Source organism: Pyrgilauda ruficollis, unplaced genomic scaffold (assembly GCF_017590135.1).
Source record: "Pyrgilauda ruficollis isolate IOZ18807 unplaced genomic scaffold, ASM1759013v1 scaffold123, whole genome shotgun sequence".
Classification (NCBI taxonomy): domain Eukaryota; kingdom Metazoa; phylum Chordata; class Aves; order Passeriformes; family Passeridae; genus Pyrgilauda; species Pyrgilauda ruficollis.
The window spans coordinates 487099-599280 of NW_024510655.1; the positions used below are offsets into that span (position 1 = coordinate 487099).

Sequence of the window (112182 nt, forward strand, 5' to 3'; positions counted from 1 at the left end):
AAAGAGGAGGAGAGAGCCTAAAGAACCAAAAGAACCTAAAAAGGTGAAGGAGTCTAAGAAGCCGAAGGAGCCCAAGCAGAGGGAGGTGGCTAAGAAGCCCCGGAAACCTCGGGAACCCAAAGCCCCGAAGGAGCCTAAAGACAAGAAGAGTGGCTCTGAGCCAGCCTCCAGATCAAGATCCAAGAAGAGCAGGTGGGTGGTCGTGTGGCTCTTTCCCTGGGCCTGCTGTGGAAAGGGCTGTGGGCTTGCATGAGCTGCATCTGGGAGAGAGCAGCACTGGCTGTGCAGGGCACTGGTCTGAAGGCTGAATGTGCTGGTTGGGATGCCAGGATAAGCTCTCTGGCCGTGCAGAGATGGGACAGGCAGGTGCTTTTTTGGGGTTATGGCCCCGTGAGTCTTGAGATCCATAAGAGGACCGGAGAGTCTTGGCCTCTCCCTGGTCTGGCCTTTGTGCCAAGCATCCTAGGGCAAAAGGGACTTTAGGGAGATGTCCCACCAGGACGGTGAGGTGCTGTGTGGCAAAGGGCCTGTCATATATGATTTGAGGCCTGGGCAGAGGGTATGTGAATGAGAAAAACCTGGCCCTGGACTGTGTGCGAATGAGGGTCTGTGCACACCCAGGGCCAGCAGCCTACCTCCCCTTGGCTCGGGTTTGAGAGGATGGTGGAGCAGACCCCGTCCCCTCTCCCTCAGCTGGAAGACTTTTCCTTTCTGGCAGCTGTGGAGCTGTGCTGCCAATCAAAGCCAGCAGTGGGGGAAGGCCTGAGGACTCCCTTGTACTGCACAGGCACACAGAGGCCAATGCCTCTGGTAATTCCTCAGCCTTTTAATTAACAGGCTGGTTGGCCAGAAGCTCTGGTGTCTTTTTAATGAAGAGTGTGTGCAGGGAGCAGAGCAGGTCTCAAGAGCACTGAAGCCACAGCAGAGCACCGATTTAGTTTGGTCTTCCACAGCCCTCCTCTTCTGAGCTCACTGACAGCCAGATCCTGGAGAGGCCGTGGCTGTGGAGCTGCCTTTGGGGTGGCCTTTCGTGCCATTGATATGGGTTGGTTGTGGACAAGAGGAGGTGTGGGTTGCTCAGCAGGAGAGCTGGGTGCCATGTCCCCAGCAGATCCCTGAGCCATGCAGTGCTGTCACTTGTGTTCTTCCTTGAGCCCAGGCTGGTGCTCTGCGGATATTCTTCATGAGCTGGTGAGCCAGAGCAGATGGGGATGGGTGGATCAAGCGGACAGTGCTGGGAGGATGAGGGAGGGGCTCCTCCAGGCCCCAAGGAAGGCTGCAACAGAGGGATAGAGGTGGAGAGGGAAGGAGAGGGACTGCAGGCAAGGCAGGGAAGGATGAAGCCCATGTGAATTCAGCACTGCCCCCCAAGAAGGGTCCTGGGATGAGGGATGCAGCTATCCTGTTTTCCTAATGACACTTCTGCTCCACCAGTAAGGACCTGCCATGCAGGCAGTTCACAGAGATCTGCCTCTGCAGCAGGACCTGTGGGACCAGGCCAAAGCAGGGGAACCCAGGGGAAGAGCAAGCCATGGAGGTTTGCGAAGGCATTCATGGCTCTTGTAGGTCCTTTGGCTGCCAGCAGTGGCTTTGCAGGGTGCTGACCATCACATACAGGGCAACCCATGACTGTGCAACCTGTTGTGAGTAGCTGGTGGACACATCACCCTGTCAGAGATGAGGCTCATGGCAGGGTAACCACAGCTGCAGATTTGGAAACCCTGGCTCTCCTACTTCAGCACAGCAGTTTCTGAGCATACCACAGGGGGCTGAAAGGCAGCCAACTTGCTGTGCTGGGTACCAGCAGAGCCTTGCTGTGCTGGGTACCAGTGGAGAGGCCACTTCATGAAAACCACACAGTGTAATATATATAACTCTGTAACACATCATGCAACCAGAAGAAACAGTGTGTGCGAGTCTGGGAGTTTCACAAAGCTCTGTGCATTCCTTGTGCTCTATCCCAGTATAGCCTGAGTCTGTGGTGCTTCCTCCCAATCATCTGCACACCTTCCAGGAGGACCTAGTTCCAGCTCTGCTGCTTGGAAAGTCCAGCCCCTGGGTCCTCCTTACAACTTCCCTACCTCTGTAGCCCCTCTTTGAGCCATTTTTCAGACTTGCTTTGGGCTCAGCCACCAGCAAACCCTGCTGTGTGAGGGGTGGCAGTGGGTGTCAGGGTGGAAGCTCTGCAGAGAGCAGGGTTGTGTATCCCCCTGTGCCCCTTGGCCATGTGGAGCTGGGGAGGTGCCTGGGGGGCCCTGACAGCACAGGGAGGGGAGAGGTGAGCAGCAGGCTTTGGTTAGTTTGTACTCTGTGCAGATGGAATGCTTGCTGTGAGTCCTCTAAGTGGCTGATAATGGTGGCATAATTTCTTCTAAATTATTTCTAATCACAGTCAATGACTGACTCATGAATGAAGCAGTTGTTAATTGTGACTTACAAATCAATATCTTGGGAGTTACTGCTTGCTGGAAGCACTGCTCACAGAGCATTTTCAGGGTCTCTAATTTAGGCATATATGCATGGCCAGGGCAATTTTGGCCTGAACAACATATTTTTACCTTTATTTTTTGCTAGTTACACGCAAGCAGAGATTTTTGTTATTAAATGGAGCTAAAATCTTGACATTGCTTTGAAACTAATGGTTCCTCTGCCACTGTGCAGATCTGGGATGTGGAGGGGACGAATGGTGGGGCTGGAAGTGAGAAAGGAGGCATTGCTCAGCCCTGGGACAAGCACCAGCTCTTTGGACCCATTGCCTTAACAGTGTTCCTTGCAGAGGGAAAGGACAGACTGGCATGCAGTTGTTTGGAGCAGTTGTTTTTTTACCGTGGTGCTCCCTGGTCTTGTTTCCTTGTGCAGGCAGGGGTGCAGGTGGCCCTTACCCTGAGAACATGCCGTGGGACTGGGCTTGTCTTTCCGTGTTTTTCAGGAAGGTGGTGAGATTCATGGGCGCAGAGCCCAAATCCCCTCTGTGACCTGAGCATGGAGAACAGTTGTTGCCTGCTGGGACAGAGCTTCCCAGCGGGCCCTTGGAGTGGGCAGTGACTGCTGTCATGGGCCATTGCATCTCTGGGAGTTGGATCTGCATCCTCCTGTGCTCGTGGTGATGACTGGGCTTAACTCCCTCCAGCTGGAGGCTCACGCCAGTCTGCTCAGCTGCCTCGGGAGGGGCTCAGTGCTGTGACTCAGGAGTACAAACCGTGAACTGGAGCAGCTTGGGCTTGCTGTAAAGATTTACTGGGGTCTGGCAGGGCTCTGTGGCACAGGCAGGAGGTGGCCAGCAGTGTGGCCAGTGCTCCTAAGACTGGACTTGAAGGTTTGTTTCCGGGGTGCCAGGACATGGGTTGCCTCTGAAGCTGCTGAACTTTATTTCTGACTTTGGTTAGCACAGGATGTGTTTGGGAGCACTGTGATCGGAGCAGGCACCTTGGTGTACTGAGTCTGGTGGTGGAGAGATCCTCTTTGTGCCTGTGCTAGACCCTGTGAGCTGAGCCCCAGCTCCTACATCCCCTGTGGGGTTGTTCCCTTGGCTGGTGAGAGCACCCAGCCTCCACACCAGGCAGGGCAGGTGGACCCTTTCATCCCAGTGTTCTGGAGCTGGATGGAGAAACACTTGGTGTGCTTCGTGAGCATCAGCGCCTGGGAATCCCCAGTGCTGGGGGCAGCCCCAGGAGCCTTGAGCTGCCTCTCGGTGATCCAGTGGCAGCAGTGCTCTGTGTGGTGCTTGCTGCCTCTCTCCTGGGATCCCCAGGACATGATCTAACTGTCAGTCTGCCTCGGCAGCAAAGACACCCCTGTGGAGAAGAAGAAGAAAGGGAAGAGGAAAAATGAGATACCAGTGAACAGTTTGGATTTGGATCAGGATCTCCTGAGCCCATCTGTACAGAGCCCAGAGGAGTCTGCAGAGTCAGCTGACAGCCAGGTATGTCCAAAGCCCTCAGCGGGCTGCTGGTGGGTGAAATCTTGGCTGCCTCTCAGTGGGATCACAACGCGGGCCTCTGGGCACAGGAGTCAGAGAGCATGCTCTGCACTCTGGTCAGCTTCTGTCAGCCTGATGTCAGCTGTTGGCCCAGGGCTGCATGCACACTGCTGCCCTGGGCCCTGTGGTATCAGCCTTGGGTGTCCCTCTCCAGCACAGCTCTGGGCAGCTCCCTTTCCTGGCACAGCACAGGGGGACACATTGGCCCTGCAGCCTGGGGGGGCTGCATGCCCTGCATTCTACAGGGCTCCTCTGCCTCACGTCCTGGGGACTGGTGGGGCTCTGTGGGTCAGGGTGGAGATCTCAGCACCGCAAGGAGTGCCTGTTCTTCCTGCCACCCCCATCCAGCTGGGGCCTGGAAGGAATTCTGGCAGCCCTGGGGCTTTCTCTCTGCCACTCAAGCAAGGAGGCGGTACTTGGTCTGTCCGTGCCTCCCAGGACTGCCTTTTTTCATCCCGTATACAGAAACGACGCTCAGGACGGCAGGTGAAGAGGAGGAAGTACAACGAGGACCTGGATTTCAAGGTTGTAGATGATGATGGCGAGACAATTGCTGTGCTGGGAGCTGGACGAACCTCTGCGCTCTCCGCCTCTACTCTGGCATGGCAGGCAGAGGTAGTGCTGGGTGTGGGACTGGGGGTGTGGGGGATCTGCCTCATGCAGGCTATTCCGAAATGTCAGTGCTGAGGCTTGATGAAGTGGTGGGTCCCAGCTTAAGGATGGGGTGAGAGAATGCCTGTCTGGGAGTGTTCAGGCTGGCTTTTCAGGAGCTGTGAGATGGACAAGAGGCATGCTGGTTCAACTGTCCCCCGCTCCTGCTTGGAGACTAAAGTCTCTGGAATGTCACGCAGCTGGACATGTTCTACCCACTGCCCGTGCCCACCTTTGGCTTTGGTCTGTGTAGCTCCTGTCCATGATTACTCTATTATTTTATTCCTGCCGGCTGAGGGTTTTGTAGGTGCCATATCATCATTTTCTGCCCGCGTTGCTACTCTCCATCAGTGCTTCAGAGCCTGGTGATGCCAGCCTGACCTTTGCCAGCTGAGCTGATCTGCTGGGCAGCATGGCAGGGATCTGGGCAGCATGGCAGGGACCACCCAGTGCCACTGCAGTTTGGGCCTTGCTGTCCTTCTGCCTCTGCCCACTGGTTCAGTGCTGGCTGCTCCTTCCTGCCTGTCTGTGACTATATGTTGGATCCTGCAACTCTTTCCATCTCTCTGGTCACTGACAAAGCAAGATATTAATAATGGTTACTGGTTGTTTTCATGGTGTTTGTTACCCTCTCTAGTCCCCTCTTCCCAAGGTTTTGGTGGGTATTCGCTCTGTTAGTAAGCCCTGACCTGATGATCCATGCCTTGCCTGGGGCTGCCACACACCCACAGGACATGCTCCAGTGCTGTTCAGCTCTGCCTGAAGCTGTGTCCCGGCTGGGCTCCTGGCAGTCATCACTCCAAGTGACGTTTTCAAAGCAGCAGGTGTGAGCTGCCTTTGACATGTGTCCATGCTCCCACCTGTTCTCCTCTCAGTCCTAAACTTCCACCTCAGTTTGTCTTGCTCCGGATGGGTCATTGAGGCTGCTGTTCAGAGCAGCCAGGCTGGGTGGTTGCTCTGAGGCCTGGCCAGCCTGCCCAGCTGAGCCTGCCGTGGCTGCTCCCAGGATCTGAACTGACAGGCAGGGCAGAGTGTGAGTGCTGTGACCTCAGGGCTGCTCTCTCCATGGCCTGGACTTGCAGCTTTCCCCCTGCATCCTGGCCACGGTCCTTAAACAGCTCTTTGGGCAGTGCAGGGCTCCTCCAGCAGCCTTCAGACAGCCAGCAGTGAGCCACAGACCACTGGAAGCCTGTGTAAGGGCTGTGGATCAGCGTGGGAGCTCCCAGCGCCAGGACACTGGGCTGCTGTGATGGCCATGTTCACACAAACCCTCTGTGGGAGCGTCAAGAAGGGCCCAGTAGTGCCAGGGTAGATACCTGGGCATAGGGAAGCAGACACTGCACCGTGACTGTGGCAGACTGGAGCACTTCTGCATGCTCCCTTCAGCTGTCTTAACCCAGTTTAGGGCAGAATTCCCCAAATATGGCAGAGATCCTGCTCTGGGCCTCAAGATGGCAGCCAAGGAGCCCAGGCAGACCTGCTGTTCCCTGCTCATTGTATTGTGGTGCTGGGTTCAACATCCTGCCCTGCACTCAAGGACAGTGCCGAGGCAGCAATCACCTCTGGGTGGGGATGGAAGGGTTGCTGTGGCCCTGGGCATGGTCTTGGCTTTCCCAGACACTTTCAGATGAGTGGTGTGGGATGCCCTGTCTGTCTGTCCTTCCCTAGCCTGCCCCATGCCATTCTTTGAGAGACTTTCTAGTCTGCAAAATGACACCTTAGGGCTGCTTTGCCTTGGCCCATACTCTGCATCTGTCAGAAGGGAATGAACGGAGTCTTTCTGCTTTCTGCTCTGCACTTTGCTCCTCCTTCTGCTGTACTATCTTCTAGCCAAAGCAGAACTGATATTTCTAATGCTCAAGCAGGCTCCATGTTTTTGGTGTCCGTCATCTCCCCTGCATCTTCCTCTGTGGGTCTCCTCTGTAGCACAGACAGGCACAAGCCTGGCTCTCTTTGGTGGGGCTGATCCTGGCACAGCTGCAGCCAGGAAAGCCTCCACCTCCCCAGAGCTGGCAGCAGGACAGCATTAGGGCCACCTGCAGCAAAGTCTGTGCTCAGTGAGAGGAGCTGTGCTGGAGCCCCTGGGTGCCAGCAGAGGGTATCTGTGGGTAGAAGCCTGCAGAGGGAAGGAGGCAGCACTTCAAGCCTGCCAGGAAGAGCTGCATGGAGAGTGGTGGGGTGAGATGCTGTTGCCTATGTCCTGTGGCCATGGGCAGATGACAGCGTGTGGGTGACATGTGCAGGGCCTGACAGACATGCTGCCTACACTCCTGAGGCCCTTGCCACCATACAACACTATGGGGATGTATAACTGCCAAGGCATGACCAGAATGTGGCATGGAGAGTGCCTTGGAGCAGGAATGTGCATAATTTTGGCATAATTCCTTCCTTGAGTCCATGGGCAGAAGTGCCCAAGCTCCCTCCTCTTTTCTGGGAGTCTTTCCACTCTCTCTGGCTGCCCTGGTGTAGCTGGAAGGACCCACACAGCAAGCCTGACACTGCTGTGGCCTGGCTGACCTGAAGAGGACAGGCAGAGGGTGACTGTAGCTGGGCTGGCAGCACCTACACCCTCACACCCAGCAGAGGCTGCCCAAGCACAGCTCTCCCAGCTCCCAGTGCCAACTCTGTCTGCCTGGCTGGGGGACTGGGAGAGTAGCAAGCAGCCATTCTGTGCTGGGAGAGTGCCAGGGGAGTGTGATGAGCCAGAAAAACAGAGCTCTCTTTTCCTGTCCCCAGGAGCCTCCTGAGGATGATGCCAATATCATTGAGAAGATCCTTGCCTCCAGGATGGTGCAGAAGGAGGTGAGTGGCAAAGATGTCAGTGGGGCTAGAAGTCCCTGAGCAGAAGACGGATGGGACCTGGCTGCCCTGTACAGCAGGGCCATGAGCCGTAGCAGCAGTTGGTGCTCTTGCTTCTGTGGTGGGGTGCTGGGGTATGCCCAGACTGGCACCTTTCTGAGCTGTGGATAAATGTGGTGCCTCTCCTATCCTGGACACCAGAAAGCTCTGGAGAGGAGTCAGGCCTGGGCTGGTGCCCAGAAGGTGTTGTAGTCCCCCGTGCTCAAGGGTGCTCTCACGTCATGTTCCCCAGGGCTACTGTGTCTCTGGAGCAGCAGCACAATGAGTGCCTGGCTGTCCTCACCATCCCTGGGGCTCGGTCCCTGGAGCCGGTGGCCAGGCAGGGGATGGCTGAACATGCCCCCCCAGCTTCTGCACAGGCTCTGACTATCACTGACTCTGCTTCTCTTGCTTTCAGGCTCATCCTGGAGGCCTAGCATTTGAGACAGAGGAGTTCTACGTCAAATACAGGAACTTGTACGTGCAGTGTTGTACTTGTGCTTTTTTCTGTGGGCCCTGTGCATGCAGGTGTAAGGACTGTGCACTTCTACCTCCATCCCATCCCTAGCTGCAACCCCAGCATCCCTGTTTTCCTGCCCCTGTTGATGCCTTGAGAGGCTACCTAGAACAGAGGGTGGACAGTGTTAAAGGAATAAAGTAGGGATTTATTGCAAGGCCGTCGAAGGATACACCTTGAGCAGTACAAGAGCCTGCCTGAGGCTACAAGATGGACGACGGGTCATGAGTTTTCACACTTTTATAAGTTTTGGTCCATTTATATATTTGGGTTAATTGTCCAATTACAGCTTCAGATTATGAAGTCCCATCCTCCCAGATTGCTCTCCTCAATTTGCTGTTTGCACTTTTTGGGCCTGAAGCTACAATGGTGTCATTAGTTCTCAGGCTGGAAAAGGATTGTTTTGTCTAACTAAACTGTAAAGAGAACTTGCTAACAATTTCTGTGAAGTTCAGAGTTATATACTAATGCAGTACAGAATCTGCAATAAAAAAAAATAAAATAAAATATTGGAAAATATTAAAGCTTGTCCTCCTGAGCCAGCTGTGGTGGGAAGCAGGGAAGCTGCTGCAGCTTCAGGGCTTGGTCTTGGCCTGGTCCTGAGGCATGGCTTTCCCCAGTTTGGGTTGGCATTGGCATAGGCGTAGGCATAGGCATGGGCTGGGCGTTCTCTGGATCACTGGGAGATCCATGCTGCTCTGTGTGGTGGATGGTTTGGGACCAAAGGCCTCTTGGTCACATGTTGTTGATTTTTTTCCCCGCTGCAGCTCCTACCTTCATTGTAAATGGGCAACGCTGGAGGAGCTGGAGAAGGACCCCAGGATCTCACAGAAGATAAAGCGCTTCCGGAACAAGCAGGCTCAGATGAAACACATTTTTACAGAGGTGAGAGTGGAGCACAGTGAGCAGTGGTGCCTGACTCTGAGCCCAGTGCCATGGCTGAGCAGGACAGGTGCCCCTGACACCTTGCTGCCTAGACCAGTCTGTCTCCAGGGCGAAAGGCACAGGGCTGGAGCTGAGGGTCCATGACTGTGCCCTGGACACCTCTAGTGTCACTGGTGGAATTATGAGCAGGGTGACAAGTGTTGCTTGCCGGGCAATGCCAGCTCTGGATGAGTTGCTTTGTGGGAGGGAGGGCAGCATATAGGGCTGGAGGTGCTTCTGTGGTGGAGCAGAGATGCCGTGGGGGAGAGAGAGCTATAAATATCAGAGCTTAGGGCAGCTCCTGGCTGCTCTGCTCTATAAGCAGATTAATCTTGCTTAGTATGAGAGGTGTTCTATAATTTATCTTGCTGCTCCAGAGATAGTTGTTGGATCTCCTCAAACTGCCCCTTACAAGTGTAAATCAGGCCAGTAGGCTATGAAAATTTCTTCTTTGTAGCTGGAAAGCTGGGGGTGTGTGTCAAATTTCTCACTCACGAGTCTGTTTTGGGTCTTTCTCAGGGTGCAAAAAAAACTCATGTGTTGGAACACTCTGTACCACCAACAGTTCAGCAAGGAGCACATGCTCTTTTCCTGTAACTAAGTGGGGTTTGGGGAGTTGTGAGTGTAGAAGCCTGATTTTTCTCCTTCCCAAGCCCTAGGCCGTGTTTCTCCAAGGACTATGCCAGGTGGGGCAAGAGGGAGGCAGAGACAGAGACAAAGGTGTCACCCCTTGCAGCCTTGGGGTTCACTGGGTGCTGTGCACTGTGGCAGTCACAGCTCTGGATGCTGCACATCAGCTGGAGTAGCCAGCTTAGGACTTGTACCTTCGGGCCAGATAGGCTGGAGACGACATTCCTGCCTCCCAGCAAGGGCAGCACGGAGCACGTGACTGCTCTAAAGAAAGAGCTTTGCCTTCTGCCAGGTTCCTGCATCCTCCCTGCCCAGAGAGAGATATCTGTACCTGTGTCCAGGGCACTTGGTGTGTTGCACACAGCAACATCCTGGGGACAGATGCTCCGCAGCTGTTTATTTGTGCCCATCTGTTTAACCCTGGAATCACCTTGAACTTACCTCCTGTTTTACTGTTTGCCATCACAGCCTGATGAGGATTTGTTCAACCCTGACTACGTGGAGGTAGATCGAATTCTGGAGGTGGCTCACACAAAGGACCCTGACACTGGGGAGGTGAGAGGCTGCATCTCTTGCTTGCCCCATGGAGGGAAGGAGGGAGACTTGGCAGGAGGCCCAGCTCCACGGTGTACATTGTGGGTCATCTCTGAGCACCCTGAGCCTTCCCAGCTTTCCCTTGCACAGGTTTCCCTGTCTCCAAGGGCCCTTGGCACAGGGTGGGTGGAGGGCTGCTGACCCTCCCTGTCTCTGAGCCTGTTTGTGCTGCAGGAGGTGACTCACTACTTGGTGAAGTGGTGCTCACTGCCCTATGAGGAGAGCACCTGGGAGCTGGAGGAGGATGTTGACCCAGGGAAGATTAAAGAGTTTGAAGCCCTCCAAATCCCTCCAGAAATCAAGCACATGGTAACGTACCCTGAGGTAACGTACCCGGCTGGCAGCTCTCTGCCCTGGGCGCAGGGACTGCCTGTGTCTTGCCACAGTCCAGCAGTGTTGACTTTGTCCCTGGCGCTGCAGTGCAAGCCCTGTATCCTCCCCTGTGGAGGTCGGAGGCTGGGTTCCAGAGGCCAAGCCCTTGCTATGACTCAGCTGTCAGTGACTGCTTTGAAATGTTGTCCCTGATGTGCAGCCCCAGCAGTGGGATTTGGCCTCACTGGGCATTAGCATCTCCCATGGACCTTGCTCCTGCTGTCACCTCCTAGGAGCGCCCAGCGTCCGAGTCCTGGCAGAAGCTGGAGAAGTCCCGGGAGTACAAGAACAGCAACCAGCTGCGGGAGTATCAGCTGGAGGGGATGAACTGGCTGCTCTTTAACTGGTATAACAGGTGAGGAGGGACAGGAATCCTAGTGCTGCCATGAGCAGCCCTACTGGCAGCAAGCCCTGTGTGTGCTGTCATGGGAACAGCGAAGCTGGGGAACAGAGCGGACAAACAGGGGCCTGACAGAGCAGCCACTGAGTCCTTCAAGTGCTGGAGCTGGCAGGCAGCTGCCAGAAACAGTGTATTTGCTTTAGCTTGGCAACTGAATCTTTAGGAATGTTTCTCCCTGGTACATGCTGATGAGTCTTGAAGCTAATAGGGTTTAGCTGTGGTTCTAAGATACACCTGATTTTTTGGTATTGGCCAGGCTGTTGGTGACTCACTGTGTGGCAGGCAGGTGGGAATATACATGTTCTCGGCTGCAGCAGGCCATCAGATGCATCTTTCCCTGGCTCATGTGTACCTGAAAAACAGCATCTTTCATGCTGATTTTGAATCCATGATGTTACAAGAAGTTAGCTGGCTTACCCAGACATATTTGGGCCACTATACCAAAGTCCCCCCACGCTCCATGCTGCAGGGTCAGAGAAGTGTGGGCAGAGGTGGTGGGCCTGACAGCCCATCCAAGAGCTGGTGACAGAGTGGTTTCTGCCCCCAAGAGCCACGCTGACCTGACCCTGTCCATCTCTGCAGGAAGAACTGCATCCTGGCTGATGAGATGGGGTTGGGGAAGACAATCCAGTCAATCACTTTCCTCTCAGAGATATTCCTGATGGGCATCCATGGCCCCTTCCTCATCATCGCACCTCTCTCCACCATCACAAACTGGGAGAGGGAGTTCCGCACCTGGACGGAGATGAACGCCATCGTGTACCACGGCAGCCAGATCAGCCGGCAGATGATCCAGCAGTACGAGATGGTGTACAGGGACACACAGGTGACTGACTGATGCATACAGCCTTCCTAGCATGCATCCCCCAGCCCTGGCTTCCTTTACTTGGAAAGCACTGAGCTGCTTGTGGAGCAGCTTGTTCATTTGGAGAAGGAAAGGTGATCTTTGCAGCCCCACTTGCTGGCATGGGCTCAGGTTGCACTGTGTGTGAGTGAACAGGCACAGCTCATGCAGAACGGGTAGGATGCAGCATAGCCCTGGTTACTATCCAGGCTTATGTGCCTGCCCTGGGGTACTGTCTGGTTTGGAGATAACACAGCCTGTGGCCATCAAGGAGGCTTACGGAAACCTGCCCAATGCTTGACAGAGGTTTTTCTGGGGAAATTCCAGCTCAGAGTCAGATGCTCCCACTCATACTGTCAGACAGGAGGTCTGATAGTGTGCTGCCATCCTGCAGGACTCAAACTCTGGTTTTTGTTTCCCTAGGGTAACCCTCTCCCTGGGATCTTCAAGTTCCAGGTGGTTATCACCACCTTTGAGATGATCCTTGCTGACTGCCCGGAGCTGAAGAAGATCCAGTGGCGCTGTGTGGTTATTGATGAGGCACATCGCCTGAAGAACAGGAACTGCAAACTCCTGGAGGGGCTGAAGCTCATGGCCCTGGTGAGCATTTCCTGCCTGGGTTCACCTGGGTGCAGGGTGGGCTGGAGAAGGTCAGGCTGAGCAATCAGATGCCACTGTCAGCACCTTAGGCCCTGTGCCAGGCTGGAAGAAAACCATCCAGGGGGCCCCTTGATGGATGTGGCACTGGTGCCCTGCAGCTCTCACAAACTTCTTTTTGCCAAAGTGGAATATTACACTTGTACAAAGGTCCCCCTGTGCCTTCCCACCTGGGGGTGCTCCCTGCCAGAGCCCTGCCCATCCTTGCAGCACAGTGTAAGCTGCTGCAGCACATGGGGACAGTTGCTGGCCAGCCCTGCACAATACCCCTGGCCATGGTGTGCCTCATGCTCTACACTGGGCAGGGCTGTGGTGTTCGAGCTGGTTTCTTACTGCTGTGCAAACATGTTACTCCATGCCAGGGGTGGGTAACAAAGGGATCAGTGAGCTGCTCTGAGAAATTATTTGATGTCCAGCTCTTTTCCAGCCCTGGGAAAAGTAGCGTTGCTGTTAGCTGGACCAATGGCTAACAAGCCTTTTGGATCTTCCAGCTGTACTCAGCCTTCGTCACACTCTCTTGTAGCTGGGCCAGGCCTCTGAAAATAATTTGTCTTGTTACTCCCACAAGTTCCAAAAGACCCTGTTGTTTCCCTGACTTTGTGTCTTGTGTAGGGCCCTGCTGCGTTGTAAGCTTGGGTCCAAGCTACCGGTCTCCCTTCTAAGCCATCACCTTCCTTTGTACAAGTCCTGTGGGAGTCTCCCATCTTACAATTGCCCTTCCTTCCTACCAGGCCACTCATGAGGACGTTTCCTGCACTAGACTGGGCAGGAGGATTAGCCTGAGTAGTGAGCCCAAGGCTCTGACAGTGCTGGGATAGAGGAGCTGGTGCACCTGGTGGTGCCTAAAGCCCAAGCCCATGTTGTCAGGCATTCTCTTTGAGGGATCATCTGATCCTCACACCCCCAGGTCTTGGGGTTTGTTTGGACCTCATCTCCTTTTACTGCACATGTACACCTACATGGTGAACCTCTAAGAAAAGCTCCCCTTTGTTCCCAGTGCGCAGTCATACCTGCCCCTGCTAATTTTGGAGCACTCTGCTGAGACTGTCCCTAGCAGCAGGCCACTGCTGCCCCTCGGTGTCCCATGGCTCTGTGTGGTTCCCTCTTGCTCTGTCTGAGCACTGAAGACAAACATCCTGCCCCCAGCTGCACAGAAGCTTGGGCTCTGTCAGCATCCCTGTCCAGTGCCAGCACAGCCCTGCGCGACGCTCTTGTGCCAGGGCAGGGCTGAAGCCTGGGAGCAGTGTGAGGTCGTGAGTTTGGCTGTCGTTGCACAGAGCTGGACTGGAACATGTGCATGGGAGCGTTCTGGGAGCCACAAGACAGTGTTGTGTGGCAGTGGGTCCGTCAGGGTTGTCACCACGGCTGGGGAAGCCTCTCGGTGTGTATGTGGTTCCAGGCCACCTAAGAGTGCTTCTTAGGCTGGAAGACATGAAGCATTATGTTCTTGGGACACCTTCAACCCCAGCTAATGGGGTTGAGCCCTCAACCTGTTTTCTGTGTGTTCCCAGGAGCACAAGGTGCTGCTAACAGGGACCCCTCTGCAGAACTCAGTAGAGGAGCTCTTCAGCCTCCTAAATTTTCTGGAGCCACAGCAGTTCCCCTCAGAGACAGCCTTCCTGGAAGAGTTTGGAGACCTGAAGACAGAGGAGCAGGTACCTGGAGGAATGATACCAGTGACTTAGCACAGGCCACGGGGACACCTGGTGACCAAACCAGTCATGCTTTCAGACACGTGCTTCTTGGAAGTGGATAGGACTCCTCATACCAGGAGAAGCAAAGTTGTGACAGAGCCCCAGTGCTGCTCTGGGGAGAGGAGACCTCCCCCTACCAAGGCAGTGGTCTGCTCCCAACTGACTCCCTGCTGCCCTTGCATGCCTGGGTAGAACAGTTTACCTGTCTCTCCCACCTGGTCTGTCCCTGAGACCAGCAAGAGTGGAAGGGGAATGGGGAGCTCGGTAAGTCCATGTGTCAATCACCCTTGTCAGGTTCCCCTGGAGAGCCTTCCTCCAAAGCTCTCCTTGAGTGTGGGTCATGGGAAGCTGCTTAGTTGCCCGGGCTGTCCCACTGCCTTTTGAATGTGGAAATTGTACAAAGATTGTCGTTCTGTGGGAGCAGGCACAGCCACATGAAGCAACCACCATCTCAGATACCATCCAAACTCTCAGCTCTCCTCCTGCATCAGACACGTAAGGCTGCTGGCAGCAGAGGCATGTGGAGTTCATAACCTGGGACTGGTTATACCTGCCCCAAGGATCTCAGGCCCTGAAGTTGTCCTGGCTGTCTGCTGAGCAGCTGCTCTAGTCACCTGTAGTGGGTTTGCAGCATGGGGAGGCTCCAGTCTAGCATACCCCTCTGCTGGCCCATGTGCTTCCGTGCAGGGAGGGCAGTGAGTGTCTGTGCTTGCTCTGCAGGTTAAGAAGCTGCAGTCCATCCTGAAGCCCATGATGCTGCGACGGCTGAAGGATGATGTAGAGAAGAATCTGGCACCCAAGCAGGAGACCATCATTGAGGTGGAGCTGACCAATATCCAGAAGAAATACTACCGGGCTATCCTGGAGAAAAATTTCTCCTTCCTCTCTAAGGGTGCCAACCAGCACAATATGCCCAACCTCATCAATACCATGATGGAGCTGCGCAAGTGCTGCAATCACCCATACCTCATCAATGGTGAGGGCTGTGTACAGGAGTTGTGGCGGGGGGGACACACAGGTATCGCTGCAACATTTACTCTTCACTCCCAACGGAACTTGCCCGGCTGGGGAGCCAGCTCAGGCCTTGTGCCATCTGTTGATGGTGTGGCAGTGCTCTGTCCTGTTGCCTTCCCAGGCAGCCCAGCTCCCTCCAAGGGCTACTTGCTGATGGGCACCTTAGGGTCTCCTGAGGCTCACTGTATTTGGGGGTGTTCCAACACAGGACCAGTGTCCCAACCTGACTTGTTCTGCCACGAGCTAATGTGAGCTCTACAGAAGTTTAGTCCCAGGAGTGGAGGATCTGAAGGAGGTCTCTAGCCAGCCTCCCTAGCTCTGACTGCAGGGTTCTGTTACTCATGCAGTCCTTTGCTGCTGCCTTGGGCAGCTGCACTGCCAGCCTTGCCAAGAGCTCACATCCCTTTTCACCTGGCAGGGGCAGAGGAGAAGATCCTGGAAGACTTCCGCAAAACACACTGCCCAGAGGCACCAGACTTCCAGCTGCAGGCAATGATCCAGGCAGCTGGGAAGCTGGTGCTCATTGATAAGCTGCTTCCCAAGCTGATTGCTGGTGGGCACAAGGTGCTCATCTTCTCGCAGATGGTGCGCTGCCTTGACATCCTGGAGGACTATCTCATCCAGAGACGGTTAGTACAGGCTCCAGCATTCACCACAGCTCCACAGTACCTCCATGCACTGCACATACAGTGGCAACAGCACACAGTGGGGATTTGGCCATTCCATGCCCACAATACTGATGGATCTGTTTTACCAGGTACTACTGGTGGGTGCAGAGACCCCAGAGCTAAGCACCTCAGACCTTTCATTCTGTGTAGTCTAGGACTAGTCCTCAGAGTGACCAGGTAGAAGTAGATCCTTCCCTTGGTCCTGGTTCCCATGAGCCCCATATCCATGCAGCATGCATGGGGTTGTGATGATTTTGTTACCATAAGAGACACAACTTTTGGGAACAGCCATGGTGCACACAGGCTGATGGGGCCTGGGCCTCTACCTGGGCACAGGTCCTGCCAGTAAGTCCTGGCTGGTGTGCCCACAGCCTGGGGGAAGGAGCAGAAAGGGATTTGAAGGCCACAGCCTCTTCAGGCCCTGCTGTGATTCTGCTCTAACCTCTCCCCCTCTTGAGCAGGTACACCTACGAGCGCATCGACGGGCGGGTGCGCGGCAACCTGCGCCAGGCTGCCATCGACCGCTTCTGCAAGCCCGACTCGGATCGCTTTGTATTTCTGCTGTGCACGCGGGCAGGCGGGCTGGGCATCAACCTGACCGCTGCTGACACCTGTATCATCTTTGATTCCGACTGGAACCCACAGAATGACCTGCAGGTAATGGGCTGGGCAGGGCCAGGCTGTCAGGAGGTCCTGAGGCACAGCTTCACTTGTGCCAGGCAGGGAGAACAGGGCAGCAGCACCAGCTGTACTGGGCACGAGGTGCCGTGTCAGGACAGCTGGCAGGAATGTGGGCAGGGGGAACAGGACATGGGGGAGATCACAGTGTGGTTCTGAAAACACAGATGTGCAACAGAGCAGGCAACACTGTGTCCATACCTGTTTTTGGAGTGGGTGCAGTGTTGTGTGCCACATTTGCAGAGAGCCAAGGCTCCAGCCTGAGCCCTGTGTCCTTGCCTGAGAGTGCTGGGATCTCTTATTCCTGTTCCACAGCTGTGCAGGCTGTGCCAGAGCCCTGACAGGTCAGCCACAGGCGGGGAATGAGGGTAATGTGGTGGATGGGAGGTGACTGTGAGTTAGGTGGGTGACTGTAGATGCTGATGCAAAGTACCACAAACCACATGGCCCTCATCCAGCTGGGCTCCCTGCGCTGACACTGTGCCCTCTACACTGACAGGCTCAAGCTCGCTGCCACCGCATCGGGCAAAGCAAGGCCGTGAAGGTCTATCGCCTCATCACCAGGAACTCCTATGAGCGGGAGATGTTCGACAAGGCCAGCCTGAAGCTGGGCCTGGATAAAGCTGTGCTGCAGGACATCAACCGCAAGGGCAGCACCAATGGGGTAGGTTGGCTGCTGGAGCAGGGACAGGTGGGAACCTCTGCAGGAGATCTCTCCTCCTCCCCCTGCAAGTCACTGCCAGGTCAGAGGAGGGACTCGGCAGGCTTTGGAGAGGGAGAGCCCAGTCCCACATACTTGCACTGCTGCTCTTTGGCCTGCCAGGCTGTTCCTGCACTGCCATGGGGATAGGGGACATGTGATGCTGTGTCCGGGGTGGCATGGACTAAATTTCCTGACAGTCCCTCAGTAAGAGTTTTGAAATGATCTCTTTGCTTTAACAGCAGCAAGTCTGGTTGGCTTAGGGCCCTTTCTTCTGAAGCAGAGGGAGGAGCCTTCTCCTGTAGTGCAGTGGTCATGGTTGCTGGCCAGGTTGGTGATGCCCCTGTGCTTTGGGCAGGTTCAGCAGCTCTCCAAGATGGAGGTGGAGGACCTCCTGCGGAAGGGTGCCTACGGCGCACTCATGGATGAGGAGGATGAAGGGTCAAAGTTCTGTGAGGAAGACATTGATCAGATCCTCCAGCGCAGGACACAGACCATCACAATCCAGTCTGAAGGAAAGGGCTCCACATTTGCAAAGGTATGCTGTGCTCCAGTGGGAGGGAAGGGGGATTTCCTTTGGGGTTGGAGGAAGGGGAGCATGCAGGGCAGTAGTGGTCAGCCAGCCTCCTACATGTGTGTGGAGACCTGTCTAACCTCCTACTTGTGTATGGAGATATGCCCATGTGGAGACCAAGCTCTGCTGTCTCAGTGTGCCAGTGAGACCTTGGCTGAGCTGGGGCTGGTGTGGTCTCCTGTCTCTCTGGTGGTCAGCAGAGCGTTGTGGAGGGGCCACCAGCCTGGCAGGTGGTAGAGGGCTGCCTAGGAGGGTTCAGCCATGAGGTCTGGCTCTGCATAGGGACCCCAGGATGATGGCAGGACCCAGCTGCTGGGCTGCCTGGTGCCCAAAGCCAGGTGCTGCTGTGCCATGGAAGCTGAGTGCTGTGGGGCCTGACACAGCCCCCAGATAGAGCTCTGTGCTATGCTCTGGCTGGTGCCTGCTGGGGCCATTGAGGGTCCTGCTCCTCTTGCACAACCCAGCCTCCATTCACAGTGGCTCAGGCATGGCTGCAGAACAGAGGGGCAAACAAAGAACACTCTAGCACCACAGCAGCAAAACTGTGCACTCAGACTGGCATGTGGGAGATCTCTGTATGAGAGAAAGCACACCTGGATGGTGGGTTGCACCCTGTTCACTCCTCTTCTTTCTCTCCTAGGCCAGCTTTGTAGCATCAGGAAACAGAACTGACATTTCCTTAGATGACCCCAACTTCTGGCAGAAGTGGGCCAAGATAGCAGAGCTCGATACAGATGCCAAGAACGAAAAGGTAGGATGCAGTTTGTGGCCCCTGTGCCCTACAACTGATCTGACTCCATCTGGCCTGGTGTCCAGGTGGGAGCTGCATGCTTCCTCTAGGCGCCTGAAGAGCTTTGTGTTAGGCATCAAGAATTACTGCAAGGGAAGACTGACCCATAAATGCTGGCTAAAGCCCTGATTTATTTAGCCACATGTTGGTCTCTGTCTCTCTGATCTTTCAGGATACTCAGTCTGTACTCCTAGCTACTCCCAATGATCTCACCCTCTGCTTGAGCGCATTGTCCAAGTGCCCCTTGAGCTCTGGCAGCCTTGGGGCTGTGCCCATTCCTTGGGGAGCCTGTTCAGTGCCTGACCACCCTCGGGGGGAAGAACCTTTTCCTGATGCAGCTCCAGTCATTCACGTGGATCCCGTCCCTGGTCACAGAGGTTGGAGCTGCCCTTCTGCTCTCTCTCCTGACGGCAGACTGGTGCCTCTGCCTGTCAGGAGGTAGGAGGGGACAGATGGGGTCCCAATGCTCTGCTGGCCCTACTGCGGTGATGGGCTCAGCTGCAGCCCAGGTCTCTCTTCCCAGCTCCTCCACCAGGCACAGGGTGTTGCTGGCTCCAGTGCAGCCCCAAGGCTGCCATAATTCCAACTAAGGCAGCAGTGCTGTAAGAGATGGTTTTAGACAGCAGCAGGAGGGAGGTTCTGCAACTCTGTAGAGCTCACTGCTCAAGCTGGAGCAATGGGAGAGACTGTGCGTGCGTGCGTGTGTGTGTGTGTGTGTGTGTGTGTGTGTGTGTGTGTCCTATGTGCCTGAAATCCAGGCAGATTTAATTACGTTAATTTGTTCAGCAGGGCGGGGTAAGGAGAGGGGGCAGGTACATGCTATTTAATTTCATACTGCTCCCTCCTGCACCTTCTTGGAAGCTGCCTTTCCTGTTCCAGCCCACCTGTCCCCCTGACACAGAGATTACTGCCTTCAGCGCAGCACTTGGCACAGGCACTCCAGATCGGGCCAGCAGTGACTCAGAGCTGAGTCAGCTGCTGGCAGTCAGCAGTTTGGACACAGAGGGGCTGATTTTCAGCCTGCCATCAGTCAGGATGAATTTTGTGCTGGTCAGGAGTTGTCACTTGTGCAGGCAGAGCTGCACACAGGTAACTTGAAGCAGGTATCCTAGTGGGAAGGTGATGGTCAGCCACAGGACTGGCAAGCCAGGAGCCATAGCCTGAACAGAGCCCAGGTGACAGGGGCCAGAAGAGCACATAGCAGTGTTTCTGCCTGTACCTGACAGTGCTCTCTGCTCTGTCCGTCACAGGAGAGCCTGGTCATCGACAGACCCCGGGTGCGGAAGCAAACCAAACACTACAACTCCTTCGAAGAGGACGAGCTGATGGAGTTCTCTGAGCTGGACAGTGACTCGGATGAGCGACCCACACGCTCGCGGCGCTTTAACGAGAAGACGCGGCGGTACCTGCGGGCTGAGTGCTTCCGTGTGGAGAAGAACCTGCTCATATTTGGGTGAGAGCACAGCCACAGCCTCCAGCTGCTCCAGTGCTCACGTGCACCCACTGGCTACACCAGCCACTTCCTGTGTGTCCTGCTTGCTGTGTTGCCTCCTTTCAGCAGTGACCTCGCTGGTGGGACCTGGGCTCTGGGCGAATGTTTGGGATGGAAGAAAAGTTAGCAGGACAAAGCTGGCAGTTGGCACTTCCAGAGTCTGCTCCTGCCTCTTCCCTGTTCAGTCCTGCAAACCTCTCTCCCTCTCTGCTCCTGTAATGTGTGGGCAAAACATCCCTATCTAGGGATCTGGCAGGGCTATGCCCCCACAGGAGCTCCTGGAGAGAGATGCCAGCAAGGTCTCTAGTTGCACAGGAGTGTTTACTCTGTGTTTCTGCTGTTTCAGCTGGGGACGCTGGAAAGATATCCTGACCCATGGGCGGTTCAAGTGGCACCTGAATGAGAAGGACATGGAGATGATTTGTCGGGCCTTGCTGGTGTATTGCGTCAAACACTACAAGGGGGATGAGAAGATTAAGAGTTTTATCTGGGATCTCATCACACCGACGAAGGACGGCCAGAATCAGGCTCTGCAGAATCACTCAGGTATTGCGTGTTCTCTCTGCCATTGCATCTGTACCCGTTGCCCTGTGCCAGCCTGTGAGACTGAGGCTGCAGAATTCAAAACAGGAAACAGTCTGCAAGTGTTTGTGCTTCAGCACTGCAATTCTCTCTGCACAGAGAAAGGGGCTTCCATGAAGCTGACCTCCACACTGACCCTCAGAGTCAGCAGCAGGGGCTGGCTGAGTGAGGGAAGCTGTTTTCTGGCTTTCAGTGCAGAGAGAGCCTTGTGGTGGGAGCAGAGGTGCTGCTAAGTCTTCTCTTGCTGTGAATACTGTCGTGGTTCCCCTGCACAGGGAGATACTGGGCAGTGAGCTCATGAGCACCAGTGACCGTATGAACATGCTGGATGTGATAGGGATGAGGATGCTGATTCCACTCAGGGCATGGACACACCTCAGGCTGCTCCTCAGGACCTCAGAGAGCACAGCATGGACATGGTGCAGGACCCTGCCTGTGCCTCTGGGCAGCATGGGCAGCTGCACCAGGGAAAGCTGGGGGTGCAGCTGAGCATCCATCTCACAGCAAGGCTGTGGGTTTGATCCCCGTATAGGCAATTCACTTAAGAGTTGGACACAATGATCCTTATGGGTCCCTTTCAACTCAGAATATTCTGTAATTTTGTGATTTCCCTTTTTTCCCCCCTTTTGTTTCCCCTTGTCATGGTGTTTGTCCCAGACCTACTGGTCTGCAGTGCCTGCCCTGATGGGTGGAGGTGCAGTGTTGGTTTGTCCTGAGACTTATGCAATGCATAAGTACTCCCCAGGTGATATTGCCTTCTCTCACTCTGTGTAGCAGGACCCTTGTCCTAGGCCTGGCTGTGCTCTCTCTACTCAGAGGCAGTATGTCTGAGGCTCATGTGTCACATGTCAGATCTGTAATTGCACCTGTTGGCTAGAGGTGTCTGTATTCTGTTGTGTAGAAGCTCCCCAGTGTAGCCTCAGCTTCAGACAGGTCACCCAGAGGCTTCCCAGCCCTGCTCTCCCTCTGGCTCTAGCTCTGCCTCAGTGACGGACATTGCAGATGGCCTCCCCACCTGCAGCACAGTGGCTGCTTTCTGTAGGCTTCCCTGGAGCTGGGGCAGCCATAGAGCCCACCCTGTGCATGAGGCTGCCACGGGGCCTTTGTCTTCATCTGTGAGCACAGAGTGGCTGCTGGCTCCCTGCATCTGGGCTTGTTGCCTGGGACATGTGGTCACTGCCTGCTGTGCCAGAGGGCTCTGGCTGACCTTGCAGCAGAATGCCTGCATCCTGTGGCTCTCAGGACGGTGACTGGGGCTGGGGGAGGCCACAGTGTCTCTCAGGGAGTCAGAGCCCAGCAGCCATGTGCTGCTTCTTCTGTACTTGTGATCTGTGGCACAAGGTGAGTAGTGAGGGGGCTGGAACTCTCCAGACTGCTTTTGACGTCAGGGAGCTGGGCTGAAACCTGAGACTTCTGTTCCCAGATGGTAGAGCACAGGGAAGGCTGTTCTGGAGTGGTGATGCAGCTGCGCACCAAGCGCATCATAGTTGCTGCTTAAAACCTAACATCATCATTTTCTTCTGCTTGGAAGTGTCCAACTTTTGCAGTGTGACATCCAAGGATGTGGCTTTTAGTGTCTGCCCTAAGTTATTCCAGTCACCTCCTGCAATGGGAGCTGTTTTGACAGTGCTGCTTCCTGCTCTTGCCACACAGCCCTGCCCTGAGAGCAGCGGGGAGCGGGCGTGAGAGTCCTGCTTGTGAGGAGCAGAACAAGAGTCAGAAGCAAATAAACTGCTATGAGTGGACTTGATTTAGATAATGCCAAGTAACGAACAAGCCATGGTTTCAGCAGATGGTCAGGATTGCTTTAGTGTAAGAGCATTGACTGTTGACCAGCAAAGTGACCAGGAGCTTCTCCATCAACTCTTTAGAATGGCTTTTCCCATCTGTTTAACTTCCACGTTGTCTGGGCCAGAGGAGCAACAGCATCTCAGCCTGACGTCAGGAGCTGGAGAAGAGCAGAAGAAGCAGAACACTGAGAGCAGAGCAGTGCTCCTTCCTCAGTCAGGAAGGCCTTCAGCAGTAACTGCTGTGGCTCCCCAGGCAGCCTCAGATACCACTCATGTCTGCAGAGAGCTGACCAGGCAAGTCATGCCCCATCCCTGACGTGCAGAAAGGAACAACAGCCTTAAGCCCTTGCTAGGGCATCCTGGAGCTCTTCTCAGTCCCACATCCGTGTGATCGCAAGGAGTGAGCACAGCACCCAGACAGTCCAACTCAGAGCTCTGCTCTGATCTAGCACCATCCTGCCTTTCATCCTGGAACAGGCCAAGCTGCTGAAGTTGCCCAGAGTTCATCAGGCCAGTTTGGTGCTGGGGACAGGAGGCCTGGTGCCTATGCAGGCCTCCAGCAGGCAGCTGGGCCACAGCCCTTGTCCTGGAGCTGCAGACTTTATGCAGGAGTTGACAACATAGTGACTCTTTCTCTTCTTCACTGGTGTCACAAGACCAGACAGATGGGATGGGACTGCCCAGGCATCCTTTCCTCTTCATGTTTGCAGCTCCAACCTCAACAGCAGCTGCCTAGGAAGGCAGCTTACCCCTCTTTGGAGATTCCAGACAACAGTGACCCCACCAGGAGTTGTTTCCATGTTCTGCTGTGAACTCACACCTTATTTCAAGGTTGAACTGTGTTTAATTTTCATCTCTAGCCACTGGATCTCATTTTATCTTTGTCAGGCAGATGGGACTGCATTCCATTTCCAGTTGGTACCTTAGCACCCCTGCAGCAATGCAGTTCCCCCCAGCCCTGCTCCAGATGCACGGTACAAGAAACAGCCCTTACAGATCAGATCACCAGGTCTGCTGCTCTTTGATCATTTGGGAGCTTCTTGTTTGAACTCTTGTCCCAAATAACTGTTCCCACAGAGTGATCTTTAGAAGTGCCTGTAGTGTCTAAGTAAGTCTCCAAGGGCTATGCACAGGACCAAGGTCTCTTCCCTGCTTCATCCCTTCTGTGTGATATTTTTACACAGCAAGGGGCCATTACACATTTGGGCTCAGCATCGTACTGAGAACACACAGCAGTTAAGTTTCTGTGGTGATCCCCAAGTTTTTCACAGAGATGGACTCTCCCATACTCTGCATTTGCCCCGTGCACTTCCTCTCCTTGGCTCTCCAGGCTGCAGCTGGGAGCTCTGCCTTGGCTCCTCCAGATCCTGGCTCTGCTGCCCCACCCGGCCTCCAGTGCCAGAGGTGCCTGGCAGCAGTGCCTGGCTGTGCCCCTGGTGCCTGTGGTGCTCACTGGCTGCCACTCGCTGTTACAGGCTTGTCAGCACCGGTGCCCAGAGGCAGGAAGGGGAAGAAGACAAAGAACCAGATGCTGCTTCCTGAGATAAAGAACGCAGACTGGCTTGCCACCTGCAACCCCGAGGTGGTGCTGCATGATGACAGCTACAAGAAGCACCTCAAACAACACTGCAACAAGTGAGTCATAGAATCATGGAGTGGTTTGGGTTGGAAGGAGCCTTAAGGAACATCTTACTACATTACCCTGGCCAAGGACAGGGATACCTTACCTTATCCCAGGTTGCTCCAATCACTGTCCAACCTGTCCTTGAACAAGGATGGGGCAGCCACGGCTTCTCTGGCAACCTGTGTCAGGGCCTCGCCACCCTCAGAGAGAAGAATATCTTCCTCACATCTAATCGAAATCTCTCCTCTTTTAGTTTAAAACCATTCCCCCTTGCAGGAGCCCATACTGGCTCATGGAGACAATGGGCTGAGGGCCTTTAGTGTTGGGAGGGTGGGAGGGAGCTGTGAAAGGCTCACAGCCCACCAAGGATCACCGTGCTCCCACTGCTGGACCGCTCTCATTCCCCTCCAGCTCATGGAAGCCGTGTCCTGAGCAGTGACCCTCCGGCCAGTGGGTCACAGGGCTGGGCAGTGTGGCCTGACACTGCATGGTCACTGCATGGCCCAGCCTGCTTTATGGAAGTGGGTCCTTCCACATGGGAAAACACGGTGTTGAGCGGTTTCACTGGCTTTGCTGACCTCTCTGCCCCCCGAAACAGGGTTCTGCTGCGGGTGCGAATGCTCTACTACCTAAAGGCTGAAGTACTGGGGGAGGCTGCGGATAAAGCCTTTGAGGGGACCCCTGCCAGGTAGGGACCTAATGGTGGACCCCTGCAAGGCTTCTTGGGCTTGAGAGCTGCCACAGGTGTCTGACCCAGCCACATCTGGGCTCTCTGCAGCTCCAGATGAATCAGACCCCAGGTCTTCCTCAGGCAAAACTTCACCCTCAGGCAGCCACCCTGCCTGTGCAGAGACTGCAGCCATAGCAGAGCTGCTGAGGCAACTCTGAGACTGCAGCACCAGCCTGGGGGTGTTGGGGACTTAGAAGGACACCCTGCAGGAAAATGGTTCTGTGTGCTGCTTGACAAATGGGCCCTTATCCAAAGTGGGAGTACACAGAGACTGCTCCCAGTCTCAGGGCCAGGACTCAGAGCAGAGCATGCCCCATCACTGTGGCCTGCAGTCCCTCCCAGCACTGGGAACAGTGGGACCCACAGGCTCTATAATGGCACTGAGCTTCCAGCCTGCCACCTGTTGACCTTTCTGCAAAGACTCATGATATGCTGAGCTTAACAGGTTAATTTCCCCAGGTTGGGGCTGCTGCCTTCCCCAACACATTCCATCAGTACCAATGTATGTGGGGAGACACTGTTCTTTTGGGGTTGGTATGTGTGAATAGTTTTACCCCTAGAGATGCTGTTCGGGTCAGATGGGATCTTCAGTCCTCTGGAGACAACTTGGGTGGGGAGGGTGGAGAGAGGCTGGGGGCACCCACTGCCCTGGAGAAAGAGGAGCAGGAGGGCAGCAGGTTGTGGTGGAACCAAGGCTCCAGTTCTTTGACCCCAGGGAGATGTGTCATGGTGGGGCCCCAGGCCAGGGTTCATTAGCTGTCCCCAAGCCAGCAAGTGGTGGCTCCTGCCTCTCGCTGTCCCTTCTGAGCAGTGCTCAGTGCCCTTCAGTGTCTGCTGAGGCTGGGAGAGGGGTGTTCATACCATGTCTGGCCACAGGGAGCTGGATGTGCTGCTGCCAGACATTGACTACGTGGAGATCCCAGTGGACTGGTGGAATGCTGAAGCCGATAAATCCCTGCTCATCGGCGTCTTCAAGCACGGTGTGTACCCAGCTGTCTGGTGGGTGCTGGTGTGTGGGGGAATGAGGACCCCTGGTGCTGGAGGGGATGTCGTGTCAGTGCAAGGGACAGAGCTGTAGCCATGCTCCACAGCCACACAGGGCCAGTACAGCTCTCCCCAGGTGCCAGCAGCATGTTTGAGTGGGGAACAGCCACCCCATGGTGCCCAGGGTGGCAGTGCCAGATCTCGTGGTAGACCCTGGTTTGCCAGGGGCAGTGTGCAGTTGCTGTGTGAGGGCAAGGAGAAAGGCACAGATCTTGTCTTGGCCTCATCATGGAGTCCCGGTGCAGTTTCCAGGAGACACAGGGCTGTTTGCCCCAGCTGCACCCTGTGTGGTGGCTGTGCTGCTGCTGGGTGGGATAGGAAGGCTGACCTTACCCTTTGCCTGTTGCCTAGGGGCTGCAGAGCCATTAACAGCTTTTGGGAAAGTGCTGTGAGTTTCTGGGGGTGAGAATTACTCTCATGGTAGCACAGAGGGAGTGAGAGCCAGGTGGGGAGCTGTGTCCCAGGAGCAGGAGGTTTTTGTGCACCAGGCTGAGGCCTTGCTCTGTGCTGTCTGTCTGTCCAGGTTACGAGCGGTACAACGCCATGCGGGCGGACCCGGCGCTGTGTTTCCTGGAGAAGGTGGGCATGCCAGATGAGAAGCTGCTCTCTGCCGAGCAGGGCGTCAGCGATGGGGCACAGGATGCTGCCGAAAGGTGGGCAGGGGATGGAGTCAAGCTCTCACAGCAACCTGGCTCACTCCTGGGACAGTGCAGTGGAGGGAGGGAGCAGGCTGTGCTTCTGAGCATGGAGGGGAGGACAAAAGGGAGCTGGTCCCCAGTATGAGGTGGAGAGATGGCATGAGCACCAATTCTCCGCTTCTTGGTGCTGAAAACTGGCACAGCCACAGAGGCTGTGCTGCCACTACCAGGGACTGTTAACTCTCTCACCTAGGGGCAGCGTGGAAAAAGAAGAGAGCAGTGGAGAAAAGCTGGAGGGGCTGTCAAAACAGGAGGTGAGTGGGATTCATAGCATCAAATACACAACTGATGCTGCCCAGCCTGCCCTGTGGTGCGGGCTTGGCTCCATCAGCTCTGCTGTGTGGCAGTAAGGAGCTAGCATGGCTGGTCTGCCTTGTCTGTGTCCCATCCTGTGTGCATTGCTTCTGCTCTCTGGAGCACAATTTCTGCTGTGCTTCTCTGTGTTACCTGTGGACATGGGCAGCATCTTCTTCATGAGGAGCTGAGGGGTATTGAGGGCTGGAGATGCCCAGGAATGCTGTTTCTCAGTCTTGGTTGGCTTCAGGAGCCACATGGGGCCCTGGCAGAGGAGTCAGGGATGTCCCAAAAGAAATGACCTTGGGGTAGAGGAAGATCAGGGAATGAGGCAGCACAGGAGAGTGCAGGGGTTGTTTGAACAGTGGAGGCAGTCACACTGCAACTGTCCTGAGCAGTGGCACTACAGCCTCTGTCACTGTGGTGATCTTTCCCTCCAGGCCCAAAATAGCCTCTCTGAGCTGTCACCTCTGCTCCTGTGTGCTGAGCACAGGCAGCATCTGCAGCCCAAGGACACTGGACACACTACCCTGCCCTTCCCACCACCCTGCACCCTGCCAAGGATGGGTAGGCTGTGGGTGCCGGGGGTACTGTGTGGGTTGAGCCCTCTCTGATCATTTCCTTTTGCAGGACATCGTGGCTGCTGGGGTGGGTGAAGCCAGTGAGAAGCGGGACGAGCCAGCGGCAGGTGAGGCCATGTCTCCTGTAGTGTGGTCCATGGCTTCCCAGGGTTTGGTGTGGCACAGCCAAGCCTGAGTGCTACCCCAGGCACTGCTTGGTGGGAGGAACACATTGCTGGGCTGGAGGGACATGCTGCTATGTGCTAGTGGATAAGGCAGCTCAACCTGGACAGGGGCCCTCATGCACAGACTCACAGGTGACCCATGGATAGGCCCTGTGGCAGGGCAGACAGGGTTCCGAGTGATTCCAGCCAAAGCCACCCAGGGTGATTGGAAGCCATTAGTCTGCTCTTCTCCATGCAGTTGCCTGCATGAGATGAGCTTGTGAGGTCTCTGCAGTGGGCAGTGTTGGCACATGCCATGGGCTGGCTGGCCCCACTGCTGAGCAGGGAGCTGCAGTCTTCTCCCATGCATGGCCTGGCCTGGAGCCATCATTCATACCCTGATCTCAGCCTCTGGACTCTCTCTGAAGGCAGCTAAGACATGGTGAGGCTGTGAGGCAGCAGGCCCGGGGATGGTCACATGGCCCCCTACTCGTGACTGTGACCACTCATGCTCCCCATGGACGGCAGAAGTGGGGAGGAAGCTCTTAGAGCTTGCCAGAGGATGTGGGAACCTGTGGCTTTGCTTGTGTGCTAAATACTAATGTCCTTGCTGATGTTTGAAGCCCAGGATGGCTCCGACTCAGACAGATCCTGCTGGCCTGTCTCCTCTGCTCTCACGGCCAGACTGCGGCGACTCGTCACCGTCTACCAGCGCTGCAACCGCAAGGAGCTGCCTCCCCGCACCGAGATGCTGGTGCCTGGTAACCATGGCTACTGGCTGCAGGATGAGATGTTCCGGAGAGCCTCTGAGGTGGACTCGGTTAACAAAGAAATGCAGAAAAGGTAATGCAGCAGAGGAGCCTTTACAAAGCTGTTTTAGCCCACTTGAATTCCTTGATCCCCAGAGCTGACCCAGGTAAATGTCACCAGAGCTGACTGTGCTGCCAGCTGCTTAGGACATGGAGTCCACATGGGTCCTTGCTGGGCAGGGAATGTGCTTTGAGCCATGGGAGCCTTGCTGCTCCAGCAGCCAGCCCTGCCAGGGAGCAGCCTCCACTGCAAACTGGAGTTTGTGGGTGACAGGTGGTGACACTGAAAGGACATGAGAGGACAGCTTTTCAGGGTCAAGTCAGCCTCAGCAGAGGAGAGCTGTGTCCCTGGAACACACTGTGGATGAAGGTGACAAATGAGCACTGTCACAGCCCATGAGCAGTGCCCTTCCAACCCTTGTGGCTCTCACACCACTGGCTTTGCCTCCTGCTCATGGCCTCTGGAGCCCAGTGGTGACATACCCTGGTTGTGCTGTGCTCCCATTTCATTTGTGCCCCAGTAAGTGGGAAGGGATTGGGACTGTCCCAGCACCCTGAGTGGCTCTCTGCAGCCATTGGGAGGGTGTGCACAGGGTGATGCTGCTGCTGTTGCTGCCAGTATCCCATGCCACCCTGGGATTGGGACTCTCTGTGGTCACCAGCCCTCAAAGGCTTTGCCTTCTGTGAACCTGTCCCTGCTGCAGGACCCTACATAACCACATGGCATGTGTGCTGCCTTGTGCTCTGTTCTTGGCCTCCTTGTGTAGAAGCTGCTCCAGCCACCTTCCCATTCCTCTTTTTCTGGACTTCTTCTAGTCGTACCATCCCCTCTTCGAGGTGGGGGTTGGTATCTCCTGCTCCTTAATTCTCTGGGCTTTTTGTAGAAGAGATTGTCTTACAGGAGTTTTCCACTGGCCTTTAATTTTGACAAATTCACCATTGAGCTTCTTTATTTGGATCATTAATATATTTATTAATTAACTTTCTTCTTGTTCTCATTTTTGAAATGAAACATGACTGCAGCCCCTGGGAACAGGGGTGGCAATGCTGGCCCAGGTGTATTTTGGGCAGTTGGAGAGTGCTGTGGATGTTGTCACCCTGTCTACTTTCCTTTGACATGTCTCAGCTGCTTGCTGGTGCTGGCTCAGAGCTGCAATTCAGAGGCTGAGATTTGACTGGAAGCTTTCTTCAGGCCTCAGTGCTCCCCTTTTTCTGCCCTTGCCATGTTGTGTGCACCCAGGTCTGTTCTCTGTGGCTGTTCCTCTGGGCTCTGCCTGGGCCAGTGTTTACCCAGGACACTTCACTGTCTGTGTCCTTTGAGTGGTCCCTAGAAGGTGAAAGCTCATAGAGTCCAAACCAGCATGAAAATTGTGTTCTAAGAGTGCTGCAACTGAGCTCCTCCCTCACCATTGCTGCTCTCCTCTGCTGGGGAGGGGGTGACACTCAGGAGTCTACAGGAGTCAGTAAGGTAGGTGGTGTTTGTTACTGGGACCCTTACAGCAGCAAGCCCCAATCTCAGTTTCCCTCTGGAAGAGGCTGGATGAGAACTGTGTCTGCATATCTTTCCTTTGTAATTCCTGGTACAGAAACTGACCTTTCTATGGAACTCAAATAGCTTGATGTAGCAGGAAGGGAATAGATGGGATAGGTTTGTGCCTCCCTGTTGGCAGCACAGCCCAGAGCTGCACTCAGGGATTTATTGAAGCAGCCAAGAGGTTTTTTTCAGGAATTAGTTGAGAGCCAGAGGGCCTGTGGCCTCTGCTCCTCCTCCCTGTGCACCACAGGGCAGAGCATCTAGTGGTGTGGTGGTCTCCCCAGTGTGCTCCTCCTGACAGCTCCGTCAAAACTGTTGGTCAGTAACTAGACAGTGCTCTCTGAGCCTCTCTGCCTGGTGCTTTGCCTGTTCTGGGCCCAGAATGTGTCAGTGGTGTTCCCATCTCCTCCCTGCTCTACAGGTGGACCAGGAGGGAGCAGGCAGATTTCTACCGCACTGTCTCCTCCTTTGGGGTTATCTATGACCAAGAGAAAAAAATCTTTGACTGGGCCCAGTTCCGAGCCATCTCTCGACTGGAGAAGAAGACGGATGAGAGCCTGGAGAAGTACTTCTACAGCTTTGTGGCCATGTGCAAGAATGTCTGTGGTCTCCCTTTGTGGAAAGAGGATGGTGAGTGGAAATTGCATGGCCTATAGAGGGGTACTGGGAGGTCATGTAGAAGGGATCCCACTGTTCTCAAGGAGCAAGAGAATAAGGGAGGAGCTTCAGAGATAGCTGGAAGCAGTGAGATGCCAGGCAGGCCATGGGCCTGCAGCAGTCATGCATTTCTGGCTGCCTTGTCCCCACCATGTAGTGCCTCCCTGGCACAGTGGGAGGGTAGAACAGCCCTGTGGACTCCTGCCCCTGCTCTCACAAATCTCTTTGAGTTCTCACAGGAAATCACAACCAGTTTTATCCAAGACAGCAACCTCTATATGTGAGAGACAAGTTGAGAAGTAGCACACACAAAGCAAAGCTCCATGCTGGAGCTGGGGGTTGTTTGGGTGAGCTGTATTGCTGCTCTCCAAGCATCCCTCTGCTGCCGTTGGACAGAGTCCTCTCCATCTACACCTGTACTGACTGTGGAGCTCTGCTGTACAGTAAATGGAGCCTGATCCACTGCAGGAGGCTCAGGAAGCCTGGCCAATACACAGGGCATTTGTTTTCATTGAGTGCTCTGCAGAGGTCCTGCGTTGCCACCAGACAGGACCTGACAGATGAAAAGCTCCTTGGAGGCTACTTAGGCACAAAGTGATTTGTTTCCAACAACAGCAGAAAATATTTTGCCTCACATCTGTCATGGAGCCTGGTCTTAGGCACAGTTCCTTGTGTGTGTGCATGTGTTGTGCCTTAGGTAGGTGTTCCTCACCAGAAGAGCTGCACAAGCTGCCCTTCCCTGACAATGGGCTGAAGGGCTACCAGAGGCTCAGAGTGCTGGGAGCCCCTTCGCCTGCAGTCCAGGCAGCTCCAGCACTGCTGGTGATGATGGAGCAGAGCTCAGAGAAGGCTCTGAAATCCTCTGCAGCTGGTGCTGCTCTTGATCCAGCTGCTCAAGTCAGGGGGTTTTACTCCCTGGGATATGACTGGAAAAACAGGCCTCAACAGTGGCCACAAGCACTGACCCCACATCACCTGCAGTATGAGCAAGGTTAAAACTCAGCTTGCTTGTCACTGTCTCTGAGGAATTCCTGCCAGCCCAAATAATGTGTCCTTGGCTTTGCTGTCCCTGCTGCAGGTCCTCCAGACCCTGACATCTACGTGGAGCCCATCACAGAGGAGCGTGCTGCCAGGACCCTGTACCGCATTGAGCTGCTGCGGAAGGTGCGCGAACAGGTGCTCAAGTGCCCCCAGCTCCACGAGCGCCTCAAGCTGTGCCAGCCCAGCCTCTACCTGCCCGTGTGGTGGGAGTGTGGCAAACACGACCGGGACCTGCTGATCGGCACCGCCAAGCACGGCCTGAACCGCACTGACTACTACATCATGAATGACCCCCAGCTGTCTTTTTTAGATGCATACAGAAACTATGCCCAGCATAAAAGAACAGGGCTCCCAGGCCCAGAAACCCTGTGCTGCCTTTACCAGTCTAACTCCAAACTCTACAGTTCCCCCGTGTACAGCCAGATGGACCAGTCCTGTGAAACCCTGGAGAACGAAGCCGAGAGTCACATCAAGCTAGAAACCATGGACAGCACCATGTCCCAGGCTGGGGGCAGCCCACTGGATGCAAACTGTGAAACATTCATGTCCGAAGTCCGGGACATAATTTCCAGTAATTACGACGAGAGCTCGCTGCCGGACTCGCTGGTGTGCATGATGTACGATGAGAAGGCCTGTCCCAGCGAGCAGAGCTCCCTCGCCAGAGACAGCCCAAGCCGCACGGATGTCGGAAACAGCGTTGCCAAACTCTCTGAGGGCAAGCCGGAGGGGGATGAGGATCCATCCAGCTGCGATGCAGATGCCATGAGAGAGGCTCCCTTCCTAGAGGGTTTGCAGGTGGGCTCTGACCGAATGGACAGTCAGAATGAGGAAGCTGAGCCTTCACCTTCTACCCCCGAGAGCAATCCTTCACAGAGTGCCCCAGCCAAACTCAGCAAAGGCTTGGAACAGAAAGGAGCACTTGCCAGCCCGGTGGCAGGGCTGCCCGAGCATGGCACTATGGAAAGGGTCCTAAGTGTGGGGCTCTACAGTCCCAGTCTCCATAACTATGAACTAAAGGTTCCCCCTGAGCAGAGGTTCATCAGTCTGCTGCAGGAGAAAGGATTGGAGGCAAAGGCGGGGCCAAGTCAGAGCCACAGCGAGGAAGATGAGGAGGAAGAAGAGGACGATGATAACTCTGAGGCAGCAGCAGATGCTGTGGAAGGCTTGAATGGTCCCAGGACCAGGGCTGTTTTTGACCCCGAGGCTCATGAACTGGGGGGTGAAGAGCAGAGTTCTGGTCTCCCCACACCTGAGGACACTTGCCCAGAAGATGTAAATGGCGAGAGGGAGTCCCTGGGTCTGGGAGAGCCCGGGGCAGAAGTCAGGGAGGACTGTGGCTTGACTGAGGAGAGCACCCAGCAGCACTCACCAGGCCAGGCTCAGAGCCAGCCCTTCAACCTGCCCACACCTCTGCCTCAGGGGGGGCCTCGGGGGGCAGAGGCCCCCTGTGTCACGGGGGAGCCCTTGGGCCGAGATGCTGAGGGGCAGACAAGCTGCACAGAGACGCTGCACCCTGAGCCTCAGGGCATAAAGCAAGAAGTGTGTGAGAACAGAGATGATGGAGAGAAAGCCAGCAGCAACCAGAGCCAAGGTAATGTCCTGAGAGCACCCTCAGGTTGACAGTCACCTCTGGCTATGGTGGGAGGGACCCCAAACCTTGGGGCTGGCCAGCCCGTGGAGTGGCCTCCCATCTGTAGGATCTGAGGTCCCTTTAGCTGCTGCAAGTGGGAGCAAAAGGTGTTGTGGGCTACATTTGTCTCTACCCTGGGCCCCAGTAGCCCTTCTGCTAAGAGCATGCCATGGAATGCAGGATGCCTTTCCCTTTCTGGCACAGGGCACTGCCTGTTAAGCAGCTCCCTTTGGAAAAGCATATGCCCTCCTTCTCGCCCGCCTGGGAAAGGCCACACATGGGGGCTACTGCAATTCAAGCCCCCCAAACTCAGCTCAGGGGAATAATGGTCCTTCCTGAGCAGCTTGGGCTGCCTGCCCTGGTCCAAGTCTGCTGCCTTCTCTTGGAGACTTGGGGACTGTTTGGGACCTTTGTGGAGCTAGCTGGGAATTGGGGTGGGAAGTGTGAGGAGATACACCCCATCTCTAGACCGGAAGAGAGGCAGAGTGATGATGGGTTTTATTCTCCCTTGCTTTTTCAGATGGTCCAGAGAAGTACTTGGATGAAGAGAGCAAGAATTCTGCTTCTGCCCTGCCTGGGGAGATTGATGATCTTCAGGATGCCCGGGCACCGACCATTGCCCAGCTGCTGCAGGAGAAAACGCTTTACTCCTTCTCTGAGTGGCCTAAGGTGAGGTTAAAATGAACACAGTTTGTATCAAAGTGTTCCTGGGTAGCCCTGGCCAGCACTGACTCATACAGCTCCAGCTCTGCCTCCTGCTCCTCTGCACACCCCATTGGCTCTGGCCAAGGTGCTCTTCTCAAGCACCTGTGCCATGGAGATGCTTGCCCCCAGAGCAGTTCCTTGCTGGGCTGAGATCACTTGGGCTGGGCTTGACTTCAATTCTGAGCTGTCATACACTGGTCACTCATTCCAGTTTTAGCTTGCCACCATCCAATTCTGTTTGCAGGACCGTGTGATTATCAACCGCATTGACAACATCTGCCACGCCATCCTGAAGGGCAAGTGGCCTTCCTCCAGCCAGCAGTTTGAGGCACAGAGCCTGCTGACAGCCCCAGCCATGGCCAGCAGCACCGGCAGCAGGAGCAGCTTTACCGAGTCAGAAGCTCCCGATCCCACCTTCAATAATGGGGTCTTAATGTCACGGGTACAAAAGGTGAGGGGGGCCCTCAGGCAGTGAAAGGCTCAGGACTCTGCGGTGAGACATTGCCCAGAAGTACTCAGGAGTTTCCCAGGTGGGACCCCTTGGTGCCAGTTGCGGTGTATAACACATGGCTTAAGGCACCTGGTCCCCTGGTGATAGCTCCTGGAGAGTGCCCCGTGCTCTCAGCCCTGCTGCCCTCCTTGGAAGGCAACTGCTGTTGGCAGCTCCACAGCTTCTGTGGCTGTAAAGGTGCTTCCAGAGCCAGCGCTGGAGCGCCTGACATGGTCAAAGGGAACATCCCACTGGTATCCCAAAGCAAGGGGTGCAAGGAGCACTGCCCTGTCAAGTCCCCAGCTCCCAACTTCCGGTGCCCCAGTCCCCAACAGTCACACTGGACAGAAAGGAGCTGGTGGCCTGGGGCCCCAGGAGCTGGCAGAGCAGCCATGGTTATAACACCTTGGGATATCTGAGTGTGTGCGAGGGTGCTCCTGCACCACCCCCACACAGGGAAAGAGATGTGATATGCCCAGGGAAAGGATGTCTGTCAGGGCTCCTTGGAGAGGCAGGGATGACCATTAGCTCAGTGGTGGTGTGAGGAGCTGTGGTCCCTGGGCAGGGCAGGAACAGCTGTAACCCTCTGTGGCTTTGGTACACATAGGAAGGTTTCCTGAGCCCTGCCTTTGCAAAAGATGAACGGAAGCACAGGAGACCCTATGACTTCGAGATGGAAAGAGATGCCAAGCAGAGGAGCCTGGAGCAGCTGGCAGCAGCCCATGTCCATCCACCCATTGTGCTGAACGGCTGGCGCGAGGCAGCGGTGGACTTGTCCAGAGGCTCTGATGGGTCCCCAGGGAATTCCTCTCCTTTCCCCCTGAACACAAGCATGCCCAAACTGGGGACCATGAATGCCCTTCAGAGCTCCCTGGGCATGGACTTGTCTGGCATCCTACAGGCAGGGTTAATCCATCCTGTCACTGGACAGATTGTAAATGGCAGCCTCCGAAGAGATGATGCTGCCATGAGGAGGAGACGGGGCAGGAGGAAAAATATTGAAGGGATGGACCTCATCTTCTTGAAGGAGAGGCCTCTTCCAAACAGGCTGCAGGTGGGTTGATGCTCCCTCCTTTCACATGAACCCAGTGGAGTCAGCACAGTTTGTTTCATGGCCCAGCTCCCCCCTCCAAGCTCTGCTGCCCATGACACTGCACAGCTTCCTCCAGGACAGCTTGGTTTGTGCAGCACCAGGCAGGAGTAGATACTACAGGGAGGAAGGGAAGTTATCCCTCTGGTTTACAGCACTCTGGAGTATTTGAATCCTTTTAAACATTATCAAAAGCAGCTGTCGCATCTTAGGGAATGTTTAGGTTCAGGGAAGATGAGGAAGATCTACACCCTTTCTCCTTCTGTCCTGGGATCCACTCAAAGAATGGAGCAAGACCAGTGCCCCTAGACCACTTTTAGGAGTGGTCTGAGGGGAAGTTGGTCTTCCTGGTGATTGGAGTGTTTCCTTGTGAGTTCAGAAACATCTCTCAGCTCTCTCTGCCCTTCCTGCCACCAGTGCTGGGAATGGAGTGGAAATGTGGTGGTGGGTGGTGATTTAAGGAAGAGGTACTGGGAGTATCGGGATTAGTCTGTGTGATGGGAGCAGATGGCCTGTGATGGGAGCTGTGCTTCTCGGGGTGCACATGCATCACTGCATCTGCTGATGGGCTGTCCCTGCTCCTCCTTCCATGGCAGGATGTTCAGGAAGACCAGCCGCAGCCCCCTCAGAACAGTCCCCTTCCTGATGGGCCGGTTGCTGCTACCTCAACTCCACAGCCAGCCCCAGCTGCAGGCAGCCAAGAGAAGGCTGTCCCGAATAAGAGTCTCCTTGACTGGCTCCAGCAGCAGTCTGACTACACACTCGATGTCCCCAGCTTTGGCACAGTAAGGGTGGCCTTCAGTGGCGTGTGTGTGTGTGTGTGTGTGCGCCTGCTTTGTTTGTTGCCCTTTGTGTTACGTTTTTTCTTGTAACATGATTTGTGGTGTTCATTGGGGCTGTTCAGGGATTCATGACATGTTTAAGAGGTGAGCACTGTTCTCCTGTACAGCAACAAAAAGCACTTGCTGCTGGAGAACTCCTCTCCTTTCCCCCAGAACACAAACAAGCCCAGGCGGGGGACTGTCAGTACCCTCAGGGTTCCCTGGGCATGGAGCTGTCTGGCATCCTCCAGGATCCGAGCCCTGTTACCCAAGGTCAGTTCTCCAGCTGCAGTGCATCTGTCTGCCCAATGCACAATGTGTTCCAGAAGGGCCAGGGTTGGATGGGGACAGAAATGAGAAAACGGATTTGAGGTGCTCAAAGTCTGTCTATGTTGTTCTTTTTCACTGGGGTCATTATAGGCAGTGCTGTTGTACTAAACAAGGTTCCCAGGCAAGAGAAAACCTGCTCTCTTTAAGAGCCAGACCAAAGAGGCTGTGTTGGAGGCTGTGGCCATGGATGCTCTCAGAAAGCAGTGGCTCAGAGTGAGGTGCACAGTCTCTCTGATTCTTCCTGCTCTCTCATAAACCTCCACCTCTTGGTTTCACAGGTTGGTTTGCTACAGGTTTCAGCTTATTTAGGCTGTTAGACCATGTGGTAGGCAGAGCACAGGCCGTGAAACAGAGCAGGAAGAAATGTGATGGTGAAACAGAGCAGGAAGAAATGTGATGGTAAAACAGAAAAGACTCTGCATCTTGGTCCTGAAGGATCATGTTCCTGAGGCAGGGATTTCCTGGAGCTTGAAGTACAGGCAAGACATTAGCATTTTAAAGCTTGTTAGAGATGAGAGGTGAGGAGCGCAACATCTGCTCAGCAGGACGGCATTTGCTTTTCAAAGTCCAGAGACATTTCCAGCTGTGTGCCCAGGGCCAGACTCGCTGGAGCAGGTGTGGAGGTGCCTTGCCACTCCTTCCCAACACCCTTGCCTTCTGGGGAGGTACTGGAACCTGCCCAGTCTGACCATACCTCTGGTGAAACTCTTGCTCCCAGAAAGCCCCCAGTGCCTCAGGCCAGCCCTGCAGGATTTCCTCTCTCCCGTGTAGGATAGATTGAGAGAGGCTTTGGGGTACTGCAGTAGCTCAGTTCAAAGGATGAACTGCACTCAGGGTTTTTTCCTGACTCTCAGGAATCCGTGCTGTCCAAGTTGTTCATTATAATGCTCCATCCCTGCAGGCACATCAATAGTGGCTGTGCAATGACTTGGCTGTAACTCGGTAGGTTGCGGTTCCAGAGCGCTCTGATCCCAAAGAAACAGGGTGCAGCATCTCTGTGGTGAAAATAGCTGGTGAGAAGCAGGTGGCTGCATGAGAGTGACACAAGTGGCACACACAGACCTGTTCTCTCTTTACTGGCTGGATGCAGTGTCCTGCTTACAGATGCATGTATAAGAACCTGCAGTGTCAGGAGTGGAGGAAAGTTAGAAAGGGCTAGGGTGCTCTAAATGGGGTACACTGGAGACCCCTTTATATCTACAAAAATCAGTTTTGCTCACTTGAGAGCTGGTTGTGTGGCAGGGACCAGTTTGTGCTGCTGGTGCTGCTCCTGCCCCAGCTTGCAGGGATTCCCTGTCCCTTGGGAGCCCATCCATGCTGCTCTCCTGCAGGGCTTGTAGCCAGCCAGGCTCATTAAGCCATCTAGTCTCATTAACATTGTCTTGTTTGCACTCCAGAATTTTTCAGACAAGCCCAAGCAGAGGAGGCAGCGCTGCAAGGACCCCAACAAACTGGACATTAGCTCTCTGACGGGAGAGGAGCGGGTGCCGGTGGTACATAAGGGTACCGGACGGCGGGTAAGCAAAGGCCTGTTCTCTGCTCTGCCCTCAGTGTCCCAAAATGCTTAGCAGACTTTGAGCTCACCAGTGGGGGAGATTTAATCCACAGAAGCCTGTGGATGAGACAAAAGTCTGGAAGAGGTCTCTAATCTACATTATGCTGTGACACATGTGTGCCCGGGGACATGCAGACCTGTGCAATAAGTGACTGTCTGTGTGAAGTAAGGGATGTGGGAGTGTTGTCCCTTGCCCAGGGGCACAGACCCCTCAGTGGCAATGGGATACAGCCTTTGGCTTTAAAGCCACCTTCAGCACAGCCCTGTCTTGTGCTTTCCATCCTGGATTTGATTGTTCCCCTTAAGTTCATTGCAATATGCCACAAATTGTAACATTGCCATGCAAATACCTTTGGTTTGTTCCTCTTTATGAGGTGCAGGCCAGAGCACACCAATAGCCATCCCACTGCTGGGCTTGTAGAAAGTCGAGGGTTGGAAGGGCTTTTCCTTGCTTTCTGAGCAAGGAGCTTGGATTTACTTGTCTGCAGTTTAATCTCCAGGGCACTGAGGTTCACCTCTCTGAACAAGAAGGGGTGTTCAGGAGTACTTTGCACCAAAATTAGTTCTTAAACACACCCAGGACTGTACAAGGTCAGAAGGTGATATGACATTAATCACATCTAAAAGCAAAACTAAAGAGTGAGGCAGAAAGGTTGTTTCAGCCACATCTGTGTTCCCCTTTGTTGCTCCCATGCTGGCCTTTCCTGGCTGAGCGTGGGGCTTTGCCAGTTCTAACTATGGCTTTTACAGAAGCTCTGTCCCTATCACTGGTCCCTGGGAGGGCAGTGGGCTGGGCCACAGAGGCTGAACCTGCCTTTTCTCCCTGAGCTGTGTGTCTGGAGGCAGAAGGCAGACACCAAATCCTGCAGAAAGGCAAGTGTAGCAAGGCAAGAGTCTCCACCCCAGCCAAATTGCAGCCTGAAGCAAGAAGCTAGGGGAAGTGTAATCTTTTTTTTTTTTTTTTTGTATTATTTTACATAACTCTCTCTGCAATAGAGGTCATCCTTCTGCTGTGTTTTATAGTTAGGGGGAGCCACGGCACCAGCATTGAAGGAATTGCCAAGGTGGCTTGATGCAAACTTGGAGTATGCTGTTGCAGCTGACTGGGCTGACATTGTTAAGCTTTCAGTAAGTTAGAGCTTTTGGAGAAATCTGTATCATGTCATCTTTTTTTTTCCCCTCCCCATCCCCACAACCTTTCTCCAGTGAGGATCTGGGAGCACGAGGCAGGCCCTGGGCTGGGCGTGTGGGAGGGGATGGCTGCAGAGCGGGAGGTTTCCAGGCCACAGAGAGAGGGGGCCAGCGCCCCGGGAGCGGGGCTCAGCATGCCTGGCTGCAGAGCCTTGGGATGCTCAGGGTAGCAGGGGCAAGAGGAACGCCCTAGGAGCTGGACGGAAGGGTGTGGACAAAACATTCTCATGGGTCAAATTTTCAAAACCACCTCTAGTTGATGCTTTTCATCTGTTCCCGTGAGCTCTGCCTGCGCAGCCGCGGGCCCACCGGAGGCCCCACAGGTCACCAGGCCTGAAGGGTCAGGCACAGCAGGGAGAGGGGCAGGATGGAGTCTCCTGTGCCACATTCATCCGCCCTGTCCATCCACCAGTCCCTGCCCCGGTGTGTGGCAGAGCCTGTGGAGAAGGAGTGCTCTCCCCTCTGGCATGCCAGATCATCCTGCTCTGCCCCACAGGCTGGCCTGATCCAGACTTCTCCCTGCAGTTCCTCTCACCTGCTGCCTGGTTTTGGGCTGCAGTGGTTTGTGTGATAACCTTGCAGAGGGCTGGATGGTGAATCCGTTGGTGAATCTTAGAGGTTGGTACTGCTCTCAAATTGGTTTTTCTTTGGCGCTGGAGATTTGGCATGGTCTGTCCCACTGCCCAGGAAGTGGCTTCATGTCCAGGCTGGCATCAGGGCCCCATCTGGGCAGCCAGTCCCAGGTGAGCTGACAGCTCTTCCTTCCCCTGACTTGAGGGGACCGTCCCTTTGCCACAGAAACCACTGTGTGCCTGGCACTGCCTGGGCACCTCTCCTGTGCCCTGCTCCAGTGGCTACATCCCATGATCATTCCCACCCCATGGACACTGAGCTTTTGGAGAATGCATGCCCATCCTGGTAGGAGAGGGATGCAGAAAGATGGCTGGCAGCTCTGGGTGCTCAGGCCAGCAGGAGCTGGGGCTGCTGCCCCACAGAGCCCGGGGACATTCATGGCCTGTGTAGCTTCTCCCACATGCCAGTGGGAGATGCTCCCCGAAGGTTCTCCCTACCTGGGCAGGTGCTGTGCTGAGCAGACTGCCAGGCACATCTAATTCACATTTCTGCACTACAGGTGTCAACAGGAAATACTTTTCCTACCTAAATTTATTATTCAAAATGGTTCAAAGAGTGGTGATATTGATACCCAAGGGAACCACGAAGGGAAATGTTTAAATGTCTGTGTTGAGGATGCTGAAAAAGGAGTGTTAAGCTGTGCCGTGGATCCCCCTGCACTGCTCTGTGTAACCAAATCGTCTCACCCACTTCTGGCTGCTGGGTTTTGGTCCCATGTCTCTTCTGTCAGAAGACCTTTCTGAATGTTCCCTGGCATCTCCGTGAAGCTCTGACCAGGAGCTCCTCAGACAGCATGCTCACTCTCTGTGTCATCCCATGAGCTTTGCTGTCCTGCAGAGCATTGAAAATTTGGCCCTTCCCATGTCAGAGGATTTTTTCACCTGTTGCTGAAGGCACAGTTAGAGCTGGGCAGGGAGCTGAGTGGGCAGTTGACACCACGCTGCCCTGGTGCTTCTTGTGCTGTGAGCAGCTGGTGCTGAGGGCTGGGGTGAAAAACAGGGTAAAAACATGCTTCCTCCTCCCCTCCCTGAGCATTAGAGAGTGCAGGATCCTGCCAGGGCAGAGCAAGGGTGTTTTGCATTTGGCAGCATCTCTTGGGGAAAAGTTGTGTGTACCTCTCAAATTCCATATCATGTAGGCAAATATTTCTGTGCCGACACCATCTGGGACACAGATGTGGGCACGGAGAAGCCAGATTCCCTTTGCTGCAGTAGTAACTGTCAGGTGTTCTCTGTTATGTCTCATTTTCAGGGTTACTTACCCGAAAACAAATTCAATCGCATCCTCACCGAGCCTGTGCTCCGGGACACCGGGCCGCGCCGGAGAGGGAGGAGGCCCCGGAATGAGCTCCTTAAAGGCCCTGGTGTCGTAGCAGATTCTTCTTCTGGAATGGGACCACTGTTCATGAACGGACTAATTGCAGGGATGGATCTAGTGGGACTTCAGAACATGAGAAATATGCAAGGGATCCCTCTGACCGGGCTGGTGGGGTTTCCTGCTGGCTTTGCGGCAGTGCCCTCGGGTGAGGATGTGAAGAGCACCCTGAGCATGTTGCCCATGATGCTCCCGGGCATGGCGACCGTTCCCCAGATGTTTGGCGTGGGAGGACTCCTCAACTCCCCGATGACGACAACTTGCACCGCGACTGCTCCGACTTCGTTAACAAGCACAACGAAAGGTGGCACAGCCAGCACCGAGAAAGCCAGTGAGGAGAAACAGGGCAGCCAGGATGGGAAAAAGGAACCTCTCGCTGAAAATAAGCCTGGTCCTAGTTCATTTTCTAATCAGTCAGAATCTGCAATAACTACCAGTAGTCCTGTAGCTTTTAACCCATTTCTTATCCCAGGGATGTCTCCTGGACTGATCTATCCCTCCATGTTCCTTTCCCCTGGCATTGGCATGGCGCTGCCTGGCATCCAGCAAACCAGGCACTCAGAGGCGGCGAACCTGGAGAGCCAGAAGCGGAAGAGGAAGAAAGCGAAAGGGGAATTGGCAAATCCAGAGCCAGAAACTGTCTCACTGCCGGAAAAAGAAGCTGCAAACAGTCAAAACTGTGTGCAGCAGAGCCTGCCAGCCGTGGCAGAGAAGGAGCAGGACGGACCAGCAGAGGAGGAGCGCCAAGCAGCTCACGATCCCGATTAGACCTTTTGTTTCATTGAAAGAAAAACACAAAAAGATTGTGGCTTGTGAGTTTCTTATCCCATAAACTCTTTGTTACTTCCCCTCCCACCCTGCTCCACCTTCATAAACCTGTGTTTCCATGAGTAATATTATCTACCTAATTCCCTGTCAGAAAAAACTGGTGACATACTACATGTTAATAGTTGCAGGGTCTTGCCACTTTATTAGATAAACAGTGTTGTCTAGCTAGTATGGGAGGCACCGAATTCTCATTCTGTTTTTCCAGTCAATCATCCCAGCTGACAATAGCAAATCCAGTACTTGGTCACCCCCCGCAAATTGCTCACTCCTTTGAGAAGAAAAAGCAGCAAAAAAACAAAAGCAAAAGAAAAGTGTTTGTCTCTTGGTCTAACACACAGACAAGGGTATTTCTGTCTACAGCGACACTGAACGAAAAAGCCTATATTTGGGCTAAAAGCACAGCTATAGTAAGTGCTAATGTGTATTTTTGATTTAAAGTATTTCCCTATTTTATCATGGTTACTAGAATAGTAGTATAGACAGAAGTATATAACTAATAATTGAAAATGCATATATTCATTTCTTTGAAAGGAAAAGCATAACTGGTAGTGATATAATTTCTTGATCACCCCCACCTCAAAGGTTTGGAGACAAACTGCAGAGAGTGAAAAAACGATGTAGACTTTTTTTGTGTTTTTTAAAACCAACGTTTGGTTTTATGTTATGTGGAAATTAGTTGTCCTTTCCTTGGTAGTTACAAGAATTTTCCAGCTTGAGCTGGAAAGGTTTTGCACACTTGCATGACTTTTCTGGGGTTACTGTATCTGTAGCAGCCAGTTCCTTCATCATTCTGCTTGTCTTCAGTTCTCCTCTCTGGCATTAGTTCTCAGCTATGGCATTACAGGTGCTCTAAAGGTATTTTTTTCCAGCCATGAACAGACCACACCGATTTTAATTCTCCTATATGAACACTTAGGCTTTCTGAGTTTTTATATTTCCCATTCCTTACCCCAGAAGTGGTGTTCTTTCAGCAAACATGGAGAAGGCTGTAGGCCAGCTTCCCTCCCTGGGGAGTCCTCTGAAAAGGACCCTTGAGACTTTCAGAGCCTGAGTTTCTTACTTTGTAGTGGTGGACTGTGAAGAGATGACTTTGGCTTCTTCCCATTCCATTTGCTGTTGAACAGTATTTCCAGTCCTCCAAATGATTTCAGCATCTGCATTTCAAATGGACAGGTTTTTATGCTCCAGCTCTGGGTACTGACTGAGACTCCTCCACAGGCAACTCTTCTGATTTCTCCTTCCCCTCACTCCTTTAATTATTCTTTCTCTTGGGGTTGTTCTTACTTGCAGCTCATGGTCTGAGAATTGAATAAAGCCACAGTGGTGCAGCAGTAAGTGAAGGGCAGGCGGGGAGGGAGTTGGAGTGTGCTACTCATCAGTTTCACACTTGGTTGTCACAATTTACTGTATTTTTTACTTTTTTTTTTTTCTGTTGCAGTTTTGCTAATTTATCAGATGGTCCAAATGTTTTGACATAACTATTTCAGTTTGCATTATTTATTTATGATGCTTTTTGTCATTGTCTTTTATACATTTGGGATTATAAATTATGTACATGTTAAAATTAGCATCTCAAAGAAGTCTGTTACCCGTGGTCAAAAAACCAGTTGGTTTATATTTTCGCAGAATTTATTCCCAGTTTACTGGATTGGATGGTTTTTTTAAAGGATTTAGCCAATCATAATGCAATCCTTCTCTCCCCCAGTAATTGTGTTCTATTTAATAACATTCTTGTAGCATAGATACTGTATCACTATCGACAGATTTCTTAGAAATGCTGCTATCTCTATTTAACTAACATTTTGTTCAGTTTTTGCCTCCAGTGGAAGCAGAAAGGGTTTTTTCAGCTGTTAAATCCAAAATCAATATAATTTATTTATGTAAAAAAAAAAGTCACGATTGATATATTTTTGAACCTTTTAAGTACTAACTTTGTTTTTATTCAGTGGAAGAACATGTACTTGCCCTAAATCCTTAAAATACAAATGCTATAAAACTTCATATATCTTCAAAGCCTTACTGTGAATGGATACAGAAATCTCTTCCGAGTCCATTTCTTGTTATGGGATGATTTTTCCAGGGTTACACGCATAAGGAACAGGGTCTAAAGTGAAATTTATTTAATTAGCCAGCATGCTCTATGCCTTGTTCTTCCTTAGCAGACATGTATGCTACGTCTCTGGGTGTTTAGGCTTCTCTTTGCTACTTTGTGACCTTTTTGCAACCCGATATACTCTGTGGATTATTTAGACTGTAAGGCGTTAAGTGGCTGCTTCTTCTTTTCCATCATATCCCAAACAAACACCAAATTTTCACTGGTTTTCATGGCTATTCACACACATACATCCTTCACAAAATGTGCTAACAAAATAAACTGTCTGTGCTCTTGAACATGGATAAAAAGAAAAATATTTAAAAGTCAGATTTTTATTTTTTTAATTTAGTGACTAGATGATGCTTATCTTTCAGACTTGGGAGAGACTTGCTACAGATGTATATAATTTTTTTCAGCAAATATATGTGAATGTTTAATTCACCTGACTCAGTGATAAACGTGACTTGCCTTTTTCTCAGCATGATCCCATTGAGAAGCTGTTGAAAACAGTGGTCTGGTCAGTGCTCTGGGCTGCTCCTGGCGCCCCGTGTGTTACTCTGCTGCTTGCTGTGAGAGCTCCCAGAACGCCCTGAACGACCTCGCCAGCCTGAGGGAACTCACGTTCCACATGGTTTGCAAGATGCCAGGAGCAGCCCAAGCTGCAGGGACAGTTTAAGCACAGAGGATGCACAAGGGCTCTCTGCTGACCTGCTTTTTCCACAAGAGTGGGTGGAAGCCCAGAGACCTCTGCAGTCATCACACACACCCTCCAAGCAGTTACAGCCCCTGGCATGTGCACAGCCCCTCCCAGCACATGGAGTACTGGGCTGCTGGGCTCCTCTCCCTGCGCTTCCGGCACCTCCAGGTTTTGTGCAATGCTTGTCCTAAATCTCTGTGTAAGAATCTCAGGCTTTAGCAAAGCAGGCATTCATCATTGTTTCATCAGAATGATGTGCAGGACCAGCTCCATTCTTTCAAGATCAAGGAAAAAAGACGTGGAGTAAAACCAATGCTTTTATTGCTCCACCTGCTCTGTGTAAGCATCTTGTCCTGGTATTTTGTTGCTCCTTTGGGGAAGAAAAAGAGAAAAGTGCCCCACAGAAAAGACTGGCAAATTGGTAGCATGAACTATGAATTTCCAGAGTTCTAGAGTCTCTCTTTAAAATCTGGCTCCACACACTGCAGCCTTGAACCTCAGCATCCATAATGCAGGATATTTCCTGGCAGAAGCTGCAGCAGGAGGGCCATGGAGGAGCATGTGCTGGCTTTGTGCTGTCACAGCAGTGGTGGCTGTAGTGCCTCTGTCTCTTCAGACAAGGTGTGCTGTCTGCTGGTGGTAGTGAGTGGATGTGGTGGAGGATGGGCACTGTGGGCACAGCTTGCTCCCTGTTGTGTTTTACAGGATACAAGTGCCCCTTCCTGGAGAGAGTGAGTAAAACAGGCACAGCTGCACATCCCTGCTGTCCTTGCCTGATTTTTATCTGACAGGACACAGAGAAGTCTCATCACACATTTAGACAGGATCTCTAATTCCCTTTATGGTCACAAAAAGAGGGGAAGAATTTTCCTCAGCACTGAGCCATGGTTAGGGGAGCTTTACCTAACCTAGGTGCAGATGTCTCCACTCTGGGCTCTTGAGAGTTACAAGAAAGTATTTGCAGTTGGAAATCTTGGCCAGCAGTGAGCAGAAGGCAATTTCTCTGATGTCATCTGGTTTGCATTGAAACTTGAGCTTTTCAGTGCAGTTTTGCTCCTCACCTCTTCAGGAGCCACTTCAGCCCCAGGGATTTGGAGCATGGGCTGAGTCACGAGATCAAATGTGAGGAATCTCCTCACATTTTCCAACCTCAAAGCAGTTTCTGGGCACTACACTACAGGTAAAGTCCCCAAATGCTTCACACCCCATGCAGCAGTGCCCAGCTGCCCACGGCACCCATGCTCGGCCATGGGCACCAGACAGGCAGGCAGTGCTGCCAGGAGAGAGTGCTGCCAGTGCCACAGAGCAGCAGCTCTGGAAAAGTGGAGGGAAGAAAATCCAGCTTCTCTCTCAATCCCCTTCCCACCAATCTGCATCAAGTGTGCCCTGTACATTTGGACAGCAGGCCTAGGAACATCATCCTCACCCTCCCATGTGGCTTTTAGGGATGCTGGTTGTTTCATGGTGCTCCCAGGGGTAGCTGGAGACCACAGGTGCAGTGCCATAAGTGGCACTAATTCCTGAAGAATCAAGATTTCACCTCAAGAGATATAAAACAATGCAAGATCTTCAACCCTGCAGAAAATCAGTCCGACTCCCCATGTGGCCTTGTTCTTCTTCCAGGGATTTTAATTCATTAACAACTCCATACAGCACCACTACCTGGCTCCATTTGCCAGTGGTCTGGATGGGATGTGACATTACTGGTTTAACTTGGAACTCAGTCCCAGCCTGCCTGAAGACATCAGCTGAGGCAAGCCCAGCATGAGCCTTCAGAGGGTTTCAAGGAGTAGCAGTGTCATGGAGCTGTTGCAGGAGCAGCTGAGGGAAGTGAAAGCCATGGCAGATGCTCCAGCCTCTCCTCTCTGGGCTCCTGCCAAGCATTGGTTGTCAAGTTTCTCAGCTGGCTGTGCTATAGCACAGATAGACATTTTACAGGAATTGCTTGTACTCTTTGGACAAACAAAATTTAAAGGAAAACCTCACAGTGACATTTTTTTTCCTCCAGAAAAGGACAGAGATTTTTGATAGAGGAATAGATGCACAAAGAACAAAGCTTGGCTCACCTTGAGGAAGACACATGTCTGGTCCAGAAGGAATAAATACATCTGTGGGACCCAAAGCCTCAATACCCCAAATGAAACACATTTCTTTCCTGCTTATGACAGGCAGTTTTCCATGCTCTTATGGCCAAGTTTTCCCCAAATAGATTTAGATGTTGGATTAAGGCTGTTTTTTATAGAAAGTAATGTTTTGGAAAGCACGGAGCTGATCTGATTCTCGGTAAGGGACCGGCCCCACCAGCCTGCAGATTCCTCAAACTGATCCCTGCACTTTGCAGAAGGGCATTTTCAAGAAAACCAACCCCACGATCTGTGAGCGGGGTCGGAGGGCAGGGCAGGGCAGGGGCTGCCAAGTGAGCGGGTGCGACGGGGCCGGGTCCTGAACGCGCCTCGGAGCACCCTCGCATCGCCGCAGGCACCGGGAGGAGGAGCCGCCGCACCGGGCGTGCTCCGTGTGCTCTCCGTCCCACGCCCTCCCAGCGAGAAGGAGGTGGTTCAGCTATCCTCCAGTGACAGGCGCGGTCAGAGCCCTGTTCCCTATCCCCGAACCAGACTGCGGACGCTGCGTGACTCGAGCCCCTTCCAGAGGTGCGGGAGCCGCTCCCCTGCCCACGGGGCCGGGCGGTGACCCCACGGCCACGGCTCTGACGGATACGAGTGCTCCCACGGGGGCTCCGTCCATCAGCGCCCGTTCCTGGAAACGGCTCTGAGCGCCCGCCGCTCGGGATCGAGGCGGGGCCGCGCCACGAGTGACGGGGAGCGCAGCCGCGGCCCGGGAGTGGGGCGGCTCCCCGGCCCGGCAGCGGGGATGTGCGGGGCCCGGAGGCCGCCGAGAAGATACTGCACCGACGCGTGTCCCAGGGCGCTGGGGGCCGAGGAAAAGCCGCTGCTGCCGTGGTCTCCCGGAGCCGTGCGCGGGACTGGGCCGCGAGCACCGGGCGGCCCCGGGTGACCCCGGCCGGCCGCGCCCGCCGCCCCCCGCGCGCGTCCCCATCCCCGTCCCCGCCCCCGCGGCGGAAGCGGCCCCGCCCTTCCGGCGGTTTTGGCGCGCGCTCCGCCGCCATGGCCCGCCCGGGGGCCCCCGATCCTGGCGCCGCCGTGGAGCGGCTCTGCCGGGAGCTCAACCTGGACGTGGCGAGCGCGGCCGAGGCGCTGCGCGACTTCACGGCGCTGCGGGGCACCTACAGCCTGGAGGTGAGCGTGAGGAGCAGGGCTGCCGTGGGGCCCGTGGGGCGCGGCGCTGCCCCGGTGACCGCGGCGCCCGTGCCCGCAGGGCGAAGCGCTGCACTGGTTGGCCTGCGCGCTGTACGTCGCCTGCCGCCGGAGCCGCGTGCCCACCGTGGGGAGCAGCCCGATGGAGGGGAACGGCGTCTCCCTGACCCGCATCCTGCGCTCCGCACGCCTCAGGTGAGCGCCCCGCCCCACGGGCCGGGCCCTGCGGGGGCCGAGTGCCGCGCCCCGCCCTGCCAGAGCCGCTAGGCCAGGCCGCTCCTTCCCTCGCAGCGCTGCCAGCCACGGCGGGGTTAGAGCAGTAAATCCGCTGCTATTACAGATGGAAATTAGATGTAAATACATAATTTCCAACTTCAAGCCTTTAGGAAACCACCTGTGTTGGACCAGCAGCTGTTCTACACGCGCCAGTTGTTTCTCTCCGTAGTTAACTTTACCACAAACATCTCGGCGCGTGCCGTCCCGGTACAACGAGTGTCTGACTCAGGATTCAGGCCAAATCCCGACGGAGTGTGGCAGCCGCTGGTTTTTCTGGGAGCACAGCACTGGTGATCACAGAGCTCACCTTCTGCACGGCCCCGGCAGCAGGTGCCCTGTCGCTGTGGCTCTGACCTGGGGACACGGAGCCGGGAATGTTGCTCTTGCTCGTTCCATTTAAAGACGCCGCTCCCCGCTGAGCTGCTGGAGGTGTTGTCAGTTTTTACATCCCCATCTGACAGGTGTTGTGCAGGTAACTTTGACAGGCATCGACTCTTTGTTTTGTTGCCTGTCTTACCTCCCCCTCAGCACACACAGAGCTGTGCCTGCACTTTGCTGTCCACCACTGCCCTGCTCTGCACAGCTGTGTGGCAGCCTTCACATCAGGTTAATGTTCCTGTGCCTTAAAGAGGGTCAAGGAGAAACCCCAGAGTGCTAAAAGGCAAAAAGCTGGTAACATACAGTTTGGGAATCTTATCAAAATAAATTGTAAACTCACATAGTAATAATGTCCACCTTTAAAGGAGCGAATATGTTGCATTTTGGCTTTTAGATATTTTAGGAAGTTAGTTAAAGCTCAAAACAGACTTTTCTTTTTTTCTTTTAAGTTTAATTCAGTTTTTTAGCAAAATGAAGAAGTGGATGGACATGTCAAACCTTCCCCAGGAATTCCGAGAGCGAGTTGAGAGGCTGGAGAGAAATTTTGAAGTGTCAACCGTGATTTTCAAAAAGTTTGAACCAATATTTTTTGATATATTTCAAAATCCTTATGAAGAAAGCTCCAAACCCCATCGAAGCAGGAAGCAGAGGTATTTTTTAGATTTGATGTGACTTTTCCGTGGAAAGAGTTATACCCAGTATAAGTTTATGACAATCAGTTTCCAGAGTGGTGGGGTCTGTTTGACTCTGAAGTGCAGGCAGCGCACCGGCGGCTGCGGTCAGGTCAGCTGGGCTTCACACGCAGCTGCTGCAGCACAGGAACTCCCACAGTGAGAATGTCAGGGTGTGGTGGGGAGAGGTACCACGAGTGTGAGTCAGCTCCAAGGTACGGTGAGATCAACACTTCAAATGTTCAGCAGAAGTAGCTGCAGTAGCACAGGAGTGTTTTGTCTCGGCACAGTGCTGGCAGGGGGTTGGTGTCGCACTGAGATCCTTCTGCTCGGGGGCTGTCACATCCCTGTGACGCTGCTGGCTGTCTGCCATGGTTGCCAGATGAGTGGAAACACCAAATGGGAAGAAGTTACAGCTGATGTGCTTATTTTTATGACAAATTTGGGAACGTGTGGTGTCATCTTCAAGACACACATGGAATGTCTGCCTTATTGAAAGGAGTTCGTCCATACTCCCTGCAAGAATATGTGGCTGAGACAGCTTTGTAGTGAGATTGTAACCTTGGGGGTGAGGGAGCCAAGCTGTGGGTCTGCAAGGTGTTTTTGTCAGTTCATGTGGGTTCTCTGGATTTGAGGGGGGATAGTTGTTCTGGTGCAGTGCTCCAGTGTAGCTGCACATCCATAGGTAGTGTGCAGGGGAGGCACTCTGTCGGGTGCTCTGTTGGTGTTCCTTTCTCAGAGCAGTGTTGGTTGGTGCCACTGCAGCTTTGGGTGCTCTGTGGGTTGAGTCATGTCTTCCTTGGTCTTCCAGCTCCATGGCCTTGGATAGTTCTGCTCCAAACAGGAGTCAGCAGCTGAGCTGTAGTACAAGCTATAATTGCCTGTTCTAAAGGGATGGCTGATGCTTTAGTAAAATATTTTGGAAAAGCCATCACTGGAATATGTATAGCCTTTGTCACCTCCCCACCTGTGGCTGTAGGATGGTTCTGTGGGAGGTGTGACACCAGCAGAATAGTGTAGCAGGCTCAGAGGCCAGAGGCAGCCTTTTGTTTGGGAAGAGGTTTGGGAAGTTGTGGATGTGTGCAGGACACTCTGGAGCCAGGTCAGGCATCTTCTGTCAGGCAGTGAGAGCTGAACTCAGGACATGTAGTTTAGACTGTGCCTTAGTATGGAATTAAGACAGCAGCTCCAGCTGTTGTTTTGAGCAGGGAAATGGAATGAAATTTGAACTGTAGAACAAGATTTGGCTTCCTGGAACTGAAGAGTAACTTCTCCCCCTATTTTTCTTGTTGACAGGCGGGTGCCGTGCAGTGTCAAAGATCTCTTCAACTTCTGCTGGACTCTCTTTGTGTACACTAAGGGTAGGCTGCTTGCTTTGCCTGCATGGTTTGTATACATTCCCAGCTGTGAACTTCTGTTGTGTTGCTTGACGTGATGTGCTGTCTCTTAAAGGTAATTTCCGTATGATTGGAGATGATTTAGTAAATTCCTATCATTTACTTCTGTGCTGCTTGGACCTGATTTTTGCCAATGCCCTTCTGTGTCCAAACAGAAGAGATTTGCTAAATCCATCATTTAAAGGTATGGTGGGGATAGATTATTTACAATCAACTGTGCTTTGTTCTCTTGGCTCATTTGAAATAAAGTTGAAGGTTGGTTGTCTTCCCCCCTCCTTCTGGTTCCCAGGCTTACCAGTGGAGTTCCACACTCTGGAGATCGAAGCCGCCGAGGATCCTCCCTGCATCATTGCCATGCTCTGTGAGCTGCACGACGGGCTCCTTGTGGAAGCAAAAGGCATAAAGGAGCACTACTTCAAACCATACATTGCAAAGCTGTTTGATAGAAAGGTACGTCTTGTGAGTTTTATGAGCACTTGGTGGTGCTCTGTGGTGGTCTCTAGAGCATTAAGTCCTGCAGGTTCCACAAGGGAGAGCAAAGGAACTCGTTAATGAGCAAAGGAACTCAGGCTGGCTCAGGTTTTCTTTGTATTTTAGCAGGAGCAGAATTCCCTCACACTTTTAATGCTGTGTGCTGTAAGTCTCTATTTCAGCTTTTTATGTCAGTGAAGAATCTTTCCTTTCTTGACAGTGTGAAACTGAATCATGAAGGATGATGTTTTCTGCAGGCAAAAAAAAGTGATCTCCTTGTGAAATAATTGTATGGGATGTCTGTCAGTGGAGTGTGGGTCCTGCTGCTTTTCTTGAAGTTGAGCAGAATGCTTTGAAAGGAGAGGTTGAGGTTGCAGATGTACAAATTGTCCTGTTTAGTTCTGATCCTGGAAATGTTTTCCAAGCTCTGTGGAAGCCTCTTTGTAGTTGCTCATCGAGCCAGTCCCTAAGCCAGCAGTGAGCAGATGTGGCATTGCAGGGCTGGCTCTGAGCAGTGAATTTGTCTGGAGCTTGGATCCCTTGGGCTTTGTGCTCTGTCTTGGTAAGGGCACTGTAGCCCTTTGGTCTAGGCCAAAAAAAAGAAAAAGAGTCCAGTTCTGCACCTAAATCTCATTTTCTTTTTGACTAAGACCATCGTGCTGTCACACTTGAGACAGTTTTGATTTTATTATCTAAGAGACTTCTGCTTTATATTCTTAGATCTTAAAAGGAGATTGTCTGTTGGATCTTTGCAACTTTACAGAAAATAGGTAAGTTACAGCTTTTGTTCTCAATCATAGGGCTTGGTTCGTGTCTAAAGCACAGGCCTTTGTGTACTGAATCTCAGTTTTCCTGTTCCTTTGTCTTTCAATATCTAAGGGTTTTGATTATTTGACCACCAAAGCTGCTCTCTGGCTGAAGCACTTTCTGGATCAGAGGTGTGGCCAATGTCAGAGGTTCAAACTGCAGTTTTTTTCTTGATACCAGGTTTTTTGGTGCTTGCTCTGATTTTCTGGCAACTGTAATCTTTGAATAATGTAATGCAAGCTAAAACCTTGGCTCTGAATGTTACAGATGTGTTTCTATACACCTATTATTCCCAAGTAGGGAAATCCCTAAATTTATTTCTCTGAGTGTATAAATCTGTGGATACTGCAGATGGACTCGAAAGAAAAGGAACCAACAATTGCAAAACCACAAAAAAGAGGTGAACAGTTTCTGTGGCAGGGAAATGTAGTTGTTTCAGAAACTCTGAATTCACTCCACAGTGAATGCAAACTATAAAAAATCTTTGTCAATTTTTTTTGCCTTTTGCAAAAATGCCTATTAATTTGTTTCTGTCTTTTGTTTGTGAGCTTTTAACTTGTTGGTTTGCTTTGGGAATTTTGAGCAAAGACTCAATTGTTTTAACAATGTAGATAACACCTCAATTTAGATATAAACTCATTGATCATTGGACATTGAATTTCTCCTAGTATTTCTACTTTAAGAGTAATAGTGTTCCTGGTACTTCCTGTCCCTCAATAACACTGTCACATGCAGTGATACAGTAGTCCCTGTTCTTTTGCAAGTAGTCTGACATCTCAAAGACTCTTGTAAGCATCTCTGGGTTGTTTTTTTTTTTTTTTTTTGGTCCAGATTTCCACAGACCTTTACATTTTCCTAAAAGACATGGGGCAGACCTGTGATACAGTCAGGTTTCCTGTGGGAACACAGAGTTGCTTGTGTCATGAATACATTGTTATATTCCATTATTATACATGCTGGAACTGCATTCCTGGCCCAGCTGCAGGCAGGATTATTGGTGCAAACCATTTCTGATTTTCATCCAGAAGTTCCATTTTGCTTCCAAGTATATCTTTAAAGCCTTGCAACCTCGGTGGGATTAAGCATGCCTTTTTTCCAATTAGGTTTGCTGGAATAAAGAAAATGAAGGATTTGTTTGGTATCACATGTCAGTGGTGGTTTTAGCAATAAAACCCAGGCAGGTAACTCCTCACACTTCCCCTCTGCACCATTAGGAAGATTATGGGCCACAGAGTGGCAAGCCCAGAAATGCAGTGGAGCAAGCTGGGTGAAGTTCTCCCTGGTGCATACATTAACCTCTGACCAGCTGAGCACTCCAGATTGCTTTATTCACAACTGGCATGAAAGCAAAGTTGGTTTTTCCCTCTTCTTACTGAGATCCAAATGCTGGTGGAAGAGTGATTCCTGCAGTGATGCTGGAGAGGTTTTGGGTCCACAAGCAGGCAGTGGTGACCAGAGGCAGGTTGCTCAGGGAGGTGTGAGCAGCACTGCTGTCCAGAGCATGAAACTCTGACCCTGTTGGTTTGGGGCTGTACCTGAGCTCCTGGGGCACCTTCTTTGATTCTTCAGCAGTTAAACCTCTGGTATAAAACCTGGGCTTCTCTTTCAGCAAAGCACTGAATAAAGAGTATGAAGAGTATGTTCTGACTGTGGGTGACTTTGATGAGAGAATTTTCCTGGGAGCTGATGCTGAAGAAGAAATTGGTACTCGAAAATTCTCTGCAGATGTACCAGGAGAGAAAACGACAGCAAGAGCTCACATGGAGTGTCATCTGCAGCAGCATTTTGAAAAGGTGATTCATTTAACATGGCAAGCTCACTTGGAGATCTCCTTCAAGTTTTCTCACCCTTGTACACTCTTTGAATCATTGAGGTGACTTGAAATTTCTTCTTTCTGAGAGGAAGATGGTGAACACAGCCTTCAATGCTGTTTTGCTATAAGGAGAAAAGATGGTGTCTTTTTTCCTGTGGAATTTTTAAAGTAACTATTCCTTAAACAGAACGGGTGCACTTTCATGTGTATAGTTTGGTTTTGTCCAAGGAAAATAAGTAAGTGATTAATACCCAAATATGTAGGTCTTAGTTTTGATCAAGCTTCATTTATACCCCATAATCACCACAAAACCTTGACACTGAATTAGTTTTCCCACTGTTTCATTTCTTAGGCAAGGAAAAGTCAACTTTCCTACTCTTCTGTGGAAAATAAGATTCACACATAAGCCTCAACAAAGTCTCTCTTCATTACAAAAAGTAGCCTATAAACAGAGTTAATGTTTTACTGTATTTAAAAATGTAAAATGTATTTAATGAAGTTGACATGCAGGAAAACAGTTGCTTGATGACTTTTTAATCTTGGATAAGGGGGAAAATAGTATTGGCTGTGTGAAAGATCCATATGCTGTTTGACTTACTTGTCAGTTAAAAAATAAGAATTCTTATTCTAAGATGGTGGTGCAAGTACAAATGAATCATATGTCATAGCTTTTTCTCCCAAATATAAGTGTATTCTATGATCAGGAACATTAAAGATGGGAGTTGGAAAGGGCTTTATTAATTCTGAGCTTCAGTTTCTGTAGTATAACATTACCGTTTATGCATAATGACTGCAGGCTTCACCTTTTCTCACTATTTGCCTTGTATCTTCAGAATGTTGTCAGTTCAGATAATTAAATCCAAAAACTTTGTGTCACTTTCAGAGAGCAGGATAGAAATAGGTAAGTGCTGTCCACACTGCTCCATCTGCTCAGTGCCACTTCATCCTTTGGATGTTGGCTGAAGGGAGGCCCATTTCCCAAGGAATGTTGTCCTGTGAACCTCTTCTGGGCAGCTCTGCCACCCATTCTTTGTGTCACCCAGCTAATGCAGTCAGGGACTGAGAATGGAAGCATGTGCTTCCTCTTCCTTGCCCTGTATTTTCAATGTTCAAATGGGCCTAAAAATTTACAGGTTTAAAGATTTTAGGTCTTGTTTTACCGTGTTTTAGTTGTAAAATCCCTTTGAGTTAATTTTTGTCTGCTTGAAGATTTGTTATATTTTCTATTTATGGAGTCCTGAGAAAACTTTGGCTCATTTTTAATCACTTCTGAGCTCACAGGTGAAGCCTTCACGTGGTTCTGCTAGTGGTGTAATTTTAATCTTTGAAGGAATTTTGCAGGAGATGCTCATTTGGAAGGTAATTGAAACTGTTTTGTTGGCTGATTTCTATTTATTATTTTTCTCTATCTGACAGAAAAGGTCATTTGCACCTTCAACTCCACTGACTGGCAGAAGATACCTGCGAGAAAAGGAAACTGCCATCACTCCTGTGGCTTCAGCCACACAGAGTGTGAGCCGTTTGCAGAGCATGGTGGCTGGGTTGAAAAATGCACCCAGTGAACAACTTACAGCTATTTTTGAGTGAGTATGTCCACTTCAGCTGCTTTCATTGGCACAGAAACTCATCTTCTGGCTTTTTTTTTTTTTTTTTTTTTTTTTTGGGGGGGTAGATTATTTTGGTCTGTGTTTCTGTATTATTTCTTGTTGAAGGATCTTCTGTTTTCTCGATGATCTCATCTGGAGAAGGATGGCTGCACACACACACCCTCCCATCTGACTTGTCACCACCATTGTGTTAATGGAGCTTCAGCTTTTGCTGATGGTGATTTGTCTGTCTGCTTGAAAGCCAAATGCCTTTTTTGTTTGTTTACAAATTCAACAAGTACAATCAGTTAAAAGATGTGGTAACCATATTGGCAGAGGTTTTGGAGAAGGGTTTGTTCAGGTGAACAAGCTGCAGTCTTCGCCCTCAGCTGGGAAGATAAAACTTAGAGCACCCACAGGCTGCCCATTTTTCCTTCACACTGCTGCAGGGGGTGTTGGTCTTAGCCCATGGCACAAGGGTGAGCCTTGCAGTGAGCCTGGTGTGTCAGTGCTGACCTGGAATAGCAGCAGCCATGTTTCCCACTTGGGATGTTCAGGTGGCTATTCCCTGAGCACAGTTCAGATTACTGCCTTCCTTCCTGAGCACAGCTCATAAAAAGCAGTAATTGAATAGTAAATACCTGTAAAGATGCTTAGTGTTTGCCTAATATCTTTCCAAGTTAAGGTCCTGCTGTGTTACAGTGTAAGGTTTCCAGATGTATTTTTACAAATCAGAATGGACATTTAGTATTAGCACTGATTTTTGACTATTTCAATCCTTTTATCACCTATCTGTATGCCTCCAGTTTTTGCTGGATGCCTAGCAGCTTACTGGGGTTAGTTCTGAATAAATCAAAGTTCTTTTTAAAGTAACCATCATAAGTAGGTGAAAAATATTACTTACTGTTCTCATCTTTGGAGTTACGTATATTTGAAAGTTTTGCTAGCCCTAGTTCCTAAAAGTTTACAGCTGTGCTCTGTGGGATGCATTTGGTTTGAATGTTTCTTTGATTGTTTTTATAAGGACTGATACTATTTATACTCTACAATTAAGACATTAATGTGTCTGTAATCTCTAATAAAACATGTGTTTGTTCCAAATGATAAACCAGACTGTCAAGAAAGAGGTAAATACTAAAATGGGAACAAGAACTGAATAAGCCTTTGGCAAGAGCTGTGATGAGTACTTTGCTCATCCTGGATGTGAGTTCAGCAAGCACTCGGGTATACATACTGTGTCCCTGGAAGATGTGGAGAAACTATAGTTTGCACTGTGTAATGTTCTATGCTTTTCAGTATTTTCTTTTTCAAATTAAAATTCCTTGGGAAAGCTTTGAAGTTAATTAGAAGGCTTTGTTCAAAGAGAAACCTTAGCTGATTTTAGTTCTAGCTTTTCTGAGTAATTCAGTGTCTTAATTTGACACCAGCCATGGGCCACTGTCCTCTAAAACAGAGTTGCTGGAAAATTCAGAAGCATTCAGAAAGAGCATCTCCAGCCAGAGATACTATGGCCCTTTTTTATGGCAGTGACAATGTGGAGTTCATCAGTTCTCCCAGTCTTGGCAGGAAATGGGAAGATGCTGCTGCCTCTTGCCTCCAAGCTTTTCAGTGCTGCCTCAAACAGCCTGGCCTCTGTGGTGTCATGGTGCCTTTGGTTGGTTGGCTGTTGTATCCTCACTCCTGGCAGGTTCATCTTTCTCCTCACTGCTGCTGTGGTTCTTGCTTTCTCCTGTGTTTGTTCAAGATCTGCATATCCTCCCTGGCCCTTTTAGAAAGAGAGGACACAATACTTGTGTATGTTTTATGTTTTCCTCTGTCTGTGTAATACAGGTTCTTGCTGATGAGGAATGCTTGGTGTAATTGGCTTAACTTTTTATTTTGGTTTTATGGTTGTTGTTTCTTGACATTTATTTTTTTTAATGGATATTAATTTATATAAACAAGGCTTTCTTTGCCTTTGGCTTCAGGTCTTGTGCCCGCAGCCCCTTGGAAAGCATCATGAGCAGAGTGAAGGAGATTGGTGAGACATTCTGTTGCCACTACACTCAGTCAACAGATGAGCAGCCAGGATCTCACATAGGTATGGACTGAAAGGCATGGGGTGTTTAAAAATACTAAACCAGGGCAAACAGGATGCATACCTGTACTGTTTTCTGTATTTAATATAGTGGAGCTGGTTTTATCCCAGGGTACACCCAAGCAGAAAACTGCTGCTGTCAAACAGTACACTATAAAGAATAAAAATTTCTGGCAGAGTGAATCCAAGGCTGCAGTTCGAACTGGGATAACCAAGAAATCATGGAAAAGCAACTCTTAACAAGTGTAAACTTGCATTCTTGTTAGCTTTATAATTTAAAGGAAACTGAAAGCAAATGGGAAAATTGTTATTGCAAAATTATATCACAAGAAATATTACAATAAATAATCCTTTAAAATGTTTATGGAATTTCATGCTATACCTGGAACTAGTGGATTTCTGAACTTTTCTATTTGTTTGCAAAGTATGTGTGTACTCACATGAACTATTGTTTTGGGTGACAACAGGTGCTGGTCAGTTTAGTCTTAACCCTGTTTGTGCCAGTGGTATTTGGCTTAATCTCTGCTGATTTTTAATTTCAGATTTTGCTGTAAACAGATTAAAACTGGCAGAGATCTTGTACTATAAAATCTTGGAGACTATAATGGTGCAAGAAACACGGAGACTGCATGGGAAGGATCTGACTGTAAGTAAAGAGCCAGTGAAAAATTAGAACGCTTTTTGTAGCTGTTTCTTGGAGTTTGTCTTCAGACAGTTCCAGAACAAAGCACTGTAAAGCACTCTGTGTATGTTGTTAATACTAAAAAGGGGAAATACATGGGAGCTGCCAAAATGTATTTTTCTTCTACTATTTAAACCAGTATAACTATCAAACTAAACATTTGAATTTGTGTTGCCTTCTAGAATTACCACTTTATGGACAGATAACTCTTTTTTATTTTCTTTACCCAATGAACAGTACCAATACTTCATGTTAGACAGCACTGCATTTGCTTTGCTTTATGATGCACAGCAAGGAGGCCAGTTCATTTGTCCATAGCATGCAAAATGTGATAGTTTTGGTGTTGTTACTCTACTTCTGGTCTCCTCAACTTCCCTGTAAAACGAGGTTGTGGATGGGAGAAGAAGCCAGCTTTTTTCCAACAATAAGCTGTGTAGTGTTAGTGCCACAAAATTCCAACTTCTGTTTCCCGAATCTGAGGCCAGTGCCATTTTGTGTGCTCTCTCCAGGCTCTCCTGGAACAGGATCTCTTTCACCGCTCCCTCCTGGCGTGCTGCTTGGAGATTGTGCTCTTCGCTTACAGCTCCCCTCGCACCTTCCCCTGGATCATTGAAGTTCTTGACCTCAGGCCATTCTATTTCTATAAGGTAAATAAACCCTGGCTTAGGACAGGATCTGTATTAAAAATGGCATGTTACTGGATGGAGAGTTATAGAGGATGGTGCTTTTCCTCCCTAGGGAGTCAGGTAAGACAAGGACTGATGCTGAGTGTGCATTAGCCTATTCTAAACGCTGCCTGTCCTGAAATGTATTACTTGGAAGGTGTAATGCCAGAGCTGAAGCTGAAATATAAAGAAAAAACCCATTTTGTAAATTGTACTGACCTGTATCATACTGCCAATCAACTTTTACTAGACTAAAGCCTTCAAGCATATATTTTGTTGATATTTATATTTATTGACTACAGTGTAGTTCTAAAATAGCAGATACAGATCTGAAATGTTGCCTTTGGCTGATGTTACTTATCACAGGCTTGCTTTGCTAAGTTTGGGGGCTTTTCCTTTGTGTAACAGAACATAGATTATCTTTTCCAGGGCTTTCTCTGGTTTTGGTCTTCATTTAACTACATTTTCCCCACTTCCAATGTAACTTGAGTTTTAACTACTGCAATCCTTTTATCACCTATCCATATGCTTCCAGTTTTTGCTGGATGCCTAGCAGCTTACTGGGGTTAGTTCTGAATAAATCAAGTAGTTCTCTTTAGATGACAGCGACCAAAAAATTGAGGCCTTTGAGAAAGCTGGTTCATTATCTGTCCTTCCTTTTTCCTTTACTACTCATCTGTAGGGCAGTACTGGAGCTGTAACAAATCAGTCAATATTGCTGTGGCTGTTGGTAGCCTCCATCAAAACTGGTACACATCCAACTTTATGGAACAGATTCATGTTTGATTTGAATTTTCTCCGCTATTTAGTATATATTCTTGCAGCACTTTTATTTGGACAAAAATTGCCCTTGCAGAGTTCTCACACTAGAAAGACTTGTGACATTTGTAACTTTGTTCTCTGGGTATAGCTTCTGTAGCAGGAATAACCAAACATATCCATAGGTCTTCCAGGGAACTTTTGTGGCATTTCCATCTTTGGAGCTTTAGCAAAATAGGCTGAAAGCTCCTCTGATAGGGGTAACACAGGGTGGGCCTTGGGTTGGAGTAAGATACTGCAGTCAGCTCTGTTCAGCCCCCATTTGTCCTTGTTAAGGGTTCTGAGTGCTTCTTGAGTGAAACTTTAAAGCAGTGGTTTTCATCTGCTCACGTTATGGGCTGCTTGTTTGCAAGAGCTGAAATGCTGGGCTGTCACATCCCCTTCTGAGCAGCTGTACCTGATCACCTCTGCCAGGTCAGTGCTGCCTGTGCCCAGGGCTTTCACTTGTGCACGGTTAGCAGTGGTGAGAGGCCCTAAAATCCCCTGGAGTGGGTTGTTCTGCACTAATGGCATGTCTGCTGTCCTCTTCCAGCCCCCAGGTTGCTTTGGGAAAGGGGCTTTAACAAAGAGGGTTGGGGAAGATGAAGATGTGAGGAAGAGGCTGGAGCACTCTGTGTTGATGTTTTGAACAGGAGCCTGAAAAAAATAACAGTTAGATGGTGTTAAACATGAGCAGTGTGACATCACTCTGTGTGTGTGTCATTGCCATCAGGTTATTGAAGTGCTGATTCGCTCTGAGGAAGGACTTTCCAGAGACATGGTGAAGCACCTCAATAGCATTGAGGAACAGATCCTGGAGAGTCTGGCCTGGACACGGAACTCAGCACTGTGGAATGCCCTCGAGGCCTCAGAAAACAAAGTCCCAACCTGTGAAGAAGTATGTGATCTCATTCCTTTTACTATGAAATTCATGGTTTTTTCTCACTTGTTTTTTATTCAGAAAACTGTTCAAATGAGATTATTATCGCAGAAGAGCTTCTATTAATAGTTTGTCACAAAGAAGGGAAATTAATTTATTATTTTGTACTGACATTTCTTTTTCCTCAGGTAATATTTCCCAGTAATTTTGAGGCCAGCAATGGAGGAAGTGGGTTTGGGCACTTGCCCATGATGCCATTATCTCCCATAATTCATCCTCGAGTGAAAGAGGTTCGGACAGATCTTGGTGGGAGTTTAAGACGAGGTAAGTTTAAGGCTTCTGATATTATTTGAATGTGTGAATTTGGGGAGAGGGTTACAGTTCTTTGTAATTGGAAAAAGCATCCTTGAATCTGAATTGAGAGTTTGGAATTGTGAAGTTTATTTGATCAAGAGTAGGTCTAGATGCACTCAGTCAAACCAGTGCTGTGACTAACTGGCAGCAGACAGTGCTCAGAGAGCGCTTCCATTCTGGACTGGAGCAGATTTTGCTGCTGGCTTGATGCCAGGGTGACCTTACTCTGAGATGGGTTGTCATCAATCACTTATTGTCCATTGATGTTCAAATTTTTCCAGGTTTGTTTTTTTTTTGGTTTTTTTTTTTTTTTTTTTTTTTTTTTTTTTTTTTTTTTTTTTTTTTTTTTTTTTTTTTTTTTTTTTACAGAGATGCATTCAATTATCCCTATTTTGATATTTTTTTTTTTCCTTTTTTTTTTTTTTTTTTTTTTTTTTTTTTTTTTTTTTTTTTTTTTTTTGCTTTCTCTTAGTTTATGGTCAGTGAGTTTGACTGGATTTTAGGTGACTTTTTTTTTTTTTTTAAGATATAATGACAGAGCTACACTTACTCCTGCTTCCTACAGAACTGTTTCTGTGCCAGGGTGGACGATGCTTTGCCTACAGTGTTCTGTCCTCTGAAGCTGCTCTTTGCAGATTCCTGCATCTCACACAGAGCTGTCTCCTGACAGTGAGGGTGCAGAAGCAGCGCCAGCACTGCTGTTTCCTTTGCATGCTTCTCTAGTTAGGAATTGCTGCTTTTATTGTATCCCAGGCATGGTGCATATGTTCTTGCACGTGCTCCATGAACTGGTGGGTTGTGTAATGTTGTCTCTCCTTCGGTGTTTGTCTGGCAGCAAACAAGGCTGTTTGGTGTTTTTATTAAATACTCCTTAGGGAAGGAGATGTGGAAGCAGTTTCTGTGTTAGGGTTCGCTGATTGGAGAGGGTGTCTTACGTATGAGGAAGGCTGTGTGAGACACAGCTTTGTATGTGAGAATCTGGTGCTGGAGGCTTCTCCTAAATTCTCTTGGGAGGATGGTGGGGATAGGAAATGTCTATTTGTCTTTGGTACCAAGAGAACCATCCTGGCAGAGTTAGAAGTAAGGTCTCCTGTGGAAGGTCAGACAGCTGCAGACGCTGAGCTGGGTGGCACTGCCGACCTCCTGGCCCTGGTGCAGGGGAAGCCGTGGGAGAGGTAAACTGAAGGCAAAATCGAAAGTGAAGACATCACCTCTGGTCACTCTGAGTGCTCTAAGGAGAGAAGATGTAACAAGGACATTGCTGGTGCAAAGGAATATAACAGGGACCTGATTGGTGAAAAGATTGTGTTGCTGCAGGGGCAGAGGGGTCTGAGTGTAAAATGTTGTACAGAATGTAGAGAGCTATAAGTACTGGTGACTAGTGTAATAAATGGGCTTTGCTTGCACAGCATGGTCCGTGTCTCTCGATCCCTGCAGCCTCCAATCAGTCGTACCTGGCCAGTTATTCAGACAATTTCTGATTGGTGGGAAATAGGAAATTCTTGTCACCGTTATTGTCACAGACTGCAGCAGAAATGCAAAAAGCCTGTGAACAGAAGCCTGGTACATTAGTGCTGTGTACTTCAGGCTTATGACTGGAACAAATGTTTGAAAGCAACAGAAAAGCCTGAGAGGAACTGGGGTTATGTGACGGTGGAGTCAGCTTACTGGGGGCAGTTTAGAGAGTTTGAAAGCCAGAACATAGGGAAGAGATCATGTCCAAGGAGTGTGGTCAGGGTTCCTGTAGAGGAGTGTGTTCACAGGAGTAGCACTTACAAATATTCCTGACTGCTAGACTGACTGGAGTAAGTAGCTGTGATCCCGTGTGTTCCTCAGTCTGTGGATCAGAGTGGCTGCTCAGCTTCCATGTGACACCTCATGGCAGAACTGCGCTGTCTGGGGTGACTGCAAAACTAAAAAAGTCAGACTGCAGATCTTGTTCTTATCACCTCAGAACAGTGAGCTCTGCTATAAGTGATCTCTGCTGGTGTAGGTGGAAGGTATCCTTTCACCTTCTCTGCAAAAGTACTTGCATTAAGCTGCTGCTGTTAAGGTTTTGTTGGGTTTCTTTTTTCTTCCTTGACATGCCAGACATGCAACCATTGTCTCCAATCTCCGTTCATGAGCGCTACAGTTCTCCCACAGCTGGAAGTGCTAAGAGAAGGCTCTTTGGAGATGACAGCCCCAAAGAAATGCAGATGGAAAAAATCTTAACAAAAGGAACCAAGCTGACAATTGCTCCAGCATCAAGCACTGGTGCTGAAAACGTGTCATCATCTCCTGCCCAGACAATGCTGACTATGACAACCACTACAGTACCAGGAAAAGCGGGACAGAAGGTCACTATCCCACTGCATGGTAGGAATTCCTGCTGTTTTTCTCCTTTATTAGGATGTTTTCTTTAGTCTTATGTTATGCTTAGACCAACCATGCATCTTGAAAGTGTATTGCTTTTTCTTTCTGAAAAAACAGTTACTTTGTCAACAACAGCTGTGCTGGTTTGAAGGACAGGTGTCTGCCAAGGAAGGCAGGCACCTCCCTTGGAAAGGAGAATATGACCCCCTTCCCTCTGAATTATTACAACTTTGAAATTCCAGGGCTTTCAGACAAAGGTATGAGAGGAGGAATAGCGGTTCCTCAGCAGCGTGTGTGTGTATAACACGGCAAACAAACGGCAGCCCCGGCACAGCGAGGAGCAGCCGCAGAGCCCCAGGGCCGCCTTGTCCCGCTGCAGGCGCCTTCCCCTGCCGTGCAGTTCCGGGCGCAGCCAGCAGGGGCGCTGCTGGCTCCCGCCGGGCGGGGCGGGCGATGATTCCCCCGCGGCTGCAGGGGGCGCTGTGGCGCGAGCTCGGCCCCCTCTGCACACGGCACTGGCGGGCGGCCGGCGGGAGGGATGGAGAAGGGGCTTCCTTTGGAGCCCTCAGGGACAGCCGGTCCCGCTGCGCCTCCGCACGGTGACATGGACTGCAGCAGCAACCTTGGAAGCAGCTGGAACGGCAGAGGCGAGCTCATCCCGGAGTAATAAATGAGATGTAGCAGAAACTGCAGACTTGCAGCCCCTGCGGGGCGTCCCGGCAGGCAGGGGTACGGGGCTGCAGCATAGCGCAAACTCAGAGCAGCGGCAGAGGAACGGCGGGGGCGGGCAGGGGTCTCCTCTGCAGCAGCAGCCTCGCACAGCCGGGGAGATGTGCCCTCCAGGAGCGGCCGGGGGTCGGGGTCCCGGTCTGTTCCCCTGAGGCACCCGAACGGATGGCAGGGGTCCTTTCCAGTGAGGCCGGGCGGCAGCGAGGTCCCGGTTCGGTGGCTGCTCTCATGAGCAAACGCTCACTTGCGGCACAAGCAGGGCAGGGCTGGGCTCCGGCAGCGCAGCGAGCTCCTGCCGTAAGCAGCAGCTCCTCCGAACCCAGCCTCTCACTACCCGGCGAAAATGTCGAGGTATCTTTTACCTTCCAAAGAGAAAACCCCCCAGGTAAAGAGAGTAGCCAGCCGAACCCTTCCCCATCCTTACCCTGAGCCGTGGCAACTTCTTTTGTCTCTTTAGTTTTTGTTTCTTAGAAATGTATGGGAGAAAATTCCCTTAGAGAAAACAAAAGGAGCAATCCTAAGCTCCAACAGCCACTAAAAAGGTTAAGTTTATGTTAACAGCACATCCCTAGAGACATCTGATCCCTGGCAAGCACACTGAGGATTTCTCCTCTTGAAAAGATCACGTTTGTGCTCCTTCCAGCTACACCTCATACACTAAGCAGTATTTCGGTTTTCAGCTCCGTTAATGATTTACTGCAGTTTGTCTTAATCTGGTCTGTTAAAATCTCAAAAGGCTCTGGAACTTGTCGATAAGAGTTACGTGCTAACATTAGCAAAATACTGTGAGACTTCTGTTTTGTGGAAGTTGGGTAATAATTGGATATTTCTGGAAATGACACATGAGCAATGAGTTTATAGCCATTTCTTAATTTAAAAATTGGGTCTATAATTAAAGATTAAAATAAAAATTCTGCACTACTCATGTTTAAGGACATTTTCAGCAAAATAATTTGATCACTGAGGAAACTAAGGATGACTGTGTAGGATATGCTGCCAGTTTTGCAGAATAAGAATTAAAAAAAAAAAAAAAAAAGAATGCCCACCTTCCCCAAATAGAGTGGAAAACCAAGTTCAGAAATTGTGATTGCTTGTAAACTTTTTAGTTTAAGACTACCTTTAGAAAAGATCATTCACATTCTCCTTTTAAACTTTACCAGAAATGTGATTTTTACATTCTGAAATGTAATTTTTATTTCTGAAGACTCTGAGGGACAGAGTGTTTTTAGACTGTAGTACAGAGGATGAGATGTCTTCAGTACCAAATGTTCATAAATGAGTTTGATTTGCTGTTTGACTCTGCAGCATGAAGAGAGCAACCAGTTTATTTCTGGGTGTGTGTATCCTCTCCAGGTATTGCAAATGACATGGGTGGAATCACCTTGATCCCCATTTCACTTAATTTAGGCCAGCCATGTAAAGTGGATGCTCAGGCTCCCTGTCACCCTCCTGGGAACCAAGCCCAAGAAGTGCAGCTGCCAGCGGCCAGACCGAAGCGAACGGGCTCCTTGGCGCTGTTCTACAGGAAGGTGAGTGCCCTGCTCAGCAGGGCTGCTGTTCTTGTCTCATGGTCCTGCTGGAGCCTGCCTCCCTGTGCAGCTCCTGGTACCTTCAGTCTTCATGTGCCTTAAGCTTGGCACGTGCAGTTCTTATGTGCCTTGAAGAAGAAGGAAGAAGATGTTGAGTGTTGCAGAGAGTCCAGTTTTCTCCTTTCCACCCATGAGATTTTTTTTTTCTTTTTCATTAGGAGCTTCTATAAATAAATATCAAAGGCATACTTGACTTCAGATTTTACTTCTCTTGGCTATTTTGATTGCCCCCACATTTGCAAGGGTTAGATCTGACATGAGAGGATTTTCCTGTGTCTCGCTCATTCAAAGCTGCACTGCTGTGGATCCAGCATCTGGAGATGCTCCTTTGCCACTTTTAAGTCTGCCCAGCAGTGCTGATCTGGCTGGGCTAGGGACTCAGAAAGCAGTGATGAATAACACAGTAGCTTAAGGTTTCTAGAAAGAATGAGTTTGAAATCATGCAGGATTTAAAGATTAAGTTAAGAACTGGGTGTCCTTCAGAGAAACTTCAGATTATTTACTTACAGTTGCTTTCATTTTCAGTGTGAATTTTATGAAGGGTCTTTGGAGGAAGCATGGTAACTTGGTCTAGGTGACTACAAAGAATATATGCCTAAATTAGTCTCTCTCAAAAATATTAGAATATTTTTTTTTGCTGTTATTTTCTTACTAGGTAAGTTATTTTCAGAGGTTTTCCCCTTTGAGGGTATCTGTATAGATACAATAGAACTTAAGTTCTACCATCAGCAATCTTTAAGATACATCTTAATACAAAAAATAATTTCTGGAAACACTTGTAAGTCACATCCTTTGTCTGAACTATTGGTTCTTTAATTTTGCCAGTGACAGGCGGTTTCTCTGAGGAAGGATTAAGAATTGATCAGCCACCTGCCAGTTGGGAATGTTGCATTTTGGAAGTTTTACTCTCAGCTGGGGAGAACTTCGGGTGTAGCTGTGTCTTTGACTAACCATGTCATAGGCAACATAATTCCTCTTAGTTATGAAGAAGTAAAACCTTGACTTATATTTATTTTCACATTTTGACCTTCCGTTTACATAGATCATTGTACTCACAATGATAATTTTCCTCTCCTTTCCTTTCTTGCTCCTGTTCAGTAGAGCAAGTGAAAATAACACTACCCCTTCCTGCTTTCCAGCATAAAGAAAGTGCCTAATTAGTTAGTGAGGGATATGCTATAGAAGCTATAGACATAATTGTTTTTAGGTGCATTTTCTGCAAGTGTTAGAGATTCAACAGTTGAAGAGTGGATAGCTTAGTTTTTGAATCCCAAAATTCCAGAATGATTTTGGTTGGAAAGGACCTAAAATCATTCCACCCCCTGCCATGGGCAGGGACACTTTGAGCTAGACCACACCCCATCCAGTCTGGCCTTGAACCCTCCAGGAATGGAGCAACAGCAGCTTCTCTGGGCACCCTGTGCCAGGGCTGCACCACCCTCACAGGAAGAGTTGCCTTCCAATATCCCATCTAACTCTGCCCTCTGACAGTGGGAAGCCATTGGCACTCCAAGCCCTTGTTCCAAGTCCCTCTCCAGCTCTCCCAGAGCCCCCTTAGGCAGCGGAAGAGGCTCTAAGGCCTCTCTGGAGCCTTTTCTTCTCCAGGCTGAACAGCTCCCACCCTCCCGGATCTCTCATGGGAGAGGTGTTCCTCCCCTCTAATCATCTTTGTGGCCCTTACAGAATATCTCTGCTTTGATGTCTTTTATTTCTGCAGGCCAGGACAAGCTTGTTTGGCTTCACTCTATACTGTGTGTCTTTTCCTTCCAGGTGTATCATCTGGCAAGCGTGCGCTTGCGTGATCTGTGCTTAAAACTGGATGTTTCCAATGACTTGCGCAGGAAGATATGGACATGTTTTGAATTCACATTGGTTCATTGTGCTGATCTTATGAAAGACAGGCATTTGGACCAGCTCCTTCTCTGTGCTTTTTACATAATGGCAAAGGTAACATGTAGTTTTAAGAAATTCATGGAATTTTATGTTCAATTTTATGTTCAAAATATCAGGTGTGTTCAGCATTTACAGTTTGACTGATTCATACGTGTCATACTACTGGAGGGAGGGGGAAGGTCCTTTCAAGAAGTGGATGCAGTCTCAGTATGTTTTTTTCCTTGTTTTGCATATCTTAGCTCACTGGCTTGTTGATGGAAATTTTTGACAGAGTTTTTCTTCTCTTCTTGAGTGCGTTCACAGTAGCACTGCTTGACACAGACAAAGCACTGTGTGGTCTTATTGCCCTGTATTTGTTTTCTGCCCCATTTGTCATCTTGACAGTCTGTCGATCTGAACTAAACATTCCATTACAATTACAGAATTAGGCAGGTGCATAAATTTGCAGGAACAAATTTATGTAAGGTGGTTTCTATTCCCAAAAAATCCTTTTAGCTTTTGATGATGCAGGCTGAGGAATTGAGGTGGTTCCTATTGTACTTCATTTCTTATTTCATTTGCCAGCTTTAATTTAAGGTGGTGTTAAATTGGATTTTGAAACTGGACTATTGGTTTGACTAAAACTTGAGCTGATGGTTACAGTGTCCATCAAGCCTAATTCAGACACAAAATTCAGGAGGCTAGATTATCTTTTCTTGAGGGCAAATGAAGAGGAGCACTGTGTGGAGGGAAACTGATGTGTAAATTGTGACTACCTGTGCTCTTAACTGCAGCATGGGTTATGCTCACCTGATGTCAACACTGATAGCAAAGCCATTTAATAGTCAGTGCTCTGTATTTTATCATGTAATTTGTCCATTGTTTTGGGGTTTTTTATAATACAGGCTTTTGAATGCTGTCTCCCGTGCAGTGTGAGACCTGGCAGCTTAGCCAGAGACCTTGATACATTGTCTCTTGGCTCCTACTGCAAAAACTGTTGCTTTGTCTGCTCTTAAAATGACAGATGTATGGCTGAAAAACAAAGCGCTTTAAGAAATGAGCTATTTTGAAATAAAAAAGCAAAGTGAAATTGCATGTGTGTACCTGCCTAATGTCTTGTTCAGGATTTCCCCACTTTCTGTTTAGAAAAGTTAGGGATCCAGTTTCCAAATTCACAAAACACATTTTTGACTTAATATTTCCTTTCTTTAATTTTAAGTGTCACTGGAAGAAAAGTCTGGAAAGGAGTAATGCCTAAGCATCATAAGCTTCAGTGGCTAAGAAACAAGGAATTCCTGAACAAGAAAAATCTTTGTTGTTTCATGCTCTCATCACTAGAGATATTTTTTTTTTTATTATGTATTCGTAGTAATGCTCCTCAAAAAGTTACATACTGGACCTAAGCAGCCCGGCCTTCATGCTTGCACTTGGTGTTCAACAGCCTTTTCTTTTCCAGGTAACCAAAGAGGAAAGAACTTTTCAGGACATCATGAAGAGTTACAGAAATCAGCCACAGGCAAACAGCCACGTAAGTCCATAGCATTGGCTTTACTTTCTGTGAAGCTCAGAAGTGGCTTTTGAAGTTTTTATGCTTATAAGAGAAGTCAAATCCTCTGCAGTGTAATACTTGTTCCTGTTCAGTTGGATTTCATCTGGTCTCCTGACTTCCTTGCTTTCCTTGACAAGAGTGTTTTTCCCTGCTGTCTTGTAGGTTTATAGGAGTGTCTTGTTGAGAAGTACTTCTGATGAGGGTCCATTGGACAAAAATGCAAACCCAGATATGGAAATGACAGAAGGTGAGTACAGCAAAGGAATCTGCTCTTTTCAGTAACATACTTGGGGCTTTTGAAGAACTGGACTGTCAAGTAATAAGAAGTGGAACAAGTTTTACAGTTTTAAGTGTATTAAAGAAAAATAAATATATTGTTGAAAAAGAAACCATCTTGTAAGTAGTTCTCCTGTGTATTAGGTATGGAAAATACACTTCCTAGTTGGAAAGAATGTTTAATTTCATTTACTTAAATTTAGTTGCTCAGGGTGGAAGTACTTTATTAGTGTCAGTGATATTGTAGTTCTTCCTGGATGGCAACACTGATAACAAAGAAGAATGAAGATAAACAGTACCTGCAATATTATGGTGGGGTTTTTTTAATATTGTCTATTCTGAAGACTGCAGTAGGAAGAACTTGTTTCAGAAAATAAAAATGCTAACTCTCCAGAACCACCATTTTCTTACATTCAGGTTTCTTTTAAATAGGTAATGCTTTCTTTGCTCTGCTTTAGAGAAGAAAAGGGCTAAGAGTAGTATTTGAGAAAAGCATGGAACTGTGCCATGCCTGTTTTGAGTGACATGTCAGGAAAGTGAGAGATCACAAGCCCATGTATGACCCCATGAGCAGAGCAGATCATATAGGAACCCGTGAGCTGATCTGTAGCCAGGACACACGTGGAATTTAGTTTGTTCTTTGTGGCAAATTCCCTCTGGGTGGGATTAATTTGCCTTAATGAATATTAGAGCCATTTTTAAAGGCCTGTTGAGGATTCTATCAGGGTCATGGAAGCTACTGATCTCCTCTAAATCATGTCTGACACCTCCACAGTTATTGGATGACTTGGAGTATCTGAAGGGACACTGGGCTCTGGTATTTTGTCAGACAAATATAAGTGGTTACAAAGTTCTTCAGTGGCTTTTCCTACCAGACTTTAATCAGTTTATGGACTCGTGTCTCCTTTACAGTATTAACTCCAGGTCTTTTGACGGCAGTTCACAGGAGCTGTGCTTGTGCTGTGAGAGAAGGAAGGCAGATGGACAAAGGAGCCACTTGTGGGTGTCAGCTGGAGCTTTGGATGTTTGTCTCAATGCACGGATTGCCAGAGACTTTGTGTGCTGCTCTGTTTTACTTGGCAGACAGCAGAATGCAGGAGATATGGAAGGTTGTATTCAGTAGCACTTCAGCTTAATTAGGGGAGAGCAGACATCAACAGAAATGCACTTGCTGTGTGACTGCAGCTTTTCCCACTTAACAGAGCATGCCTGAAGAAATGCTGTCACAACTTCCTTGGTGCAGATCTAAGTTGAGCACCAAGTTTTTCTTTGCTAGCTGGTCACAAGAGACTTTCAGAGAAGCCAGAAGTTGGGAGCTGTCAGACTGCTTAAAACTTAGTTTTAAGACCAACTAATGGTTTTGTACCACTCCCCACACTCCCCAAAATAAACATGGAAGAAGGGGTCAGTTGTGCTACATTTTCTTGCTACAGCTATTTCCAAGTTTGGAATAAAGGTTGATACTGGCCTTTTTGACATAACCCACAAGCCTGCTGACAGCAAATGGTAGCTCCTCCTGATGTTCATAACCACCTGCAGCACATCCTTCTCCTGGTTCAAGCACATTTCTTGAATTCCTGTCATTGATTGGTCAATTTATGGACTAGTTCTTGCCAGCTGGACAACATAAGTTCAGCCCTGAAGTGCCTGGTTTGCCAATGCTGTAGTTTTGAAATATGAAGCTCTTTTATTGTTAGACTCATCTGTGAAAGCTGGCAGCTCCTTGGGACAATCCGCAGCAGAGAATTCAAGTGGGTCACAAACAGAGGAGAGAGGAGATCTTATTAAATTTTACAACGCAGTCTACGTAGGAAGAGTAAAGTCATTTGCACTGAAGTATGATATCACAAACCAGGATCATGTGGTAAGTAAAGTATTTTGGAATTAATACTCACAGAGCCATTTTTCCAGGCAGTTAAATGTATGTCAATAACGTTGTCTTGTCACCTGGTGTGGATCAAGTCAGATAATTGGAGGTAATGGTATGAGCACTTGCTTTAACAACCTTTCAAGAGGACAAATGTAGATGCTGCTCAGTTTGCAAACCCATTTCCAACTTCTTTACAGGAATGCAATTCCTGTTTGCTCAAATGCCTGTGGACTGTCTGTGTAAGGCATCTGGTAGCTTAATTCTGTTGCTTGGTCGTTACTTGATCTGTTGTTTCACTGTCACAAGACAAAACATTCTAAAGAAGACGTGGAAGTGCAATAATCTTCTCTTGTTCCTGCTCTCAGGATGCTCTGATTGAGCTGCTGTGCAGATGTGTCCTCTCTTGCAGATGGAGGCGCCGGCGCTGTCGCCGTTCCCCAGCATCCGGCAGCAGCCGGCGTCTCCGCGGCGCATCTCGCAGCAGCACTCGGTGTACGTGTCGCCTCACAAGAACGGCGCCTGCCTCACGCCTCGAACCGCTCTGCTCTACAAGTTCAACGGCAGCCCTTCCAAGGTAGAGACAAAACAAGGCTGAAGGTGGTTGAGAAAGGGTTAACTTCTAAATACGATGTGGTCTAGTGCAGTTCTGATGTGTTACAACGAATAGTCTCTTACTTTGCACTGAAAGGTAGAATTCTGTGTGTGGACTCCATTGCTCAGAGGTGCAGGATAACCTGTTTTTCTCTGATATTTCAGACATAGAGTAAGTTTGAAATGGAGTCAGAGTAACTCATTATTTTTGTCTTGATCGCAGAGTTTGAAGGACATCAACAATATGATAAAACAAGGTGAACATAGGAGTAAGAAGCGAGCAATAACAATTGACAGTGACACCGAATCCCCCTCAAAGCGACTCTGCCAGGAAAATGATGATGTTCTACTAAAACGTCTGCAGGATGTTGTCAGTGAAAGAGCAAATCACTAAAAAACTTCTGCTTTCTGTGGGATCTCTAAGTTACAGAGCTGGATACAGCTGCTGTGCTATTTATTTCTTGGTTTTGTATATAGAAAACTGTCAAGTTCCTTCAACACTGAACTTTCACCTTACTTCCACAGGACGCAAAAAGAGTTTTGTAGGTAATGCCAGTCATCTTCATGCCCAAAGACTAGACTGTGCTATAACTTACTCTGAGCTGTTTTAGCAAAAGAGTGTTCTGTGAAAGCCATATTGGATGTTCTCAAGCCTCATTTGCAGCAGCATGAATTCTGAGTGTAACTCAGCTTGTAATACCAGTTTTATTATTAGCATAAGAGTGATAAAGAAATTAGTGAAATTTCCTCAGGCTTTTGGCATTTAGAGAAGAAATTTGCAAAGTGCCTTATTTGAAAAGAATACGGAATTTTATGCATTATTTTACTGTGAAGTAACTGGAGGGAGAAGAAATTAATTATTTAGCCTCAGGAAGAGCTGAGTAGTTTTGAACAGTCCGAGCTTCTGTTAAAGTGTCGGTTGTGAAATGTATCTGACAGCTTTTGCAGTAACAAAGGCAACAATCGAAAAGTACAAATAGTGGTGACTTAGGTTGGACTCTGGTAAAGCACTGAGATACAGTTCTGTGAGCCTGAATTCCCTTTCTCTTGAGCCAGTGGTGCTCCATGTTGGAAGCCACAGAGCAGCCTGCCCTAGATGCTGTTTGTACGGATGGCAGCTCACCCATGAGGAAATACAGCTGAAATCAGCAGCTGGGGTTTGGCCATCTCAAAGCTATTCTAATGCACAAATTCATTTAACAAATTGAATGTCTTGTTTTTTCCTGAAGACCTTTAGCCTCTTGTGTAGTATCTACACTGAATGTAAGCCCATCACATAAGGGGGTGTGTATGTGTGAGGTTTTTTAGCTGTTGAAGGCTTGGGTTCACTGGAAAAGTAGAAATTCCAGCATCCAATTCTTGTGACTGACTTTTTAATGCTGAGGATTTGGTAGGGTCTGTTTTACCAAAATGGAGAAAAGTCAGAGTTTACTCATTACTGTAAATCAGTAGTTTGATCTTATTTTATAATTGTATTTAAGGTTAGAGCCATAGAGAAACTTCTCAGCACTGTAATTTTCAGTTTCTGTGTAACTGAACTGAAAAAAAAAAAAAAAGAACAATTACATGGGACTTACTTGAGGGGCTCTGTTCCCTTCATTGGCTGGGTGGGTTAGTATGTGCTGTGAGATCCACAGCTCTAGGGGAGAACACTGCCATGATTTTGAGCAGTCTCAGCTAATGAATCTAGCCAGCAGTGATGAAGGAGAAATTGATTACTAAGTGTAGGTGTGCAGGGACACTACTCAGTAAGGAGTAGAAAGTTTACAAACGTGGTTTTGAGTCATTAACTACTTGAATATTTGATTTTTTTTTTTTTTTACATTCAAAAAAAGGTGCTTGCCCATGGAGAGCTGCAGTATGAGGAAGTGGCCATGCAGTGGGATAGGTTTCGTGTAGATGTTTAATTTTATTCAAGTTTTAATGTTTGTCTTCAGATTTTGAGCTAAAAAGTGAAGGATTGCAGCCTTTCTGCAAGAGGATAGGAAATTTATGGTTAGGCATGACAGCATCAGTCTTTCCATGGTATTGTATGATGAGAGTTCAGTTGACATGGTTTTAATTCAATATCATGTGCAAATCTCCTGGTGTCTCTGCTCCCCACACTGTCACTGCCTTCTCTGACAGTAGACAACTGATGGAGCCAAAATCCTTATTAACTGTTGTTATGTGTAGTGTTTCTTCATTAGGAAAATTAATGTACTACAACTGGATGCAGTTCAGAATTCTTCACCTTTTTAGGTGACCTAAAAATTATTTTGGGCTTGTTGAACAGCTAAAACAATAGCTTACATGGAATTTTTGTAACGGTTTCAAAGTGCCTTCACATGTAAATCTGTATTTTATAATAAACAACTAAAAAGCATTTTAACCTGTATTTCCTGTTGTTTTGGTGTGCCAATTCATTAAACAATGCCTTCAATCTGCATTTTCTGTAATATCAAAGACCTTCATCATTTTTATGCTCCTTCAGATTTCTTTTATGCTCCTTCAGATTTTTTTTCTGTTAGAATTCGTGACATTTCATGTGTTTCATCTGAAGTTTCCTCCAGAGGTTTCTTTACTGTGTTTGTGCTTCAGTCAGATTTGGATTTTGGGAGAAGGTAATATATTGCATGAAGTGACCAAAAAGCACTGGAAGGGAGAGAGCCCTGCAGTGCCAGGTGATGTGCCCACAGAGGCAGGTGTGAGCAGCAGAGCTGAGCTGTGGGCTCCTGGTTACTCTGAGCACTGCAGGCATGAGGTCCAGGTGCTGGTCCTGGCTGCCTTCCTCCCAGATGTGTTTAAGAACCAGCCTTGGACAGGTTCAGGTCTGTACCAGCTGGTGTCATGCTGGTTTTGTCACTCCAGGTAAGCATAAAGCTGGCATGAACTCAGCTTTTCAAATAACTTTCATTCATCTGCTCTACGAGGAAACAAAGGCCAATTTGTGCAGATTCTGCTGTAATGACTTCTTTGTTTCCAGAGCTTTTGCTTTAAAAGACTAATCTGTAGTTCACAGAATGGTGGAATATTCTAAGTTGGAAGGGACCCATAAGGATCATCAAAGTCCAACTCCTTGCCCTGCACAGGACACCCCAAAAATCAGCATCATAGAATGGCTTAGTTTGGAGAGGACCTTCAAGATCTTCTCATTCCCCACCGTGTGCCTGGGACTGTTGTCCAAGTGCTCCTGGAGCTCTGGCAGCCTTGAAGCCGTGTCCATTCTCTGGGGAGCCTGTTCAATGCCCAACCACCCTCGGGGGAAGAACCTTTCCCTGACAGCCAGCGTGACCCTCCCTGGCACAGCTCCGTTTCCTCGGGTCCTGTCTCTGGTCACGGGGAGCAGAGATTGGAGCTGCAGATCTGATGAGGGCTGACCTCAGTCTCCTCCTGGCTGAACAAACCAAGGGACCTCATGGCCCCTCTGTGCCATTCACCATCTTTGTAGCCCTCTGTATGTGCTCTTTAATAGCTTTATATCCACACCTGGAGGCACCCCAAACTGCCCCCAGGACTCGAGGTGAGGCCTCTCCAGTGCAGAGCAGAGCAGAGCAGGACAGTCACCCCCTTGCTCGGTTGGCAATGCTGGGCCTGATGTCCCCCAGGACAGGCTGGTCCTTGGGGCTGCCAGGGCACTGCTGCCTCCTGTTCCACTTGCCCTCAGCTCAAACTTGCAGGTCTCTTTCTGTGGTGCTGCTCTCCAGCCTCTTGTTCCCCAGTCTGTCTGGACTCCCACGTGGTAATCACATATCCTCTGAACAGAGAGAGACAGCATTTTCCTGGGAAGTTGTGAGAAGCTGTGAGAAAGCTCAGAGAAAAGAATGAGAAACAATTCTTATCCACTTGCTGCACCTGTTGTTGTGCACATGTGGAATGTGTTATGCAGATTGTTTACCAAAGGGTGATTTCTTAATTGGACACTGCATGGTGTTTTGATTGATTGACCATTTAGGTCAAAGCTGTATTGGACTGTAAGGGTTACAAGCTTCTTAATAATATAGTATAGTATGGTAGAATAAAGCAATGGACCAGCCTTCTGCAATCATGGTGTCAGTGCAAATTATTCCCCAGCGGGGACCGCTGCTGAGACACTCCCAGGGATCTCCAGTCCCAGGTGCAGAAGCTGGCGCTGTTCTTTGTTTAACTTCATGTGGTTGATGATTGCCTAGCTCTCTCTGTTCCTCCCTGATGTGCTTAGGTCTGAGCAGCAGGCCTCAGCCAGAGCTGACTTACCAGATGAATTCTGGGCACTATGTGACTAACACCATCAGTATTATTTAGCTAAAAATAGATGGCTGAGATGCTTATGCCAGCTGTTTAACACCAATCTGGCTGCTTTAGAAACTTTCACATAATCTTGTGTAGTTATCTGCAAGAAATGTATCACTTTAAGAAACTTTGCCAGCTGACATGAATAGAGGCTTGTTTGTAGAATATTTTAGGGGAAAACCCTCCCTGCTGAGGCCTGGGCCTGGCCAAGCCCTGGCCCACCTGGTCAGGGAGTGTGCTGTCAGATCCAGGAGTTTCTGCACTAAAAATATCAAGTCACTTTGACTTGCTGGTTTGGGCCTATAAAAGCTGGATCCACTTTGGGGGCAAATTTGGAGTGCTCAGCCATGGTGGATGCATCACGTGGGATTTTCCCAGTTGCTGGGAAGGGTTCTCCAAGTCCTTGCTGTCCAGCGACTGTGGACTCTCGATGATGGTGGAGTATTTAGGCAATTGGTGATGTGTCTTTCTCAATCACTATCCTTTCTCCCATATAGCAGTTATTAGGTGCATTACCTTGCTTATTTTTGCTGGTTGCTAAAGCCGTGTAGTTTTATTGAATGTATCATTTTAATTTTTGTTACCTTCATATTCATAGTAAAATAAGACCATTCTTTCCATTGGCGTTGGTGTCCTTTAAATTGTCCCTGCCCATTGGCAGAACACTCCCATGTCACCAAGCTTGCTCACACTGACCATGCTTTTTTTTGCCTCAGCTCCAGAGGAAGATCCCTGCTTGGCCAAGCTGGCCTTCTGCCTCGCCTCTTGACTTCCAGAAAGTGGGAATTGCCTGTTCCCATACCCTTAGTGCATGGTGCTTAAGAAATTACCAGCACTGAGGGACCCCAGCACCTTCAAAAGCATTTCCCTTGGGAACCTTACTGACTTAATTCCCTGAGTGGCCTGAACTCTGCTCTCCTCTTGGCCAGGGTGGAAGTTTTGCTGACACTTTTCCTCCTGTCATCAGAGATTTTAAACTTGATTGCTTTGTGGTCACTGTGGCCAAGATGGCCACCAATCACCACTCCCCTTACAGAACCCTCTCTGGTAGCAACAGATCCTAGAGGGCACCTTTCCTGGCCAGCTCCCTTAGTACCTGTACCATGAAGTTGTTATCCAAGTGTTTTAGGAATTTTCTGGACTAGTTTGTACAATCTGTGTGGTGTTCCCAGTTAACATCTGACACGTTGAAGTCAGACAAGGACAAGGGTGATGGATTAACACATGTTCCTCAGTGTCATGGTCCTGGCTGGGTGGCCCATTGTAGTCGCCAGCTTTGTTTGTTTGTCCTTAATCTTACCCAAGGATTAGTTACCAGGCAAGGGAATGACGAGGGTTGTAGCTGTGAAAACCTGACTGGCTTTTGGTTTTTATCTTTGTGAACTTCCTTCTGCAGGTAAGCCTGCCAGCTTGGGGACAGCATCATGTGCAGCCTGAACTCAGAAATTAGGCTCTTGTATTCCAGACTTGCAAACCATCCTGTCTGCTGGGGGGTAAGGGATTTCACCAGTTCTTCAAATGAAAATATCACCTTAATGCTCCTTGAAGCAGATTCAGAGCTTCCCTGTTTACTACAGCTCAGCTTTCTAGAGAGTCAAAAGGTTGTCAACATCCCTACAGAGAACACCAAAAAGCTGCTAGCTCTTTGCATATAAGCACTATGTTAATAATAGGTTGCCACATCCCAAATGTACTAAGGTGTGGCCTCAAGAAAAATCTGTGGTTAGACTGCAATTAACTCAGGGAATCGAAACTGATTTTCTCTTTATTTTCCCGTTAGGAATTACCCTTCTTGTGTTGCTGTTTTGTGACTCATGAGGGGCTTTTGTTGATGTCTGAGGAGTGGTAGGAATTGAAACTGGGGACACAATACAAAACCATGAAGAAACTGTAAATGTGTAAGCAGTGCTGGGATCTCAGATGAAAGAAGCGGAATGTGTCTTAAGGCCAAAAGACGCCAAGTAAACAGATTACTCAGTTTGATTGCTTTGGTTACAGTAACCAAAGTTTGCAATAAGCACATAACTCATCTCCCAAGTAGCAGTTCTTAAAAAACTGGTGTCAGATGAACACAATGCCAAATTCCTAACACTTTTAAACTTCGAGTGACCAGAAGAGCACTGGAAGAAGGTGCATCAGAGGCAGGTCACGCTTGTGGTTCCCAGCCTGCCTGCAGCCTGGGCTCATGCTGCCCTGGCTCCGTCTGAGCCACAAGGCTGGATAGAGCTGGTGGGCTCAGCACTCACGTGCTGCCTCTTCCTGAAGGTTTGTACACCGGAGCAATGTGGAACATTTGGTTTAAGGGAGCCCACTTTCCCCTGCACGTGCTCCTGTGACCCAATTCTGCCTTGGGCTTTACTGCAAGCACCTTCTCTATCTTCACTTACATGTCATCCCTCATGGTTCCCCGCCACAGAAAAACAGCTCTGCAAGGGTTTAGTCACACACATCTCGGCTAGTTAATGTGTAAATATGGGGCTCAAGCAGCTGAGCCTGTGGACCAAACTGGTGCAAGGTCACAGGTGGCTTTGCTGTGAACTTTTCAGTTCCTTGGTGGCAAGTTTGTAGCTCTGCTTCACAGAGTCTACCAACAGGGAGTCAATCCAGTGGTGGATGCCCCAACCCTGGAAGTGTTTGAGACCAGGCTGGAAGGGACTTTGAGCAACCTGGTCTAGAGGAGAGCTCTCCTGCCAGAGAAGGGTCCCACGGAGAGTCGGCCGAGTAATGACACTCACAACCACTGTGGCTACATGTCGTCCCACTTTGTTCAGCAACTTGGGCATATTTATCCTTCCCTACACACTGTCTCATGCCACTAGTGCTTAATGCTCATTGGGTAAGTAGCTATATTCACACATACACGTTAATTACTGATTGGTTGTCACACTATAAGCATCTTTAGCTAAGGTGTGCCAAATTAGCAGTTCCCACGATGTGCTTGGCACTTGGCTTCATCTTGGCACAATGCTCATTCTTCCTTGTTGTATCTATTCGAGGCCAGTACATGGTCTCCAGAGTAACTCTGTAATCTGCAGGCCAGGGCTGTCCAATTCCCACAGGAGAATATCATGGCCTTTTTCAGCCAAGAATCCTTCTACACCTGCTCATGGCAGGGGCAGGTGGAACGAGATAAGGTTTTAAGTCCCTCCAATCTCAGCCATGAACACCAGGATAAGTGCTACAGGAAACATGTAAAGTGAAAAAATAAAGAGCTCTTACACAGGAATAATTCCTTTTCAGCTTGAATTTGACCATGTGCTTTGAGTTTTGTTTGCCATTACAGGGGGCTTCTGGGCATAATTTTGGATTTACGTGCCTCGTTGCTCGAGCAGAGATGACCGGGTTTCCTGGGTGTGCAGCAGCAGGCGGGGATGGGGAGGCACTCAGGTCACCTCTATTGCACACAAACAAGTTCAAAAATAACTTTTTCCTCCTTTCCCCTTTTTCATGTGTTTTGTTTCATTATGAAGGAATTTGTGCTATTCAGAACAACACCCTAGTGCAGTATTTTTTTTCTTTTTCTTCCTGCTACCCAGGAGTGAAACTAGTAATCCCTGTCCCCTTGCTGTGTCATGTGTTCATCTCATGTTGCAGAATCAGCAGTTTTTTGATCCAAGACAGATGTCCTGTTATTTCAGGATAATCCTCCCTTGCTGTTTATTAGGCCACAAATGCAGTGAGCTCCCTCTTAATGTTTTTTCTTTTTTTTAGTAAGCTCTCCAGATGTATTGGGCCTGTGGACAGGATGTGTGTCCTTCAACTCGTTCCCCTCCGCAAAAAGCTTCTTTAGGTAAAGCTATATATAGGGCAGTTTTTGACTCTGCTTAGAAGTAAAGAATGGACTGGTGATCAATTATTCCTTAAAAGGCCAAGCACCAGTGACATTTGTGTGTCACTTGTGTAGGACAGAGGAAATGGAGAAGGTGGGACATAATTTTGTATGGTTGCATTCCTTAATGGGTCTGGCCTGATTTTGCCTCCTCATATTGCTTCCAAGAATAAAGTTTCCTCTAGAAGGGTGGGACTCAGCCAGTTTCATTTCAGTGCTGATGGATCAGCCATGAGGGGAAAAAGACTCTCAGCCAAATGAAAATCAGACAGGAAACATTACATGTACTTTGCTAACCAAAGCCAAGAAGTGAGAAAGCAGGATGCTTGTTTACAAGAGGAAATTACTGTAGCATGAGAGCAGAACATGCGAGCTTTGCCCCTCAGAAACTGAGACCTCAAGAAAAAAATAAAGCACTTTTTATTACTAAGATGATGGGAGGTTTTTGCAGTTATTTTTTTCTCCCCTCTACACATCTGAAAGGGAGCAGGAAGTGGGGAGGAGGACGCAGCAACTCCGGATATGCATTGCATTGGCTTGTGGCTGGCTGCCAGGTCACTCAGCCACGCTCTCACCTTCCCTCCGCAGGAGAGTGGGGAGAAAATACCACAAAACAGCTTTGAGATAGAGACAGGGAGCTCACTCACCAGCCACCATCATGGGCAAAAGACAGGAACTGAGGAAGATAAATTGATTTCCAGTTAAAAATAGAGTAGGATAATGAGACACAAACCAAAACTAAAACCACCTTCTCCCCACTCAGCCCTTTTGCCTAAGCTCAAGTTCATGCTTGACTACCCTATCTCCTCTCTCTGCAAGTGTTGCAGGGGCATGGGGAAGGAGGATGGGGTCAGTCTGTAACACCCTGTCCCTGCTGCAGCACAGGCTCTCCCCACAGCTGAAGTTCCTGCTGGGATCCTGCTCCTGTGTGGGCTCTCCATGGGCTGCAGCTTCCCCCAGGGCATATCCAATTGCTCCAGCGTGGGGCTCTCCATGGGCTGCAGGCTGGATCTGCCTCATCAAGCCTGCACCACGGGCTGCAGGGGAATGTCAGCTCCCATGCCCAGAGCACCTCCTCCCCCTCCTTCCCTGGCCTTGGCGCTTGCAGGGCTGTGGCTCTCACATCTTGCAGCTCCTCCCTCCCAGCTACAGCTGTGCCACAGTGGATTTGTCTTGGAGGCCTCTTGAGCCAGCTCTGCCCAACATAGGAACAGCTTCTGGTGTCAATGTACAGAGGCCACCACTGCCCTCCTTGTTCCCAAACGTGGCCAGGCACACCCAGCTCACGTATGCATACTGCTCAGGGATAATGCGTAACCTTCCCCACGGGAGCCCATGCAGCGAGCACAGCACGTGCCAGGCATCACAGAACTGCTGCCTCACAGGGAGCCTGAAGGTGTCCAGGGGTCTGGGATGCCCCCGCCGGTGCTGGTGATGGCAGTGGAGCTGTTGGAACCCAGGACATTCCTCTGAATGCCCTGCAGGACTCGAGACCCTGGCAAGGGGATCAGAGACCTTGGCACAGAGTCAAAGACATCTGTGCCTTCGATTTTAGCCCATGGAAAAAACTACCAACTTTTTGAAGATTTACAAGCCACAAGAGTTTGAGTAGAATGATAGTTAATTTGTCACAGGGTGAAAAAGCAGAATTTTGGGGGTTTTAGAATGGGGGTTCAAGAGACAAGATGGAGGAATCTGGGCGTGTCCTGTCCTTCTTCTTCTTCTTCTTCTTCTTCTTCCCCTCCATCTTCTGCTGTGATGGTGACACTTCTTGATTGGTTTAGAGTAGAGACAGACTGTCTAACATAGGCAATAGGTATTGGAAAATTATTGTAAATAAAGTACACGTAGTTTTTAGTATAAAAAGTTAACACCGCCCCAAGGGCAGTCAGTGTGCCATGAACAGATCTGCCAGACAGACCTCAGCAGGTCAGAGAAAGAATGTTATAGATAAGGGAAAACAAACAACCTTGAAAAGCAGAACCGACGAATCTCGACGACTTCTTCTTCTGTCGTGGGGCTGGGAGAAAAAAGACTTTCTACTACCTCGGGGTCATCTCAACCTCAGAATCCCGGCATGGAGCGACAGGCTTTTCCAAAGGAGGACTGCCTGGCACACCCTTAGTCCCTGGGGCTGCTGGGAGCAGTGAGTGGGCTCCCCCAGAAGCTGTGCTGGTGAGAGTATCTCGTCCATCGGGCACCATGTGCAGCTGCACGTGTGGCAGACAGCTCTGACAAGGCTGCGGGCTGGATCAAGGCAGCAGATATTCTGCCAGCCTTGCTCTGTGGGGTCTGTAATGGGGAGCCAAAGTTTTAGGCCCCTTCTGCGGCCTTCGTGGCACTCAGAGGCCTTGGGGAGCTGAGCTGTTTTCATGGATATTGGAAAATTACATGAGAACAGAATATGTAAAACCAGCCCATGTGTCTCTGCCTGGGATGGCTGTGGTGTCCATTACCGCGGCTGGGAGCAACGGGGCACCTGGCAGCTGCGGTGGGGCTGTTTCCACGGCCCATGATGTCTTGGGAATCAGACCTTGAACGAGTTCGGATTCAGCAGTGTTGTATGAAGGCAGCGGCGCTGAAGCATCACTTCTTTTGGGAGCACCACGTGGCAGCGAGCACCACTGGTGTTTGCGATGATGCCTGGGATTTGGGATGATGACCGGGCAGTGCCAGTGCAGGGTTCCAGGTAGTCCACGTGAATCCCCCAGAGCAGGGTCGCCGCGGCGCACACGCACCGGCGGGCCCCAGAGGGGACCCTGCCGCCCTGTGGGGTGCGGCCCCTCAGAGCCCCCGGCCGGGCCGGCCGCCATGACCAGGCGCGGCTGAGGGGCCGCGACGTCATTGCGCGCCGGACCCCCGGGCGGGTGGCGCCTGCGCGGTGGCGGTGCGGGATGGGGAGCCCGGCGGGCGCTCCCGCCAAGCGCGCGCGGTGCGAGGGGCCCCGCGGCCCCGGCATCGACCGCAGCGACCCGCGGCTGTGGGACACGGAGCGGCTCTGCCAGCACCTCGCCCGCTGCGGCGTGGGCGATCCCAGCCTGCTGCGCCGCTTCCGAGGTACGGCGGGCCGGGGCCGGAGCCGGAGCCGGGGCCGTGGTCGTGTGCCCGGGCGCTGGTGCTGACGCTTCTCTTGCTCCCGCAGAGAGCGGAGTCACCGGGAGGATGCTGCTGGACCTGCCGGCCTGCGCCCCCGAGCTCGTCCGCGTCTGGTGAGCGCCGCCCGCGGGGAAAGGGGCCCAGGCCCGGGAGCTGCGGCTGCACGCGCGGCCCGGCTCGGCGCCGCTCTAGGCCGCGGCCGCCCCAAACGCCTCGAGCGGAGCTGTGCGGGGGGAGCGCCAGGGAACGGGCTCCACGGGGCTGATCCCGGACCTCGGAGCAGTTCCCGTTTCCTGCTGATCCCAGCACAACCATGGCGCGGACGCTTGCTGCTCAAATAACCATGACAAGCAAAAAACCTCGATCCTTTAGAAAGGTTTAGTGAAAATCCCCTGGGTAGCGCTGTGAGCTTTGGAACACAAGAGTGAGCTGGGAGATGCTGGGAACACAAGAGTGAGCTCCACGGGTTCTGATAGGAACTTACTTTTGTGCCTGAAGTTGCTGCTGCTCCACCTCCAGGAAGGACAGCGGCCCCGATGTTTGACAGAGCAGGAGATGCTGCTCGGGAGAGGCTGACTGTCACCCTTGGAGAAATCCAAGGGCAGCCGTGCAGCAGCTGCCGGCACTTGGCTCTCTGTTGTGCCGACAGGAGCATGGACTGCTGTGGAAAAAGAAGTGTTATAGTGTGTTCTGGCAGAATAGGGGCCTGCGGGTGAATGGCCGAGTCCTTGGTGCCCTGAGTGTCCAGAGCAGGCAGTCTGGCTGGTAGTGGTCACCTGCCACAAACACAGGGACACTGGATGCTGTTCAGGTGTGTAAAGGATTGTTCCCAGCAGTGAGGGATGACTGGGCCCAAAACCCTTTTATCTTTCTGGTGGTGAATATATTTTCTTGCTTTTCTGGAACAACAGAGAGTATGAATCTGTCCTGCTATTCTGTGTGTTGGAAAGGCCCCTTTGCCCCTTCTCTGCCCCACTGGGGATCCTCTTTTGCTCCCCTCTGGTGAGATGTGAGCCTGCTTGCTCCACCACATACTTCCTGGTGGTTTTTAATCTTGTAATGTCTTTTCTTTACTCCTTTGTTAACCTTGTTTATACTGTTTCCTTCCAATTTGTCTCAAAACCCACGTGCTGGCTCCAGCTGTTTGCTGGTGTTGTGGCTGGTGGCCCTGAGGTAGGCTGGGGTGTGTAATCTGGCAGGTGCACACAAGTGCAGAGCTGTGCTTTCTGCTGAGGGTTAGAGCAATTTGGTGCTGGCTCCTTGGCTGAAGGCTCGTCTGAGCTCACGCTGTGCTGAGGGTGAAGGGCTCTTCTGCTTTTTTTTTGAGAGATCTGTGTACAAAGTGGGAGTGGGAAAGGGCGGGTGCGTGGGCATGAGTATTAGAAGACAATAAAAAGCTGTGTGATGCAGCGGGACCAGGCAGAAGTGCTGTGCTTTGGACAAGGTAAGACGTGCTGGAGTCATTAAGGTATTTTTGATTTCTCTTTTTGTGGAAGAGGGGTTTAACTGCTGCGGTTTGAAGTGTGCAGATAGAAATGCTGTGATGTCGTGAAGGCAGCTGAAGGCTTTGTTTATTGCTGAAATACCAGGTAATTGCCTGACTGAAATGACAAGCTGGTGTCTGGTTTTATTTAGGATTTGCCAGGAGGCTGGTTGCTTCTAGCAGGGAAGGAGCATCGGGTGTCCAGGACACATTGGACATGTGCAGGCAGTCTGGGGAGTCAGAGACTGTCTGTCAGTGCTGAACATGGGCAGCAGGATGGGGTAGCCAGGAGTCCCTCAGCATGGGATACAGGTGATGGGGGCACAGGGCTGTAGAGAGCTCCCAGGTGATGTGGAGAGCAAATGGGGATGGGTTTACAGGTGGCTTGTGGGTTTTCTTTGTATAAGATATTAACTTTGTATAAGTTTCCTTCTATGAGATCTGACATCTTGTTTCTCTTAAGCTGAAACTGTTGAGAGTTGGAGGAGAAATTGCTCAAGCATTCTATTTTTTGTAAACATCTCTAAACAATTCTTTTGCTGCCCACTGCACACTGTCCTGCAGTAAGTTTGATCATTTCTCTGTGACAGGCCACTAATGAATGCATGTCTTTAGTTCCCTAGGTTCCTAGATGTTCAGAGGGGAGACCTTGGGCCACTGGTGCCTGGAGGCAGCTCTCTGAGTTTCCCAGGTGTTCTCATGTTGCTGGCAGTGGATGTTTTGTGTGGTGTGCTGTGTGCTGAACACAAATGATGAGTGGGGCTGTCTGGCTGACCTCTTCAGGCACAGGAAAGGGATATTCTCATCCTTGTGACCTGTGGCATGAAGGAGGGTGCGGACAAAGCAGGGAGGGGAGTGGATGAGGAAGTGCCAGTTGTCACCATTTCCAAGCAGCCATCAGTAATGCTGATTTGACTGTTGGGGGAAATCTGCCTGCAGATCCCTGGAAAACTACAATTTCTTATGTTAGCAGGATTTGTCTTGCTTGGGGGGGTCTGGCCATGTAGACTTCAGGTGAAAAATGCCCTGCAGCTGTCTTCTATCTGAAGGAGGATGAAGAGCAGGGAAGGTGGGGCATCCAGGCAATTGGTCACACCAGTATCCAGCATGCAGGATCTAACCTTTCCCCAATTCTCCTCCCCATCCCACCAGAGTAGCGAGTGGCTGTGTGGGACTGAGTTCCTGTCTGGGGTTAATCCACTACAATCCTTCTTGGAGCTCAGTGTGGGGCACAAAGAGTTGCCAGATGACAGATCTGAACAGAGCATATTAAAATACAAATAGTGTGGCCAGCAGAACTAAGGAAGTGATTCTTCCTCTGTGCTGGTTGGGCCACACCTTGAGTGTTGTGTCCAGTTCTGGGCCCCCTGATTTAGGAGGGATGTTGAGATGCTGGAGCATGTCCAGAGAAGGGCAACAAGGCTGGTGAAGGGTCTGGAACTCAAGCCTTATTAGGAGTGGCTGAGGGAGCTGGGGTTGTTTAGCCTGGAGAAGAAGAGGCTCAGGGGAGACCTTACTACTGTCTACAGCTCCCTAAGAGGAGGTACCTTCTCCCAGGCAGGACAAGAGGACACAATCTTAAGCTGCACCAGTGTGAGTTTTAGCTAGAGATTAGGAAAAAATCCTTAACAGAAGGGGTGATTGGGCATTGGGATGGGCTGCCCAGGAGGGAGGTGGAGGAGTCATGATCCATGGAGATATTTAAAAAAAGACTGGGTGTGTCAGTTAGTGCCATGGTTTGGTTGATAAGGTGATGTTAGGTCATAGGTTGGATTTGATGATATCAAAGGTCTTTTCCAACCTGGTTAATTCTGTGATTCTGTGTGAAAAATAAGTTGTTAAAAGCATTCATTATGTTAGTTTAATAGCTGCTGGTTGCAATGTTGGTTTCTTTGCCCTCAGACTTGTATCATGGAACACATGCTGAACAGCCCCAGCTCTCTCAGCCTGTCTGCTTAGGAGAGGTGCTCCAGCACTGCCTTGTTGCAGTCTGAGCAGCAGCCACAGCCCAAGAGCTCCCTGTCAGGGAAAGCAATACCAAAGTGGTTGAGAGGAGCAGTACTCACCAGCAGCTCAAACATCACATGCCTTTAATATTTTAGGGATTGTGAATTATTAAATGATTTGGATGAGAATACGTAGTGCATCAAGCAGTACTTTTTCCTAATAGTTGACACTTTATAGTCTTATTTTCTGTTAAATTTTATGTTGAAAAGCTGATATCAAACCAATCTTTTCTTTGGAGAAAAAGTACTTTTTCATGGTATCATAGTGAGACTGAAGCCATTTAGCTCAAGGGCAAGGCTTGCAGAGTTAGTAAAAGTAGGTGTGATAGGGCATATTATCTCTCTCTCTCCAGACTTGTCCCACCTGTGTTCTTAGACTGCTGTGGCTACAGCAGCATACCTGCACTGGAAGTTTGGGTGTGTGTTGTGAAGGGGACCTTTAATAATTTATTAAAAATGACAGCAAAATGTCTTTGCAAAATAGAAGAATCAGTCTCAACAAAACTAGAACATGTTTTAAACTGCAGTGGTTTTGCTGCTGGAGTTGAAATTAATTTATGTAAAATTCAAGTTAATTTGACAGCATTAAACTTTTAATAGACAGTTGACTAATTACAAGAAATTTTTATAAAAATAACTTGTTGGAACTCTGACATTTTAGTTTAAGGAAGTTTTGCATCCTTAAAAAATGTCAATTATGGGAAAGCAGCCTGCAACATCTGAATAAGTTTAAAGGACTCCAGGTGTGGCTTACACAGTTTTTTTTATCAGTTTCTTGGTGGTTTTATTTCTCAGTTCTGTGTAAGTGGGAGAAGCTCTTACACAGCTCTACAGACTTGTTCTGTAGCTGTTTGCTTCCTTCCTTCTAAACTTGATTTTAGAAGGATAAATGCTTTCAGTATTTTTCTGAAAAAGTTGCAGTTGCAGTCTTCTTCCATCAAGGAACATCAAAGTAATGTGAACTTCCATAAGTAATTGCATATGTACTGCAAATTGTAAAGGGACATGCATTGCAGACTTTGCTCTCAGTGTCTTTTTCCTTCCTAGCTGCCCAGCTGAGCGACTGGAAGTGCTGGCGTGCCTGACACAGATGCAGCAGCAGCACATGGAGGTGATGAAGGTAACCCATGCTATGGGGACTCATGGCCAGGTCCTGCCCCAAGCCCTGCATGGGGCTCTGCTCCCCCTCTCTGCCTCCCCACTCTTGGCTTGGTGCTGCCAGCTGCTGCCTTTCCTTTGCCCAGCAAACTCTGGGCCCTTGGTAGTGGTGGTGTGTGAAAAACCACATTAACAAGAAGAAATTCTGGAATCCTCATGTGGAAGCTTTTAGTGGGCACCTGCAGGCTGTAAGGGATTAAATGAGCAGAAGAGCTGTTTGACATGTGTTGGAGAAGCTCCCTTTCACATCCCTCTGTGTAGAGCCTCCCCTTGGTTTATTTTATTAGTTTTTCCCCAGGCCTGAGTTAACAGACTCCTCCTTGCTTTCACTGTTTCCTGTGTCCAGCTGTTTCTCCCAGTGGTGTGTGTTGCTTTAACCGGGGCCAGGGCTGTGCACGTTCTGTAGTAGTCTGCATATCTGCTAGAGCCCTCCCAGCTCAGTGACCAAGGGCAGAGAGCACAGGAAAACCTTATTTGCCTCAGTATTTTACCAAGATATGTGTGTGATGGAATGGTTTTACCTGCAGTTTAACAGCAAAGATCAAAGATTAAATGTTTACCTTTTCTACCTGAGTCCCTGTAGTTACTGAGATGTCTCTAAAAATATGTGCTTATCAGGAAGTGATTATTTCATATTTTGGTCATCTTGGGGGTTTATATTTTGTTTTAAGAAAAAAGTAACAATCATAATTTCCACCCAGCAATATTGCATTTGATTTTGAAAGCATGAACAGTATCAGGCCAAACACTTTTATTGGATATCTCAGACGTGCATTGCAGTATGCTCCTTTAATTGGAACAGGAGATTAATAAAGACAGCAGTTTTCACACATGTTAAGTTTTGGAAATGCGCAGTTGGAGATAACATTTTTAGGCATTTTGACTTCCCTTGCTGTGTGAAATAGGCAGTTTTATCTTTTCGGTGTCAAGTTTTAGTAGTTCTCCAAGATAAATTTGGTTGTACAGAGAGGTTGAGGGTGCCCCGTGCCTGGAAGTGTTCAGGGTCAGATTGGACAGGGCTTGGAGCAATCTAGTGAAAGCTGTCCCTGCCCCTGGTAGTATGTTGGAATAAGGTGATCTTTAAGGTCCCTTCCAACCTCAACCATGCTGTGATTCTGTGATAGATCTTGATATAGGGTTGGCAGGATATGTCTGTTTTACAGAAGATGAACAGTCTCTCCCACCAAATACCTGACCCACCAAATACCTTGGTACCTGTTTCTTTTGGAAGTCAAATTTTAATTTTTCTTTTTCTTGCTTCTGTAGGTTTTTAATGATCCTATTCACGGGCACATTGAGTTGCATCCCCTGCTTGTTCGTATCATCGACACCCCTCAGTTCCAGCGCCTGCGGTATATCAAGCAGCTGGGTGGCACGTACTTTGTTTTTCCGGGAGCCTCTCACAACCGCTTTGAACACTCCCTGGGGTAAGCTGGTGGTTCTGATGGATCTCTGGCATCTAGATATCCCTAAGTTTGGTTCTGCTGCTGTGGAGTGCCAGCCAGGGGGCACTGATGTCTGAGCATTGGTGAAAACTGCTGGGAGGGCGTTTCTGGTCTCAGATGTTCCTGGATATCCCATATGACTGTGGGCTGTTCCCTTGAATTTCTTTTAGTAAAGACAGATAAACAGACCAAGATGGATCAATGTTAGATTTCCTTCCCCACCCTTTATTATTCTAAGAATAATGTTAGCTGAAAACTGTACATGCTTTATGTTCCCCAGTCAAAATACAGTTTTGAAGAATAAACTTAGTAAGTGTACCAGGGCTACTCTTATGATCTGCCAGACAGCTGTAATCCCCACACATCATCCAGCACAGCCAAAATTAATTTGATCTGTAACGTTTGCCTTTGTAGGTGAATGTGCTTCATGCAATCCATGGCAGGTTGTCAGGCTGTCATTCCATTAAGCAGAAATGTGATGGACTCAAGGATTCGTAGAGTGTTTCTAGGTCATTCACACTCCTCAGGAAAGCTGATGAATGACAAATTTGAGCTTGTTTTAAGGGTATATCTCAAGGGGCACTGAAATTAAGCTTGTAAGCAGTTTTTATTCAGGTGATCTGGTCAGCCTAAAGTTGCTTTTGCTGGGGCTGAAATATTGTGGAGTAAATCTTACTTATGATGAGATTCAAATGGCTCTTGGCAAAAGGGTGAGATGAATGAGGCAGCCTGGATTGATTGTATCGGGTAAACCAAAAAGACAGAAATGTGGTTGAATATAAACAAAGTTTTCACAACAGAAGTCTGAAAACTTCAGTTCTGTCAGCAATTTTTCTTTTGAACACTTACATTGATCTATCGAGTTAAATTTAGGACATTTGTTCTCCACTTGTATATAATCTCAAAGATTTCTGCAGTGTTACAAATAGAAGAACTGAGCTTTGTGTGCTTATTGGTCTAGTAAAAAGCCATCAAACAATGAAATTTGGACTAATGAAACATATTACCTCGTCATAGAAAGCCTTGTCTTGCTTTAAGCTGTTCTGAAAGGGGAACTGTTGAGGCAAGTAGAAAAAGAGGTTTGTGCAGAGGTTGTAACAAACAGTTTATGGGACTATATGCTATATATTTTCTCCTGCTGGTTTTGTGCCCGTTCGATTAAATCAAATCTCAAATCTAAAATGAATGAGAAGAAGAGAAATAATTGTCGTGAGCTATTAATAAAGCAGCAGTTTGTACCATATGCTTTGGTGACTGTTGTCACCTTTGCAGTTTGCCCTGACTGGATTCAGTGTAAGCTGAGGCACTTTAAGATTCTCACTGTCAGTAGTGCACTGCTGTTCCTTTACACAGCTTCTGCGGGGTTGTGTGTTATGAAATACTGCAGAGTGCTGTAGAGTCTCTCTGTTTTGGGCATGGTATCCATTTGGGCATGGTATCCCATGCTTTTTTGCTTTCAGAGGACTAAAACTCTACTACAGGAAGCAGTTTGTGATTCTCTCCCACATCAGGGTTTGGGTATTCTTTGCATGCTGCCCCTCAGATAAGGACTGTGACTTAATGGAGCAAAACAGAGTAGGGGAGCTTCTCTTTTTCTGTTCATCCTAAACCAATGCTGTATTTCTTTCTTTTCCTCCTGCAACAGGGTTGGCTACCTTGCAGGATGTCTGGTTCGTACACTGAAGGAGAGACAACCAGAACTGGGTATAACCCAGCGAGACATCCTTTGTGTAGAAATTGCTGGCCTTTGTCATGATTTGGGTAAGGAACAACTGAGATGGGTTGTTGCTCTTGGAAAGCTAACCAGGATGAAAGGCTGGCTGTGAGGTCAGAATATGTGAGCTGTTTTGGGTTGCTCAGTGCATGGCCATATTCCAGAACGGTTTTATCTGTTCTGTTTGGTCTGGAGTACATCTGTGGAGACAGTTCCACCTGAATCTGTAGCCACTCTTAGCTAGTGTTTTGTCCTGTGCCCAAGTGGTGCTTAGAGTTCTGCCCTCAGTGGCTGAAGTGTCCACTTCCTTCTGTGATTTCTCCAGGGCTCTTTAAACATTTCAGAACGAAAATTAGTGTTCCTCTCCAAAATTGTAAGATTTATTTCATAACTACGTCTTTTCGTCAGAGCTGACACAGAGTAATTTAATATTCTCGGTGTTGCTGCACTACTTGTCTGTGGTGTAGGTGCTGGAACTGGCTGTTAAGTGCAGTAGTACTTGAAGTATCTTAGGAAGGTGTACTCGTTACACCTGAGTCTTCCTCACAGATGATGGGGAAGGAATTACCTGGATGGTTGCACTCGGAGCGGTGTTTCAGGCTCGATGTCCAGGTGGAGCCCTGTGTGGGGGCTGGCCCTGTTGGATATCTGTCAGTGATGGGGACAGTGGGATCAATGCACCCTTGGGCAGTTTGTGAACAGCACCGAGTTGTGTGATGGGGTCACATGCTGGAGGGAAGGGATGGGGCATCCAGAGGGACCAGGACAGGCTGGAGGGGCAGGGAGTGGATTGAGAGCAGCACCCTGGGGGTGTTGGTGGGTAAGACAGGACCAGAGGCAGCCCAGAACCCCCCATGTGCTGGGCTGATCCCCAGCATGGGCAGAGGTGGAGGGGGATTCTGCCCCTCTGCCTTGCTCAGGTGACACCCCACCTGCAGAGCTGCCACCAGCCCTGCACTCCGCCATAAGAATGGGGTGCTACTTATGCACCCCATAATTGCCCCAAGGCCTTGGAGATACACCAAGGGCTGGAGCCCCTCTGCTCTGGAGCCAGGCTGGGAGGGCTGGAGTGCTCAGCCTGGAGGAAGAAGGCTGCAGGGCAGCCTTAGACCACATAAAAGGGATTCTAGCAGAGCTCAGAGGGACTTTGGACAAGGGCTTGGAGTGACAGGACAAGAAGGAATGGCTTTCCACTGGCAGAGGGCAGGGTTAGATGAGATATTGGGAAGGAATTCTTCCCTGTGAGAGTGGGGAAGCCCTGGCACAGGTTGCCCAGAGAAGTGTGGCCACCCTATTCCTGGAAGTGTCCAAGGCCAGGTTGGACAGGGCTTGGAGCAGCCTGGAATAGTGGAAGGTGTCCCTGCCCATGGCAGAGGTCTGAATGAGATGATCTTTAATGTTCCAACCCAAACCAGTGTAAGACTCTATGATATGTCAAGAAAATTCAAATACAGGAGAATTTACATCCTAAGCTCGTTCAAGAAATTTTTGCTGACAACTGTGTCTCAGACTAAACCTATGTAATCTTTATGCTTAAGGTCATGGGCCATTTTCACACATGTTTGATGGAAGATTTATTCCACTCACTCGTCCAGATTTGAATTGGAAGGTAGGCTTTTCAGTATTAAAGTAAAAAGACAAACCTGAGATTTTTAGAGGCAGAATAATTAATCTTTAAAGAGTTCCATTGCTTGTGAGGCTGTAGTGGTCATCTGGCCTTACCTTATTGCATCGTTCTGATGGCTTAATTGAAAACCAGAATGTTGTTTTCTAATCTTGTGATGATATCCTTGTTAGGTCTGCACTGATCATTTTGGTCAGCATTGTGCCTTAAAATGCGTATTGAGAGCTTTCTGCAGAATACGTTTTACATTTCAAAAATACCAACTGGCAGCTTCCTTTCCAGTATGTTTAGTCCAAAGGCAGGATATTCAGTAGTGTTTAGAATTCAGACTTTCCAAAATTTTGAACAGAGTTTAAACAGTTGTTTGCTGTGAATGAAGTGCAACACAGTCATTTCAGGCCTCTCTCTGCTTGTAATTTAGTGCTCAGCCTGGAGGAAGAAGGCTGCAGGGCAGCCTTAGACCACATAAAAGGGATTCTAGCAGAGCTCAGAGGGACTTTGGACAAGGGCTTGGAGTGACAGGACAAGAAGGAATGGCTTTCCACTGGCAGAGGGCAGGGTTAGATGAGATATTGGGAAGGAATTCTTCCCTGTGAGAGTGGGGAAGCCCTGGCACAGGTTGCCCAGAGAAGTGTGGCCACCCTATTCCTGGAAGTGTCCAAGGCCAGGTTGGACAGGGCTTGGAGCAGCCTGGAATAGTGGAAGGTGTCCCTGCCCATGGCAGAGGTCTGAATGAGATGATCTTTAATGTTCCAACCCAAACCAGTGTAAGACTCTATGATATGTCAAGAAAATTCAAATACAGGAGAATTTACATCCTAAGCTCGTTCAAGAAATTTTTGCTGACAACTGTGTCTCAGACTAAACCTATGTAATCTTTATGCTTAAGGTCATGGGCCATTTTCACACATGTTTGATGGAAGATTTATTCCACTCACTCGTCCAGATTTGAATTGGAAGGTAGGCTTTTCAGTATTAAAGTAAAAAGACAAACCTGAGATTTTTAGAGGCAGAATAATTAATCTTTAAAGAGTTCCATTGCTTGTGAGGCTGTAGTGGTCATCTGGCCTTACCTTATTGCATCGTTCTGATGGCTTAATTGAAAACCAGAATGTTGTTTTCTAATCTTGTGATGATATCCTTGTTAGGTCTGCACTGATCATTTTGGTCAGCATTGTGCCTTAAAATGCGTATTGAGAGCTTTCTGCAGAATACGTTTTACATTTCAAAAATACCAACTGGCAGCTTCCTTTCCAGTATGTTTAGTCCAAAGGCAGGATATTCAGTAGTGTTTAGAATTCAGACTTTCCAAAATTTTGAACAGAGTTTAAACAGTTGTTTGCTGTGAATGAAGTGCAACACAGTCATTTCAGGCCTCTCTCTGCTTGTAATTTCTTAGCAAAATCAGATGAGTAATCTTTTACACAGCAAAATTGATATTTTGTCTCTTAGCATTGTAACTGCCTTGCTGCTGTTTGTCAACACACAGAATTAACAGCTCTCTGCTGAAGAGTGTGTTTCTGGACTCTGTAGACCAGGTGATTTCCTCTTCTGTTTAATTGAAAATTACTAGGAAAGCACCCAGCTGCTGTACTTCACACCAGCCTGCCCGTGTGCCCTGCTAGGCAGTGCTGATGGCTTGGAGTAAAGCTGTTACTCTGCAGGAAAGATGCTTAAACTATGTAATAAAATATTTGGATGGGGTTTTTTCACAGCATGAAACTTCTTCTGTTCAAATGTTTGAGCACTTGATCACTTCCAATAAACTAGAAGGAGTCATGAAGTCCAATGGTCTTGTCCTGGAAGAAGATATGTTGTTCATCAAGGAGCAAATAGGAGGGCCTGTAGATGAAGCTGCCTGTGTGAAGTCGGTGAGTCAGTGTGTTGCTCCTGTGGGAATCCCAAGAAGCGTCTTTATTTCGCTGAAAGAACAGATAATTTTGGCTTCTGCTATATGTTACTTCTACTTCTGTGGAGTTCTGGAAATCTTGTCACAACTGATGCTGGAGGAGTATTGTGTTTATTTCTTACAGTGATGGTGATGTGTTAATGTGCTTACAGTTCCCTGAGAATCCTTACCCAAAAGCTTCCAGATCGGAGGAAAGCTGTAGAAAGTTACTTGTATTTAGGGAACCTAACTGGTGACTAGGATCCACTCAAGGGTACTGAAGGAGTTGGAAGAAGTGCTCACCAAGGTATTTTTCATCATTTACCTGCAGTCCTGGGTGGTCCCAGTTGACTGGAAATCAGCAAATGTGACTCCATGAACAAGGGTCAGAAGGATGATCCAGGGAGCTACAGGGCTGTCAGCCTGACCTTGGTGCTAGGGAAGGTCATGAAGCAGATCATCCTGAATGCCATCATGTAGCACGTAGAGGACAAGCAGGGAACCAGGCCCAGCCAGCCTGGGTTTAGGAAATGCAGGTCATGTTCAGCTGGGAGGCAGGAAGGCTCTACAGAGGGATCTGGACAAGTTGGATCAATGTGCCCCATTGTGTGAGGTTCCACAATGTCAGGTGTTGAGTCCTGCTGCAGGCTGGAGTCAGGGCAGCTGGGAAGTGGCTGGGCAGAAAAGAGGTGCTGTTTGGTTGACAGTGACTGAAAATGAGCCAGATGAGCAAGAGGACAAGGGCACCTGGCCTGTACCAGCCATAGCAAGGCCAGCAGGACCAGGACAGTGACAGTGCCCCTGTGCTGGGTGCTGCTGAGGCCACAACTCAAATTCTGCATTCAGTTTTGGGCCCCTCACTTGAAGAAAGACACTGAAGTGCAATAGAGAGGGGCAGTAGAACTGGGAAAGGGTCTGAACGCGAGTGTGATGAGGAGCAGCTGAGGGACCTAAGGGGGCTTGGCCTGGAGTAAAGGAGGCCTCCCCCAGTCTTGATAACAAAACTGGGCTCTGGCAGTGATGAGGCAGTGAGCAACTCAAGCCTGGCCCAAGTGTCAGAGCCACAACAGCTTTGATGACAGCAGCAAAATGCTTTGATTTATTGCAGTAGCAAACATAGAGGCAGGGATAAGACTTGAAGAAATGAGTTGCCTCAAGAGGCAAGCAGGAAGGGATGGCAGTTCTTAATCATTGCAATTCTATGAAAGACCTCAGTCCTCTCTCCTCATTTTACACTTTACAGCTTTTGTCATCTCTTCAGGGACACTCATTCAGTTGCCACCAGAGTAAACAACTGGTAGCAGCTGAAGTCAGTGGGAGATCTGTCAGGACAGTCTGGTCCTAATCAGTATTTATATACAGTCCCAAACAAGTAACCCACAAATGTTCACACTTGCCCATTATTTTCTGCTGCAGGAGTGGGTAGCAATCCCATGGCAAATACAAGGAAATTGGCATGGTGAAATTGAGTCTGAGATGCTATAGGAAGAGGACATCCATTTACAAAATCCACAAGCTGACTTTTATCCCACTGGACTCATTTGCACACAAATCTTGGTGCCTGCCACTAGCATTGATCTTGTGCCAGGTTCTTTCCCCGTGTCTGTTTTGCCTTGTTTGGATTCTGTGCCTGTTTTCCAGCAGGATACCAGGTGGAGGAGTGCCACACGTGATACATGGCAGCACCTTCCCGGTGTTAGGCAGCAGATTGCACTGGCAGGCTGTGCACTGTGGCCTCTGTCATGACATGGACAGTGGGTGTTCAGGCACCAGACATAAACAGTGTCCTGAACATGTGCCAGTAGCAGAGCTCTGTGATCATGGTATTTTTATCCATGATGTGCTTGCATCCTGCTGCTTGCATGTGTTTCTGTTGCTATTCACATCAGTTTTAGTATTTCTGTAGTGCAGGTAACATTGAAGCCATGTTTGCATATAATGCTTTCCACTTTCAGAATTTCAAGGCCACTTTATGGCATTTTTTTAGGTGAAGGATCTTTAATATTTCAAGAAAATGTGCACCTTTTATCTTACTATTTTGGCGTTCATTTCCTGTTCACCTTATGGCTGAGTTGTCCCTTGTGAGGCAGGAGTTTAAGTAGCTGAATATTCAAAAAATTTTTCTTAAAACTTCTAAGTGTTTTTAAACTCTGTTCTATGGAGTTGTAGATTGCAGAAGATTGCAGGACAGTGTCATATTTGTGTATTTAATTCCCTGAAAATTAAATCATTCCAAAATTTCCCCTCTTTGCTGGTATGTTGTTTTTTTGGTTTTTCATTTCAAAGCTGCAGACTTTCTTTTAGTAGAGTAATGGGCAATAAATACTTGTGTTCATAGGTTTTATTCTTCTTGAGATTATGAGAAGACAGCTACTTAGGCCCTCTTCTGGATTTCTAATGCCTGATAGCTTCTGGAAGTTCTTTCCTTGTCTTTGTGTTCTTCACTATCTCAGTGCTGGATGTTTATCACAAGCAAAGACCCACTGTCTTTAAAAAACCATTTGACATTGTTGGTACACTTTAATTTCTTGTTGTTTCTGCTGTTTTTCTTCTTGGTTCCCCTGCCAGTGGCCCTACCGTGGTCGACCAAAGGAGAAAAGTTTCCTCTATGAGATTGTAGCTAATAAAAAAAATGGCATTGACGTTGACAAGTGGGATTATTTTGCAAGGTACAAATCTTATATTTTATTATGAATTCCTATTGAGAAAATGCTACTGTATGTACAAAAATGATCATATCATTAAACACTCTGTGGAATATTTCTAGGGATTGCCATCACCTGGGAATCCCGAATAATTTTGACTACAAGCGATTGCTTATCTTCACTCGGGTCTGTGAAGTGGGAAACCAAAAGCACATCTGCACCCGTGACAAGGTGAGCAGTGTGTGGAGCCCAGGGGCTCAGATCACCGGGGGGAACACAGGGGAGCTGCACCCCGTGGCTGGGGATCCTGCCCATGCTCCCTTAGCCCAAGAGCAAGAGAAGTATTTGCTGCTCTGAAAGTTTTTCTCAGAAGCTGCTGTTTGGGAGAGGGACAGAGCAAAGCACTGTTTGAAAGGATTTGTGGCAGATCCTGTCAGGGGATACTCTACAGACACGTCAGATCTGCGTAATCCTGCTCCAGGTCTGCTGGGCTGGCATTGAACGTGGCTGTGGTGAGGGGCTGCTGAAGGGATGAGGGGTCCTTTTGCTGCCAGGCTGCTTGGGGCACTGCCAGCACTGCTCTCCTGCGGTGCCCTGAGCCAGTTTCAAAATCTGAAATTGTGAATAATAATCATCCTGCTTTATGCTGTGAATGGGAGCAGACAACTAGTTTGATTAATTGATTGATTGTTTTAATTTTCCTGGTAAGACAGTGGCAAATGTAAATGCTGATGGGGTTTTTTTGATTCAGGAAGTTGGAAATTTGTATGAGATGTTCCACACCCGGAATTGCCTGCATCGGAGAGCATACCAGCATAAGACTGGCAACATCATTGAAATAATGCAAGTATATTTTCCTTTCCTTCCTTTTCAATTATTGAAACAATCCACATCCATTTGGAATATTCAGAAAATCAATAAGGTGTGACAGAGAATAAAAGCTACTTCTGATTCTTTTGAAAAGACTTAGTGCTTAGAGTGTCATAGAGGCTGTGCTTAACAAAGCAAACAACAACAGAAAGAGAGGAGGACAAAGTCCTTCCACATTAAATTAAATTAAATTAGAGAAGAATTACTAAAGGCCTGAAGAAGCACAGGACCAGGGTGTGCTTAAACCATTTAAACTGCTGACAGCTGAAGTCAAATCCTTATCTGCAAGTTAGAGACCACTTAGCTCAAACTGCCTGGTTACTAGAACAAGGTTACTAACAAAGTCATGAAAGGGCTCATGTAGTTCAGCTGAGGCCTGGCTTTGTGTTTATGTAGTGCAAGATTTGTTCAGGACCAGCTCAGCTGGTACCTGCTGTTTTACCTCTGTTGTTGATGTCTATAGAATTTTCCCTATAACATTATTCTTCTTACTTTTCTTGAGAATCAGAAATACTTGTATTCCCAAATATTTTTTCCTTAGGGTCTTGTCTACTGGGTAACTGTCCGTTGAGTTTGGTAAAAAGGAATGTTAAGGATTACACAGTACAAGAGTGATTTGGATTGCTTTCATTTCAATAAGCTTCACCTCCTGATTTAGGGATCCTCTAAAACTCAGACTAAAAATGCTCAGGTTTGACAGTACCTACATATAACAAGTAAAACATATTTTTTAGTTCAGAAAAACTCAGTTCTTGTCTTCCTATAATTATAGCAGCCTTTCGAAAGAGTGTCCAAGCTGGAAATGACAGCAAGGTACATGGAAATTCGGAAGAATCTCATCTTTAGAATATAATTTTTTCCCATCTGAAAATACTACATGTTTGTGATGCTTTCCCTTTACAATGCTTTACCCTCTCAGCTAACTCAGGAAGCAAGGAGTCTGCAAAAGGGCTTGGTCATCTGTAAGGGAGGCTTGCAGCTGAGGGACCATGTCACCATTTTGCAGGGTTCTGCAATTGTCTCAGCAGAGTTAAACCCAGTCTAAAGCAGAACAAAATGAATTTTCTCATTCATCTAAAGGTTATATTCTGTTCCACAACAGTCTTCAGTAAATCTCTGTTGGAATGGGCAGTGACAGCATGGAGACAAGGTGTTTCAGTGCTCAGTGTGTGCTGGGGGTGGTTTCATCTGTTGTCTTCTGTTTACAGCATACTAATTTGCTTAATTTTGCCTGTTGATCAGTGAGGTGTTTCAAAACTATATTATCCCAAAGCCGTAATTTTTTCTCAAACTAGGATAACAGAAGCCTTTCAAAAAGCAGACAAATATTTTGAAATAAGAGGCTCTGGAGGAAAAGTGTATCGTATTTCTACAGCAATGGAGGACATGGAAGCCTACACTAAACTAACTGGTATGAGGTCTCAGAATTATTTTTTTGAGTAAAAGAGCATGAATACCTGTTAAAATGCTGGTTTTACTGCTTTTGTGCACAGAAGGTGGGGCAGGCCTGAGGTGTCTAATGCTTGTGCTCTGAAATCTTGCTAGAAGGGAGAGCAAGACCTTCTAATTTAAATTACTTTTACGTGGAGATAGAGAGAGAGAAAGAAGCACCAACTTTATATTCCACATATGTTCAGATTCAGCAGTGTTAGAAGGTTCTGCCCGTGCCCTGAGTTTGTTGCACTTGTCACAAGTGGGATGTGAGTGAGCTCTAAGTGGTATCATAGGTGGCTCTGTCAGGTGGAGTACTGGATGTGTTTTGTGGTGTGAAGCTATTCCCAAAGCAGGTTCCAAATAACTCTCGTGGGGTCTCAGGTTGCCGTGCTTGCCTCCCTCTCCTGGTCTGTGCTGTGGGGCCCCAGTGTTCCTCTGGTTGTTTTCAGAGCTGCAGTGGGGGCTAGGCAGCCTTAGTGCTCTGTGGCTGGCTCTGTGCGTGCAGGTCCTGCTCAGGGCTGCTCCTGACCACTGGCAGCTCTTGCAGCACCTGTCAGCTACAGCTCACCAGAGCTTCCAAGCTGACCCTCCTGAGTTTCCATCACCAAGCCTTGGCTGGCCAACACAGAGACTGAAGAACTTCTGTCTTTGGTCCATGGATGAAGTGACAGGGCCTGAGGGCACTGTTGCAGAGAATCCCGTGTGCCTTATGTCATGCTAAAGGCCTTCTGCTGGCAGTCCTTCATTTGCCACAGCCACCTGCAGTCTGCTGCGGTGAGGAGTCCCCTCTGTCATTGTGTGCTCTGCTCAGGGCAGGACAAGGGTGGCTGGTTTGGGGGGCAGTAGTTGTTGGGGAGCATGAGCTGCATTGCTGAGCAGTGGAAGGCTGGGCAGAAAGGAGAGAACAGGGCTGAAGTTGTTCCTGTTCTGGGCCTGTTCCTGTGGGACGGCTGGCCTGGCGGTCCTGCTGGAGCTACCTGGTACCTGGTGAGGAGCACAGTTCAGGGCAAGGACAGCAGGGCTGTGCCCAGCCTCTCACAGTCTGCCACAGCAAGGAGCTGCTTGCTGGGACCATCTGTTCAGCAAGGAGGGCTGAACAGCAAGGATGAGTCATGTGGGGAATGTTCCAGCATGTACAATGGAGCATGAAGGACGAGTATGGCCTCCTCTTAAACCTCCTTTCTGCCTCTGGTGCTGTGGAGGGTAAGATTTTTCCTTTTTTTCTTTTTGCTCAGGGAACTTTCTTCCATTTGTTGCCTGCGAGATGGGAATGAACAATACTTAAGAGAGAGAAAAGATGTAGCCAAGGAGGAGGGGGAAGGGTGCAGTTTGCTGCCATTCTCTTGGGAAGGGCAGAGATAGCGGGAGATTTTGGCTGAGGGGCTGGGCTCAGCTCTGCTCACTCTCGCCCTCGGGATCAGAGGGGAGATGGGCAGGCTGCTGCTGTGGAGTTCTGTCCTGCGCTGCTTTCTGCTTACCGGGGGTGAGCTTCTGCTCATGAGAGCAGCTGCTGAGCTGGGACCTTTCCAACACCCAGCCTCAGTGGGACGGGGACCCCGGCCCCCTCCCCATTCCCGGGGGGAGCGTCTGTGGGAGAAGGCGGCCCTGGGGCTCTGCGGCTGCTCCTCGCTGTGCCGGGGCTGCCGTTTGTTTGCCGTGTTATACACACACACGCTGCTGAGGAACCGCTCTTCCTTCTCTCATACCTTTGTCTGAAAGCCCTGGAATTTCAATGTTGTAATAATTCAGAGGGAAGGGGGTCATATTCGCCATTCCAAGGGAGGTTCCCATCTTCTCTGGCAGACACCTGTCCTTTAATCCAGGACAAGTGCTTGCAACCTGGACACTCCAAAGTTATTTCAGCAGTCCCTGGTGAGTGATGTTTCTGTGAAATTGTCCAGTTATGGAACTCGACAAATTATGAACCTCTGGGAGGTTCTGCAGCAGGAGGTTCCCTAGTTTTCTTCCATGGTGGGTGAAGAGCCACCGTGTGTTGCCTCCTGATTTGGCAGCAAATCCTAGTTCTAGTAAAGGCTGAGAGAGCAAAGCATTCCTTGTCACTGCTGCTTTTGCACAGGGAAGATATTTGTGGGCTTCTTATTTCCCCTGCATTACCTATTCTTTGTCTCAAGAGACCTGGTCTGTGGCTCTTCATGGAGGAGTTGCTGGCTTTGGTTGCGCTTGTCCATTAAACCAGTTGTGTTTTGGTGCATAGCTCAGAGATTGTTCTGGACCCCATTGGGAGCTCCTCAGGCCAGTTGCAGCTCTGGGTGGGCTCTTGCAAGGCTGTGCTTGCAGCATGTGTCGAAGCTGCCCAGGTGTTCCTGGCCAGGGAATGCAGTCGTGGGGTGCAGATCAGGCCAGCAGCATCCTGGCAACAGCAGTCTCTAGGACAGCCAAAAATAACCCTTCTGTTCTGAGGCCACATCAAAAGAAACCTGTCTTGCTCCAGCTGATGGTGGGAATCTTGCTGCATGTGTCACTGTCGTGTGGAGTCAGGAGGGAGGATTTTGATGCTGGCATCCAAAGTCTGACAAAACCTGAAAGATTAATGGCCATTCTTTATTTTTTTACAAGACAGAGTCTTTACCCATGTCCTGAGCTAGTTAGTGGTGGAGTTCAGGATAGTGTGATAAACAAGACTGGCTAAATAAGAGGAGAAAGTAACTTCCAGTGAAATAACAAAGTATATTGCCAAGGTGAGAATTGAGATAGTTTTTCTGCCAACAACCATTGTGAAGCTAATGATAATTAAGATAATATTGTGACTTCTCATTGTCAGACTTAGTTCTGTCACTCCCTGAAAGCGACTTTCCTGAACCAGCAGTTTTTCTGGTTGCTTTAACCTTTAGCCCTGTTTGTTCATTTTACTGTGACACTGGATTGTGACATACATAACAAAAATCAATGCAACTTTGGCAGACTGTGTCTACCTGGAAATTCTGCACTCAAGTCACCCAGAGCTGGAGGAGGCACGAGAAATTTTGCGTAAAATAGAACGACGTGAATTATACAAGTTTTTAGGAGAGACTCGACCTGAATCAAAGAAGGAAATTATAAAGGTAATATCCCTTAGCAGAACGTTCTGAATTCTGTCCCCATAAAAATGTTCTTGAAGTTGCTGAACATCCATTTATCTCTGTGTGGGCTTTGTTTAGTTTGAGGGTTTGGGGGTTTTTTTGTTATTTGCTATTCAAAAATAGAGTTAAAAGTTTTCCGCCCATCTTTAAGTAGCTGAGCCATGAAACATTTAAGAAACTGGGGAAAGTTGTATCTACAGACAGTCAGAGGAATGCCAACAGGTGGAAATTCAGAAGCTGAATTATTGCAGAAATATTTTCATGAAAAGCTTTTTTGAAAAATACAGAATTTTATAGAAGATTCTTACAGTCCAGTGATTGAAAAGGTTATTATATCATTTGATGTTCATGAAAACTTTCAAAACAATAAGGGGCACGTTTGCTTTGAATCATAATTTGTGTGCTTTGCTTTGAGAATAAATATCAAACTGAATAATAGCTGCTGAATTTCTTGGTGTTAAATTCTGTACTGAGCATGAGAATGCATGTACATTTTCCAGTCTTTTACGTGAGTGCTTTTTAAAGCAGACAGTTTAATTCCTGTTGTCTGATTTCAAAATAATGATATATTAGAGCTCACTTCAGCTGGCTCAGCTCTTTTTATGTGCTGTACTGTGTTGTCAGGTCATCAGTTACTTATCCCCAAATTTCATCCATACTGGTGAAAATTTTCTATTCCTGATTTCCAGAAGTGGATGTCTGCATCTAGAAAGCATTCATAAAAATAATTCAGCTCTTTTAAAGAATAAGGTTAGAGAAGGACTGCTAGATGTAGCTGTTCATCTTTTTGTTTGAAGAGAAGATTTGCTTGTGTTCTTTGTTTAAGAAAAAGTAGTGTTAAGAGATTCTGTATTACAAAAGCAGGAGGAAATAGATGAAAACAAACATGAAATGGTTGTATATGGATTGTCAAGTTCCTGCCCTTCTGAGGAAAAGGTTGGGTAGGTGGCCCAACAAATCAGGAGACAGGTGTGAGAGCAAATGTTACGAGTTCCACCTTTAAACAGCTCCTTTTAGAAGCTTGATTAATGAAAGGAAAACTGTCACTTTGAAAGTCCAGCCAGACTGAATCTTGGGGTATCCAGGGTGTTGTTTTGAAGGGAGACTGGATCACTGCCAGTGCTGTAATTCTATCCAGCCAGTGCTTTGCAGCTCGGGGTGCAGAGCTGAGGGCTGGAGGGAGGATGTTTCCCTCTGGTGCCTGTGTCAGAGGCTCAGCCTCCTCTCAGCGCTGCAGGGGAGCTGCACAGGACAGAGCTGTGTCTGCTCTGCTCCTTCACACACCACAAGGTTGTGTTTAGAACCACAGAATGGTTTGGGTTAGAAAGGACATTGAAAGGCCATCCAGTCCATCCTCCTGCCATGGACAGGGACAACTTCCACTAGACCAGGTAGCTCCAGCCCTGTGTGTTTCTGTGATTCTCAAGCTGGCCAGAGCCAGGGGAAAACCCCAAAGAGCTTGAGAGTTCTCAAATTCAGGTTGAGTTTCCAGTTAATGCAAACCAGAAAGGTAATTTCAAAACAATGCAAGCAAAATTAGGCAGTAAGTTAACACATATACATTCTGATACAGAGTAGAAATAATTACAAACAGGCTACCTCAAGACTGTTCCCTCCTGGCAGTTTTCCTCTGGGCTTGCTCTCAGTCTAAATAAGCCTTTCCTTGGTTTCTAGAGTCACTGCAAACCACACACGTGCCCCAGCTTGGCAGTGGGTGTGATTTTCTCTCGTCAGTCTCTTCATCTCTACAATGAACAAATCAACAGGAAAAAAAAAGAAAAAAAAAAGAAAAAAAAAAAAAAACAACAAACCAACAAAACAAAACAAGAAAACCCACAAAAACAAAAAAAAAAAAAAAAAAAACCCCCAAAAAAAAAAAAAAAAAAAATAAAAAAAACAAAAACAAACAAAAAACCAACGGGGAAAAAAAACAAAAAAAAAAAACAAAAAAACCAACTGCTCCTAGTGGAATTCCTTCCCTCTGGGACAGTCTCCAGACTGCTCTGGGCTGCACTCCCATGAGTCTCAGTTGCTCCCAGGAAATCTTGCTGCTTCAAATTTTGCATCTTCCCCAGAACACAGCAGCCCTGAAAAAGGCCACAGCCTTTGAATGAGGACTCACACATTTCAGTGGACAGCTGTTCTCCATCTAACCGTGCTCCTCTGCTTTGCGTTAGCCCAGTGTCAGCAGGGAATATTCCCTTGGGGCCAAAACCAAGCAAAACTCCTTTGTGGAGTACTTTAGCAGAGTACTTTTTGTAGGATTTTTTTATTTTGTGGTTGTCTGTCTCTTGTGGTTTTTTACATGTTTTACTGCATAGACATAAAAGCTTTATTAGAGGGTAAGATCCTGCAGCCCTTCATTACAAAAGTTCAGTGAAAATGTCTAGTATTCAGCTTTGGGGAACTTAATTGTAACACATTTGTATTGGTAAAACAGTTGATTGAAGGTACTTATTTTCTACTTTCCTGCTTCAGCATTCTGGATGGTGCACTCCTGCTCTCTGCCTGTCCCATCATCAGGTGTAAAGCTCCTCCTTCACAGACTGACAGATTTTGGGTCTTCTCATTTGCATAAGTTTGGTTTCTTTCTAAAAACTGGGTTTTGTACTAATGGCTGTGGTGTACGGTAATTCAAACAACCAGATTGTTGCAAGAGTCTTGTCAAACTGTGAAGAATTTAAAGCTTTAGTTTAAAAACATATTGTGTCACATGTTGTGTTGCCTTAACCTAGACCTGAGAGCGCATAAAGGTAATTTGAGTTACTGAGTTAATCCTTTGGTTTGGTTTCTTTCAGAGCAACAGCCTGGCAGAAAGCATTGCTAATTCCAAGCCAGAGAAGGACCCTCCAGATGTGGAGCTAAAGGCTGAGAATTTCATAGTTGATGTAAACACCTCTCAGAGCGGGGTCAAGTAAAAACTTCTCGATCACAGAGGGCCTTGTATACCCTGGTGAAAGAACAGACCCACAGGGTGTCTGTAGCTGCAGGCCTGGTTCAGTTTGAGGGTCTGAGGGCAATGAGTTTCCCATGGGAGGTTTGCTGTGGTGGGAGGGTGTGGAGCAGGCAATGGGGAGCCTCACTGGGCTGTCACCTGTACACTGCTCCTGGTGACAAATGGGCTCTCTTGTCACTGTCCTCAGTCCAACAAGGAGCAGTGGAGAAACCTGTGGGGTTTGATACATGGGTGTCAATGGCAGCAGCCTGGGGACCACTGGGTGGGTCAGGAAGACAGGAAACCTCTGGGGCCAGTGGGAAGAAAAGAGGCAAAGTGACCTCCAGGCTCCAGGTGTTGCACTCCTGATGCCTGGCAGGCAGAAACCTGCAGCCACGGCTCAGTCTGCAGCCAGCAGTGGTGGGAGGGAGGGAGCCTGAGACAGGGGAGGGAGCTCGGGCAGTCTGCAGGCATCACACACTTCATCCCTGTTCTCAGTTCATTCTGGGAAGAGCGAGTGGCTCATGAGCTGCTCCTGCAGCACCCTTGCACTGAAGGTTCACTTCATTGGGCCAGACTGTAGCAGGTCACTGGGCTTTAAAGAATTTGCCTGGGCTTTTCCCGTCCCACAAACTGAAATCATGGGGAAGTGGGTCCCTGCTGAGCACAGAAATGTTGGTGTACCAGGCTGATGTAAATTATGTCTAAACCTCATGTTTATGATTGTAATCTCTGCTGCAGCCTCTGTAGGCTGTGTGTTTTGGGGAGGCCCAGGCTGGCAAGGGACCAGTCCACTTCCAGTGCTGGAAACTGGAATGTTTCAGAGCACAACTGGGAGCTGGTCACTGTAAATGTGAATATCCACCTGGCAGCATCAGAGCAAGAGGAGGTGGAAGAAAAGATGCAAAATGCAAATACCAGATTGGTTTTTTAAGTAATAATTTGTTAATTACTGTTTCATTTGATGACTAATTTTCAGGAGTGGAGTGTGTGTGGCCTTTTGTATTTATTGTGAGAAAACTAAAAACAAACATTAACAAATGCCATTTTCTGTGTTTTACATGCAAGGTTATCAGCATGGATTATGGAATGAAGGAACAGAATCCAATTGATAAGGTTCACTTCTATTGCAAGGCTGATCCTTCCAAGGCAGTCAAAATCAGTAAAGAACAGGTAGGTTTTTACTTTCCTTCTGAAAAGCATTTTCACCATCTGTGATGGAAGTGATCACAGTCCTGTGTGGTTGTTCATGCAGGATTTGTGGAGAGGTGGTGGGATCCTTGGCCTTGCAGATCTTCAGTATGTGTTGTACTGTGACAATCTGGAACCCTGACAGCCTTTGCATATGATCAGTATTTAATTGGAATACACCAGGAGCTGGGATATCACAATTGCTTTGGATGAAACTCATGGATTGTAGTGGAGCTTCTTACTGCTTTCCTTCTGTATTCCAAGAAATACTAATGCTTTTTTCTGTTTTATTTCAAAGGTTTCAAAGCTTTTACCCAAAATATTTATGGAGCAGGTTGTCCGGGTTTATTACAAAAGTCAGGATCCACATATTATTTCAGCTGCAAAACAGTACTTTGTTCAGTGGTGCATGCAGAATGATTTCACCAAACCACAGGTAACAAATTCACTCATTAATTTCTTGTTTAGCGCTCATAAGCTTGCTTTTTCATTAACAGCTTGGACATTCGGGCCTTGCCTTTGTGGCAGAGGCTCCTACTCACTCACCTGACCCCTGGTTTTATCACAGCTCCCATCTGGGGTGCTTTGGTTTCACTGAAGTAGTGCTGGAGACACCTAAAAGTACCATAGGATCATAGAATCATGGAATGGTTTGGGTTGGAAGGGGACGTTGAAGATCACCTTGTTCCAACCCCCTGCCATGGCAGAGACACTTTCCACTAGACCAGGCAGGGAAAGACCTGCATCCTCAAACATGAGAGGCCCCCCAGAAGAGGAGTGTTCCTAGGTGGGGAGGCAGGCATGGAAAACTGGGTAAGGCCCATTCTTAAGGTCATCCTTCTGGCCTCTGTCTTGTAATTTTAGAAGGGCTTTTTACAAATGGATCAAGCAACAGCTCTCCCTGGTTGTAGAGTCTGGTTGTGTCCTCTAAGCACATTGTTCAGGTTCAGGCCCTGACATGCTGCAGAGCACAGCAACATGCATCTCACCAGCCAATTTCTGATCTTAAGCAGCTGATGGTGTGTGTTGGCAGTGCCTGAGCACAGATTACCATCTGTGTGTGACTGGGTGAGCCCCACTGCCTCAGCTGCTGCATGACCTTGCTTGTTTCAGACAGTGCAAGGCACATCCCAGCACCAAGGGCAGGTTGGTTGCAGCAGTGCTAATGAGGTGCTGTGGTGAGGTCACAGGAAACACTCTAATGATTCTGTTGGTAGACCAGTGGCCAGGATACAGCCAGTTGACCTTCCAGATTTTCTGGTAATAATTTAGGAAGAGCTGGACTGCCCATGGTGATGCCTTCTCAGGCAGGGCACTTTTTTCTCCCCACCACTCACTGCAGCAGTTTCCACCTCTGGGATGCACAGTCACCAGTGTTTATTGATTTACAAAGATTCTGGGACCTTGCATTGATTTTTTTCCAGTTCAGCCTGAGGGTGAGCTGCTTTTCCTCGGCTTTAAAATGGAAAGCAAAAGTGAATTAATGTTTCCTGTATTTTAATACTAGGATGGTGATGTTGTTGCTCCTCATCTAACTCCAATGAAGGAAACCTGGAATAACATGACAGATGATGAACACAGGAGAGCCTCAGAACCCAGCTGCAAACAAAGGCTTTCTTTTGATAAGTAGCAGGTTTCTTTTTGGTGCTATTCAGTCTGCTTCCTCAGAAAATGAGTAAATTTGAGCATCAGCTTTTCTAAAAGCTGGTTGGATGGACTGGAATAATTCACAGAGCAATGCAGAATGCATTTTGCAATACAGAATGTTTTAATGTAGATAGTTAATCCAGATGGACTTCTAAAAAACAATTTATTACAACAGAGTAAACTCAGTTCTCATTATTTTTTAAATGTATTGGCACTGTGTAGCAGGAGTAACTTTAAAAATTGCAATTCATTGTTATTACAAGATTTTACTACTCCGTCTAGTCCTGATCCCTTCCTTAGCTGTGCTATTATATGACTTAGCAGAAAAAACCCCAACCCAGGTTTGATGGGGTTTTTGGTGGTTTTCTTAGTGTCTGAGAAAGAAAGGGATAAGTATGCTTCTGAAAATATGGTGAGGTAAAGAAGAAATTACCAAGGGTGGCATCTTCAAAATCAGCAAAATTAATTTCATGGAAAAAAAAGGAAGGGAGAGGGGAATCTTTTGATAATCAAAGGTTATATTTCTAGTATTCAAAAAGCTGGTGCAGGCCTCTTGCTACAAGTGACCACAATTTTTATTGAAGTAACAATGCATTGCAGTGCCATGCAGCCTTTTATTGTTTTATTGTGTATTTTTGATACATGGAATGTTATTTTTTTTATTGTCTGTCCTGCAAAGACTGCTCAAAAGGCCAGTGGTGTGAGTGGTTGCAGGAAGGCTGAGCTGCCCAGGTGTTTGCAAGGCTCAGGTGTGCAGAGAGGGCAGTGCCAGCAGGGGTCTGCCCTGCTCTGCCCATCCTGCACCAAGTGCACCTTGGTGCTGCTTTACACTGTACTGGGCAGACAGGCTCATCAGGAATCCCTCCATTCTTGTATCCTGTTCTCCTGGATCTCTTGGCTGTCCCTGTATCATTTTTCTGTCTCTTGTAGATCTGTGAGGGTTCTTACAGTTTTCCTGTACTGGCAGTACTGGTGTGAATGTTCTGAATGTCTGTGCTGCTGGACAAGTGAAGACCATTTTCCTCTCATCTTTTACTCAGGTCTAAGAGGAAGGCTGCTTTCATTAAATAAAACCTCAAAGCTTGAAAAAGTCTGACCACAAAACTAAAAACACAAAGTAAAAGGTTCAGTAATGCTCAGGAATTGGAGCAAGCTGTGATCTATATATCTGGAAAGGAGAGAGGTGTTGAACATCTGGCTCAGGCAGTCAGGTGTGGGTGGCCAGGGTAGGTCCTGAAAACTAACCCAGTGGGAAAGTGCTGTAAGAGAACTCCACAAGCCCTGTAATATCTCCTTTGCCCTTTTTATCCTGGGAACTGGTGCTGTTAGAGGGAGGGAAAATGAATAGCCATAATACTTCTGCTGCTTATGTATCTGTGCTCATGTGTCTGAAGGTGTCACCTCTGGTGCTCCTGTCTAACAGTATTTCAGACCTGCACATGAACCAGTTTGGTTAGAAGGGCTTGTGACCTCTTTAAAAGCTTTTTAAAAATTTACTATTCCTCAAGAAACAATATCTTAGAGTGAAGGCATTTATCTTCCTTGTCTGCATAAGATCAAGTATCATTTTGATGTAACTTTGTTCTTGTTGATTTGGTTTGTTTTTAAGTTGTTACTAACTGTGCACTTTATACTTGGGAAAGATCTTTTGTTTATGTTAAACCAAAAGTGTATGCTTAAGTTTAAGTTCTGAGAGCATTTCTTTTCTAAACATGTTCATCTGAGCCTCTCTAAAGAATAAATTTATAAACTACGATTTACTATTCTTTTCAAGAATTGCAGTGTGTGGACTTTATTAAAAACAGTCTTGCTGTGCCATTCCAAGCAGCCAAGGTGTTCCCAGCTGCTGTCTGTGGGAGAGCTTCCCTCTGAAGAGGTTCTTGGTTCATATCTTCTCGTGGGCAGTGGGGCCCGGGCTCGGGGAGGTCCCAGCCCTGCTCAGTGCTCAGTGCAGCCACCTGGCCCTGCCACACCTGGCAGCCACCTCCAGGGGCCAGGGAGCCTTGGCTGCTGCTCCAGCTGCTGGGGAGGGGAAGGGAAGGTGAAGCCATGCCTGACCAACCTGGTCACCCTCTGTGCTGAGGTGACTGTGCCGGGGCTGAGGGGACAGCAGTGATGGTGTCAGCCTCAGTGAGCTGGGTTTGGGTGAGCAGGCAGGGCTGCACCAAAGCCTGGCTGGAGGACTGGGTTCGGAGCGTGGGTTACCCATGACACAAGTCTTGTGCTAGGGGTGGTGCTGGCTCCAGTTCCAGAGGCCCATTACTGGTGGACAGGGTCCACCCTCAGCACATTTGCACATGGGGAGACATGGCTGGTACTCCAGAGGGATGTGCTGGGATCCAGAGGGGTCTTACCAGGCTGCAGAAAGGATCTGACAAGAATCTTCTGAAGATCACCAAGAGGAAGTGCAATGCCTGCATCTGGGAAGGGTAATTTCCTTCACCAGGATGTGTTGAGGCCACCCACCCATGAGGAAGTGTAGAGGAAAGGATCCAGGAGTTCACCATGAGCCAAAATACGTGCAACAACTCTTTCAGCCAAGTGTTCCAGCGGTGCCCTGGTGGTGTCAGCAGGTACAGAACCCTTTCCCTCTGCTCCACACCAGAGAGGCCAGCCCTGGAGTGTGTAGATCCTACCCCAGTGTCACTGGCAGAGGTGTGAAATGGGCCTGAAGGCAGGGGCTCTGTGTCGGCAAGGGGTGAGGCAGTGCTGGGATTGGGAAAAGGTCCTGGTGAACACAAGGGTGAGGTGCCCAGGGGGATGGTGCTGTTCAGCCACTTTCAACAGGGAGCATTGGGTAGCACCAAGGCACAGGGGCTGGGTGCCCTGAATTGGGTGCCCTGAAGGGCTGCAGGGGGCTCCAGGCATGTGTCACTGAGGGTCTGGGACAGTGGAGGGGGTCAGTGGCATTCTGCAGGTGGAGGAGGGAGATATGAAAGGGTAGAGAGAAAAGGGGTATGAGAGGGTTGTGTTGAAAATAGGGCTGGTCAGTGTAGTATCTGCCTGAGCCCTGCACCTCTTGTCTGTCCTTGTAAATCCATTTTCACTTATTTCTCTGTGAATCTCCCAGCCTGTGTGGATGTGTGCTGCAAGGGGTAAGTGCCAGCTGCTGGAGAGACGGCACAGGTTGGCCATGGGAGATAGAATCAGCAGGGAAACGATTGGTGAGGTTCAGTACAAGGTACTCAAGGACTGGGAGGGTAGGTGGGTGTAAAGCACTGCAGGTTGGGGCTCCATGGGATGCAGGCCTCACAAAATTGCAGATCTGGGGACAGGAGCTGACATAAGGTGAGGTCGTGGGGTGATACTTCAGCTGGATGTCCAGCTGTGCTCCCACGATAAATACATCAAATGTGGTCAAACCTGACAGGCCCTTGCCCTCCAATGGACCCCCACGAACCACCCCTGCCTGGAATCCCCCTGTAGGGCTGGTTCTGCTGCTGGGACAGGGGTGGTGGACGAGGAGGAGGAGAGCTGGTTCAGCCTCCAGGAATGAGGCTAAACCCTGTCAGCCAGGCAAGAGGCAACAGGTTGTAGAACTCTGCATGGGAAGGGCTCTTGTCATCCCCTCCTGATCCTCACAGGGTGACAGACAAAGGGTGTGGACTGTGCCAGAGGGGGGATGGGTCCCTGAAGCAGTGCCCCAGGCTGACCCCCCACTCTTGCTGTGGCCACACAACCCAGGTTGGGACAAGACGTGGCTGTCACAGCTTCTGGCCTGCTCCCCACCACGGGTCCTGCACACCTTCACAGAGCCATTCAACGGGCAAAGGTGAGGCCAGGAGAAGTTTATTGAGGAATGGTGACTGTGCTGTCCCCAGCACTGCCAGAGCCAGCCCCGGGGGCAGAGGCTGACTGGGCTTGCTCAGTCCTAAAATGTCACTGCTCTTGAAGCTTCCTTCTCCGTGTGGGGCCCTGCTGTGCCCAGCTCTGCCACGTGCCC

At 48.9% G+C, this 112182-nt stretch overlaps 3 protein-coding genes across 18 annotated transcripts in view; all 3 read left to right on the plus strand.

The window, feature by feature from the left end:
* Positions 1–44191, plus strand: part of CHD6 (chromodomain helicase DNA binding protein 6) — a 96990-nt gene extending 52799 nt beyond the window's left edge. For 2 of the 9 annotated variants that reach the window (XM_041490436.1, XM_041490441.1), the window contains 36 exons: positions 1–192; positions 3784–3922; positions 4445–4594; positions 7367–7432; positions 7887–7945; positions 8753–8870; positions 10008–10094; positions 10308–10457; positions 10739–10860; positions 11488–11731; positions 12173–12349; positions 13918–14061; positions 14821–15076; positions 15533–15743; positions 16244–16439; positions 16960–17124; positions 17519–17698; positions 18375–18485; positions 19775–19977; positions 20363–20565; positions 23864–24023; positions 24611–24700; positions 25619–25722; positions 26310–26439; positions 26678–26738; positions 27409–27466; positions 28126–28345; positions 30267–30475; positions 31581–33134; positions 33694–33842; positions 34123–34329; positions 34976–35422; positions 36055–36243; positions 38007–38126; positions 39188–39292; positions 41240–44191. The exon at positions 1–192 is cut by the window's left edge and continues 302 nt beyond it. In XM_041490436.1, the coding sequence (XP_041346370.1) occupies positions 1–192; positions 3784–3922; positions 4445–4594; positions 7367–7432; positions 7887–7945; positions 8753–8870; positions 10008–10094; positions 10308–10457; positions 10739–10860; positions 11488–11731; positions 12173–12349; positions 13918–14061; positions 14821–15076; positions 15533–15743; positions 16244–16439; positions 16960–17124; positions 17519–17698; positions 18375–18485; positions 19775–19977; positions 20363–20565; positions 23864–24023; positions 24611–24700; positions 25619–25722; positions 26310–26439; positions 26678–26738; positions 27409–27466; positions 28126–28345; positions 30267–30475; positions 31581–33134; positions 33694–33842; positions 34123–34329; positions 34976–35422; positions 36055–36243; positions 38007–38126; positions 39188–39292; positions 41240–42130 (7867 nt within the window). In that variant the 3' untranslated portion in view covers positions 42131–44191. The remainder of the gene's footprint in view (positions 193–3783; positions 3923–4444; positions 4595–7366; positions 7433–7886; positions 7946–8752; positions 8871–10007; positions 10095–10307; positions 10458–10738; positions 10861–11487; positions 11732–12172; positions 12350–13917; positions 14062–14820; positions 15077–15532; positions 15744–16243; positions 16440–16959; positions 17125–17518; positions 17699–18374; positions 18486–19774; positions 19978–20362; positions 20566–23863; positions 24024–24610; positions 24701–25618; positions 25723–26309; positions 26440–26677; positions 26739–27408; positions 27467–28125; positions 28346–30266; positions 30476–31580; positions 33135–33693; positions 33843–34122; positions 34330–34975; positions 35423–36054; positions 36244–38006; positions 38127–39187; positions 39293–41239) is intronic. The other 7 variants (XM_041490438.1, XM_041490439.1, XM_041490440.1 and 4 more) reach the window with 7 other exon arrangements.
* A 3207-nt stretch (positions 44192–47398) lies between these two features.
* RBL1 (RB transcriptional corepressor like 1) lies at positions 47399–74309 on the plus strand. 8 transcript variants are annotated; one of them, XM_041490483.1, is made up of 22 exons: positions 47401–48239; positions 48319–48452; positions 49361–49561; positions 50879–50943; positions 51035–51163; positions 51269–51429; positions 52171–52220; positions 53867–54050; positions 55487–55653; positions 57624–57736; positions 58276–58379; positions 58925–59062; positions 60612–60776; positions 60947–61082; positions 63204–63470; positions 65550–65725; positions 67556–67732; positions 69114–69185; positions 69369–69453; positions 71180–71346; positions 71718–71926; positions 72167–72301. In XM_041490483.1, exons 1-22 carry the CDS (start codon positions 48108–48110, stop codon positions 72171–72173), a joined length of 3039 nt encoding a protein of 1012 aa, XP_041346417.1. In that variant the 5' UTR covers positions 47401–48107; the 3' UTR covers positions 72174–72301. The 8 variants fall into 8 exon arrangements, with proteins under 8 accessions (XP_041346418.1, XP_041346423.1, XP_041346417.1 ...); XM_041490481.1 differs by having other exon boundaries at positions 47403–48239; positions 71762–71926; positions 72167–74309; XM_041490482.1 differs by having other exon boundaries at positions 47403–48239; positions 65604–65725; positions 71762–71926; positions 72167–74309.
* Positions 74310–82911: 8602 nt separating this feature from the next.
* On the plus strand, positions 82912–109993 carry SAMHD1 (SAM and HD domain containing deoxynucleoside triphosphate triphosphohydrolase 1). Its single transcript, XM_041490475.1, has 16 exons — positions 82912–83080; positions 83166–83232; positions 87656–87728; positions 89033–89193; positions 90857–90972; positions 92464–92534; positions 94265–94420; positions 97006–97106; positions 97205–97313; positions 97834–97925; positions 99248–99363; positions 102309–102448; positions 105265–105354; positions 106470–106574; positions 106891–107028; positions 108100–109993. Exons 1-16 carry the CDS (start codon positions 82918–82920, stop codon positions 108220–108222), a joined length of 1821 nt encoding a protein of 606 aa, XP_041346409.1. The 5' UTR covers positions 82912–82917; the 3' UTR covers positions 108223–109993.
* Positions 109994–112182: the final 2189 nt, after the last annotated feature.

Coding starts and splice junctions, on each gene's coding strand:
- SAMHD1 (XM_041490475.1), top strand. CDS start 82,918: ATGGGGAGCCCGGCGGGCGCTCCCGCCAAGCGCGCGCGGTGCGAGGGG. Junction 92,535..94,264: donor GTCCAGATTTGAATTGGAAG/GTAGGCTTTTCA, acceptor GTTTTTTCACAG/CATGAAACTTCTTCTGTTCA. Junction 97,926..99,247: donor GGCAACATCATTGAAATAAT/GCAAGTATATTT, acceptor TTCTCAAACTAG/GATAACAGAAGCCTTTCAAA.
- RBL1 (XM_041490481.1), top strand. CDS start 48,108: ATGGCCCGCCCGGGGGCCCCCGATCCTGGCGCCGCCGTGGAGCGGCTC. Junction 71,347..71,761: donor TCACAAACCAGGATCATGTG/GTAAGTAAAGTA, acceptor CCTCTCTTGCAG/ATGGAGGCGCCGGCGCTGTC. Junction 71,927..72,166: donor TCAACGGCAGCCCTTCCAAG/GTAGAGACAAAA, acceptor TCTTGATCGCAG/AGTTTGAAGGACATCAACAA.